Source organism: Dipteris shenzhenensis, chromosome 24 (genome assembly GCF_047967505.1).
Source record: "Dipteris shenzhenensis isolate YYH24624 ecotype China chromosome 24, Dip_SZ_1.0, whole genome shotgun sequence".
NCBI lineage: Eukaryota > Viridiplantae > Streptophyta > Polypodiopsida > Gleicheniales > Dipteridaceae > Dipteris > Dipteris shenzhenensis.
In genome coordinates, this window is record NC_141619.1 from 659581 (window position 1) to 803759 (window position 144179).

The 144179-nt window shown below is 43.3% G+C and overlaps 2 protein-coding genes across 5 annotated transcripts; both read left to right on the forward strand.

Annotated features, from left to right (window-relative positions):
• The first annotated feature begins 31745 nt into the window (after positions 1-31745).
• Positions 31746-62202, forward strand: LOC147886076 (uncharacterized). 4 transcript variants are annotated; one of them, XM_087395418.1, is made up of 14 exons: positions 31888-31968; positions 32085-32202; positions 39388-39565; positions 58353-58442; positions 58623-58688; positions 58959-59024; positions 59115-59203; positions 59374-59419; positions 59791-59845; positions 59958-60034; positions 60224-61408; positions 61500-61604; positions 61721-61873; positions 61965-62202. In XM_087395418.1, the coding sequence occupies exons 4-14, from the start codon at positions 58401-58403 to the stop codon at positions 62064-62066; spliced, it is 1986 nt and encodes a 661-aa protein (XP_087251544.1). In that variant the 5' UTR covers positions 31888-31968; positions 32085-32202; positions 39388-39565; positions 58353-58400; the 3' UTR covers positions 62067-62202. The 4 variants fall into 4 exon arrangements, with proteins under 4 accessions (XP_087251541.1, XP_087251543.1, XP_087251544.1 ...); XM_087395415.1 differs by lacking the exons at positions 31888-31968; positions 39388-39565 and adding an exon at positions 31746-31851; XM_087395417.1 differs by lacking the exons at positions 31888-31968; positions 39388-39565 and adding an exon at positions 31809-31851 and having other exon boundaries at positions 32089-32202.
• Positions 62203-78830: 16628 nt separating this feature from the next.
• LOC147886077 (U-box domain-containing protein 43-like) lies at positions 78831-108531 on the forward strand. The gene is made up of 3 exons (XM_087395705.1): positions 78831-80417; positions 80576-80903; positions 106791-108531. The coding sequence occupies exons 1-3, from the start codon at positions 79191-79193 to the stop codon at positions 108260-108262; spliced, it is 3027 nt and encodes a 1008-aa protein (XP_087251831.1). The 5' UTR covers positions 78831-79190; the 3' UTR covers positions 108263-108531.
• The last annotated feature ends 35648 nt before the right edge of the window (positions 108532-144179 follow it).

Consider the following 144179-nt stretch of genomic DNA (forward strand, 5'->3'; position numbering starts at 1 on the left):
ATAGCCAAGAGGCTTTACAAGGCTGAAATGATGTGCACGATGCCGTGAGATAGCCAAATAGGCTTTACAATGGTGGCATGTGTGTGTGAAATCAAATGCTATCTACCCACTGAATCAATCTGCAATGCCTTTGAGCTCTGAAGTCTACTCACTAAACTGATGAATGTAAGGTTTCAGGTAATGTAATGATGTGAAACCGTATGTGAGCATATGGACTGTACTAGTTGGGAATTTTGGGCATGGCTTAGATTGGCAACTTGGGGAAATTCAAAGCATCCCCTCTATGGCAATCTAGTCTACTTTGATCTAGATCTAAACCAACCATCGATCAATGAAAGAAAAGCAAGTAATTCCTTTTCTTTTGTTCTTTTTAAGTGCTAGGTCAGATGCATCGATGTAGAGGCAAATGTGTGTGAAGGAAGTGGTTTTGTCAGCGAGGCTCAAATGTGAGTGTAACTTGCACCGAAATATACATGTGATGTGACGAGCACGTAGAGCACAAAAAAATGAGCAACTTTTCTTTTTGGATCAAGTCATATCTCTTGGATCAAGAGATATGACTTGATCTAAGTGGACGGGCAAAAGGAGTGCAAATGTGCTCAATGATGACATGTCACTATGAGTCACATGCAATGATGATGTGGCATTGTGCCTAGCAAGAGGTGTGCCTATGAAGCCTTGTGCTGATATGGCAGGGGTGGTCACATGCAGTGACTGTGGAGCACTATGTGTGCCTGCAGAGGTCAGTGTTGGCTGGATTGCTGAGGTGGAACTGCTGAGGTGGCACTACTAATGATGTCAGCAAGGTGATGTGGCAATGTTGACATGGTTGATGATGTGGCAAGATGATGTGTTAGTGATGATGTGGCTTGATGACATGGCAAGATGATGTGGCAGCCTCACGGGGCTGCTGATGTGTCAAATAAAAATGATGTGGCACTTGGAAATAAGGGTGCCACGTGGCAAAAATCTAACCAACCAATCTAACCGTGGTTCACTTGACTTAACCACAATTGTCTAACAACAGTTAGGGGCCAACCTTATCTAGTTCACTGTGACCAGGGTTAGGCTGACCAAACCTATCCACTTCTAACCAGAGTGACGCTACCCGGGTTACCTTGACCCAAGGTGGGTGTGGTTTGAAGAGTGCCACGTGGCCTTATCTACCATGTGGCAATTTCTCTCTCAGAGAAAAGAGTCAACAGAGGCGACCTTGCCAAAGAGGAAGCGCGCTCTATGGCTACGTGTGTTGGCAGTCGGCGGCTGAGTAGATCATTGGAGTGATTGCCTTCGTTGTAGAAGCTAGGTGCTGCTATTGCAGTTCCGTTTAGAGAAGCTTGGTGCATAGGAGTATGCTGGAGCCTGGAAGAGCCGAGCGTGCGGGTCACTGGAGCGTAGACTTGTAGAAGACTATTGGAGGTCGAGGCAATTGGTTGTCGTTGGGGAGGACCTTCACTAGAGCTGCAGGTCGTATGGTAGTCTTTGTGTAGGTCTTGTTGGAGATCCTTGAGTTCGTGGAGTCGAGCACTACGGGTGCCTATGGAGATGTCCTGTAAGGACTTCGTTGTAGGAGTGAGCTCATGAGCTAGGCATTAGAGGCTGATGGGAGCCTTGCAGGGCTCGTTGTCGGCCGTCTTGAGAAGGAGGCTAGAGGCTAGAGCTTAAGGCCTCTGAGCCTTTCGAAGGCTCGTTGGCGTAGGTCGTTCGGTGTTGGCAAAGCTATGTGATGGAGGTTATTGCATGCAAGGCTTTGTTGGAGAAGGATGCCTTCTGATCTAAAACCTATGAGGTAGCCCGTATGGAGAGGCTTTGCTGTAGGACATGTAGCCCGTGGCTGCTGGAGCGTGGCTGCTGGAGCGCTGGCTCTTGCTACGTGCAGTCACTTGGCCTAGCAGGAATTCGATGCAGTCGCTTGGAGGGTGGTAGAGCCCTATTAGTCTTGCATATGAGATAGCTGAGCCATCGCTAGAGGAGCTGAAGCTATTGAGCGGTGCGTAGGGCTGTTGTGAAGAGCAATGGAGTGGAAACCACGTAGGGACAGGTGTCAATGGAGAAGCTAGCTAGTAGTAGTAGAGAGGCCTTTGATCATGAAAGGTCACTTTGGAGAGGCTAGCAGCCCATGCAAGGAATCGGTATACTAGCTGTAGATAGCCTTTTGACTTAGAGTTAGGATTATCCCTATTTTTCTCTCAAGAAGGAGCATGTATCTAACTCTGTTCCATGGAAATCTCTCCCTATTTTTCTCTCAAGAAGAAACACTCTCGGTCTCTCTTAGAACTGAAATCTTTCAAAGGAATGGACACTCAATGAACGGAAGTGGACGGAATTTCTTCCAAAATGAATAAAAATTTTCTCTCAACAGAAGAGAATGGAACACTCAATCTCTCTCAATCTCTCAATCACTCTCACAAGAAGGATGGCGTCTCAGCGGAAGGCAGAACCATGCTCTGCTGATACCATGACAAAATATGAAGAGGGGAGAGGAGAAGAGTGGAGATGAGGAGAGAGGGCACAACTAGAGAGCACACCACAAATGACTAACTATACACTAGATTTAGTTGAAAAAATAGAATATATACAAACCCTTTTAGGGTTAGGGCTAGGGGATCTAACCCTTTTCTTTATAGCACTCTATAAGATTAGTGCTATGCACATATGATCATGTGATGGTGCTATGCACACATGATCACATGATGTTGAGCGTGAACTCTCAACACCTTTGGCTCCCTAAAAATGTTTAATGCAACAAGCTAGACTGATGGAAAACTGAGTTGTACAATTTCCCTCTTGCTTAGACAATGCTCTCAGCAATGGCTGGATGTAATCTTTTGGCCTCTAAGGCTCTCGACGATCTTTTGGCTCACTAGATGTAATGTTTGGGTCTCTAAGGCTCTTAACAATTGCTGAGGTTTTATTACATTTATATAATCTCTTTTTGTTCAATGTGAGGTTCTCAGTATGCGGGTTAATGTTTGCTTGTGTGTAGCCAATCGCGAAATTATTTTTGGGGCCTCGATGCAATGTGCTTCTATGTGAATATTTGAATTTTGTGTGGACCCGTGCTCTCATCGAAAATTTTAATCCCGACATCATGAACATGCAATGGAGTAATAATGAGACGAAATATTATCATGGTCAATAGCATAGATCTTGACACATGGTGCTATATGCATTTACTCTCATGAGCACAGAGACTGTTGCTCTATTGACTACATCACACAGCCTTTGCCTTACCATGTTTGCTTGTGCAACTTCGCCATCTGTCACTGTGAAACACAATCTTTTATTGCGCTAACCACTGTGCTAGTTTGAGCACAAACATGTTGGCTTGACTACAGCACAAAACTTTTTCCTTGTCACCTATCATTATGCAGCTTCACCATCTATCGCTGCCTAACACAATCTTTTGTTGTGCTAACCACCATGCTGGTTTAAGCAATTATGTTGGCATGGAGAGACCACCACGTTGGCATGAATATCACCGTGGCGACCATCGTGGCATGTCAATCTCTAACGAGATCCCTCAAGGTCCATATCTGCAACCACCACGCTAGCTATTGGCGATATTTTAGTTCTAAACCAAGGAAAATAGGATTATTTTAGAGATATTTTAGTCGTATTACTCCTTGTGCAATAATTTCTTAACCACCGCACATGTTCTTGGAGCTATTTTATTTCCAAGCTAAGGAAAATGTAGACATTTGCAATTTAGTATAGTTTCCTTGCAACCACCGTGCTAGTTGCACTTAATCCTAAACCAACAAAAATGCATCTCATTGCCACTGCCTACCTCCTCTAGCCTTAACTATCATACTAACTTATCATATTCATCAATGTAATGTAAGGGGAATCTTTCGGTACACGGGTCTTCACAGATGACAAAGATCTCACTGGATTACATCATTGAGCATGTCAGGTTGGCTTGATTTGATGGATTAGGATATGTGAACAATTACATCTTTGATAGTAGGAGAGCAAACTAGTTTGAAACCCGACAGGTCTTGCGTGAAAGAAGGAACAGCAGAGGAATAGAGATGGAAAGCCACAGAGGCAATGATATTTTTCCTGTCGTTTGTCCTGAGCTTGATAAAGCCATTTTGCAAGGGGTCCCTCGACAACCTAAGATTGCCGTAGATGAGATTGATTGCTTGGAGGAGGAACATAGAGTTCCCAAGATTATCATTCATAAGAGGCACACTGGCAACGAAATGCATTTGTGTTGGTTTAGGATTACCTACAATCCCCAAAAAATATAACCTTTAGTAAATCCTAAACACCCTCTGTCCTTGTTTCAGTAAATCCCAATCAATAAATCCCAAACAACCACCGAGCTTGTTTTAGTGACAATGACTATGCATGAGGGACCATCTAATTCCCGATGTTGAGGAGGGTCATTGTTTGCTTGGGTGTAGCCATTTTTTGTGAGGTTCAGGGACTTTCTGTATATGGGTATTTTGCATGACCCATAACTTATGCATTGCTTAACGGAATTCGGAAAACTTTGAAAATGTTGCATTTAGTTGGATTTGAAGGTTCTATTTTCTTATGACTACTTCACTCATGACGTGTAATTAGATGGTAATTCTAACCATGTGATATCTTCTTACAGTCTAATACTAGTTCTCATTCTAAACTATTGTTATTATAGCCTAATAAACTAACTGAATGCTAATCTAAGCTTATGAACTAGATGCAAAGTCATTATTATTACAATCTGATTCTGGCTCGATGCTAATCTGAGCCTATGAATTAGATGCTCCCTCATGCACAGTCATTGTTATTATAGCCTGATTTCGATTGAATGCTAATCTGAACCTATGAATTAGATGGTCCCTCATGCACAGTCATAGTCACTAAAACAAGCTCGGTGGTTGTTTAGGATTAGTATACTAATTGGGATTTACATTTTCTCTTGTTTGGGATTTATTGATTGGGATTTACTAAAACAAGCGCGGTGGTTGTTTGGGATTTATTAAAGGTTATATTTTGTGGGGGTTGCAGGTAATCCTAAACCAACACAAATGCATTTCATTGCTAGTGCCTACCTCCTCTAGCCTTAACTGGTGTTTGAGCTAACCCAATCACGATTGTATGATGTTCCAACCACCAAGCTGGTTTAGGACAATCACATCAAGCCAGCCTGGCTCTAGTATTTGAGCTGAACTAGCCACACGATTGCATGATATTCCAACCACTATGCTGGTTTAGGTCAATCACGTAACTGGTGTTTGAGCTGACCCAACCACGATTGCATGATGTTCCAACCATCGAGTTGGTTTAGAACAATCGCATTCAGTCCAAGCCAACCTGGTTCTAGTGTTTGAGCTGAACCAGCAACACAGTTGCATGATATTCCAACCACCAGGCTAGTTTAGAACAATCACGTTAAGTTCAGGCCAGCCTAGTAAGTTCTATCCCAAAGCTCAATAACAAAAAAGCACCAGGCTTATTTAGGCAACCACTAACCTGCGTTGTATCAAGAAATGAAACAAGTAAAATATCCCAAAGCTCAATCACAAGCAACCACTAGGATGGTTTAGGCAACCACTGACCTGCATTGCATCAAGCATGTGTATGATGTGCTCGTCAAACATCTTGCATCTCGTCTGCTTTCTACAGATGCCCTTGTTATTTGGAGAAAATCTTTGAGAGATGTGCGAAAAGTGGAAGCAATGCCTAATCATCCTAATCTGAGTAGTCTATGGACTTTAACAGAAGGCAAAAAAAGGAGAGACAGCCTAAGTGCAGAAGTCATTGCAAAAGTAGTGATGTTTTGGCATGAAAACACAAGGTGTGGGTCCCAGGGTTGTCACTCTATGAACTTTAGAGTGCAAGCTAAAGCTTGTGAAGACTCAAGAATAGTATTTACCTAAATGGCCTAATGTTGCTTCCTCGAATGCTACCACCAATCATGACATCATAGCTCATCCATGAGCGCATGGCTAGGAGGCAGCACCATCTATTGTATCAATTTTACAGTGATCAATTTTTGGATTCTCCATACTATCAGCTTTTCTCTCTTGCATACGAGATCCTATTATCTATTGAGCACAAACGTATTGTTTTCTTACAAAAGTATCATTGACAAATCTCTTATTTTGTGTGGGAGTAAGTAAAATTTTGAGATATGAATTAAAAGTATTAAACACAGAGACCACAAAAGAAATTGAAAAACTAAAAACTTCAACATGAATATTCCCTAATTTCTTCTATATACACATTTATTATAGTTAAAAGCATCATTTCGTTTTTAAGGGTATTGAAAAGACAATTTAGAGCTTAGGCCTATAGTTATACCCCTCCTTACAAACGTTGTGTTAGTTATCTTGGAAATATCTCTCATCCCTCTAGCTATTATCATTGCCATGGTTTGGTTACCCACTAATAATGCATGTGAGAATTTAATTATGTATATTGCACACATGCTCAAGGGAGTCACTATGCATAAACACTACATATCACATGGGTTCAAGTCCTATTTGTAAAACCAATGATCTATAAATTTATCTTGAATTGAAAACACTCTTTTTGTATTGAATTTGTGAATAACCCCTTTATATGTTGCCCTTATGTATGTGAAAAATGTATAAAAAGGGGATTTAAAAAACTCCTTCTGTGTGTGCTATGCCACAACAACACAAAGCATTGATAGATGTGCAAAATAGCAGGCGTGCCTATAAGCGTGATAAAATTAATGAAAATATGGTCGCATCTATTAGCAAAATTATTGACACGTCTATCAGCGTGGTTATACATGCATTTATTAGCGTGTCTACACTATAAAATAGATGCACATTTAGATGCATTTATAAACACATAGCAGAGTTTGAAATTGTATTGTAGGCTGATAAATGTGCATCATTGCTTGCCAAACATTTCCCATGATTACCAAAGCACCTAATAAATTAATAAAAATACCAATGCTATGCACGTGTCACACACAATACTATGTTTTTTGCCAAACGCACATATACAAAAATTAAGTGAGGTGAGGAGAATGAGATAATATATAAAATAGTTTTGCCAATATGTAAGAAATTTGGATGATACAATGATGGGTTATGGTTCAATCTCGTCCTCGATGAGATCAACCCTTGTCAAATTATCTACTTCAATATCCAAACCAATGTGGAGATCTACAAATACATTCAGCCCACGACTACTTGTGCTACTGTGCTCATCGAAATTAGCATCACCAATGGCAAGATCATCCTCGTAGATAATGGTCTGAATATCTGTATCTCCTATCTCATGATAATCCTCCTCTCTCGTATCATGATCATCTTCACCTCCATGGCCGTGATCATCCTCCATACGCTCCATATTAGTAAATGTACTATACATCACTTTGGAATGTGGCTGACATGCCACCACCTATTATTATCCACCATTGGTTGATAGGAAACCTATTCAAACACAAATACAAACATGGGAGAGAGCTATCCACATCAACAAGAAACTCAAAAAAATATACAAGTGACTCTTGTACCAACCAACCCGTGGTCATGCTACCTTCGGGGCTTGCATTTTGCCTCACAAAGCGCTCAAGAAAGAACAACCATTGTGTTGAGAGTTCATGCTCACCATCATGTGATCACATGTGCATAGCACTAACCTTATAGAGTGCTATAAAGGAAAGGGTTAGATCCCCTAACCCTAACCCTAAATGGGTTTGTATATATTCTATTTTTTCAACTAAATCTAATCTATAGTTAGTCATTTGTGGTGTGCTCTCCAGCTGTGCCCTCTCTCCTCATCTCCACTCTTCTCCTCTCCCCTCTTCATATTTTGTCATGGTATCAAAGCATCCTTGCCTTCAGTTGAGGCATTGCGATTCTTGAGAGAGTGAGAGAGATTGAGATTGATTGAGTATTCTTTCACTTCCGTGGAGTGATAGAAAAATTCTATCCATTTCAATGAAAGAGATTTCCGTTCATTTCTTTGAGGATTTCCATTCAGAGAGAGAATTGTGTGAGTGTTTACCAAGTATTGTGTGTGTTCATTTTATTTTGGTTGTGTGTGAGAGAGATTCCTTTGGAGTTCTCCTATTGAGAGAAATATAGATCTTTGTGAGAGCTCCATCATTACGAGCTCCATTGACCTCCACTTCAATCAAGCTAGCTGCAGTTGCACCTCTTCCCGCAAGTCAGCAACCACAGTTCTCTGAGCCTCGACATAGCAGCTTCTCCATCGAAAGCCCAAGCTTCAAACCAAAGGCTGTGCTCCATGCTCTAGGTGGCTCCATGCATGCAACTACTAAGGGCTGTCGACTTCTACGACTCGCATAGCCCGACCACCAATAGTTAGCATAGAGCTCATGGCTCTCAGCAAACTGAGCGCCTAGCATCCAACGCGACGCCACCCCACAGAATTCTCATGTGACAACACCAGAAGCCTCTCTAGTTAAGCTACTCCTAACATCCCATCAGCCATAGCCTTCTCCATACGACCATAAAGCAACCTTCACGTCGCCCCTTTGCCACAACGTTGTCAACTGCATCATCAACTCTAACAACTAGTTACAGCTCCTTCATGATTGTAGCACCACAGAGCCATCTACAGGCTCTCGGCTCCTACCTGTGCCACCAAACAGCTTCCTAAAGCCACTTAGCTCCTCAACGACTGACGAGCTAATGCTCCTCTTCAACTACATAGATGACTTCTGCTATAGCAACCGAACAGATGATTGACTCTCCAAGAGCAACTACTCCGAGCGCCCATCAACATAAAGCCTCTCCATCAAAGGCTCCTCTTAGGCGACACCAGTGCCATGGGCAACGACCATACACAAGGCAATGCCATCGGCCACCGACTGGCCTCACAATAGCCTTCTGAGAGGCAGCACTACAATGGGCTCCTTCCAATCCCTACTGCACCATGTAAAGAGAGCTCCATCAGTGCTCTCTCAATCTCGCTATAGACGACCTTGTACCAAGCCTCCAATGCTTCAGCAACAACAACGGGCCTTCTCCAATAGTGCACTATCAACGTGTAACCCAACTCTCTTCTTCAAAGCTCCATCAAGCTTCCAACAACGGCTCATAGAGCGAAACAACCCATGCAATGCCAGCTACTCACAGAGCTCCAAAAGACGATGGAATTTAAGTCTGTCGATAGAATTAACAGATTCCATCAAGATCTCTCCAAGCTTCCGGTTACCCTCCTAGTGCCATGTGGCAAAGAGGGAGGATATCCCTTATCCTCAACCTCACCACACAATGAGGTGTGGTCAGCCAAATGACACGTGGCATGCTACCACATCAATGCCATGCCCCACTCTATAGAACTTGCCACATCATCCCACAGGCCACGTAAGCCCTATCTTGCCACATCAGCACCTCAAGTCAACTACCACATCACTTGCCTAGGTAGACCTTATCCACTTGCCATGTCATCATTGCCACATGGGTAGGTCGAGTCACATGTGTCATATCAGCATTCCACCTTGGCAATCAAAGTCAAGGTTTAAGTGCCACATTATCAGGGTTGACCAATCAACTACCACTTCATCCTGTCCAATCAACAATGCCACATCAATAGTGCCACATGGCACACTGACCCTCTGTAGGCACACATAGTGCTCCACAGGCACTTCATGTGACCACTCCTACCACCTCATCACTACTTCACAGGCACACCTCTTGCTAGGCATAGTGCCACATCATCACTGCATGTGACCCACAATGACACATCATCATTGAGCACCATTTGCACTCCTTTTGCTTCTCCACCTAGATCAAGTCATATCTCTTGATCCAGGAATAATTTGAGGGCACTCTAAAAAGTAAAGTCGCTCGATTTTGTGTTCTATGTGCTCGTCACATCCCGTGCACATTTTAGCGCAAGCCTCACCGCACCAACAAATCCCCTTTCTACACAACACATCTGCATCTACATCGATTCATCTTACCCAGCACATAAAAAGAACAAAAGAAAATGAATTATTTGCTATTCTTTCTTCAGTCAACGGCTGGTATAGATCTAGATTAGAGTAGACTAGATCGCCATGGAGGGGACACTTTGAATTTCCCTAAGTTACTAATCTAAGGCATGCTCGAAATTCCCAACTAGTACCTACTTGGAGTCAGTCCATACATTTACATATGGTTTCACATCATTACAAAACCTGAAACCTTACGTTTAGTGAGTAGACTTTAGAAAGTTCAGAGGCATTGCAGATTGTTTCAGTGGGTAGATAGCACCAGATTTGATTTCACACACACATGCCACCATTGTAAAGCCTATTCAGCTATTTCACGGCATTGTGCACATCATTTTAGCCTTGTAAAGACTCTTGGCTATTCCCAGCATCATTTGCCACAAGCCTTGTAACACAGATAGGATTTTATATATTGCAATTCTTCACCAACAGTTCAAAGATTTCACTTGGCACAGTCAGTGTATTTGCAATTGATTCATACAGAGATTTTCATGACACTTTGAGTACATTTCTTGCACCATGTCTATGACCAACAACCTCAATCTGAAGGCATCTGCTAAGTTAGACAACTCCAACTATGGTACATGGAAATACCGAATGGAGACCATTCTTGTACTTCAGGACAAATGAGAGTATGTCGATGGGTCTACACCTAGACCATTGGACGATCTAGCCAGTGGTAGCTCTACTCCACCTATTGTCATAGCACCAGCAATGGGATCTACAATGGGATCTATAGCTACACAAATAGTTTTCGTACCAGTAGCAGATCTTGCCATTGCCCGAGCTCAGGCAGAATGGGATAAAAAAGACAAGTACGCCTATCATCTGATCAAGCAAAATGTGCAAGATGTCATGCTAGGATAGCTCAACACAGTCAAGACATTGAAAGAAGCATGGGATATGTTCACATCTCTCTATGAGTCAAAGAACACTTCCATGATTCTCACACTGAGAAACCAGATCAACCAGAGTTTTTACAACCGATCATGCTTATGTATTCCAAATAAAAGACTACAACAATCAACTGGCAGCAGGAGGAGAGACTATGAACCCCGTAGAAATAATTCAAGTAATCTTGAATGGACTAGGAGAGGGATATGAGAATCTAGTCCAAAGTATTGCCGTCCAACGGCAAATTCTGACATTGGAAGAACTTCAGTCAGTCCTACTTGGTGAAGAACTCAGAACCCAGGCAATTTAAGCATGAAAAGTTCATTCTAATGATCAAGCATTCATAGCTTCAAACAAAAGCAGAGGTAGATCATTCCAGAGAAGTAGTCATCATGAGCAAAGCTAGAATCAGCATCAGCATCAGATTAGGGGAGAATTGGGGTCTCCGAAAGGCCCCCAATTAGTGTTTCCTAATTTCAAGGGATTAGTGAGGTATTTGAGGTGTACCAATGGGAGTGCTCCTTTTTGTGTGTCAATGCCATGTTGAGGTGGAGGGTGGGTAGACCTGCAAACAATCCCTATTGGCTACTCCGTTTACACCGGGGACCACTCAAACCATCCCCCCCCCTCAACCCATGCTTGACCCTTCTCCCATATGCACCTCTTCCAAACAAACCTACAAGTCATTCAAGAGGTGGTGAGCCCTTTTGGGTGAATTTTCCCTCCCTCTCAGCTTGTTATAGGCCTGTCTCCTCCTCTTCTCTCATCCAGCTCCATTCTCCCTCCATTTTTCAAATGTGGGAACTCATTTGGCATCTTCTTTGCCCCCTCCTGCTCTGGTCCACTGTGTTTCTCCCTCTCTAGCACCTCCTATAGTAGATGCTTATTCTCTCTCCATTCCTAGCTATATCACCTCCTACAGTAGCTGCTCATCCCACTCTGCTCTTTCTCCCTCCATTCCTAGCTATAGTACCTCCTGTATTGGCTGCTTATCCCCCTCTGCTCCTTCTCCCTCCATTCCTAGCTACAATAACTCTTGGAGCAGCTGCTCATCCCCCTCTACTCTTTCTCCCTCCATTCCTAGCTACAGCACCTCTTAGAGCTTCTCTCAACCTTTAGTTGCACCCTCTATACCTTCTCCCTCTATCATAGCTACTCTCTTTCTCCAAGCTACACTTTCTAGTCCACTATTGCTATTGTGGCCTCTGTACAAGCATGGTGAGGAGACCATACATGTACTCTATGTCCCACAGGAGCAAAAAAGTGCACTAGGTGAATGGGTGCCTTGCACCTACAGCTTGAATGATTGGATAGACATGAGAGGATTTGCCAAGGGTCCACATAAGCTTCCCAAGAGCAAAAGAGGTGATCTTTTGCATGAATGGAAGGGCCGCATCATGAAGTTCAGGCTTGAGAAGAAAGGATGGCTTGCAAAGGTGCAACACATCTACATGGGGAAGGACACGCACCTTCCTCTATCAAGCAATCAATCGACAATACCATCGCATTATAAGTCTGCATTTTGTGTAAGATTTTGAAGTGTAATGAGTCAATTTGAAATTGTATTTTGAAATAGCACTTGTGCATAGCAAATGTATTTCCTTCAGACTTTGAGAGTGGGAACCAGTCGAGTGCCTTTAGGAAAGTTTACTGCCATTCATGAGGATTTAGGAAGGCAAATGCATGCTAGAAAGAAGTCCTCTGCTTTGAAACAAAGAAATATCTATTGGTATAATGTCAAGTACATTACTCCAAGGATGGAATCAAGCTATGGCCATCTTCAATGCATTGCAACACCACAACTAGAAGACACGAATTGCAAACATGGTGGACACAAGAACAATGCAATCATACAAGGAAAAGATTGCAAAGGATGTAGGCATGGCCATGAAGTTTACATTTGGCTCTAAATGGGTAAGGTTGTCTTGGTTTATGCCTCTACACATTTTTGCTTCTTGTTTTTAGAATATCCAGATGCACAAAACAAAAACCATGTGGTCATGCAAGTGCCTACATGAGAATGCCCTTGAGGAATTGCTTGGGGTGAATTGGGGAAGCAGGTCAGGTGAACAAAAAAGGGTGATCTGTTTCAATGCCATGTATGTAAGGACAATGTGGTTGTCAAGTACCACATCTCCCACCAAATGTTATATTTTGCTTTCCAATATAGGCGCTGGAAGAAAACAGGTGGCAATTGGCTCCCCCTTGACTTAACGGATGATGATAATACAGGGGTAAGTTTATGTATTGGTTCTCATTTAGGAGATGTTAAGAATGTGACTGTCACATCATAGTGGACTCTCAAGGACGTGTGGGAACACCTATTGGTCCTAGAGGATGGCATGTCTGAGTCCTTTCACTTTAACTTAAATGGTGAAAAGGTAGGAAAGCGTGCAGAGAAGCTCGTGCATAGTGCCACTTTTATCCCTCCTGCAAGATTGAAGATTGTAAACAATGTGGGGTGGAACAATTGTGGATTTTACATTTTCCAATTAATGGTAGTGCAATTAATTTTGATGTTTTGAATGGTTTTGTTTCATGTCAATGTCAAGTTTTTTCCCCAAAAATTTATAATTCTTCTTATTTTTTATATTTAGAACATTTGGGTATACATAGGTTATAAAGTTACTTTAGTTTCAAAAATTCACTATCATAGCCATAGTTATCCTAGCTACCAAGCTGCCATAGATTCTGCTAGGTCTCCCTTCCATGATTTCATCTCTTGTACTCCAAAAATTGATAGAGAGGAGAAGTTATGTCTAGTCTTTGATAAGAGCATAGATGTCTTAGGCACCTACTTGGGAGCTCGAGATGATTTTGAAGAACTCATCAAGTACATGCAAGACTACATCATGAGTTTTGCATATCAACTTGATGAGTCTACAAAAAGATGGGTCCCAATTAATTATTTGAAGTACTTGTTCAATCAAGAACCCAGGTTCGTGAAGCATTTAGATCGCTTTTGAGCCCAACTCACACCCCTAGGGTTTAGGGAGGTGGACACTGATGACCTCCTAGCATGTGGAGTCATCAAAAACACAGGAAATAGGTTCCTATCCTAGGAAATGGCCTTTATCTTCCTTCTCCAGGAGGGACAAATGGAAGAGGAGGCCTCGACCTCAAGCCTTGACCCTACCCTTGCCCTTTTTGATCCTCTTATTTCTGTAGATGAGCCGAACATCTACAATGAAGAGCCCATAGATGAAGAAGCTGAGGAACGGGAAGATGCATTGGCCTTGGAAGTGCTCCAACGACCTCCTGAACCCCATTCTACTTCTCAAATTCCATCCACCTCGAGCACCACCTATGTTGACCCTGCAACAATGATATGGTCTCTTGCTCCCCTTCTTGTCAACGGAGAATAATACCTCTTTCTCCATGACATAGAGGTTATGTTTGGTCTCCGGGAGGATGAAGCTCTTGGTGTCCTATGTGGATTTCAATAGAAGAGGTTCTTGCTTTAACACTGGCCCAAATCAATCTACTCCGACCTACCTGATGTTCCAGAAAAAGCCTCCACATCTCACTCCAGATAGCAAGAGGCCTCTGCATCCATCCTCATTGACAAAGAGGAAGGGATTGAGCATGACAACTCCATAGTGGTAAGAAACTATGAGCTTTGAATTTGTTCTCTCTTGGTATACTTTTGCTTTAATGGAATTCTAATGTAATGTTAAACTATTGCAAGAGGCATTTGTGGTCGACCTATTCTCATCTCGGCAATGCCTTGTTCACAGTAGCTTCGGCCGAGATCACTCATTGGCACATTACCCAGGCCAAGCAAAAGGGTGCATTGTGGTTATCCACAAAAATTTTTCTCCACATGGCACTGATGACCTCCTAAAGTGCAAGGCCTTGTCATGAGTGATTGGTCATGCTGACATCAATTGCAATGCTGATAAGGTCATTTTGGTGAACCGCATGGCTGCCCTCAATGCCTTTGGAACCAATTTTCAAGGTATGGCATTGACGGTAGCAGCCATGTTCCTGGCCAGCCAACAATAATAGCGTTGACTCTCTATCGACTAAGTTTAGAGCTAAGAGTGTATTTGGGAATTCAAAGCCCAATTTTCTTAGTGTTTTAGAGAAGAGAAAAAGGCTCTGAAGCCTTATTGTATAGAAATTTTATTTTATATGAATACAGATATACTTTTTATACAGTGCCCATTTTGTGTTCTTTTACAAAATTTCTTGTATACTATCATTGTATTTTGTAGCTTTAATTGTTGTTGGCATTAATATTTTCATTCACTATTCTATTCAAAAGCATGCTAGCAGATAAATATTTGTGCTATAATGGTCATTTCTGAGCAATCTAGTAAGAATCTCACCACGTGGGAGAAGGCAAATGTGTTCCATTTTGTGCAGGGAGCCTGGAAATGCCAAAACCCACTATGGAGTGTATGGGGCCTATTTGACTTGGGAGCCCAGAAATGCCAAAACCCGCTATGGCACGTATGGGGCCTATTTGACTTGGTCAAATAGCCCCATATGCGCCATAGCAGGTTTTGGCATTTTTGGGCTCCCTGCGTGATGCTGAACACATTTGCCTTCTGTGCCATGGTGAAAAAACATCATTTGACCACTCAAATTCACACTGAATTTGCATAACTAATGGAAAGCATCACGTAACATGTATAATAGCATGGGAACATTAATAGAACATAAAAATATATTTTATTCATTGGCCTCAAAGGACAGAGATTTACAAAATGATTCAGGTTACATCAAATGAACCTAAACAACATCTAAGGCCTAAGGGAGGGATCGGAGCAAATGTGCTTAGCGAGTGCAAGGTCCTTGTCCATCACTATTACTCTTTTGGCATGGATAGCACATACGTTCGCATCTTCAAAAAGACTTACTATCATTTGCTCTGTTGCCTCCTGAATTGCTCCCATAGCGCCTAAAGTGAAATGCACATCATCCTTGTAATGCTGTGCAATTTCACGTACAACACGCTGGAAGGGTGTTGACTCTGTGCCAACATGAACTTATGAAGAAAGAGAAGGTGATACAACTTTGTGATACAACTTTGTGTTACAACTTTGTGTTACAACTTCTAGACACAACTTTATGTTACGACTTTGTGTAACAACTTTGTGTTACGAGTTTGTCTACATGAAGAGAGAGAATGTGTTACGACTTTGTGATACAACTTTGTGACACAACTTTGTGTTACAACTTTGTGTTACAACTTTGTGTAACAACTTTGTGTAACAACTTTGTGTTACATCTTCTACATGAAGAGAGAGAATGTGTTACGACTTTGTGATACAACTTTGTGACACAACTTTGTGTTACAACTTTGTGTTACAACTTTGTGTAACAACTTTGTGTAACGACTTTGTGTTACATGCAGAGAGAGAAGCTCTCCAACTTGTATAAATACCCCATAATGGAATGAAGCCCACACTCTTGGGGCATTGTGTTGAGTCTACATTGGTATTCCAAGCATTTGTCTCAAGTGTCCATGCTTCCTTGCACTGCACGTCCAAAAGCATGTCCTAACCTTGCAACCCTTCTCCCCTCTCCTCCAACCCTGCAACCCATCCTCTCCCTCTCCTCCTCCCTCCTCCCTCCTCCTCCTCCCTCCTCCTCCCTCCTCCTCCTCCTCCTCCTCCTCCCTCCTCCTCCTCCTCCTCTCTCCTCCCTCTCCCTCCTCCTCTTCCCTCCTCCTCCTTCCTCCTCTCTCTCTTACTTCACCCATGCTCTTACACCTTCTTCCTCTCCCACTCCTATGCTTTCCTAAACCCTTAAACTCAATGATCTACGAGGGAGACGAGTTCTCCACCATGTACTTTACTCTGAACCTTGGATCCTCCTCCTAACCCTGAACTCCTTCTAAACCTTGGAACCTCCTTCTGAACCCTGGAACTCTTTCTAACCCTGAACTCTTTCTAAACCCTGGAACCTCCTTCTGAACCCTTACACTCCTCCTAAACCCTACAACCCCCAATGAAGGCGGAAGCCTTCATTACCCCAACAACAATGGTTTACGTACCTTTTACACATGCTTGCATTATGTTTACTCACCACACTTAAGCCTACGTCTCTCACCGGAACACGACTCGAGGTCCTAAGCTACATATATACTACAACGACAATCCCAATATATCTGTAGGTGACAAAAAGCCTCGGAACCTTGCAACATAGAATACCCAGCTCTTCCTACGAAAGCGGTAGGATAGAGCCAACAAAGGGTGCACGGGGAATGAGATTGTCCACAGTGGTTTGGAACTTGCGGATCTCGTGAAGTGCCTTCATGTCTAATTTTTTGTGCCTCTTAATCTTTGGGGGACCCTGCACTGGCCTCTAGACATGGCTCCATGGCCACTTGTCTACTTTGAACTTCTTTCGCCTCTCCTCCCTTGTAGCCACCTCTTCAGACTCTTCTTCCTATGTCTGGTGGGTCCTTCAAGGTGGCTTGTCGTGCCTAGGGGTCTGCTTTGTCCTTGGTCTCTTTTCCTTTTCATGAGGCTGTAAGACAGCAGGCTGAGGCTCTTGCTCAACTCGTACTAGAGGCTCCTCATATCTAATAATATTGAGGCATAGAGGGTTGATGGTGCTCTTCCATGCAGTCTACTTGGTTGGAGGATTGGGGCCAAGGTTCATTATATCTGCGAGCCCGCCAAATACTTCCTCTTATTATGGCCCCTGTAATCTCTCCATTTCCTCTCTTTGCCTTTCTTGCTCCCTTTGTTGGTCTAGATGCTCCATGCCAGGACCCCACGGACGAGGGAGGGGCAGTTGATCACGATCGACTAGACTATTTTGCCCCTCTTGGGAGACCTCTCTGCTTCCACAGTTAGTTGTGTGGAAGGACTGAGAAGACCCCTGATCGTGCTTGGATCCTTCATCATGTTGGGATTCCTCATGGTGCTGAGATCCCTGGGATCCCCCATGAGAGTCGGATGGTGGCGACTCGCGTTGCTTGGACTCTAATGATGGGAATCGCCTTCAGATCCTTGCTGATCATTGCCCTCTTGGCCACTAGGGCTTGCAGTGTGTTTGGAGGCCATGGAGTTGTGAGGAGGAGAACAAGTAGCATCTAAATGGCATCCAATGGGTCTAGCAGTTTGTTTAACTCATGCCATAGAAATGAGGGATTTCAGGGTTTTGAAGTGCTTTATATAGTCTTTTTTAAAGCACTTTAGGGTTTTGTGGTTGCTCCCACTACCTGAGAGCTGGAGAGATCATTTCTCAAATCCCTCACCTTCTCCATGAATTCACTCTGTGCTATGAAATAGCTTGTTCTTGGCTCGACACATGCTTTTTCTACAACTTCTCTATAGAAGCTATAAGGCCTTTCAACTAAGGACAAGCTCAAGGAGCTTTGGCCAGGTCTTTTGTCTAGGAAAAGCACTACCTTATTAGTTTCATGCTTAAATTTGTGACTGTACAGAGGAGGCAAAAGACAAAAAATCTAAACAATTTCACACCACACTACTTTCAACTACCATAAAGAAATTATAAATGACTACGATGAGCTACAAATAGTGTGATCCTCCTCCACACCCAAGGCTTTCGCTCCCAAATTCAGATGGGCGTGGCTTTCGCTCCCAAATTTAGATCTACACTTTTGCCCTGCAAATACTTGCCTCCCAACAAAACAAAATACCCTAGGGCCATGCTTTTACTAGCATCTCTGCCTTTGCCTTAGGTCTAGCATGCTACTTTGACAAGGGCTATGTTCCTGGTCGAAGAAACGGAAAATGGTCTTGCAAGTCTTTGGTGCCGTGGAGGAATCTAGCACCACTATCGTAAGGGTGGGCAGCCTCTTCAGGAGGTAGGGAACATGGTGCAAATTAGCACTTGCCCAAGAATTTGTTTGAGGAATTCCAACACTTGGCAGGAGCTTGCAAAAGCAAAAAAAGGAGGAGTAACACTAGAAGAGCCAAACTGAAGCTCTTAACGGGAGGTCGAAGAGCATATCAAAAGAGAGCGCAAGACCATGATCAAGAAAGAGATAGAGATGACACTTGATGAGAAAAAGAGAGAGAGATGAGAAATTACCTGGATGTGGATGATCAATGCTCAGTATCCTGAAAGCTATCTGCGCAAAGAAGTGCTATCTGCACAAAAAAACTCCCAGGCAATCCCAAGTTGGCAAAGATTGTGGATAACATACTCATATATAAGCACAACCTCACTTAAAAAGCTTCTGTCAAAAAGCTTTTCTTTGTGATTTTTACCCTTTCAAAAGCAAAAGCATAACTTGAAAAGATCACATGAAAGCTTTTGTCAAACATGAACCGTTTAGATCATTTTACATCAATGGCATCTATTCATGACACTGGCTCAAGGAGATGTGAGAAAACCCAAACATCTCTTTAGGTTGCCTACCGTAAAGACAAAGACTACTAAAAGTTTACAATAAATCTCTAGCAAATTTTAAACATTTGTACCTTATAATAGAAAATGCCATGAAACTTGACATTCTCTAGTTTGTGCAAGCTCCCATAATTCATAGTCTAGATAATATGTGTGTTATCGTTTCAAGTATAGTTTAAAGCACATGCATGAAATCACATTAAAAAAGAAATACAAGGAAAAATGAAGTTATCTCCCTACATGTGCACTACAATCAAACATTTATTACACTTGGATTATACTTGTAAGAGAGACGTCTAGGGGAAGGTTGGAACTTCGTCTCATGAGCGCCATCTTAAGAAATTTCATAGGAAATATTGAATTTTAGAGAAAATTATAAGGGGAGAGAAGAAAAACCACACACTCAAAAAAGTTCATGGTCTTTGATATGCTTCCACGATGAATTCTAATTTTTAGGGGCTATCTGTGGCCTCAACAGGACCATATGTGTTGATGTTCAAACAATGCAAGCTACCGTAGATCCACTCCAGCATCCTCAGATGCAATATTCAACTTCACTGTCAATTGTTTTTTTCTCCCATCCTTCCTTTTCCCATCTTGTTGTTCTTCTCTAGTTCCTTGTCTTTGTAGAAGTAATCTTGACAAAATATGAAGAGGGCAGAGGAGAAGAGTGGAGATGAGGAGAGAGGGCATAGCTAGAGAGCACACCACAAATGACTAACTATACACTAGATTTAGTTGAAAAAATAGAATATATACAAACCCTTTTAGGGTTAGGGTTAGGGGATCTAACCCTTTCCTTTATAGCACTCTATAAGGTTAGTGCTATGCACATATGATCACGTGATGGTGCTATGCACACATGATCACATGATGTTGAGCGTGAACTCTCAACACCTTCCCTCAAGATCAACATCATGAAGTAGGCCTTCCCTCAAGATGATGATTCTGGGGAATTGAAAAGGACTAAGCATTACATTCCATCACACCCCTTTAATGGGAATGTCCTTCCTCTGCGTCAAACCAAGAGCTAGTCAGTGTTTCTCAAAAAATAGCTCTTTACCGAGTGGTTTGGTAAAGATGTCTGCAACATTCTCTTTGCTATCACAATGCTGTAGTGTGATGTCACCAAGTAACACTCTTTCTCTAATGAAGTGCTCTCTGACATCAATGTGCTTTGTCCTGGAGTGATATACTAGATTTTTGGCCAATGATTGATTATCACAGTATATTATTGTTGGCTTTGACTCGTCAAAGTAATCTATTTCTGACAATAGTCTTCTGAGCCATATAGCCTCACATGCACCCGTAGTGAGTGCTCTATATTCTGCTTCAGTCGAAGACAAAGAAATAGTTGGCTGTTTGTTTGACAACCATGATATAGCACCTTGACCAAGGAAAAATGCATATCCCTATGTCGATCTCCTGGTCTCATGATCTTCGGCATAGTCATTGTCACAGTATCCATGCAATCGTGGATGACTTTCTCTGTATTCTATCCCAAACCATCTTGTACCTCCCATGTATCTTAAGACTCTTTTGGCTGCATTCCAATGAGACTGTTTTGGATTTGCCATAAACTATGCTAGTGAGCTTACTGCATAACAAATATCTGGTCGTGTGATTGTCAGATATATAAGAGATTCGATGAGCTACCTGTAGTATCTGTCATTGATTGTAGGCTTTTCTAATCTTTAGTAAGTTTCAAACTCTGTTCCATGGGAGTGGTTGCAATCTTGCAATCTGCCATATGAAACTTCTTTAGGAGACTGTCAACATACTTGAGCTGACTCATGAATGTGCTATCTCCAGAACTCAATTCCAAGACAATAGTGCATAAGTCCAAGATCTTTCATGTCGAACTCTGCAGATAAGTCTTGTTTTAATTTTTTGATGAAGCTATCCTTGCTTCCTGTCCACAATCAGATCATCTACGTACAAAAGTGCAATAGTAATGTCTTCCCCTTGAACTTTGTAGTAGAGAGTATGATCTGCATTGGATTTCATGTATCCCAGATCATCAAAATATTTGTCGATTCTGTTGTACCAACTTCTGGGTGCTTGCTTTAAGCCGTATAGACTTTTCTTGAGATGGCAAACTTTATTCTCTTTTCTTGGTTCAACATAACCTCCTGGTTGTTGCATGTAGACTTCCTCGTCTAGATAACCATTGAGAAATGCATTCTTGACATCGAGTTGGTATACATTCCATTTGCTGAGTGTCACTAGTGATATCAAGGACCATATGGAATCCATCTTTGCTACTAGAGCATAAGTCTCATCATAGTCTTGACCATATTGTTGTGCAAATCCTTTTGCAACTAATCTGGCTTTGTATCTTTGAATATTGCCATCTAGATTGTACTTCACTTTGTATACCCATTTGTTTACTATGGCCTTCTTTCCTGGTGGAAGGTCGCATAATTCCCAAGTGTTATTTTTATACAAAGCATCCATTTCTTCATTCATAGCAGTTTGCCATTCTGGCTTGTCTACTGCATCTTCGAAGTACACTAGCTCTTCTGTAGCCATGATGGTAGTCATAACAGCATAGTTGGTGGTTTCCACCTGAATTGCTTTGCCTTTCTGAGCATATGTCAATCTGGTTGGTGGTCTGCTTTCTCTAGTAGACCTCTGAGCTACTGTGGCTCTGCTTGGGGTGTTGTTGGTAATTCTTACCCTTCTTCATCAACCTGTTCTATCGATGGCTGTGAAGTAGGTGAGGTTTTCCATTCTGATTCCTCATCAAAGATTACATCTCTAGAGATAATGACTTTGTGGTTGATGGGATCATACAATTTGTATGCTTTGCTTTCTTCACTATAGCTAACCATGATGCATTTGCGTGACTTTGCATCCAATTTTTTGCGATGATCATCATGTATGTGGGCATATACTATGCAACCAAATATGCGGAGATGCCCAATGTGTGGCTTATGTCCAGTGAATGCTTCATAAGGAGTCATACCTTGTATCGGTTCGGCAGGAAGCCGATTAAGCAAGTAGTTTGCTGTAGCTATTGCTTCTGCCCAATATTGATTCAGAAGATGCTTTTCACTAAGCATTGCTCTAGCACTATCTGCTAAAGTCCCATTCTTCCTTTCAGCTCTTGCATTCTGCTGAGGAGTATCTGCACATGTGAATTGTCACCGACTGCCATGATTTTTGCAAAAGTTCATGAAGGCTGAAGACATGTATTCACCTCGTCTATCTGATCTCATGACCTTGATCTTTCTTCCTGTTTGGTTTTCTACCATGGCTTTGAATTCTTGAAATCTGGAAAACACTTCAGATTTCTCTTTCAGAAAGTAGACCCAACAATATCTGCTGTAGTCATCGATGAAAGTCAAGAAATAAAGTGAACCATTGATGCTGCGAGTCTGGGCATAACCCCATACATCTGTATGTATAAAATCAAGAATACCTCATGCATGAGAGGTACTTCTAACAAAGTTAAAAACAAGGAAATATTCTTTTTTCACCATGAAAATGGTATCCAATGGACATAATACTTTGAATAATCCGTAAGATGGGTGATTTTAAGGCTCGTGTCAGTTTCATGCCCATCAGATAGCATTTGCATGACAAGAAGACCATGGATGCCTGTTTTTCTAGGAAATAAAGTCTCACTACCAGTTGGAAAATAATTAGTGTATACCATAATGGTATTCGAGCTGCATCAAACTCTGTGAGTACATAGTATTTCCCCCCCATCATTTTCATGAGGCAGCTTAATATTTTTGTGATTATCAAAGAAAGATTACAGAGTCCTGCTAGCAAAAGAAATTTTCGATGCTTTTATCAACTCTAAGATTCACAGAAATATCGACTCTGGTAAGTTTTCTAAAGAAGTTTTTGACATAAATAGTGGTGGGACAAAGAAGTGGCATAATTTTAACTATTAGGATCCATCTTGTGCAATTTTTTGTCATCATGCATGGATTATAGAATAACATAGTAAAAGTGTTCCCTTTGTAGATGTCTTCGAGATCATTAGAATCTGAAGAACTGATTAGTAGAGAAAATTTTTATCAATGGATCTTGTGTGATTGTGCACAATGCAAACAACAAATAAGAAGACTACACAATATTTCAATCATACATATAAAGATATATGGTCACTTCGAACCTTTACCCGAGGTTGATTTGAATGATGAAGTACAAGCTTTGTTTGCTTGTTTGTGAGTCGATAGACTAATTCTTTTCAAGTACTATAGTTCCATTCTTGTATGTGACCTTTTTTAGTCGATTCACCAAACTCTTTTCATGCAAGGAGATGAAAATTCCCAAGAATTTTGAGAGCATAGGCATTGTATAATCATCGTCATGAGTCAATGTTGACCCAAGGATATTGAAATGCTCTAAGGGAAGATCAATAGCCAGAAGAGTAACAAAATAGAAGCACTGAAGAGGAGATGCACTAAATGAGGATGAAATAATGCAGGACATGATAAACACTTACTTCAATTCTCCCTCATTGCAAGATGAAAGAGATGAAGATGTTGAAGTGATTAGGTAGGATAACATGAGTACGAAAGTGGAGGCATGAAGCAAGTACCATGTTATATGAAGGAGCAAGCAAATCTCATCTTGCATTCAGATCTCTTCTTGCAGCCATTATTTTGATCTTAAATTTACAAGCAATCTATGGATGGTCATACACTATTGTTTCATCCCTCTTTCGGTAAGAGATCTTATGTATTCACAAACTATAGGTTCATTGCATGTACTTCTAGGGTACTTCCAATTTGGTACTTCAAATTTGTTGAATGGATTGATGTCTCAAGTTACTTTAAACACTACTCCCAACTCAAGAAAGGATGCAAGGAAAATGCTTGCATATGCATATCCCATGAGTACATCATTTACAAAGGAACATACGAGCACTCTACGACTTGTTCACAATGTGGTGCATCTCAATACTGATAAGAGACACAATGACAAAAGATTTTGGGAAAGGTACTATGACACATGCCCATCTTAACACGCATCTGGCACTTGTTTTGTTGTGGATCTCATTAGCAGAACTTATAGATTGGCATTCTCACAACCACCACATGAATGGAACATTAAGGATCCCTGTGGATGGAAAGGCTTAGAGACACATAGAAAAGAAGTGGCCAAAGTTTGGGCTTAAGTCTCAACATTTGTGCCTTGGATTGGCTACGGATGGTGCTAATCCATTTTGGCATCAATCCACATGGTCCACGTGGCCAATAGTAGTCACAATCTATAATATTCCTCCTTGGCTAACCATAAAGGGGCATATATTGTTGGCCCTCATTGTGCCAAGTAAGCACAAGATGAAGAACATGGATGAGTATTGTTACGAAAATTATATTTTTGATATATCTTGCTTTGGACATTATTATTTTTGTCAAGTGTGACTATGGCAAAGTACTCCATAGGAGCGCACCGGACGCGACGGGGGTCCTAGTGGATACTTTGTGTGGTTAGTTAGGGATGCCTGACTAGCTTGTGTTTTGCCATAGTAGATGGTCAGTATTGTGGGTGATTCCATGTAAATACTGATGTCGCTAGTGTTATTGGTGTTGTGCTTGATTATTGTGTTGCTATGTTGGGATCGGTAATTCGGTGATTCGTTTAATCAATTGTTAATAACTAATGTAATTGGCCGCTTGAGTACAAGTGATGGAACTCATAGCGAGGATTGGAGTTAGTGCGAGGGTACTGATCGAGGTGTCGTACAACGCATTTTATATGGCCATGGGCCAATTTTGTATTTGCTTTATTATTGCAAGTTTGAGCAATATATATTGTATTGGACATAATTCATTTTTGGGCCCTAAGATGGCTATGTAAAGCAAATCCCTCCTTTTGGATGAGAGGGGTAATTTTGGCTCCTTGGTGCTTTTATGAAATATCATAAATACTCTAGATGAGGAAGCGTCCACTCATCTAGGGAGGGAGATTGTACCTAGTTGGCTATCGCTTTTGTGGTGTAATTGTGTTCTTCTTCTCCAATTGATTAAGTAGTGAATTTGTGTGTGAAAAAAAATACCTTTTGGTTTCAAGTATCTAGCCCCTTTGGTATATGAGTAACAAATTTTATGGAATGGCATGCATGATTATGACATTTCAAAGCCTTTGGGCCAATGTCATTTTCAAGTTAAAGGTATTCTAATGTGGACCATGCATGATTATCTGCTCAGGTACTGAAATTCTATTCCTCTAGATTCACCAAAATTGATTTGCGATTGATTGTATTCTTTTGTATTATTATTTCACTTTTGTAGACTATTTTATTGTGTCCTATCATTTTAATAGGTCTCCAAGTGTCCAAATATCATGCATGTTCAAATTGTGGAGATAGTTTGTGCAGCTGGTACTCAAAAGATCTTTCAAAGATATCAGCACAACTGGTTTCTTCCTATGGACTAGTGATATAGAGTGGATCCATTTTTTGGGGAGCCAAAACTAGCTCCATTCCTCTAGACATGAGATCTAATAATTGGGACTGGATTTGGCATGATCTAGAAGTCAAAACACCTCCACCTAGCATGCAACATCTTTCCATATTTTACACTCTTCCTTGTTGAAGGCAACTTAAAGTTCCATATCTAGTAGACCCAATGCACATGTTAAAAAATGTGTCAAAAAATTTGTGGAAACATATGATTGGGGATAGAGATAGGCCAAAAGCATGAGAGGACGAGAAAGTGATGAAAACAAAAATATCATTTTTTCCAAAACAAAACCATGCCGGCAAGGTGATTTTACCAAAGGAACCATGGGTGTTGACAAAAGCAGAAGAGGCTGGGGTGAAGAGTGTAATAGCATGTATTAAAACCCCAACTAGAGAAAAAGGGATGGGGACTGACACTAAAAGCAGAGGTCCTCCAAATCTAGCTCTCTCACAAGGTACTATTGATGTGACACCACCTTTGCAAGGAATCGATGCGGACTTCTTTGACAATGACGTTCTGAATGGAGATCCTACGCATTGAAAGATTTATCTTCATCACCACCTTCGAAGAATGGACCGTCAAGAACTGTCATTGTTGCAATCCCTCTCTCTCCAACCATTGGCAGTAGAGACACCAAACAGGCTTCAAGGCCCTCATACACAGGTGTGGTGCAAGAGTTAAGAGGCGGGCTCTTCACCCCCCCTTTCACATGTCGTGTTGCTAGCGTTGCTAGCAAAGGAGAGCAAGAAAGAGCAAGAGGAACTCACAATGCCCTCAGACCTTGAAGCGCTCACAATGGGGGGGACAGGAGACCAACAGGTGAATCAGGAGGAGGCACAGAATGAGGGACAGGCGATTTTGATACCTACGGTGAGGTTGACGGGATCATTCCGAGCCAAAAAAAATGAGGAGACCAACAGGTGAATCAGGAGGAGGCACAGAATGAGGGACAATTGAACATGAACATGAATATATATATTTGTGAACTCCTTAGGGTTAGGGTTAGGGTTTGCCCCTAATGCCCTATGTAGATAGTGAAATCTACACAATCCTCAACACACCCTTCTTAAATTGCATTGGGTAACTAGAGGGTGCATGTACAAGCCTTTTTTGTGTTTTGTTTAATGCAGAACTGGAAGGAATCAGAGTAGTATGTGCATGTGTGAGCACAATGACTATGTAGCGGAAGCATTGACAATAAGTACAACTTATGTGATCCTGTACAAGATGTATATTTCCCCCTCTTAAGTTGTGGGTCATCCTTTGCCTTTGGGAATAAAACCCAGAAGATAGGCTAAAGGGGAGAGGAAGGAAATATGCAGTAAGTAAAGTCCACCTGGATCAAATATTGGTTGATCAAAAGATGACTGCATGAAGAATGGTGGGTATGGCTGCATGTTGAACATGTCAAAGCTAAACATGTCATTAGTTGTTGTGGACTGTGCAGTTGCTCTGTAAAAGAGACATCCAGATGTGAAGCTAGTTGGTCTAGTCGTGAAGATATGATCCGGTAGGTCGTGACAAAAAGGGTGTCACCAACCAAAAGAACTGATAGCAATGTTAGCGTTATGCTGCACTAGAACTATGATTTCTATCAAATGATGTGGGGTCAAAGAAGACCGCATAGTCGATGTGGACAAAGTGATCCAAGGGCTGAAAATCTAGGGACCAAGATCAAGTATGTTACAATTTTCTACTAAAGAATAGGCCCATAAAACTAACAAGGTACGACAACCTATCAAACCTATATGCTCAATTGTCATGAGCTAAAGGTCGTCTGATGTGTGCATGGCTAAACATTCATCGGCATGGGATGTAGCATCTATCGTAGGCTCAAGGTGGAGCAAAACATAAAAAGATCTAAAATCCTAAAATGAAACTGAGAATGCAAAAGATGTCCCTAAGGCATAGAAGGTGCCAAATGTTGATGTAGGGACTGATATGAAGTTGTGGATCCAACCACTAATCTGCATCAAGTATGGGTTCTATACGACAACCATAAGTGCATGATGAAACACTGAGTCTCCCCAGGTTGTGCTATGGTTGAGCCTGAAGATGTCCATTGCATTGGAGCAGGACTGCACTAATGCATAAATATCCTCACACTAAGGAATCTGCTAATCGAAGGTGGTGATCGTCACTCACTAAATCCAAGGGTGGTGCAATGCGACATGAATGAGCCGATGATAGAATGTCCTGTAGATTGATTTGCTGATCTAAATTGCTCGTGGAAACTGTGTCCAAGGTATGCTCCATGTCAAAGGTGAAAGCATCAGTGGTGGATGCTAGAATGGTATTACCTGAGGAGTTGAATGCGCTGTGGCATGTATCTCCCCATGTGGTTGGAGATGTGAGTGTCTCATACTGAGGACTTACCTACTGAATAACTACGTTATCATAATTGAACTCCTACTGTTGTATTTGCATATGATGTGACTGTAAATGGAGTTATATCCATGCATGAAAATGATGTTGTACCTCACAGGAATCAGACAGTGCTGATGTAGATGGGACTGCCTTGTGCTGAGGGCTTATCATCGAATGTGCCTCATGTTGAGGGCTTACCATTGAATGTGCCTTGTCGTGGTGAGGATTTACAATCAAATGTGCATGATCATAAGTTATGAGCTGATCTATGCTAGCATGTGGTACATCTGTGTCTGATCTATCAAGACCAATGATGCTTGAGTCTACATCATAGGCTAGTACATACCCTATGCCAATGAATGGTCAAAGTAGGTTCTCTTTCCACTCACGGATGTCATCCGGAGTCATCACTGGTGTATCATCAATAGTGTGATGTGAATAACTCCATGCTGGAGGCGGTCTAGTGCTCTATAGAAAGATGCTTACCCATGTATCGACAAGAGTATCTTCTCATAAGAACATTGTATGAGACCTACCACTAGGGGGCTTATGCTCCAGCTGCCACTAGGGGGCTTGTGCTAAATGGTCAAAACCAAGTCATGTGAGAACAACTGTGCACCAAGGATCAAGCCTATAAGAAACTGATGACAATTAAGTGTCCGGCATAGCCAAGAGGCTATATAAGGCTGATGTGTATGTGCAGGAACCAATGCCAAACTGGTCAACAATGTGTGACTTTACATGGGTGGCATGTGAGTACAACAATCTTGAATCTGAGGAAGATCACTTTGCCAAGTTTTCACACTATGTGATGAACTTCCAAATGCCAAGGGACTGAGCTGGTGTTAGATGTGTGAATGTGTACACTGATGATAGAATCGAATGGGATTGATGATGCTGGGAACTAATCGGGTAATGTGGCAATGGCTTGCTTGGTTTAGTGGAGTTGGATCTCCTCTAAAGTGGTGCTAGTCTATAGATAGACTTCATGTCAGAGCATCAAATGCAGCAAATGAATTTTATCTCATTCATTTTCATGTGTCGGGTACGCTGCAATGGATTAGGAGGTGGTTTTGATGATGAGAATTGCATGATGCTGAACTATGGAAAATTTTAGATGGTAGATCTGAGGTGTTTAGCATGTAGAGCACGATTTGGTAATGATTTTTGCTTTTTGGATCACCTCCAAATTCCACTTGCATCAAAAGTTATGGCTCCCGGAAGGATGGCCAAACTTTGATCACAAGAGGGGTGGTCAAAATGATGAGGTATCCTGTGATGAGGTGGTAGGCTAAGGTCACATGCAAAAATGTATTGTGCCTATGAGGCAATTGTGCCTGGGTAGCACTATGCATGGCCGTGTATGCTAAGTCTTGCTGGATGGATTTCTCTTCCTTCTATCAGTGGTGCTACTCATTGAAGAGCTTGTTGCATGGCTTTTGTTGTAGATGAGCTGCGTGAGGCGATTGAGCTTGTAGCTATGAGTTTGAGAACTAACTCATCTCTGGTTACTTTGTTGCTCCTTAGGAGTTGAGTCAGGCTGCTTGATAGCTATGGTCGCCCTATGGTCTAGCCGAGAAGGCCATTTGTTTGCAATCCTGATCGAACATGCTACCTAAAGAAGAGATGTTCTGTCATCCACAAAAAGGTCTCTTTGGAGACTCTTCCTCTGAAGACGCTCTCTCTTTTCTCATAGAACCAAACAAATATCTTTCAAAGGTCCCTCCTTTCTCTTTTTCTCTGCTCCCTTTCACCTCATGTCACCTATTTTTCTCATCTCTCACATAATCCTCTCAAATAATTTATCATGAGAACGGAAATGGCTATAACTTGAGCTCCATGAAGCAAAACCAAAAGCTTTTTGATCTAAAATAGCGAGAGAGAAGAGCTCTACAAGATGAGCTATGTGGGTGGTGAAGATGCCTCAAATGGAGGGCTTGTGCCTTGATGGAGCAAGGGCTTTCATGCCTTGATGGAACAAGGGCTTGCACTCTTTCTCAACGAAAAACTCTCTCAATGGAGGATGCCTCATGAAGGAGGGCTTGACACTCATGAGGGGAGTGGGAGCACCATCGGCTCTGATACCATGATGAGTGGGGAGTGAGAAAGGGAGAGAGAGAGAGGAGTACACATGAAATACTAACTGTACACTATGTTGTTTTGAACATGAACACGAATATATATGCAAGTGAACCCCTTCAGGTTAGGGTTAGGGTTTTCCCCTAATGCCCTATGTAGATAGTGCAATTTACAATATCCTCAACACTTGGAAGGCTTCACCCAAAGGGTTTGGGACTCTTGTTGGTGCTATTGCCTACATGGATGCTCGGCCCTATCCACTTGGGGCTAGACTCCACTACCTTGATCGAGTTTATGGGGGGGAGGGGCCCATCTCTATCCTTTGGGGCAATTGCATGCTAAGTGACCCATCTATCTACATTGGAGGCACTGGCCCCTGTAATGCCAAGTTTGCTTGCAACCATCCCAAATTTGGCTACTTGAGGTGTGAAACCAACAATTTTGCCCACCACAACCTAACCTTGTAAATACTAAATTGTTAACTGCATATACTATTTATTGTAAGGAGAAAGTAAAACCTTAATAGTATGGGGAATTGAAGGTGCTACCATAAGAGCCCCTTTTGTCATAAAAAAGTCACCACCAAGCCTCTTTTCTCCAAAACTAAGGGTCTTGCGCTATTGAAAAAGGAGAAGGGGGAGGTGGAAAAGGAGGGGAAAGAAAGCAAGGAGAAGACCTAGCAAAAAATGCCAACCAGAACTCAAGCTAGAGACTACCCTAGGCTTGGGAGGGGCTAGTACAAAAGCCAATAAGGCAGGCCAGCTAAGCCCAAAACTTTTTCATCTAAATCAAGGAAACCTTGCCCAATACAGAAACTCTACAGGCTAAAAGGTGTACAAGAGGTAGCCCTAGAGCTACTCTAGGTGCAAAAGAGCTAACTCGAGTAAAGAAAAGGCTCTTGGAAAGAGCTAAAAAAGAGGTAACTTGAGCAAAGAAAGGGCTCCAAGGATCACCCATGTTGCAAAGTTGTGTTTTACTATCGAGTTGAGGCAAGAAAACCAGGATCCAAGTGGCCTGAGATTGGCATGAAAATGCTTTGGGTGTTGAAAGCCAACTACAACAAAGTGCTTCAGCCTGCACACTACTAAAGGGAGCCCACTTGATCAAGTAGCCGGCTAGAGGGATCCCCTAGGAGTGCACATTCTCCATGAGTTGTTCCAAGAATCAAAGAAGCATTTGACCTTCTTGACGGGCTACTGGTGCATGCTCTCCCATGAGACTTTTTGGATTGGTTGGGTCTTTAACCTTGGTCTTTATATATTTAGCAACCTTGGTCTTTTTATATTCAAATTACCCTCAAGAAGATAATTAGCCCACCATCCCATCATGTACTCAAGCTTTGTGTGAGCTTACAATCTAGGATGTGCCTTATTAGACCATGAATCTCCCTTAACTCCCTTATTGAGTCACTTGATCTATCTACTCATAGTTTATTATATCACAAACCCCTCATGAGCTTACAATCTAGGATATGCCTTATTATATTAGAAATCTCCCTTGACCTCCTTATTGAGTCACTTGACCTATCTACTTATTGACCCATGCTCTAAGGCTTGTGCTTTGGCTCATACACTGTTAGTTTAGCAAGCTTGTGCTTTTGGACTCCAAAAATATATGTAATGCCTAGTTTGCCATCATTGTTGTTGGCCTATTGCTTTATTAGCATGACTATTGTGCTACTACTTGTGTGTTAGTCCTTTGTAGAGTGATTCCATGTCTTACTATAAATAATAATTGCCACATAATGCATCAATGTTGCCCGAGGAAGAGAATTGTCATTTTTGTTGAGAGGAGACATACTCTTTACAGGTATTCATTTTTCTTTTGTTTGTCTAAAAGCTAGTATGTCAAGTCAACACCAAAATTTGACACGACAAATTTTAGGTCGAAGACCCATCGTTGCAAGCTGATAGTTGCCAATTACAGGCAAGCGATGCGGTTCCATTATTTTCGGGCTCTCTGCTTCTTCGGGATGTTAGTTTTGTCTTCTCTTGCAGTACTCTAGATCCCAAGTGCGTGAGAGAAGAATTGTGTTTGTGCAGGAAGGCCTAGAGAGTGCGACAAGACGGAGCACAAGAAGTAAAGAGACAAACGCGACTCTGAAGTGTTCTCATGGCGCAACCAGATATGTACATGTCCTTGAGGGACCGCAAACTTGTGGTATGGGATTTACTTACTCTCTTTCAAATGATTATTGCAGTGTTTTGTTACAAGTGTCTCTTTTGATGCGGAGGTGTATTCATCGCTTCGACGTGGTAATCGTGCGTTTCAAGGTAGAAGTCGGATTCTATTCCGGCGGTGCTGTCGCTTTACTTCACCCCTCAAAACTTGTGCACTGGCTGCGTTAGCTTTCTTATATATTTTGGTCCCAGGTTGCTAGTGTCAACCTTGTTCGTTTTCTATTCATTGAAGCAAACGTTTCATATTAACGTTGCAAAAGATCAAAGAAGCCTATGAGAGCAAGATGTATGGGGAAGTAGAGATGCCTAGTGCATCAACTAGTATAAGAATGTAGGCAGAGAAAGCGATCGCATATTGTATCCGCTTTGGATTTATCGAACATGTGTTGGGTCGTAAGTGAGATGATGGCTATATGAGCACAACTGTGTCCCAAGGCATTTTGATGTATTTGGAGCATTTATGATGTATCCATAGGGTATACGAGTGCTTTCAAAGAACTGAAATAGTTTGCTGATGTACTCTACTCATCATAGACAGCTGAACGCATTGGCAGCAGTGAACACACTTGCGCCCCTGCGAGGTGTCATGATGGGTATCTCGTATGGGACAAGGATGAGACCATGGTACTCTTGCCTCTAGGTATCACAACGTTTGTGGTGTTTGCGTTGTGAGGACACTTTGGAAGAAGCATGTAGCCCTCGTTGTGGATATTCTTGAAGGCCATGAGCCTTGTGAGTCTACCCCATATGTTGTTTACCACGTTAGTTGTTGTAGTTAGTGGTTTGCCTCATATCGAGGACACCTTTTGCTAGCAAGTGGTGGTAGGTAGCTTGGATGACAAGTATGTGGTGCATCACATGAACGTTTTTTCCTCTATCTAAATCACAATTTCTTAGTAAGCAAAGCTACACTTATGTTCTTATCAATACCAAGCAAAATTTACCACCTTAGGCTTTTAAAAAATTGGAATCTGTTGGGTAAACCTAGTGCTTACTACCCAACTAAAAACAACAAAAAATTTTGACAGCAAAAGAGAACTTAAAAAAATATGTGTGTGTGTGTGTGTGTGAGAGAGAGAGAGAGAGAGAGAGAGAGAGAGAGAGAGAGAGAGAGTTAAGTTAGGTCCATTATTAAAACAAAAGAGAAACTAATGCTACCAATGCAAAAACAAGAAAACAAATGAAACACCAAAGCAAGCATAAGGAATAACAATATTATTTATATAATTAAAAAAAAACCATAAGAAAGGAGAAGTGATACCAAAACAAAACAAGTACCTACTTTAAAAATAGTACAAACCTAATTTTGAAGATTCTACAAGTTTACCTTGACCACTCACATGCGTCCTAGAGAGTGCACATTTAGACCTAAGCCTCGGTTTTGGAATCCTTAGTTGTCGAGCATGATTATGACCCTAGTAAGCATAGGATATAATATTTATTTTAGGCCTCAATGTTTATTACTTATGTACACGGGTAGAGGGGTCATAGGGCAAAGGGCAAATTTTTAAAAGAAGAAATAACTTTTAGTTAATTATATGTTTGAACCTAATTTAAACTGGCCTTATTATTTATAATTGAATGCAAAAGCAGCAATTGTTTATCTATCATTAGGATCCAATTTGGGACGATTGCTTTCCAATACGCAGTTTGGGATGTTGACAGTTCTACCAGCAATGGCAATGAGGGATATCAGGCCGTGTTGTAATAAATCAGAAGGCCTTGGCCAAACATGTATGGTGGATACAACATCAGTGCTGTAATAAATATAAGAAGGCCTTGGTGAAACATGTACAGTAGATCCACCCAGGTACTTGGTTTGGGTTGAGGTGGTAAATTTGCTTCAATGCGAGGAAAATTGTTGCCGAAAATTGTAGCGTCTTTGGGCATGGTGGTGTGCCCACCCAATTCTGTCAATGATCATACATCAACAATACCTCTGCAGCGGAGTGATGGGGTCCTAGGTATCACACTGAAGTGCTGCAGCAACTCCAGATTTATGGGTTGGAGCCCTTTTTTTTTTTTGGGAGAGAGAGAGAGACTCGCATAGTTCCCAAGAGTTTCAAAAACGGGGAAACGAAAACGGGCGGGAAATGGTGTTTTGGAGTTTTGGGCACCAGAAGAAACAGTGGAAACGGAGTTTCGATTTTAAAGGTTAATAAAATATATATTATATATGTAATTATTACTAATACATATGTCATACAACAAGGCCTGAGACGACAAGGAGGAGAGGAGAGGGCAACGGCTGAGGAGAGCAAGGAGGAGAGGAAAGCAAGGAGAGGTTGGAGAGGAGAGCAAGGAGGAGAGGAGAGGAGAGGGGGCAAGGGCTGAGGAGAGCAAGGAGGATATGCTAGAGAGGAGAGCAAGGAGGAGGGGCAGCGGGCTGAGAGGGGGGTTGTAGGATGAGAGGAGAGCAAGAGGAGACGGAGAGGGAGAGCAAAAACTGCCCTACCCGCCGATGGGGTTCCAACTTACTCAGTGGTTGAGGCGGGTGCGTGTGTGTGCTGGTACTTTTGCTTCTATGGCTGAGCATTGGTGTCTACAAGCTCTTACATTGCTGCTCTATATATACGTTTCCTTGGATAAATTCCAGAGGCACTGCAAAAGCACAAAACCCTTTTTTTTTTGGTTGGCCTGTCCGAAACGCTCTTTCTGGTTTCGGAAACAGCACGGAAACGGCGAACTGTTTCGGGTGCCCAGAAACGCCGTTTCTGGGCGCTATATGTGTGTGTGTGTGAGAGAGAGAGAGAGAGAGAGAGAGAGAGAGAGAGAGAGAGAGGGAGAGCACATACAGAGGATGAAGAGGGATGGAGTGGACTACAGCTTCTTAGCTTGTCTTGCTTTCTCTTCATTCTTAAATGTCTACTTGTTGAGATCTTCACCTTCTTGCTTGAACCAACCACCTATAATACTCTTGCTCCCTTGCTGCATCTTGCAACCTCTCTACAAATTGTAATCTGATTCCAAGTATCTATGCCACGCATCTATTCCACTCTTCCATCCATGGTCCAATGTTAGCATCTTGCAATTCAGCCCTCTGTCATGAATTGTGATTTGATCGGAGTTTCTTTCTACATCTTAGGCGCATGTTTCTTTTTTTTCTCCCTCAAAAGAAAGGAACTTCTATTTATGCTTGAAATAGATCAGCCATACAAGTCAGCAAAAAACCCAGGCATGTTTCTTAATTCCTCTTGCTCAAGTGATCATCTCCTTGTAGACCAGCTCGATTCTCCTCATTGCAATTTGCTTCCTGTGCTCATCTACATTTGTTTGAGCCTCTTCGCTTAGTCCACCACTTTCCATGAGCCTCCTAGCACCAATTCTCCTCAATTCTTGCTAAAATATCGAATTCTTAAGAATGTAACCTACTTTTACCATCTCTGACAATTTGCGAGTGTTTATAGACTTAGAGATAGTGGTCTAGGACTGATTGGTCATTGTGACTTACCAAAAGGATGCTACATGTGAAAATTTAAGTTTTGGTTTTTTCTGGATTGATTGAGCATGTTTCACCATCTTTGGTCTTTGCTAGTCATCGTTTGACTTTTTCGAGCAGTTCTAGCAATTAGTTGAGCGTAATTGGGTACTAGTTGGAATTTCTAGAGTGACCAGCTTCTTGGTTTGGAGATACATTTCAGTTTTGGATTGGAGATATGACATTTCTAATGCGTAAAGTGAATGTGATCCTCTTTTATTTTTTGTGTAGATTTTTGGACTTTAGAACAACAATAAATCTAAATTTGAATGATTGTATATATTCTAGTCTTACAAAGGTATATGTATATGAGCAAAAACTTCTAGACTCATTTTTGCCGTCCATTCTTTGAGATTGCTATCGTAATCATATCCAAGCATCATTGAATAGAAATATGCTTGAGAGTTTCTCTCTTGAATAGAAACATATTTGAGAGTTTATGCCATGTGGTGTTACTATTTCTCTCTAAACCCTTTCACGCTCTTTTATGTTGATTTGAGTTTATTTGTTATTCAATCGAATGGCTATTTTACTTTCTAAGCGTTAATAAAGTAAAATCTCTATGCAAAAACATCTAGATAGAGGAAAAATGTACTCTTAATTTTGGTTAATATTTCTCATGAAGTCCCTTATTCCCTTGTCTCTTTCTCTCTCCTTTGTTCTTTGAACTTTCATCCATTTTATTAAAAGAATTTAATTTGTAAGATTGGATATATTCTAGTTTTATGAAGGGATATCTAGCAAAATGTTCAAAATATTAGTTCCGGAGATTGCATCTGCCTCACGGAATGATATGGAATAACAGTACGTTAATCTTATTTTGACCTCATCATTCAAGCATTATTGTGTAACTCACCAAGGTTCACCTCCAAGGCTCAATATGAATGTGTTAGGAAATTAAAACATCTCATTCTAATAAAGACATATGATTGAGTGGAGGGTGATCTGGTAAATTGAAAAGGCCCTATGGGCTGAATTAATTTAACTCCACGTTTATACACTAGCTTCCAACATGCCATCACTTATGGTGATTGGATGTTGGAAGTTTTAAATGATGTGAGCTGTTGCAGACTGGCGAAAGTTGCCACCAATGTAACAAAAATAGTATATACTCATGGTGCACAGCATGAAGAGTTATCATTGAAACTGAAGAAGACTTGCTGATGATAACTAACTAGTGTGTCAAGTCTTGAAACAGAAACTCACACAATGATCAGTAAGCTTGTGCACAAAAGTAGTGGATGGCTTGGAACAAAGGAGGTTGTCACATTGCCTCCATTGCCAAAGGAGTTGCTCTCAACTGACAGCAGAGTTACTCCAAAACTCTTGATAGACCTGAATGAAGTGAGGATACTTGGATGGATATTATTGTTGGACTTTTGGATCAAATTAAACCCTATCATGAAATAAATGTTAATGTCATATGTCCTTTGTCTCCAAAATTTTAGAGGTGTTGAATAAAAAGAAATGAGACCAATTAACCCCCACATATCCCCATGCAATGTAGAAGTACATGGGCTGAAATCTCATCTCTTATGAAACTTTGGACTGAGTCTATGTTGTTTCCATTTCAACCATTTGTTTGCTCTCACTTTTCTGAAATGGACAATCGAAAAACTTATGTGCGCCTTCACATTGAATGCACAATCCTTCCTTTCTTTAGTTTTGAACAACAAATTTATGTACACTCTCAGACTAAATGCACGATCCTTCCTTTAGGTATTTTTGGCCAATCTTCGGCTCTATACACATCCTAGGTGGGCCAGTTCCAAACTCTGCAAGTCAGGGTCTAGGTGCTCTAAATCTCATAGACCCTGCCTCCCAGGGCCACCAGATGCCTGTCGTGGACCTATCAAGAGTTGCCCCTCCTGCTGTTGTAGGAGTATACGCCTCTCCTCCACCTGAAGAGGTGTAAGATCCTCATCTAAGTGGATCTCTGGATGGGTACGTAAAGCTGAGCATCTGCGCAGTGCTGTGAGCTGAGCTTGGGCGTCTCTGAAGTGGGTGATGAGAGGCTGCTTCCGCTTGGGGTCTTGCCCGATGCGCCAGGCCCCCTCAATCCCGAGCTCCTGAACCTTAACAGTGGAGGTCATGAATTGGATCGCGTCATCCATGGGGATTGTGGCTATGCGAGGGATGCTGTGTACTCAGACGTTGAGAGCCTTGCTGGTCCTCTGCTGGTACTCCATGATGGTGGCTTTCACAGGTTCCCGTTTTGCAACATCCGCCCATCTGGTAGTCTCCTCAATAGCTGACTGCATAGTGGCTATCTGTGCCTCAATTGCATCTACGACTGGTCCATTGTGTGGGGCTGTCACCATGGATGCCATCTCCTTTCGGAGCTGGGATATCTCCTGGCTCAGGTTGTGGATGAGACGGTCCTTTTCCACCTCCTGTGTGCGAAGACGGTGTATCCCTACAAGGACATGATCCCAGGGGCCAGGAATCTGATGGGATCGTGTGACCATGAATTGTGTAGTATGGTGATGATGGTGATGTAGAGGCTGATGTTGGTGGTGATGATGTAGAGGCTGGTGCTGAGACTAGTACTGGATCTGAGCTTGATGGGGCAGAGGCTTTATTGGTGCCTTCTGCGTAGTGGTGCTGTCAACCTGTAGGCCACTTCTGCTGCTCCATTTATACACATCCTCTATCACGAGTTGCTTTGGCTGTTTCTTCTCCTCTTTGTGTCTCTCTTTCTCCTTATCCCCTTTATCATTGTATCCTTCTCCTGCTGCTTGTTTTGATTGAGAGATTTTTTGCTGAGAAACTAAAGGGGGGGGGGGGGGGGGGGAACATGTACAGAACAGCCATGAGTAGGGGTGATGGTCCAATGTTTTAGTGGACTGAAGAGGGCTCCTGTGACCTGTCCATACAGCCTCCTGCCAAAGTATTTCATTTGTGGATGACTTTTCTTGGTTTTCTTTGCTGTGGCACAGGTACACGGTCAGCTGAAGCTTCTTTGGTTCCTGCAGGTCCCGAACAGGGGGCTACAACTGAGGTTGAAGGTGGGCAATTACCCCACACAGCATACTGCAATCCCGCGACCTTTGTGAGGGTGATGCAGGGCTGGGAGCAGCCCTGCTCTCTGTGGATGGGGGCACACAGGAACGGGGGCAGCCCGTGCTGCAGATGGAGTTCCAGCGGGGGGGTTAGACAGCCCTGTACTGCAAGCGGCAGCTCGGGGGCAGAGGTGTGCAGGCAATGGTGGGGTAAGGCAGCCCCACACTGCAAATAGCGGCCCAAGGCAGAAGCAGGGGAGCCCTGCGATGCAGTGAAGGCCCCACATTGTAGAAGAGGACCTGACAGGGGGGTGTTGCAGGAGAGGACCCAACAGGAGAAGCGCTACAGGGAAAGGACGAGATGGGGGGCTGGCGGATGCGTGATAGGATTGGGAGGGGGCTTGGGGCTGCTGCGTGAGGGGTTGGGAGGGGCCTGGAGAGAGAGAGCAGCAGAGCTAGGCAGACCAACAAGTAGGGCTGGCAATGGTGGGCAAGCACAGAGAGAGAGAGAGAGAGAGAGAGAGAGAGAGAGAGAGAGAGAGATGATGCCTCAAACTTTGGGAATAAATATCTAAAAGATGAATATGATACCGCAAACTTTGGGAAGAGAGAGAGAGAGAGAGAGAGAGAGAGAGAGAGAGAGAGAGAGAGAGAGAGAGATTTTTCACTTTTTGCCAATCGGCAGCAATTGCAAGGAGCGATCTTCACATTTTGGCTCAACGATAAGATCATTGAGGAGCGCAAGGCATGCCAAAGATGGTCAATGAGAATAGTGTGCAAGAGGAAGTCCATACACAAGAATTCCTTTGTGAGGCTTAAATTTGGAACAACATGTATATTTGAGCCGTACAGTCACCATAGAGGTAAGAGAGAGAGAGAGAGAGAGAGAGAGAAAGAGAGAGAGAGAGATGAATTGAGTGCTCTGAGAGAGAGAGAGAGAGAGAGAGAGAGAGAGATGAATTGAGTGCCAATCTCTTGAACAGACTTACCGCAATACTGGGCTTTCAAAAGACAATCGTGGTTATGTTCTAGCTGCTTTATAAAGCGTTGTGTGTACATATGCACTTGGACATGTAGTTTGAGAGAGAGAGAGAGAGAGAGAGAGAGAGAGAGAGAGATGCATTAATATCTGCATGAGCCCTCATGGGTAAGATCTGCAAGAGGCTTCATGGGTGGAGACGAAGTACAAGCAACAAAAAAGGAGCTACTTCCTCTGGATACCTAGAGAGTCGAGTGAGTGCACATGGCAGCTCTTGCTGAGTGCATAAAGCAGCTCCATAGTTATTATAAAGCATAACTATGTTCTAGTTCTATCATAGGATGATCTTCATTACAACAGTTTAAGAATGAGAGTCTTTAGGATTAGTTTTGTATTCCCTAATCAATGCTTGTCCTTTCGTGTAGATGTCCATTTGTGCTTGCTTCACATTAGTAAGGTAGGTGGCTCTTTGTTTTCTTGTGCCTTTCAACTTGTGGGTTGTTGATATCTTTACCCTTGCTGCCTTGTCATTGTTGGATGTGGGGAGCAATGAAAGGAAGCTAGAATGCAAGGAGGAGACAACAAGATGAAGGAACTGAAGTGTACTTGCAAATGGATGATTAGAACGTACAAATGGTGGCCTATACAAGGCGCAAACTCAACTTAGGACTAACTGTCTTGAGTCAACTAGGACTACGTGTCCTAAATATAACTAACTAGCCTACAAGGCCATACCAGGGCTAAGTGGCAACAAAGCCCTCTCCATGGTATGGTTGGAGTATCCTAGATGCATCTCAGGCATACTTTGGTCTACCATAGAAATAGTGTACCTCAATGTGCTTCGTATGTACATGCATTACATGCAATGGGCTAAGTGGCAACAAAACCCCCCCTCCATGGTATGGCCGAAGTATCTTGGGTACATGATAGATATAGCAACCTATGATAGTACAGGGAGATCAATATCACGTGATGGAAGGTACCAGTGTAAAGCTTGCTTGTGGTAGAGCCTTGGTGAAAAGATCTGCTTTGAAACATAGTGATAGTCAATGTGCTTCTTATGGGCATGGAAGACTGGATTGCGTGCAACGGCCAAAACACTCTAGCTGTTAGTGTAGATCATGGTAGAAGTGGCCTGGTACTGTAGCTGTGAGGTCTGCCCAGTACTCAGCTTCACTTCTAGAACTAACAAATAATAGGCTGCTGCTTGCTGAACCAAGAAATCCATGAAGAGCCAAGCATGAAATACTTGCCATTGTGAGAGATGCGGGTTTCAAAACAACCAGCTTTGTTAGTGTCCGTGAAAGCATCGGTAACTAGTTTAGACTCATCATCATATATAACAGTCCCAAATGCTGCGTGCCTTTCAAGTACCGAAGACATGTTTAATTGCTTGCCAATGCTGGGTGCTGGGCTTGTGCATATACGTGCTTAAGTGAGACACTGCATATTGCACATCAGGCCTGGGGTGACTTAAATAGGATAAGGCAGTAAAGGGTAGCATCAAATGGTCATTCCCATCCTCAGAGGAGAAAGGGAAGCCACGTGTAGAAACCGGCTTACAATCCTTGAATTGGAAGCTCTGTAAGAGCTGTCCGATGTACTCGGATTGACTCATCATTATACCCCCCTCAAAACTAGCAAATTGGATGCAAAGATAGTAATGCAACCTGCCCATATTTGTCATGGCAAATGATTTCTGCAAATCAGCTTCAATTTGCTGTGTATCTGGTCTAGTAATAAGCATGTCATCCACATATTGAATTGAAATCAGAAAATGTGATTCACTCTTCTGGACATAAAGAGTGGCCTCTATGGGGCTGTTCAGAATTCGAAGGCCCAACAAATCTGAACGTATTTTGTCATACCATGCTTGGGGTGCCTGCTTTAATACATAAAGGGCCTTTTCAGCCGGCAAATCTTGAACCTCAAAGCTTGGAGGTTGGTTGGCATAGACTTCTTCAAGTGGATCACCTTGAAGTAAAGCTGTCTTAATGTCAAGTTGGTCTTTAGAAAAACAATAAATCTAAATTTGCATGATTGGACTTATTCTAGTCCTACAAAGGTATATAACTTCCCAATGCCTATGGAGATGCTCAAACAATGAGGGAAGGGGGCCTATTTTACATCAAAACCAAGTAGAAAAAACACGAACAATTTTATTATGTTTAAGTGCCACTACAAATTGTTCAATTTGTTGATAGAGCTATGACACATTGAATGGTCGTGATGCGTGGAAGGTTGCCATGTTGACGTGCATAGCCTTTCGCAACAAGGCGGGCTTTGTAGTGGTCTGTGCTGCCATCAGCTTTGCTGAGAGGGAACATGCACATATGTTAAGGACACAAACACCCGCATGTGTAAAATCACAGGCTTCTGGCCTATCCATCCTTGATAAGGAGTGATGGTCTTCAATGCCTGTGTGGGCGCTCTATTGAGTGTTACAAAGTAAAGGTTGTCCTTTTTTCTCATTTTGAGCCATCTACCATGCATCTTACCAGCCGAGCCCAAACTTTTTGTGTAATCTAGGAGTTGCTTCTCTTATATTTGTGGAAACTACCAAATATACCATTTTGTTCCATAGATTTTGTCTCGGAGTTATGTCAAATGTGAAGAAACGGATTTCTCAAGGGTGCAATGCATGCAGAATTTGAATGCGAATTGGCCCTCCAATGGAGAAGAGCACCCTCGTGAGAGTACTTGTTTCTCTTTTCGACCTACACGCAAGGTGGGAGAGATATGGCGGATGAATGCAATGTGAATAGAGAATGCTTCATGAGATTCACAATGAAAGGTGATACCCTTTCATTAATGTCCCTTGAGATCACTCAAGTTCCATCTTCCCATTTACACCTACCCTTAGCCTATGACCCATGCGTCTACCATTCAACGCACCTTAATGCAGCCTTCCCTTCCTATTGCCCCTAGGACCTAGACATGTGTGTGGCCGTCTGAAGCAATGGCTCCAGCTCGACTAGTTCTATCTATTGAGATGATCCACCGCCATAACAAATCGGTTGTCATGACAAGAGAAATGATTATTTAGTTAATTAAATGATTATATGTTTGTCATGACATCGGTCAGTGTCCATCATAAATATAAATACATGTTACACCATTGGTGTACAATATACAATAATGATTTAATGCCTACAAATCGCGGATTAGTGATTTCTCGTCATGACACTAACTCCTTCTTGAATGGACAGAAGTCTTCTTTTGGATTCTCTCTTGTCACTTTCTCTTGCGTACACTTTTGTCTTTTACTTATGCATTTGCATCACCTCTTCATAATCTACAAATAGTCTTCTCTTGATAGTAGACGATCTTTTCTGAATCAGAACTTAAATCTCGTCGCCAAGTTTTGGTTCCTCTTGATGCTGAATATTCGAAATGCAGAAGTACCACTGCAGTGCCTCTTCAGTATCTCTTCATGCTGAGAATCCTCTTTTGAACCTAGCTGCTGAAATCTCTTTATAGTAACCTGCTCAATAAGCTGAAACATATTCTCAACAAACTGGTCAGTATTAAAACGATTCTCTCAACCAAATAGACCTTGGCTAGCCATGATTTTGTGATGAAGAGCTTCTTAATCTATAGAAACCATAGATCATCAATCTCTTTTTGCAACTCTTTTATTTCAACCCTATTCATCCTATAAGACGCTCTACTCGGAGGAGGAAATTCTTTATTCTCTATCCATACTCTATAATGAACATTGCTACTCTCTATTCAATTCACACATCCATACACCAATGTTGGCTGAATGGATAGCATTTACTCTCGGTTGTATGTTCACCATGGATTCCCGGGATGAAGAGGGCCGAGGCACCCTCTTGCTTAGATGCTTTGCCTTTCCCTTTTATAGAATTGGTTTTGGCAATCTTGGCTAAATAAGTAGGACATTTATGCCATGGATGCCTTGGCTTATGTTTCCTACATCCGAAACATTTACTCTAGCTTTTGCTTCTCATAGTTATTCATGGAAGGAAATGGTATCCATCTAGGACGTGATTGGCTGTCAACATTTTGTACAATAGCTTTCTCTTTTCCTTTGTTGAAAGGTGTATAAGGGTTCAATTTCTTCTCAGCAATCTCAGCCAATTTAGTGAGGTCTCTAACGGTGGTTGGGTTGAACATTTCAATCTCATACCTCACTTTTGGGGCTAGGCCTGCTAAATACTTCTTCCTTCTATCATCCTCACTCTTCTCAAGTAACTCTAAAGAGAGCTTCCAGAACCTAGCTGTAAAATCAGCATTACTCTCGTTGTCGAATTAACCGAACCTTTCCCAACGGAAGGTTAATTCCTTTTCATGCCTCGGAGGCATGAAAGTGGCCTTAAGTTGCTCTACAAACTTGGACTATTGAAGAATAGGCTCTTTTCCCGTTTGTAATAAGGACTACCACATCAAAGCATCCTTCTATAGATGCAGTGTGGCAAGAGCAAGCTTCTTGTGGTCGGTCTTATCTTGATGGGCAAAGTGGCGAATCCAACTAAGGAATTTATCCGCCTCTCTTGCTCCACCATATTTCGGGAATTCTATTCTCTATCGGGGTTGGATTTTGGCTCTCTTCGAGGGGGTACTTAAATTGTCATCCCCAAAATTCAGCACTCTCTTAGTCCCAAATTTTGTCATAATGGATTGTTCAATGAGTGGCTAAACGGAGAAACCAGCTTATCAACGAGAGACTCCTCTCTCCCTCTTGCACTTGGATTATAATCCATGTGTATGGGATTTTGGGTTAAAGGCGTAAACTCAACGCCTTGCTCTTGGATGGACTCCTTCTCCCTTCATTTCTAAAGGAAAACTCCCTCTCAAGAGATTCTTGAAGGAGAGATGAAGGTAATTCTATACGTGGGTTATCATACTCAATATGTGTGTAACTCTCATCTAAATTATCCTCTTCAAGAGTAGGTGATGGTGTTCTCTCCCTATCTCCTTCCGGTAGTGGAGGAAAAAGGACAAGTTTTCCTTCCCCTTTCATTCTTACCTTTTAGTAATACAAGAGAGAAAATGCCTTGCTGTAATTTCAGAAAAGGGGTTGATTTTTACAGCAAAAGTCAAGTGTTGTAGAGTTGGTGGTACTTATCCGACTCCCGCTTCGCTTGTGTCGAAAAACCACTTCAAATTACCTCTTCTTCCTTATCTTTTAGCCTTTCTTCCTTGTTTTAATGCTGTAAACTTGTACACTCTGTTTGGGCTACTTGTTTTGGGTGGATTGGAGCTCTAGATGCCGTTATAGGGGGTACTTGGTGGGTGGATCCACCCCTTAAAATCTTGTTCCGATCCGACTTTCCGTGAATATGACTATGTATATCTTCGAGCGAGTGATACACCACCCCACTCCGATAGGTTTCCCCCTCTAAATTGGGGAGAACGGGGGGGTCTCTTTTCCTCACGGTTTAAGGGTTTTAAGGGTCTATTCTCACGGGGGGAGTCACCACTTTCCCCATCCAAAAGCCATAAATTTTAGAGAAAGCCCTTACCCCAAGACCTGCAAAATTAAGGTTTTGCTGAGAGTTTTTTTTGCAGATAGTTTCGGTAAGCCTCTTTCATAGCCGGAAAGGGAGAGGGACGGCCCAAGCCGTGCTGCGCCCGTCTTCTCTACGTCTTTTTCGATCGTGCAAATCTCCTCGATGCGGCCACCATTTCCTATTCGGCCTGTGCCTCTCCCGTGCGGACTCTTCCCGTGCATACATGTTGTGCGGCTTCCTTCCTTCCGCTCTTCTCCTACGATGCGCTTGCTGTCCGTACCTCTGTACCGCACACTCTTTCTTTTCTCTTGCTGTCTCAGTTGTGGATTGTCGCTGCTCTGATACCAAATGTGAAGAAACAGACTTCTCAAGAATGTAAATGGGTGCAATGTATGCAAAATCTTGAATGCCAATTGGCCCTCCAATGGGGAAGACTGCCCTCATGAGCATACTTGTTTCTCTTTTCGACCTACATGCAAGGTGGGAGAGATATGGCGGATAAATGCAGGTGAATAGAGAATGCTATGTGAGATTCACAATGAAAGGTGAAACCCTTTCATTAATGTCCCTTGAGATCACTCAAGTTCCATCTTTCCATTTACATCTACCCTTAGCTTATGACCCATGCGTCTACCATTCAACGCACCTTAATGCACCCTTCCCTTCCTATTACTATGGATTACACTAGTAATAAGAATGTGGACAATCATATGACTATTGCCTAATTTATTCAATTTGATTTGTTTGTTTCTCAATGGAAATTTATAAGAAGAGATTCACATGTAACAGCCACCAAGTTTTGAGTTAAAAAGAGAGTATATTGTATGTCAATTAAAGAAGCAACTTTATGCTTCCGAGACACGTGTGTGTATAGTTTTATTAATAGAAAAAGTGGCACATGTCCAAATTTGATGTTGTTTGAAGCAATGGCTCTAGCTAAACTAGGTCTATCTATCCACCGCCATAACAAATCGGTTGGTGTCCATCATAAATATAAATACATGCTACACCATTGGCGTATAATATATAATAATGTTTTAATGTCTACTAATCACGGAGTAGCAATTTCTCGTCATGACACTTGTAAGTATTCTTGCTAGAAACTTCCTCTTGATGGAGCCTTGACCTTTTGATCTTCCATAGTGTAGCTTGATTTTTGGTGGAACACATTCTCAAAGAACTTGGTCATTGAGTGCTTACCTAATCATCCAATAGCTCTTAGCCATGTTTTTGTTTTTCCCTTGGTATGTTCCAATTATTTTGGTACATTGCCAATCATTGGAACTCCTTCTTCCATTGCCTTGTCTGTGATGGGTTGGTCAATATTTTATTATTTCATTTTCAGAACAAGGGTGTTTATTTGTCATGTCTTTGATACATTTTTCCACCTCTTTGAAGCAAAAGTACCAAAGGCGTACAATAGAAACTGGTTGCTTGCTTTCTTCTTCCATATCCCGCTCACTAGTCCTGTGTCAGTCCTTTCATGTTCTTCATGTCATCTTTCGGGCTTCAGATTTTTTTGCATTCCACATCTTGAATCCTCTTTACCAGAAAGAACCCAAGTTCTACATTGATAACATACCATACATCTTTGTCTTTATCTTCCCACTGCATTGCAAGCTGCCATGGTGAAATCCTTCTGATATTTTCATAAGTCGATCGTTGTTGATATCTGTGTTAAGTCTTCAATCATTTTTGATAGTAGTCTCTTGAACCAAAATATCTAAATTTTAAGTATCAATGGTTGAATGTAATCTATGTTCAAGTCTCCAGGAACAAAATGTCTAAATCTCACATCTCCAACTATTTGGCTCAGCTAAACTGAAATATCCAAATCTCGACCATCCTTATCAATAAGCTCTTTGCGAAGTTCATGATAGGTCACTAAACTTTGTATTCGCCATCAACGCCAAGGTTGACAACTCAACCCATGGAAGAATGATGGTAAAAAATGTACTAGTGAGTAGGCCTTGTAGTTTCTAGGCATGCTGAAAGGCTCACAACTCAATCCATGGAGAGGAATGATGGTAAAAAGAACCAATGAGTGGGCCTTGTAATTTCTGTGAGGTTGAGTCTCCATACAACGCCCGTGTCTTTATGGCTCTAATTTCTTGCTGAGAGATCCATTACATACACTAGCCTTAAATCATGGTCATCAACCCATGTTTGACATACACATCGAAAGATGAATATACTTTCTGAACTGAAGTTGCAGACCATTGTCATTATAGATTCTCACCAAAAAGAACATAGTATGAGTTACATGTGCTGAAAATAAAATAAATGTGCAAACAAAAGATATTAGATGTATAAAATAATGGTGCAACCAGATGTTACGTGTCCTCAATTAAAGAGAACCAACTGCTTGGAGATACCCAACTGAAGAGCTTTTTCATACAAAGTAATAACGTGAGGATACTCATTGAGAAAAGACATTTTAATCCACTTGCCATCAGTGTAGGGTGTTAGAAACATAGTGTGTGTGTCAGAGGCATAAACTTTTTCCAAAGTGCTATGCATCTCTTCCTTGTTCTTTTAAATTAATAAAAATGACAATATTGCAAATTCCCACTCTATTAATGGTGGTATATAGTATTCTGTTGATGAATTGGCGAATATCATTGGAAGAAACCTCATCGATAAAGAATACTTGGGGCGTATCCCAACTTGATTCATCAAGTAGAAAGTCCTCCTCTGAAACTCCCTTGTACGTTACAACGTTTTCAGATTTTGAAGTGATGTTCACATTGAATTAAAAGCTGTGGTTGACATCCCTTGATATTCTCATTTGGTGCTCATTCAACAGCTTCTCAATATACACAATCACCTATTGTGGGATTTGGTCTCTCATGAACGAGGTGACTACTTCGGAATATGAGAGAGAGAGAGAGAGAGAGAGAGAGAGAGAGAGAGAGAGAGAGAGAGGGAATTATACTCAAATGAAGACATAATGGAAAGACTCATATTCATTCATGAAGAACAAATGACAAGTGAAGTACAAGCCTTTATAGGCTACACACTCACACACTAGCACCAAGTGCAAATGAGATAAGTCCCATGGTGACACGTGGCACTCACACATGAACTCGTACTAGATCTCCTAGTACAACACACCACACCACATCTCACACACTCTTTGGCTATGATATCTCCAACATCCCCCTTAGAGCAAAGAGTGTGAGACCGAACACGCAAGGAGTAGACTGATCCGCCCTCCGCTGCAATACTGCAAAGAACAAGTCCAACTATCCAATGCCTCCCGTGTGATAGTGACTTCTTAGTTAGCTTGTGACCGGCAAGGGCAAACCATCACTCCTCACCCCCCCTTACTCTGAACCGGGTGGTCAATACCATCATACCAAAGTAAAAGACAATACATTCATTTTTGGGGGACAACCTAGGGTAGAGTAACTCTTATTGACTCCAAATACATTCATTTTAGAGGGACAACTCAAGGTTGAGAACCTTTGTTGACTCAACACAAACACATATAGCATAAAGGGCCTAGAAAGGCCAATCCGAGTCATATGGCTCCTCAAGAGAGAGGCCGTGAACCTCAGCTGTGGCTGCATGTATCTCCTCAAGGGGATCTTCAAGTTCGGCCTACTCTTTAGCAAGGAGATTGGCATGGTGCTTCTCTTGTTCCTGTCCTTCTTCTTGAAGCAATGAGCTTCAATATGTCCTTTCCTCTTGCAAAACCTGCAAATAATATTCTTGTTGGTCTTCCATTTGCTTGTGGAAGCAAATGCTTGATCGCTCGGAGAGGCAAGAGCGGCTTCCTTATTACGATGGTCCTTCTCAATAACTAGTGCCACCATATCATCAAATGTGGTAGTGACAAGGCGTAGAACAGCGAGAGTTTGCTCAAAACTTGATATCCCATGCATACTCTTCACAAGGACAGCCATCTTATCTTCATCATGAGGTGCGTTTTTCAAACTTGAGAGTTGTTGTCATGAGGAGGTGAATTCTAATGTAATTGAATTTACGCATGAATACCTTGGACCTCGGTGGCAAGGGAATTATGGGAGTCCTGGTACATGTATCGGGCTCAGAGTTAATTCCTAGTGATCCGAGGCGAATTGTACACGTGTTGGTGTATTAATTGTGCCTTGGGGTAGTTTTCTGGTGATCCAGAAGAGTCGTAAAAATTCCCTTTCGCTAAAAGTAGTACGAGGAGTCTTGTTTGGCCAGTTGGCTTGAAAAGCAAGCAGAAAAGGCAAACTTTGCTTTGAGGCTTGTTTTTGGATCACAGAAGAACAAGGAGAGGCAAGTCACAAGCTGGGAGAGTGCTCCAGGGGTATTCTATCACATCGCCTTGCTGATTTTCGACTACCAGGGCAGTGTAGGCTGCCAAGGCTGCCAGGTCTGCTCAAAAACGAATTTCGTCTTTGTGCTAAGATCCTCCAGATCAGGTCGTTTTTGCTGATTTCTTGGCCTGGTAGTAGGGCGATTTTGTAAGAAATCCTAGATTTACTATATTTAGAAATGTGCTAAGGAACAGAAAGGAGACTGAGATAGCAGAGAACAAGGAATAATTGTATTGCTTGAATGTCTATAGTGTATCTGTAGTGTCATCCATAAAATTGGGCCTCCGAAAAGACAAGTTTTTGATCCTGGTGTTGCACAAGAAAGTGGTTCCATTTGCGAGTTCAATCTGATAGTCCATGAGACTAGGACTGGTGGTCAACCGAAGTTTGTCGACCATAGAACCAGCTAGGAAGTTATGAGAGAAGCCACCGTTGATGAGGATAGTGACCGTTGTTCCACGAATCGATCGTTGAACATAAAGTACTTGAGTGGCCAGGGAAGGTTCGGGGTTGCTGGCAAGGCTCAGGTGGATGGTATTTGCCATTCGAACAGCTTTGCCTTTCTTGTCTTGTGCTGGGGTAGCATCTTCTCTTTGGGAAGTGCTAGGTTCCATATTGGAATTTTGCTTTGGTCGCTTGGGACAATCGAACCATTTATGGTCGCCTGTACAGATGGTACAAAGTCCTTTTGTGCTGGAGTTGTTCTTCTTGTCAGTGGCCGCACCTTTATGTTGGGGATGTCGGTAATGACTTTGTGAAGAAGAAGAGGCGCGATCCTTGGAGGAGTGCTTCTGTTGGAATCCAGCATATGATTTCTGAGTCTTCTGGGGATCTTGAGACTGTCGCTGACCTTGATTACCGGAGTTTTTTCGAAACGTGGTGTTATCTTGAGGGCGAGCACCTTTGGCCATAGGAGAGTTCTGTGTGCGATTAGCACTCTACTTCTCTGTGTTGTAATGCGCTCTGCGTAAGCAATAGCGCCAGCTGTGGTGGTGATGTTTGCTTTAAGGACATCAATGCGTAACGAGGGATTTAGGCCTGAGATGAAAGCATGAAGGCGATCATCCTCAGTTAAACCATCAATCTCCAGCACCAATGTGGTGAACTGAGAGATGTAGGAAGACAGAGAGCCCGTTTGCTCCAAATGTCGGAGTTTTGAACGTGCTTGGAAGTCCGCATTGGCAGGTATGAACTGCTTACGGAGCACGTGTTCAAAACGTTCCCATGTTAACACACTTTTGCCGTCCTTTAAGCGTCTTTGCCACCATAGAAAAGCTGTATCCTTGAGGAGGGAGGCCGCCAAGGCGATCTTTTTGCCTTCAGTGAGGTCAACAATATCAAAATACATGTGCATTTTTGCGAGCCATTGGTCAACTATTCGGCGATTGCGTTGACCAGTGTAGGCTTCCGGAAGTTTGATGTCAAGTCTTTTAGTTTTTGAAGCTTGAAGTAAACGGTAGAGGGCACGTAGTTCAGTGTTTTCTACCTCTGGTGGGAATGAATCCGCATAGTCGTCTGGTTGCGTCACGTCATCCTCTGTATGTGTGGTACTGCGAGAATCTTGAAGCTGTTGAACTTTCTGGACCAAGATGCTGTCTTGAAGCTGGGAAATTTGAAGTTGCAGTAGTGTTTCGCCTCGTACGTTGACTTCAGGGGTCTTTTTTGGACTTGAGTCTTTGATCTCTGGAGAGGCTTCACGCGAGCGTTGCGACATATCGGAGATCCCTGTGAGAAAAGCGCGAACTTGCGCTCTAGTTTGTACCATTCTTGGAAGAAGATTCGGGCTGCTCCCTGAGGTTGCTCATGTTGGAGGGGGCAGGCGAGGCAGGATGGAACCACCCGTGGAAATCTGGTAAAGGAGGTCCTGTCTGAGGTAACACTGGTGATGCCGAAAGTGGTGTTACTGCTCGTGAGAGGATAGGAGTAGGTTGCAGAGTCCGGATCTGAGAAGGGATAAGGAGCTGTTGTCGGAAGTGGAGGATATCCAGGAGAAGGAGTGTCTTCAGAGTGTAAATACTGTCTTGGAGTAGGTACAACCTGTATAGGAGGATATCTGGGAGCTGAAGGAGGTGGAGAGTACCTTGGAGATGCCGAAGGTGAGGGGTAAAATTCTCTCCAAAGATGGACAGCAAACTCTTGAGGAATATCGGGTTCTGGGTATCTTCATGTCTCGTGGAACACAACCTGGACTGTGCCGAGGAAGTAATGTAATTGAGGTGCCTCACGCAGAAGGTATAGGATGTGGTCCAAATCACTAGGAGGGCATGTGACACAGAAGACCCAAGATGCCAAAGCTCCGAAATGGGCTGGTTGTGCAATCTGAACACGATATTGTGTGGTAGATGATGCCTGAGGTGTCCTTGAAATGCCAGGTGAATTACCAGGGGTTTCCATGCTTTAAGGGAGCGTCTTTCATTTGCTGTAATTTGATAATGACAAGTGAACCCTTAAAAGTAGAATGGAAAGACTCCACCTGGCAATGATTTAATCTGCCAAATTGTTGCGTAGAAGAGGCCTGCAGATTTCTGTCCGGAGGTCCATGTTGCAATGGGTGGCGAGGAGTAGATCTGGGCTTGGCATTTAATAGGCTTTCTTCATCGCGATAGGAGGCTGAAACTGCTGCTGATCTGGCAGGAAAAAAGTGGCGAAACAAGGAGAGCAGGGTATCAATGGCGAAAATCTGGTTGCAGGCTGTTTTGCGACAAAAAGGCTGGCTGGCGCTGTGCTCACGCTGCAGGCTGACAAGGAACAGGGTCGAAAGCGAGGCTGCAAATGGCAAGGTGTTTGGCAGTGAAAAAGGCGAGGGGCTGGCAGCGAAAAAGGCGAGGGCTGGCAGCGAGATGGCCCGGCAAGGCTGCGAGATGGCGAGGCAAGGCTGGCAGTGAACCTGCGCGGGCTGGCAGCGAAATGGCGCGGGCTGGCAGCGAGATGGCGAGGCAAGGCTGGCAGTGAAATGGCGAGGCAAGAGGGCAGATCCTGCGTGACCATTTTCCGTACGATGGAGGCGAGCCTGCGTGCAAATCCGTACGGTGTCAAAGGGTGCGTCCCTTTTTCGTTGGTGGCTGCCTAGGTTGGGTGGTTGCCCAAAAATTAAAAGGTGGGTTTATTTAACCCTAGGGTAGCTAGGGTAAACCTAAGGTTTGGGGCTGGGTTTTCCATTTTAACCCCTCTAGGTACCCTTTTATAAGTGCTTGGTGCCTAAAAGGTGTGCCTATTCGAAGGGGGGTGACCCTTGGAATAGGTGCACCTTTTCATGAAGGGCTGTGCCCTTGTTTTTAAAAGGGGTGTCCCTCCATGAATAGGTGCGTCCTTTTGTCCATGATGGGGTGTGTCCCTTGGGTGAGGAGTCGGGACTCTTCATCACAAGGTGTGTCCGGTGGTGGAAAAGGTGCGTCCCTTGGTTTTGGGACAGCCCAAACACCTGAAAAGACACGATTTTTGTCGTGTCCATTCACATCAACTCGTGATGTGTGGGAGACGGAGAGGCCATAGATGACTTTAGGCAGGGTTGGCGCGAAAAATTTTTACGCTCATCTTCTCCATCTCTTCCATGCACAATATGCACGGATATCCTTCTAGCGGAAAAGATGTATCAGATCGGCGCTAGAAGGTGGGGGGCATTTCCTACAGGCAGGAGCGAATTTTGCTCTGATACCACTGTAAGAAATCCTAGATTTACTGTATTTAGAAATGTGCTAAGGAAGAGAAAGGAGACTGAGATAGCAAAGAACAAGGAATAATTGTATTGCTTGAATGTCTATAGTGTATCTTTAGTGTCATCCATATAATTGGGCCTCTCTTATATAGAGAGTGAAGAGTCACACATGAAAAGGTGTGTACTCCAAAGTGTATGTGCATGAAGAGGTGTGTACCCCTTGTGAAGGGTGTGACCCTTGATGAGAGGGTACATTACAATAGAAATGTCTCTTCAATAGAATGTCTCTTGTGAAGGGTTGTGCCTCATAGGAAGTGTCCCGTCGAAAGGGCATACCCTTCCACAAGTGTCCATTCATCAAACCATCCATAAGTCTAGAAATAGAGAAAGGAATATGTCACAGATCGTGACAGATTTGGTTCCAGGGCTGTGCAGGTACTCTTCGAGTGTGCCAGGTGAGGGCGATTTCATCTGGGGCTCTTCTAAAGCTCCTACAAGCTGGACGAGTTGCTTTTTGGGCCTTTTGGGGCTTGTTTTTTGCTGGCTGGTCTGTCTTTTGTTGATTTCTAACAGAGACCAGGCTGTGGATGCCGTGGTTGGTCTGTTGTTGGGCAGTTGAAGGCTGGTCGTTGAGATTTTGGGCTGATTCCAAGCTGGGGCTTCTTTCCAGGTGATTGTGCGGTGAGATCACTCACAATTGGTCAGCTAGGGTGCCTTGCTGTGCATTGCAATCCACTGGTTGTTAGTCGAGGGGTGTGGTAACAGCCAAGGGCTGAGTGCAAGCCTTGCTTTCCACGGGATTGATGCCATAACAGCTAGGTATGGCTGAGATTGTTGGGTGATTTCCATTGCTAGAGCTGGAGGCAGGTTGCCAGAAAGGTTTTGCTTAGGGATTGGATGCCTACATGGTTTTGGATTGGCTGAGATTGCTAGAAGCAGAGGCTATGCTATGTTTTGGATGCCTAAATAATAAAGAAATACCGCAAAGGGCGCCAGTTGAAATCGGTGTACTGTGTCTTTGAGCAGGAGCATTCTAGCTCCCTTGTGTTTTGTTTCTGCTGTGGGTGTTTTGCCAATGGGATAATACTTGCTTAATTATGATTTTACCATCCTTATTTTATCATAGGCTGGTTGTAGTTGTTGAACAAGAGATTGAAACCTTGCTAGATGATCACTCTGCTCATCACTCTCTTTCATTTTCAAATCATAGAACTTGAGCTTCAAAAAGAATTTGGCGTTGGTGATTTTATTATCAAATAATGTCTCAAGGTGATCCCAAATCTCCTTAGCTGTTGACTTACTTGAAGTCCACATGATGGATGAGAGAGTCAGCCAAGCAAAGACCATTGAGGGCAATGGCTTTTGCATTCTGCTGCTTCCAAAGCTTGTGCTGTTGCTGATCAAGTGTATCAACTTTGTCGTCCTCAACAACATCCCAAACTCCTGCACGGATAAGGAGCAGCTGCATCTTGCTTTGCCATGTGGGAAAAACTTCTCCATGAGCAAGGAACTAAAAGACTACGAAGTCATGATGGAAAAGGCCTCGGTGAAGGTGGGCAACAAGCTGAGACGAAGAACCAGCAAAGGAATGGGTTGGTCTCTAGCTTCAAAACACTACAGCAAACTCCTCGTATGCAAAGGGGTAGATTTAGATGCCTAGTGGTGCTCCAAATGCCCCGAAATGTAGAACTGAGTGAACCCGAGTCAAAGAGCAGCGAGTATTTTAGCATAGATAACACGATTTTCAACTTGTCTCTAGCCTTGCTTCGTTACCTTATTAAATTCATTGACACAATCGTGTTCCTTATTAAATTCAACGACACCTAAACAGCTTTTATCCTTTGCAACTTTCTTGCGCTAATCATAGTTTATCTTTTGATGTTTCTAATCTTTGAGGACATTATCTCGCATGTTCTTAAGAGTAAGATTTGTCATAATCTTTTATGAATTGGATTGGTTGCAATTACATCTCTCGAGTATGAACCATAAGAAGGTGAGTGTTCGCCAAAAATATGATCTCTATTAGAGCCATGCCTATTAGAGAAATGTCTAGTGAGGTGTTGGAAGCCACCAAAGGTAAAGACTTCTCCTGCAAAGTTTGGTGATAACTTCAGAGAATTCACGTTATTGGGCGCCTCACTTTGGCCATCGGAGTAAACCTCAATTTAGTATTGGAATTATCAAGTAGATGCTTCTAAGCTTTGCTAGTGAACTTGTTGCTGTTAGAAATCGTCCAAGAGAGGGTACGCACAGCGGAAGACTAATAGAATAGCCCAAGAGCTCACACAGTGTGTGTGGGGAGTGGAATCATTAACTTCTTTAACTTATGTGCATCAAATAGATGTGCAGACTCATCAATAGACAATAATCTAGCCAGATATAGAAGCTACCAAAACAATATATGTCCATCCAAAACTATGGACACAACAAAAAAGAGAGAGAGATCCAAAGTCCCACCAGAGCGTGGTCTTTTATGAATCTTGATCTTACCACAAGGTACTTCTACTATGTGCCGGATATCTCTCGACTTGAGCCCGTGTGCTCCACCTCGAGCGTATGTAGACTCTCCGTCCAGATCCTTCTACCTTACTGCCTGTGTACAGCCTTCCAAGCTAGGTCCGCAGCTTCAAGGTTCTCTCCTTCACCTCCAGTGATCCGCAGCTTCAAGGTTCTCTCCTTCACCTCCAGTGATGAGGCCCAAGTAAGGTCTCTTTGGCTGCTCCAAGTGATAAATGAATGAGGCAGAATGGCCTCCTTTTATAGGCCCAAGGCCTGCCCCAAAAAACTGACCAGCAGCCTCAATCTGACTGACCCAAACAGGCCGACCAGGCTGCTGTAAAACCGCCCCGGGCCTTAGGCCCTCTTTTCCATGCAGGGGCCCAGCCCCTATGCTGGTCTGTTGGGCCGACCGCCCCGGGCCTTAGGCCCTCTTTTCCATGCAGGGGCCCAGCCCCTATGCTGGTCTGTTGGGCCGACTAGCTCAACCGACCTGGTTGGCTCAGCCCAACCAGCCCCTGTAAGAGGGCAAGGGGCCAGCCCCCACTTTGCTCCTTTCTCTGCCCCTTCTGTCCTGCTGGTCCTGCACCTGTTTAGGCCTGTTCCATCCCTTGTAACCTGCTCCAACAGCTCTGTACAAGCTACTGTCCTTGCCCATACACTTGCTGATGTCATCGCCTGATCAGTGCCGCCTGTTCTATCTCCAGGTATGTCTTGAACAGTGCTGCCGACATGACAGCCTTGCTGCTGTCCATGTGGCAACCATTTCTTCTCTCTTTTCTCTATCCGATCCCTGCCCTCATGGCAGCCATAGTGCTGCCCATGTGGCCTTCCATCAGTTCCCAGGTCCACCTCCCCCATGCTCTCCTCATATGGGGGCTTACAGATGGGGAGGTGACCTTTCAAACAGTTGATTTTATCAGAAACAGTGGACTTCCGAACTCCATGATGCATCAAAATATATTTGATGAGCAACGTTATTGCCTCTGTTGCCACTAGCATTTTGATTTTTTTTTACATCAATAGTTCATTGTTGGCGTTTGTTTATTTTGGTGATCAATTGTCTTTTTGAGCCTTAAACTGTCGTGTGCGTGAAATATTATTGATACTTGAGATATCTTGTGTTTTTGGAATCTTCTGGGAATGAGATCTCAGGTTTAAACATCTGACTTGGCAATCACAAAGGTTGTTTTCCCTTATTCATGCTGGGAAAAAGGGAGAGGCCGCTCAAAAGCAGGCACAAACTATGAGAAGAAAGAGAGAGAGCTGAGCTGAACTAAAATGTTAAAGCCCTTGCTGTTCCAGTATGGCTTATGAAGTTTGGATTGCCAAGGGTGTGGCTGTTGCACCTGGTCATTGAACAGTGTGCTGTGTGGTTTGTGTAAAGCCACACTGGTGAGGAAGTCCCCCTACACTTTCAGCCTTGCATTTGCATTGGAACCCTTATATATGATGACCTAGTAGACCAGGGGATGCTTCTGTCTGCATGTGCATCAGGGCCACTTTCTTGTGGTTGGTTATATATTGCTTCATTAACACCATATCTGGCAACATTTTGACCAGTTCTTCACATAGCTCCAGGTATACTTGGCTATCAGAGGTTTTGAAGAAAGTGAAAGGTGTCCTTCTTATGAATAGTTTATGATTATTTTTATGAGGCTGGTTGGTTGGCCTACAAAGAACTTCTGCGCATGTATACATTGCAAGGAGATTAGATATACATTACAGCGATGCTGAAGATTTAAAACACACGAGGGAGACCAAATGACCAAGTTGTGGCATATGCAAATATCAGATTTGCAGAAACAATCTCTGGCAAGCTTTCCATGGTAAACTTTTGGAGTGGATCATTCGTGCCAGAATGTCACTCGAGCTGTATCAACTTTGTTATCACATGTACCTGTCATTAATAGAGGTGCTTGACTACAAATTGTGTTTTGGCACATGGTTTTTATTGAGTTTGGTTATTAGAGGTAGTTTCTTCAGCCTTTCTGGCTCACCAAGGGGGCTGGGTAGTATAAGTATTCATTGTGCTAAGTTCTTGTCGACACAACCAACATAACAGGTGAGAAGCGTCATGGGCTTGAAAATTATGATAGCCAGGCTAATCAGGCCTATAAGGCCACTAGTTGAGCTGATCAGGATTTTGTCCTGCCAGTGTCGTGAGTGTTGTCTAGATCCTCCATTGCCACTGTGCATGGTCTTTGCTCAATGGCAGCGCAGGTGCTTATGTGCAGGGAGACTCCTGTGCTGTAATTACAGTCAGTGCAAAACAGTAGTCAATGCAGGTTATGACAAGGAACGAAAACCTGGCTGCGTTGTAATGATTGTTTGTAATCTTTTTAGCAGTCATCGGTAGAACCTGGTCAAATTGCAATTTTCGGCTGGCACACTCCATCAGTTATGATGCTTCTTGTTTCCTGAGTTGGATAACTTGGTATTTTGCGATTCATGTCAATGCCTGAGTTCCAGGACATGAAGTACTGGAATGGTTTCCCTTGTCACAAAAGGCCAAATGCACATGATTACTATGTATTGCTAGAGCTATGGTTTCTTATCTCGTAAAGAAAAAGCTTGAATATCAATGAATCTTGTGACATATTCAGGTCTGCTTTGGTCTGTAGGGCCGTTTCGAGAGCTGCGTACACTATTTTGAGAAGTGATGTCACACGTGCCTTCTGTTATAACATGCTGTTGGTTTTAAGAACTTACACTTTCTGATGTTTGAGACAGGTGTTAGGCATTCCATGGGATGTTGAAACGGATGAACTTAAATACCATATGAGAAAGTTTGGGGAAATTGAGGACTGTATCGTCATGAAGGTTTGTGCTGTCAGAGCATCTAAAGCTTGTCAGATTTGATCAATATTACTCTAGCTTTTTTGTCAGTGGGTGCTGCCTAAAGTGTAATCTTGCTTGAACAAAATTTAGATGTCTTGTGGTACAAGATGCTCTGTTTCAGGTATATAATTTGTTGTTTCTTTATTCTTGGCACAACAATAGGACCGTGTGACTGGGCAGTCGCGTGGTTTTGGGTATGTCACATTTATATCAGCAGAGGATGCAAGGGTGAGATTCTTTCCCCTGCTTTCTGTAATGTTTGTTAAACCAATGTATATATCCCCCTGGCCTGTTTGTTATTGTCCTTCCCTCTTTAACCTTCTCTGTCTCCCTCTCCTTTGTCCCTTTCCCACATTTTCCTGCTGTTTTGCATCGGGACCTTCATATTTCATATTTTGTTTGGTCCCATTGACCATTTGGGTCTTTCAAATCTTTATTTATTTTCGTTTTCCCTTGCCTGAGAGACCTAAAGATTATTTGTGGAATTGTATGGTCCAGAAAGCCACTGCAGCAGAACATGTCCTGAATGATCGTAAATTGGAAGTCAAAATTGCCACGCCAAGGGTAAAGACTATTAACTGCTAGGTACAATCTCATCTTACGAGCTACAGTGCTTGATATCAAGTCGGTAACTGTTTTGCGGAGTTGCTGCAGGAAGAAATGAGGCCATCAGCCTCAAGAAAGATCAATCGGATTTTTGTCGCTAGAATACCTCCTAGTGTCACAGATGATGTATTTCGGAGGCAAGCTAAATTTTTAATTCGTTTATCTGATGTTTTCATAGTGCTTCTATGATTGCAAACCTACATTGAATAGCTCTCGTTGTCAGGAATTTAAGAGGCATAAAGACTAACGACTTTGTTGTAACATCATAGTTTCATGTTTGAGGACACCATTGTTGTGTTTATTGCAGCTATTTTCAGACATATGGTGCTATTATAGATGCATATATGCCAAAGGTACTTACATTTTCCTGTCATTTTTCAAATCTGTGCACTGATTTTTTTCCAGATTCTGTTGTTTAGTGTGATATAACCATAAAGTGAAAGTTTGACTCACTGGAAGCAAGAGTAAATACGTTCCTTTCCCTGTTTTTGCTTAACATTAAAAAGGGAACTGGGTCCCTTTCATTTTCCCTTGTCTCCCCATCATTTTCTTCTTGTAGTGGGCCCATGTTCACACGTGGATTCACCAGACTGGCATGGAAGCACACCCACCCTCATGGTTTGAATGATGATAGAGTCTTATCGGAATCAATTAGATTTTTTGAGGCCTGTCCAGGACAAGGAAAGTTCTTTTCCCTTAAATCCTTCTTGGATTACTTTTGCAGGATGTAGGCTCCAGAACGCATCGTGGCATTGGTTTTGTGACATTTGAGAGTCCAGGTCTCCCTCCAAACTACTTGTGTTGTCAGACTGTTCAATCTATGTAAAAAGTTGTTAATGTCTCTTTATGCCTATTTTACTGAGATTCTTTGCCTCTATGTTTTTGTCTCAGATGCTGTGGACAAAATCATGAACGAGACACATGAACTTGGAGGGTCAACGGTAGCCGTGGATCGTGCTACACCTAAAGTAAGCAGCCTGGAAATAGTTGTCTCATAGGGATGATCATACCTTTGAATCAATTTCAAGACGCCTGGTTCATCAGCACTGAGAGCTATTTGAGTTCGTGCATGGCTTTTATGGCCTTTCACTTGAGGTGCTGCATGGCCCTTTGATGCATGATGATCCTTTTGTTGGTTCTTTTGTTGTCTTGTGCAGGAAGAGACATTGAAGTTCTGGGGTAAATCATTTCCAGATCAGTATAGCTTGTACAATGCCTACATGGCTGCGGCAGCAGCTGCTGCTGCTCAGTTTGGTGGGGCATTTGGAGTTGGCGCAATGGGTGGCCCTATGGGAGGTTACGATTATGCAGGTTATGGTTTCCCAGGGGAAATTGGAGCAGCAGGCACAGAGAGGCCTACAGGAGCAGATAATGCATGGGATTATTCAGATAGCGGGATGGACAAAAGTTCTTTACTGGCCGGGACCCCAGCTGCAGCTGCCTCAGCTGTTGTATATGCGAGTGGTGGGCTAGCAGCACACTCTGTTGCTGGTTATGATTCCAGGGTTCCACACGGAGGTGCCCCAATCACAAGTACTGCTGCTGATGGTTTTGGTTCAGATGGTTCTCTCAGCAGTGCACCAAATGCAGCCATGTCTGCCACTGGGTATGGCTCTGGTGTTTTGCACAACAATGAACATGTTTTGGCTGCCACTGGTTCCTCAGTGGTCAGTTATGGCTCCAGCGCACCTGCTGGAGCCTCCTCTGCTGGTTATGTTTCCAGTGCTCCAGCTGGAACCACCTCTGCTGTTGGTTATGCCTCCAGTGCTTCTCACAGCAGTGCACTCACCTCGACCGTTCCCCCTGCTGTGTATGGTTCAGGTGTTTCATATGGTGGTGCACCAGCTGTCCCAACTGCACCTGGGTACACTGCATCACCTGCTCCAATGTCTGCTGCTGGGTATTTCTCCAATTCTTCATACGGTGGTGCAACAGCGATACAAAACTACGCTGCTGAATATGGATCTGCTAGTGCATACAATTTTTCATCAGCTGGCCCCACTTCTGATAGTAGGTATGGTTCCAGTGCCTCGTATAGTGCACCAGCTGCCCCCAATTCTGTTCCAGGTTTTTCTTACAGTGGGGCACCAGGTGCTGCCAGTTCTGGTACTGGGATTTCATATGGTGGGGCACCGGGTGCTGCGACTACCAGTACTGGTTATGGATCCAGTACGTACAGTGGTGCACCAGCTACCCCTACTTCACCTGCAGGGTATGGTCCACCCACTCCTACGATGGGCAATAAAATTTTCATTGGAAGGCTTCCAATGGAGGCCACTTCTGAACACCTGCGAACATATTTCAGTAGTTTTGGTAGGATCTTAGATGTCTACGTTCCCAAGGTGAGCTGTTCATTGTTTCCTATACACTCTTTCTAACATCAACTTTGTCTGGTTGATTCATACATTATTACTAAGTTAGTACCTGCTGCAGGATGCAAAAAAGAAAGGGCATAGAGGTTTTGGATTTGTGACCTTTTTTGAGGACGGTGTAGCTGAACGAGTGGCTATGGAATCACATGAAATTCTTGGGCAACCTGTAAGCTGGAATCTGTTTTTGTTGAGCTCTTTTTGTTTCTAGAAATAATTGGCCTGACCTACTTCAAGATCTTGACAAATATTTTGGATGTGGTTACTATGTATTACAATTTGCAGATTGCTGTTGACCGTCCAACTCCCCAGGATAGTGGTGCTAATATGCCTTATGCAAGCAATTTTTCAGCATTTTCAAGTACTGCTCCATGGGGCAGCACGCCAAGAATGGGATATGGTAGCTTACCTGCTAGCTTTGATTATTTTTCTGGAGGGGTAAGTGCAAAAACTCGGTGAAATGTTTTTTAAAACCCCTTTTTGTTTGTTAGGTGGGTTCATATGTCTCATAAGTCTTTTTCCTTTGCAGTGGGGTTCATATGCTAGTGGTGCTGTTGGACCACCAAGTTCTGGTGATGCTTCTGGTGGAAGTCGTGTCTCTCGGACAGATGCTCGCTATAAGCCTTATTGAGAGCATCTCATCACCGTAGAGGAACTTCACTCTCTTTGTTGAGATTCTTGATCCAGAGACTGATAACTGTTTTGTGTTTTCATGGTGGTGTAGATGGTTTGTTAAATTGGCAATATCATGCAGTTTCTTGGTGTTCTGAGTATCAGTCACATGATTGGTAGTATTGAGTTGTAACAAGTTCAATTTTTTGTGAGATTTTTGGGTATGGTTTTCCTAAAAACATTGGTAGTTTTCTCTCGAGTTTCTAGTCATACTTGCATTGTAGGTTCAGTCTTCTTCGAGATACAGATCCTTGTAATGTTGTGCTTCTAATTGTCTTTTGCTCTGCAGTGAGAAAATGCCAACCCATTATATCATTGTGGTGTGAAAAACTTTTGCTAGTGAATGTGTGCTTTGTTGATTTCTTCTAATTATTGTCAGGGAAGCACACCAAATCTAGGGTTAGAAGGATTGCACTGCAACTTGAAAATGCACAGGAGGAAACACAGAGCTTATGTGTGAAGTTGGGGTACCGCCCTAGATCTTTTTTTGGGGGGGGGGTGGGAGGGGAGGGGACCGCGGGGGGGGGGGGGTTGCGTGTGCGTATGTATACACCGTCAAAGGCAATCGATTGTCACCATTGAGGTTTTGATCCTCTGCCTTCCTACGGTACAAAACATAGTTCTCTCTCTAATGTAAGTACAGTTGAGGTGGAAATATAATGAAGAATCTTTTTGATCCTTCAAAATAGTAACTTCTATTCAAAGTGATAATTATTAAATTCCAAGGTTGATAGGTGTGAGTAATATAGCAAGGTAATCAATAGTTCTGAAAAAATATTGGAATTGACCAACACAAGTTCCTCTTCAGTAGAAGGTAAAGCTGTGTCAATGTTTATTTGGGACAAGAAAGTAATTTGAAAAGACTTGGAAGGCATGGCATTGTGCAGTTGTACTAGATGAATCTGAACCATCCACCAAGAAGTTTTCATTGTAGTATTGGAAAGTGAAAAGCATGCAAAGCATGTGTGTTAAAGTGTACAAAAATGCAAAATATTCTAGTTTATACCGTTGTTAATTACTTCCTTGGAACCCAAGTAAAATGATTAACTTTGTATATATTTTAGACAAAAACTTGTGTCAAGCTTTCAAACCAAGGGAAGGACCTAGTATACTTGCTCAAGCCAACCAGCCGATCTGCTTCATCATTTAAGACCTATAATTAGATGTCCATTTGAGCATGAAAAAATTAGAGCCTAGTTGTTTTCATCAATGTAGATGAATGTGAAAAAATGGATTGATGATTAGAATTATGGTTAGCATTGCAATTTATCCCAATCGAAGGGGTTGAATGATGCAAGTAAAGAATGAGAAACAAAGGGTGTTACACAAGCCTTTTCAGCGTCAAGGTTGGTTTGGTCAAATTATGTGTTGACTAAGTTGATCATAGTTCAACGTGTGACCCATGGTCAATGCATTGACTTTTTGGACAAAAAGTTGACAAGTTGGACTTTTTGAGTATATTAGATATTAACATATTTTTAAAAGGTTTGGGAGTGTCCTGAGACTAGAAAGTTAGCTTAGGATTGGATCAAGTCTGTTGTTACTAACGAGCAGTTATCATCAATGTGGGTCACAAGCCATGGGTGGTGGCCCATAAAACATTGCATGCACAAACCATTCTCTCTCATGACAAAGATAACCTCTAGTAAAATTGAAATGTTTAGAATGCAAATAAAGAATAATCTTTGGAAGAATGATTCTTGTAGGTCCTAATTCACAAGAGGATGGACCTATGGTATTGGGAGTCGAAAGGGAGGTCCTTTGTGAGAGAGAATAGGTGGTTATCTCAAATCCATCTCCATGAATGCAATTGATTAAAAATGTTGTGTGATAGTGTGAGGCTTTTTTGGGTCAACAGACCATGTGCGGATTCTTTTGCACCTTCTCTCCCTTTTGACAATCAGGGATGTGTGTCAATATGCTACGCATGGGATATATGTGCGTATCTTTTTTGGGGGGGGTGTTTGTTTGGTTGCCAATTGTCAGCTTTTGACTACCATAGATGAAGTTGCAGCATGATATCAATGGAGGTGATGAAGATCGTTACGTAGGCATCTCGAAAGAGCCCGAACCTGGTTGTCTACTTGCTGAGCTAGTGTGTCCAAAGGTGATTTGGGAGAAGTTCATTTAGGTGATTGTGAAGCATTGAAGGTTGTTGAAGGGGCAAGGCATTGATAAAATTGCATAATGGAAACCAATGGTTGTTGAAGGAGGTAAGGCATGTTCTTGATTTAAGAAGAAATTTTCACAATCATATTTGTAAGAAATTTGTGAAAGGCCACTAAAGAGTCAATGGTAATAGCAAAAGGACCCAAGGTAGGTATGTTGTATTTTTGTACCAGTAATGCTTACTCATCTATTGCTTTAGCTTCCAAAGGAGTAGATACAACTTTGTGGCATCACACGAGTGTGAGAAGGGGATGCAGATTCTTCACTTAAGAAAGCGGTTGCCAGGTTTGAAGTAGGTTGATATGGAGTTTTGTGAGAATTGTGTTTATGGAAATCCAAAGAGAGTTAGATTTCTCAGAGTTAGAAAATAAAACAAAAGAGAAAAGTTCGAGCTTATGCATACAAATGTATGGGGTCTTGCTGATGTATCATCTCTTGATGGTTCTCGCTATTGAGTCACTTTTATTGACGATGCAACTAGAAAAACTTGGGTTTATTGCATTCAAAGATATGTATTATGAATTAATATGCAAATAGTTACCTTTATAAAAGCTAAATTGAATAAAATTACCCTATATTTCAAAGGGATTTAAGAGACATCTCCTCAACTAATATTCTCCTTAGCTGAACATAATATTGCATTTTCTCATAGGATGATGTGGCTTTAGTTGGTGACTTTTGATGAATTTATTTAGAGTTATCTTGAATTTACAATATAATACTACTACATATGATATGATGACTAACATATGATGAAGTACTTTGCATACCAATTTGCTTATTACATAAATAACTACTACTCCTTAGATTTGATTGATGATAGATACTTGTTTTTAGTCTCTTAACTGTATAATAGTTTATCCTTGCATTTGTATTTCTCTTAGTTATGCCTTAGATTATGTGAATTGGGCACCTTGGCAAGGGTTTGGAACGCTTCTACCTTGTTTGTGTTGTATGAGAGTAAAGCTTTGGCAACAGTTTGGATAGCTTCTTCTATGTTGAAGATGCTAGCATATGATAGGTGATGATGTATCACAGTAAATATTCGATTGCACTTATTTTTTTATAGCAAAACTAGGTTTTTATATTATGTCTTAAAAGACATGAGATAATCATATGAAGCTCGGATTGAACCTAATTTCACCAAAACAAGTGAGAAACCAAAGCAGAAAAAAGAAATCAAATGGAGGTCACACATCAGCTATAGACTAAGGGTCCATTGGTTTTGCTTTTAAGTCCAAGTGAAGTCCCTTATCCGAATGACTTGCCATCTTGATAGATAGCTCATTTGTGTTCCTTTCTAGCCGCTTTCACCTTTGCAAGATTCGAGGCTTCGCAATCCACAATAGAAGTCCTTTCAAATTGTTGGACTATCTAAGAATCTGTGTTCTTTTCTCTCTTGTGCCATAAGTGAGAATTCCTTGAGCTACTTCTAGACTAATGTCAAAATCTAAATCTCCCTAAAAGTCTTGGTAGAGCTTTGTTGAGTTTTTCAAAGGGCTCACTCTCACGATTTTCTACTACATTATTATATTTTGTCTAGTAGTCCTCTAATCCTAATTTTCTTTGAGTGGAGTTTCCTTTTAACTTGTTCCTTTCCTTTCTAGCTGAGTTTTTGCGAGTTCCTTTGTAATCCACATTGGAAGTCCTCAAATTGTTGGATAGTCTAAGAATTCACGTTCTTTTCTCTTGTGTGCTAAAAGTGAGAAGTCCCTGAGCTCCTTCCTTACTAATGTAAACAATATGCATCTCCGCACTCAATTCTTGGTAGAGCTTTGTTGAGTTTCCCAAAGGTCCCACCTTCACTATCTTCTGCTACATTCTAGTTGTCTAGTAGTTTCCTTTGATCCTGATTTTCTTTTAGTTGAGATGCCTTTTAGCTTGCTTCGGTACTTCCTCTTAAACCTAAGTTCCTAAAGATCTCTTCATTTCTCCTTTAAACTTCTCTTGAATCTCTTCCTTAAGCTTCTTGTGCAACTCTTCCATCTGAGTAAAGACTAGCTTCTCGTCTAATACTGCATTGGGAGTTGGATTGTTGAGTTTGAAATCAGTAGTTTTCACTCTCTCTTCTAACCTTTGAAAATAGTCTTTCAACTTACTATCCTCCTCCTTGAGAAAGAGAACCTACTATTAAAGAAGAAGGATGACTTCATTTTGCCTAGTGTTAGGCAAAGCTGATGCTATCATTACAACATAGGAAGGCTACTTTTTTAATTTTTCTATCACTCATTGTCGAGCCAAAAATGACAATCTACCAAGGCCCCCCCTTCTTGCGATGTTGATATCTCATAAATGAAGCAAAATATGACTTCATCCAAAAGAGAAAATTGTAGCCTATTTTCTAAGAATAGAATGACAGCCAGAGAGGGACAATCCTATCATTTTTTGGAGTAGAATCAGCTTGCTAGTGACTCTAGCTTGAAATCTAACCCCCTAGGTTGGACCATGGAGTTTAGCCCAGCCAAGAGTGTGAGCACATGAGGAGAAGAGGAGGATTAGTAGGAGGAGGACGACATAGTTACTGACCCAATTTTTGTGGTATTTTTTATTGCACTTCAATATTTATGTCTTGATGATTTAAAGGTATAGCACTAATAAACACATATTAAAGGCTTAGACTCATGATATGTTTGTAATGATGATTTTACAATGGAAAAAAATATATATTTGGAAGTGTTGGAATAATCAGGATACAAGTACATTTGTATGTTGGTCCCCTTTGTGCTATATGATTTTAGTTGGTCATGGGTTTAGTTTTTGATTTATTGAATGCAAAATCCCTTAGATAATACAATACTATGGATTGCCACATCTTTCTCTTCATAATCATACATTGGTCAATGGTTGAATATTTTGCTTCGTTTATCTTTTGTCTCTAAAACTCATTGTTGATTTATGGCAGGATCATCTAAAATGGCTCTCACCAATCATATGCCCTTACAAATGTTGTTAATAAGAGAAATATGGGTGATTATTTATCTATTTTTGGGTTTCAACTTATGGCAAATGTATTTTGGAAAGAAAATTAAATTTTAGCGTGGATTTGAAACTCAGGACCCTATGTAGTCTACAATTTCTACTAGAATTTTGCAGAAAAGTTCCAAATCTTGGGGAATGTTTCAAACTTTTATTTTTATTAGGGCATATAAACTTTTATTGCCAATATAAAAGTTTCATTTCTTAACAAAACTAACATGGAAAAGTCATCCATGCACCAAGGAAGGCCATAGCTCTAGAATTTGCTACTAACTAGTCCAAACAGCTTTATGTTTGGGTGAACTATTGAGTTTTGGGAAAGCTTCTTAGCAAATAGGAGAGGTAATAACAAAAGGGACACCCAAAGGTTCCAGGCTACTAAATCAAATGAAGAAGCATAGTTGAGCAATTTAACGTATGTTGCAAGACTAAATGAGTTAAAGGGGCATGACTAAACAATGTTGGCTATCACACAAATTCATTCTACAAATGTGGCTACATTAGAGAAAATGGGAGGCTCATTTTACATTAAGGTTATCGTTCTATAACAATCTTAGTATTTTACACTTGGTAGAAAGGAGATTTGAATCCTCTAAAACCGAGGTTAATGAGACAAAGTGATGATAGCGATTGATACAAACTTTTTCTTAGCTCCATACTTATATATTTTGAATGAATGTAATGAGCTAATGATTGTTTATGTTTTGGTATAGTGTAATTATATCACAAATTTTTGCATCATAACAAAGCTATGTATACATGCTCAATTCCCTCGTTTCTGCTATACTTAGCAATAAGGAAAAGTCCATAAGGGATGTTTGCACTTGGTTATATTTGAGCTAAATTTGGAGGAAGTCAAATATAATTGAGGCATAAGTAGCATCACAACCTTATTAATACTCTTGCATTGGTAGGATTTTTTCAAATACTAATTGCTCTTAGTTGGCCTTGTAGATCATATCGGAGTTTGTTGATGTTAGACCTTCATGCTAGCCATTGTTATTTTGCCAAATTAGATTACAGGCTATCATGTCACCATGTTAGGGTGAGTGTAGTTGAATGTGTTATTACTTACATGTTATGCATCTTATATAAAGCACACATTCACTTCTCTCTTATACTATGATGGATAGGTTAACATCAAAGTTGATATCTGCATCATCGGCACTACGAAGGTGAATCACTAGACACGATAACATTTAAAAAATGCAAAGTAGTAGAGCAAAATGATGGGCATAGTTGTGGGTGGAGACTGTGCTACAACTTTATGTTGCTCCTAAATCAAAAATTTGAACAAAACCCAGATCTCGCAATGAGAGTATATTATACAAAGATGGATGCACACACATTTAAGCATATAGTTGCTTTATCCACAACTAAGGAGGAAAAGGCATCGGCACATAAGTGGATGAAGAACCAGGAAGATGGGTTAAAAGTAGTTACCTCGCACATGAGAGCCCAAATCCCACAAATTTAATGTGAAGATGACATCAGAATTTGGAAAGGTTACATTGTACAAGGGAGTTTCAAATGAGGACTTTCTACTTGATGGATCAAGTTGGAATAAGCCCTAAGTATTCTTCACTAATGAGGTTTCTTCCAATAATATTCTCCAATTCATCGGATAGAATACTATATACCGCAATTAGTAGAGTGGGAATCTACAATATTGTCATTTTTGTTGATAAAGAAAACAAGAAAGAGATGCATAGCACTTTGGAAAAAGTATATGCCTTTGATTTCAAGATCTATAATGTGGGTTAAAGCTCCAATGCCTCAAATCATTCCTCTTATGCATGCGGAGTCCATATCTTGACCACTCACTATAGGATAGCATAAGGGGTACTTCCAAGAGTTTGTGCCACATGCTAGAAGAGCAAGAAATTGACACGTCTTGTCGTCATCTAAAGCACTTCTATGAACATTCAACCACCTAATTGGGAGGTCACCTTATTGTGGATGGGATTTATTTTTGAATATCTTCTCAAAAAAGGATATTCCACCAATATTATTGGAAGAAAGGCTTGCATGGCACACTTCCACTTGCAAGATGATTTGAAAAGAGGTGGAACATAAGAAGATTGGAGATGATGACATGGATGATCTTGATGGCTCGTAAGATAAGGAGTACATAGATAATGATGAAGAAGTGGTTGTTGACATGCATGGATGATGAGGCTCAAGATAAAGAGGATTTAGGTATGATGTAGAGATGATTGTAGATGATGACGAAGTAGGGGGTGATGCATCGCGTGATCTTGATGGCTCATAATATTATGTAAAGAAAACATGGAAGTATATATTGGTATGAATTTGTCTCTTCAAATTTACTTTTTCTTTTAGAAGCATTTTATTTAATGATAATCTACCAATTGTAGTTGGATCTGGAGTCACTGCTATAGCAGAGAAGGCCACAGTTGTAGAACGAGTTAAAACTCCTTTAAGTTTAATTGATATTGTGATTGCTGGGAAAAATGAAAAGGAAATATTTAAAAAAGTTAAAAGATCACCAAAAGACTTCCCTAACATGGATGATCTACTATTTGGCTTATATGGGATCTCAGAGCAGTTGAAGTTGGCATAGCTCATGCTGAATAATTCTAAAGACTTAACTAAGCTACATGACATGGGAATCAAGTTCACTGTTTAGGTTCTCATTCGACATCAGTCTCAATATTTATCATTGGACAGCAGTCTCAATACTTATCATTTGGTGAAGAAGAGATTCAAAGCCTTAGACATTGTGAGAAAAAGGTTATAATGGCCACCCTTAGGTTTGATATAAATTTTTTCTTGGCTTGGTAATTCATATTTCGATTAAATATAATGAGCTAATGTTTGTTCATTTTTTGGTGCAGTACAATTGTATCTTGGTTTCCTAATGCAGTAGGGATGCATGTATATATCATAGATTCCCTCCTTTTTACATGTCTCAATAATAAGAAAATCTCTAGAGGAGATGTTTGTACCTGGTTGCAACCTCTCAATATACGGATGATGCATGATTTATCATTATGCCATATCATGAGGAGTAAGTAGCATCACAATCTTATATTTACTTCTTTTGGAGGTAAGATGTAGTTAGATAATAAATATTCTTAATTGGCCATGTTCACATTGGAGTTTGGTGACTTTGGACCTTCAAGACTTGTAACTTTCATGGTATGTACCTTGTGCAATGCACATATTCACTCTATTGTATGTTATGATGGACAAGTCTACATTAAAGTTAATAAGTGCAATCAAGTAAGTCATGCAGGAAACAATAGGCTTACAAAGCTGTGAGGTTGTAGAGCAAAAGGATGTGCACATCTCTGGGTGGAGAGTGTGCTACAATTGCAAGCTTCTCCTCGATGAAATATTTGAATTGAAGGGCTCACAATCCTCAATGTCAACATATTCTAATAGCAATCAAGAAAGTCATGCAATATGATGGTGACTTGGAGGAAACAATGGACTTGGAGGTGCTTGAGTTTTAGGAACCCACCTTTCACCAGGGATAGCTTGCTTGACCAAAGGGGCTCTGACTCTTTGGACTTAGCCCCTCTTTAAAGGAAATTTTTTAACCACATGAGTGGAAATAGCACACAGAAAACAAGAATGGGGAAGATTCTTATAAGTCAAAGGTTGCTCCCTATAGATGCTACCATTCTTAATTGCTACCATTCTATTAAGAATGGTAAGAGTCTTGGGCTTACCTTGTCCACGTGTTGCTCCACTTCAATTCATTCCAGATTTCTTTGGAGGCGGGTCTTCTTCTCGCATTCTTTTCTTGTACGTTTACCATGTTCGAGCCTGTGAAAATTTGGTGTTGAATCAGTCAGTGATATGCGTATGGGCTCTCCTATGGATGGAACTGCAATATGGTCTGTTCGTCGAGGATTTTTCGGCGGTGGAGATAAGGATTGTGCGAGGTGGACTATTTATATGTCCGTGTTGGTGGAAAGTGGATGTATTCGAGTTGTGTTCCTCTGTGTGGTCATAATCTTGTTCCATATTGTTGCAATGGTTGACGGTGGATGTAGTGCAGAGTTTACTGGTGAACGTCAGGCTTTACAAGAGTCCATGGACATGCGCAACAATACGTTCTAGAAGTGTCTCTTTACTTCGTTTCTTTTCAATTTTTGATGTTTTCAATCACTCTCGCTATAGCGGATGCATCTACGTTCTATACAATTGTTTTTGTCGACATATTTGTAGCTTGTTTGTTGCAAAGATAATCAAACGTGTCTCTGGTAAAGCTGTGATACAGATCACTGACGACGTGATGTCTGTGGTAAATGGTATGTAAGCAGTAGGAAATTACTTAAAATTCGTCTGCATGATTACGATGTCATGGTTCAATCACCATAGCTTTTGAATCCTTCCCTGTTTGTGTTTGTCCTCCCTTCCAATCCTCCATACCTTTTCAATCGCTTCTGCTTCGTCCTAGAATTGCTTCTTCATGTTGGCTTGATCGCAAGAAGGTTCCCTAGAAATGTGGTTCCCGAACAGCCATTCCTGATGAAGTGCTCATGCACACGTTCACCGTGCTGAAATGAAAATAGAACAGAGCGCAACAGAGCAGAGCAAAAGGCAAATACTATACTCAAAAATCTGCAGGGTAAAGAGCCCTAGTCCCTTTATACAACTTGGAGCATTATGGCACCTCCACCAAATAGAGAATCTAGATCCTAAATCTCCGAGGATCCTTGATCTTATCGATTCTACCTAACACCCAACACAAATGGAATGAATTCTCAACTACAATTCGGCTGTCTGTTGAACTCCTTTATTCAACACTTCCACCCAACAGACAGCTCAAAAATATGTAAACTCCTAAACTTCTAAAACATGTGAACTCAAGCTTACCTAAACTTTGGCTATCTGTTGCACTACAACACTACAACACTTCCACCCAATAGACAGTCCTTATACAACACACCCATGAACTGAGTAAAAACCTAGAAGCTAATTTATTCAAGGCTTCCACCTAATGGACAGCCCATCCATCCACACAAGATGTAATGACGATTCCGTCCCAATGGTTTAGTGAAGATATCAACAACCATTTGTTCGGTAAGGCAATACTGAAGTTTTATCCAGCCTTCAAGGATAGCCTGTCGAATGAAATGAAACCTGACTTCAATATGTTTAGTGCGCTTATGATAGGTACCATCTCCTGCCAGGCATATGGCTCCTTGATTGTCAACATGCAGTAAAATAACTTCTGCTATCATGGGACAGATCTCATGAATGAACCTTTTGAGCCAAATGGCTTCTTTAGCAGCATGACTTATTGCAATATATTCTGCCTCTGTGCTAGAGAGAGCCACACATTCTTGGCGCCTTGAAGACCAACTAACAGGTCCACCACTTAGCACAGAAATATATCTTGAAGTAGACTTGCGAGGCGAGAAACTGGGTCCCCTGCCTAATTTGCATCACAAAAACCTTGGAGAGAGACCTCTTGTTTGCTGTATACAATGTGTGTATTCAGAGTACCTTTGACATACCTTAGAACTCGCTTTAAGGCAACCACATGTGCCATGCATGGAGAAACTACCATTCTACTCAAATAGCAAACACTGAAGGCACGAGTACTCAACATGGCATACATTAGCGCGCCCAATATGTGCTTGTAAGGGAATGTATTGTCTGACAAAGCATTGTGAATATCTTTTGGCAAACTTTCCATAGGCGTAGATACAGCTTTACACTCTGAATATCCCCATTTGTCCCATTCCCCAAGTCCTTCATGTGAAAATTATGTTGAAGTGTCATTTTGGTATTTTCTAAAAGACCAAGATCTAAATTGGCTATCAGTAAATCATCAACATACATAGCAACTACAATGACACTTTCAGCAGCACATTTGAAATAGACACTTGGGTCACTAGAACACCTGGTAAATCCTTCTTGCAAAAACAAATTGTCGATCTTTTTATACCAAGTACAAGAAAACTGTTTTAACCCATAAATTGCCTTTTTCAATTTGCAAACTAAATTCTCCTTACCCATCACAACAAAGCCTTGAGGTTGCTGCATATATACGTCTTCATTCAACTCTCCATGTAAAAAGGTTGTAGTGACATCCATATGATGAACAATCCAACCATGTCAAAGTGCTAAAGCTAGTAGAATTCTGACAGATGTAAGTCGAGCAACTGGTGCATAGGTTTCAGAATAATCCACCCCTTCATGCTGGCTAAACCCCTTAGCAACAAGTCGTGCCTTGTATTGGAAAATCTCACCTTTTTCTCTTATTTTGAGCTTGAATATCCACTTGCATTGCACTACATTCTTGCCTGCAGGGAGTGGAACAAGAGCCCAAGTGTCATTTAGCTGAATAGAGCTCATCTCTTCTTGCATTGCAGTAGCCCATTTAGTAGCATGCTCAGATCTTAAGGCTTCATTGACAGTGAGAGGTTCAGCATCATCTACAAATAAGCCATGATCATGGTTGCCCAAATAATAGTCATTCAACCGTGCAGGCACTCTACGAGATCTAACAGGTCGTGACATCAATTCATGAACATTGGCGTCAAGATCCCTTATATCAAAGCTATCTTCATTGGGCTACTCATCAAGAGCAGGGCAATGGCATCTCATGATCATCACGATCTAGACTGTGATGCTGTAATGACTCATCAAGAATAGGCATTTGTAAGGCATTATCATTCACAGCAGCATTTGTACCAGTTTCAATATATTGTACCAGGCATTTCATCTTCTATAAACTTTACATCATGACTACGTACAATCTTCTTTATTTCAGGGCAATACAACTGATATGACTTAGAGGACTACCATGATGCACTGGACACACTTCGAATCAAGCTTATGTCTCCTTTCATCCGGTATATGAACCAAGGCTCGGCATCCAAAAGTTCGAAAATGAGACACATTCGGTTTACAACCAGTCCATCTTTCTTCACGCGTACTACCTGGACATGCACTTGTTGGAAGACAATTTATGATTGTTGCAGCAGTGGATGCAGCTTTTGCCCAAAACTCAGTGCCAAGATTAGCACCATAAAGCATAGAACGTATTATATCAGCAATCGTTCTATTTTTCCTTTCTGCTATGCCAACTTCTTCATGATTGTATGCATTCACCACTTGTTTTTCAATCCCGTGAGTGTAACAAAACTCAGTAAACAAAACAGATGTGTATTCTCCACCCATCAGAGCGAAAAGCTGCTATCTTTTCATAAGTCAGATTTTCCACCAATGCTTTGAATGCTTTAAAATTTTTAAATGTTTCACTTTTCTTCATAAGAAAAAACACAAAAAGCTTTCGAGAGAAATCATCAATAAAGGTAAGTTAATACCGTGCACCTCCCATACTAGGAGTCACCATATCACAAATATCTGAGTGTACTAGTTGAAGACGCCTATTACTACGTCGTGTTGAAGGGAGAAACGGATTCCTAGTTTGCTTTCCTTGATGGCAGGGCACACATTTATGTTGCTGACTGAATGAGCATGCTTCCATTCCTTCAACAAGTTGATCACACTGAAGTTGCATCAGTTTCCCAACACTAGCATGACCCATCCTCTTGTGCCACAGAAGGCCGAACGTCTCTCTGCGACATGAATCAGCAGAAAACATAGCAATGGCTGCATCTTCAGTAACCAATTCCTATAGCTTTCCATGGCATACAGCTTTGGCAATGATGTCTCCATTTGCATGCCGAATAGTGCATTTGCCTCGTGCAAAGGTTGTTATATGACCCTTGTCATCTAGGGAACTGACTGAAACTAAATTGCGCTTGAGTCCAGATACATACATTACCTCTTTGAGTTCCACAAACTCATCTTCAGGGAGGTGAATGCGCACTCTACCCGTCCCAAGGCCAAACTGAAGGTTACAATCTCCCATGCGAACTGGTCTTGGAGCAATGAATGATTGATACTCAAACATCCAATCCCGTCGAGTAGACATGTGCCGAGAAGCTCCGGAATCAAGGAACCATTTGCCAAGAACCTGATCTTCTTCAGCGGCGCATGAATCATCTACCATCAATACCTTGTGCATGATTGAACTTGCCTTGCTGGTCCGTCTTCAAGGGCACGACTGATAACAGACATCGCTCGATTGTCCTTCTCAACTAAGGTGACCTCCTCCTTGAAATTCTCCTTCCCCTCCGGAGTATCAAGGTTCTCAATGACAGGCACAGTTACAGTGCCAGTCGTTACTTCCCACATATCATACTCCTTCAAAAACATGCGTAACCTCCATTTCCAAAAGGCTTAACAAACTTGCGCTCTAAAACAGGGATGCTTGAAGCAGCAACAATAGAAGCGATAGGAGTGGCAATAGTTCCTTGTGCTACTTGCCCCACGCTAGAATCTGCAGCAGATGCCATGACAGGAAAAGAGAAACACTTGATTCTAGAACAGTTGTTCGCTTCAGCTCACCTCTACGCAAGATGCTTCACAACGCCTAAGCTTCTCCAATGCTTCACCGATGGGGCACAGGCACACCTTTGCCTCTCTCTCCCCAAACACTCGTCTCACCAGCGATGCAGTATCTGAGCCTCTCCACAAAATTTGCCTTGGCGATAAGACACAGAGCCAGAATCACTCCGCTCTGATACCATGAAATGAAAACATAACAGAGCGCAACAGAGCAGAGCAAAAGGCAAATACTATACTCAGAAATCCGCAGGGTAGTTCTGAGAAAGAGCCCTGGTCCCTTTATACAACTTGGAGCATTATGGCACCTCCACCAAACAGAGAATCTAGATCCTAAATCTCCGAGGATCCTTGAGCTTATCGAATCTACCTAACACCCAAACATGGAATGAATTCTCAACTACAATTCTGCTGTCTGTTGAACTCCTTTATTCAACACGTGCGACAGCGCTTTTGCTTTGGTGCAACTTCTCAGAAGTGAAGCATAGGTAGCAACATCTATGTCTTGTCCAACTTGACCGAGGATTTCACAATTTACACTTTCAAGGCAGCAATCTTCCTTCCTTGCATTGTCAAACGGAGGGTGCCCATGTATAGTCTCTGTAAGAGAGGCCTTGCTTGTTCCTAGCGTTGGTGATTTTTCTGCAGGCTTGGCCCATTTACAAGCCCATCCACCGTGTAGCTCCCACCTCAAATAAGAGATACGCAGCAATACCAGGACCTCGCCCTTTTGGTTATCAAGTCCATCCCAGGTCCGAGGCCCTGGGCGTTTGCAGAGGGCTTGCTTTCGCTCCAAGGGTAGCAGAGATCAGAACGAATTGTGCCCATGGGAAGGCAGGCTGTGCTGCTCACTGAATGATGCACTGCCTCAGCTTGACGTAGACGAGACGATGTTTGACGGCTTGAGCGTTGGTGTGATAAAGTTTTTGCCATTCTTGACAGAGGAGAGAACCCAAAATTTGCAAAGGCATAGGTTAGCCCAGGCACCTTATCAAGCCCAGTTTGTCACGGTTTGATCATCGCTGCGAGCCTGCATCCGTTTCATCATCGCTCCAAACGTTGTTCATTGTCGTCCGTAGCACAGCAAAATTGCATTTTTAGAGTGCCTCAATGACGAATTTATTCTATTGATGGTTCTCTTGCATGTGTACAGGCTACACCTGACAGATTGTCTTGCATGTACTGTAGAGGGTGCACTTGAACCACGAGCTTGTTCGATGTCCTGTTTCGGTAACAAGCATGAGGGGAAGCTTTCGCCATCAACGTTTAGCAGTCCACTCGTCCTCTCTTGCGGTGGCAGATCCCCTAAACAATCCGAATTGGTGAAGAATAGTAGTGTTTGAATTTCTTTGTGGGAAGGACAAATAATCATAATAAATAGCTATGGGCAGGTTTTTAAAGTCTTGCGTACCTACATTTTATCAGAAGATTTTACGTTTCCTGTGAATTATCTGTTCGTTTTGTCAAGATGGCAGTTTGCTAAGAGTGTTGCTGTATAAAGTTGGGGAAAATGCAAGTGTTTTGGATCGTGTAATTTTAAATCCACACATTAAACGAATAAGATAAAGAAGTTTTTGTTTGTTATTTAATTTCAATGCTTTTACTTTGAGTGCATGCAAATTCCAATGACATATTGCAATGGTCATTCAAACAGAATTCAGTGCAAGTACAGAGAATTCAGTGTTCGCTGTACTTGCTTTAACCATCAATTCCTTTTAGTGGCAAACACTACGAAGTAAATACTTCGTTTTGGTTGCAAACCCTGCAAAGCAAGTAAATGTACTCGTAAAAAAGAGAAGCCCTCATTAAAATATATGCAACCCTCTATCACTATAGACACCTTTATGCGCACTAGCTCTCAAGCAATGTTGTTGACACTGGATTCGTGTCCGATTGATTTTTAACAGCAACCAAGGCCTCCTCTTTGAAGAAGACTGTTTCAAATGAGTTGAGCCAACCAGCTGATCCGAACGAGGAAAGTTCACGCGGTGGAATACATGCTCCCATAGAGCGTAAAGAACTAGTAGCAACACCTACTAAATTCACTGCAGGTGGCAATGTATTGCCTCTGGTGCGCATTAACCAAATCACTGATGCTATCACCCATAGGCTTGCATTCGAGGGAAAGTTGCTTGTGAAGTACTTTCAAAGCAAAGAACCCGAAATACGAGACGTATCTGTTTTGATTTCTTTGATCGGTACAACTGCGAGAATTCAAGTTTTCATTTTAGCGCCACCATAACTGTAGAGCTGCAAGTCACCTAGATCCAACATGGCAACACTACTCCTCGTCTTAGACCACGCAATTGCCTAGATTCCTACAAAATGCAACGCGTACATCGTCGATGACTTCAATGTTTGCTACAACAAAGGCAACAAGGCTCTCACAACACTCAAGCGACACATGCAACAATTTCAAATGCAACAACTCATTTTAACTTCAACAACTATACACGGATCCACATTGGGCCACATCTAGGTGAAAAAAGGAATAAACTACGTGTATTGGTCTGACCACTCCCTGACATACACAACATTGAACAATGAACTTAATCTTGACCAATTCATTTATCAAAGGAAGCCATGGTAGGCCCCTTGAATGTAATTCATCTTGTTTGAGGCTCTTAGTGTTGAGGGTGGTACAAATTGATTTTTGGCCTGCCCTCTGGGTAGCCTTAGCAACGGTTCAAGTTTTGCAAAGCTAAAAATCCTGATTATTTCTATTTGTTGGGGTGAGAATTTCCTATTGGTTGCTAGCAACTTTGGTAGGCTGGTATTTATGACTTTGGTACAAAGGTGATTGGTCCAAGTATGCTCCTTGTAAGAGGCTTTAATGCATGAAGTTTCTCTCTCTCTCTCACAATGAAATTCATCTTGTTGACTTTTGGACCATTTACATATACTACTCTTTGTACACTCTTTCCTTTTCATGCCTCCAATTTTATGCTTTCTCTTAAGCATTTCACTCACCCAGAGGAGGCGTAGTGAATGATAGATATATATATCATTCACCTTGTTTTAAAGGTGAGTATGTCCCCCCTAACATTGGATAAACGTATGGGGGGACATGGGAAGGTATTGGTTAATGGGGTGCGCCGGGTCAAGGGACACGGGCCATGACCAGGAAGAGGTTTGACTTGGTGGGTCGTGACTAGAGTGTAGAGCTCACTAATTGAAGAAAGAGCTTCAACTGTGAATTGGACCTCCGCCTCATTTTTCGACAAACACTCCGCTTCATTCAACCTTGATTTCGAGTGCAGCAGCCTCCGAAGCTGTTGCATGGTTTTGATGTTGTGGATTGGTCACTCTGCCTCCGTCTTGTCCCTCATCTCGGGCATGTAGGATGCTCGCATGGCAGCCATGGAATTCGCTCAATTTTGGATGTCCGACTTTCCTCTCCTGCCTTCCGCCGCACCCTTGCGATACTTTGCAGCATGGCGCGCATTTGCAATCCACTGACAATTCACGGCCCTGCTGAGGCGCAGCCTCAATTTGTGCACAAACTTATTAGCAGCTTGTCGAAAGCGTTGTAGCGGATATGGTTCTTTTGGAGCTCATTCCCATCAGTACTCTTCTCGCACTGTTGACTACAGAGATTTTGGAAACGGCAGTTGCCGCCCAGGATGTTCTCGTGGAGAAAGAGACTTTCAAAGTACTTTCCACATACTTAATGAATATACAGCCAATTTTACTGGAACTGAGGAAGCGAGACATGGGGGATTCTCAGGCAACCCGGCAAGCGCTCGATTCTTTGCAAGAGGATCTCAAAAAGGCGAAAAGCGTGGTTAATTTTTGCACTAAGAAGTCACGTTTCTATCAGCTCGTTCACTGCCGCAGTATTGCTAAAGAGGCGCAGCAAGTGACGAGGGATATTGGAAAATCGCTGGCTCTTCTGTCACTAGCCACCACTGATGTTTCCGTGGAAATCCGTAACAACGTAGAAAAGCTGAAAGATCAAATGCTCAAGGCAGAGTTTGAGGCTTCTGAACAGAAGCTTCAGATAATCGACAAAATCGAGCTAGGCGTTAAACAACAGCGAACCGATCAAGGCTTCGTAAATGCTTTAATCACGGAGATTGCTCGGGCTATTGGCGTGCCTGTCGACTCAGAAGACTCTGAGATAAGGAAAGAGCTTGCGAGCTTCAAGAGGGAGAAAGAGGAGGCAGCAGAAAGGAAGGAAAAAGAAGAGGAGGCTTTTATGGAGCAAATCATTGCACTTCTCTCTCTAGCAGATGCTGCCCGAACGCCCGAGGCCATACGGGAAGAGTACATGGACAGGAGGTATATGGGGACTTCCGAGGAAGAACAACCTCCTCTACCATCGTTCTTGTGTCCACTCTCGGAGGATGTGATGAGAGATCCAGTGTCTGTGGTTACTGGCCATTCATACGAGCGGGCTCGGATCCAGGAGTGGTTTGACAGTGGCGAGAGGACAGATCCTGTCACCAAAGTGGTGCTAAACGATCTGACCCTCAGGCCCAATCATAAAATCAAAGAGTCCATCGAAGAATGGGTGGATAGGAACTATTCCATTCGAATCCGAAATGCAAGGAGAAAACTTGAATCAAGTGATGAGGTCGTGATGAAAGAGGCATTAGGGGAGTTAAGCGCTCTTTGTGATGCAAGCTCCAAGATTAAGCAACGGATCGCAGAAGAAGGTTTGGTAGTTCACATCGTGACGATGCTTAAGTCTCACAACAAGGAGGTAAAGAGAGAGAGTTTGCAGGCACTTCACACCATTATTGCAGAGAACGATGACAATAAAGTAAGCATGAACAACCAAACCCTGTCCATTCAGCCATTCAGGTGTTTTGTCTGATGGCTCTTAGCAAGGATAGCTTCCTTAGCTCATAGAAGTATGTCTATTACACCGCCTACTGAGGTGTTAGCTCACCCTGAGCATTTTCTGTCGTGTGCTTTCAGAAGCAGCTAGTCGATGCCGGTGGATTGGAGCAGGTGGCTCGCTGCCTTGCAAGGAACATCAATTTCTCAAAGGTGGCTGTGGCCTTGCTCCTGGAATTATTGTATACTGGTTCACCAGACAATCCTACTCGGAATCTGGTGGTGTACCTCAAGCTTAGTCAAGAAACAGGAGCCATCCTCTTACTGGTGACTCTACTTAATGGGGAAGATGAAGAAGCTAGGCAAAATGCCAGGAAGATTTTGGAGGAGCTATGTGACAAAGATCAGAACATTGTGGAGATGGCAAAGGCAAATTGGTACACCCCCCTCATCGATCGCTTGAGCCATGGTCTGAGAAAGCTCTATACCATCTCCCCTCCCCTGGTTGCAAAGATTTAATTGTTCAACGTTAAGTAAAATAGGAACAGCACGATCTTCCTCTTCTCTATCAGCTTGCAACGATACATTTCTCCTTTGGTGTCTAGTTGCTTGAAACCATCCTCGTAAAAGACAGCAGAAACACTCTCATTTCTCTCCCTCTCTCCCTCTCTCAACCCTCTCTCCCTCTCTCGACAGAGACACTAGGGCCCCTGACAATCGTCAAGCTGGACCTCCCCAAGGATTTTATTACTTGAGAGAAGAAGGAATACATGAGTTCAACGTGGAAGCTGTTCATACATAAAATCCAAACGTAACAAAAATGAATCATCACATGAGCTCTTAGGCTCCCTTTCTTGGCAACAAGCCACTTGTCAAATTCTACTTTACTTTCCTAATTACATGCCACTAAGGGCAACTTTGGAGTCTTCAAAGCACTTGGTCATGAGAACCGCCTCCTAGACTCTTGTTAGGCTCCCGTAGCTCTTAGGAAAATAACTCTTCCTAGTACCTGCAACAATTAATTAAAGTGCACCACCATGGCACCCATTAATTATTAGCACTTTGCATGCAAATAACACACTGTGGACTAATTCTAGTCACGGTGGGCGTCCCCACTGAACACATGTGCACACATAACAAATACAAGAAATATATTTATTCTCTGGTTGACCGAAGTCAACGCTCTTGATCATAATTAAGGGGCTTTGACCAAGGGTTGAGGCGCCTTAATTATAGTCAAGTCTCTCCAACCGAAGTTGGCACATCTTGGTTAACCGTAGTTAACCCTCTTGGCGTATGCCAAGGCTCGTTGACGGAAGTCAATACTCTCTGACCATAGTCAGCGCTGTGGTTCTCTGGTTAACAGCAGTTAACCCTCTTGGTAATAAACCAAGTCTCTTCGACCGAAGTCAGGTTTATTTGACCAGAGTCAAGTATCTTTGACCGTAGTCAATTCTCTGACCATTAAAAGAACTCTTGGACCATAATTAACACATATGAAAACTCTTTAATTATGATCAAATAAATGGTCAACTGTACTTTGACTTAGGATATTTACATTGTGGTGACATTGCTGATGACACCTCACTCTACGAATTTGTCTTCTATTGTTTTGTAAATTAATTGAATGCAAGATATCACCACGACAAATGATATAGAGCAGAGTCTTTAGCCACAACCTTCTCTGTCAGGGGTCTAGATGAGCTGACAGACTGCATAGATTTGTTTTGGCTAACCCAGTATGGCCAAAGTAGCTGATCTGATATGCACATTGATTTTTAAAGCTCATCCAAAGATCATTATCAATTGACTTCAATTCTGCTTATCCAAAGGTTTCAGTATATCTTATCTTAAGAATTGCCTTTTCTGCATGTCCAAGTTGCCTGCTTTCTTATTGAGAGCAGTTGTACTCCTGCCCATTTGCACTCAACGACAGTGTGCCCAGAAACGCCGTTTCTAGGCACCCGAAACTGTTCGGCGCTGTTTCTGAAACCCAAAATGGCATTTTGGGTAGGGCAGTTTTGCCCCCAAACCCTGCGACCCCTTCCCTGCGCCGTTTCTTTGCGCAGCTCCGCTCCAGCCTCCACCGTCTCCTCCTCGCTCTCCTCGCAGCCCTCTCACCTACAGCCCTCTCCAGCCTCTCTTCCTTGCTCTCCTCGCCTCTACTCCTTGCCCTCTCCTCTCCTCCTTGCATGACGTATGTATGACATATGTATTAATAATAATTATATATGTATTATATACTTTATTAACCTTTAAAACCGAAACTTTTTTTCCACTGTAAACTCTGTTTCTACTGTTTCTTTTGGTGGCTGAAACTCCGAAACACCGTTTCCCGCCCGTTTCCGAACCTCCTGGGAACTATGCTCAACGACCATTCATTGAGAGCAAGATGGGTAGTACTGGGTTGGAACACCTAGATGTTTCACACATACCTTGATTAATATGGTTACCTGTAAAAAGCATTAAACTAGTGCTTCACCTAGATCACATGCTTTTGCATGCTAAAGCATGTAACCTTTGCTTCACTTAGATCACATGCTTGCATGCTTGTGCTACTGACCTATCAAGGAAAGTATGGAGCGATGCCAGTGCCAATAGGGAGAGAGAGCAAGATACACCTGGCCCTTCCCCTAGGGAGTATTTGTTGCATAAAGTTTTGAAACTAAGGGTCTATAGATGCTATGTTCGAGAATCTCCTCTCATGTAATGGAAGAGAAACTCATGGGCATGCAACGGGCTTGCTATATTAGTGCAGAGAATGCATTTGAAGACTGAACACAAGTGGAATTGATCCTCAATGAGGAGGCTGAAGGCTGCATACTGATTTTCCATGATGAGGCTGTTGGCCGCATGCTGTTGGATTGCAGAAGCGCACATCCACTACTGGCTGGGAAGACTAGAGCTGCGGAGGATTGAGAGGCTGCTGCAGAATGGCTGAGGACTAAACTTTTGCTGCTGGACTGTGCTAAATGAGGGCATGGAGGGCTGTTTTTATAGGTTGGAACTCCCTCCAGTCTGTAAGAGGCCAACCCAGTGTGTAAATGGCAGACCGACCCAGTCTGTAAATAGCCGACTGGTCCATAAATGGAAAAATGGTCGGCATATGGCCGACTGGTCCTACAATTTGTAAATAGGCCACCCAGTCTGTAAATAGCCCGGCCAGTCTGTAAATAGCAGGATGGTCTGTCAGATTGCTGCCCTGCCTGATATTAGTAGTCTAGGATGCCACATGCATAGTCTGACGATACATTTCTCATGTCGTTTAACGTGGTCATGTCTTTAATTCTCGTCAGTGCACATGCTTTCCTGCTCTTTGTAATGAAGGCTAAAAGTGGGTCAAGTTAGTGGGGGTTAGGATAATTAGTATTTGGGGTGTTTGCAAGATAGAGGGGTCTAAAGGGCTAGGGAGGTACTATATAAGTACCATCCTCTCATGTACAAGGACACCTTTCGATGTGACATCTAATCCTATCTACTCCCACCTCCTTCCTCCTACGTGCTACCTACACTCTCTCTCCCAATCTCTCTGTATCTCTCTTCCCCTCACTCCTTTTCTCTCTCTCTTCCTCTCCCTCTACCCCTTTCCCTCTTATATATCTCTCTCTCCCCCCCTTTCCTGCCATCTCTGGCCCTTCACCAATTCAGCCCTTGCCCCCTTCATTACATTGGTATCAGAGCTCCGACCCTGGCACCATTCATCCTTCATCACAACAGCCAGGCTTGGATCATCATTCGTCACGAACAGCAGTTGGTTTTGGGTCATCGGTAGTCGTCCATTGAAACTAGCACCAGGAAGCACTTCGTCCATAAAACCACTCGGTTGCTTAGGTCCTTAGCCACTCGGTCGCTCCACTCAAGTCCAAAATGCACTCGGTCACTCAGGCCCTCAGCCCGTCAACTGCCATAGCCTCCCATCCATGTCCGTCAACATTCGGCACCTATGCCTACGTAGTCACAGTCCGTCACCTCTGTGCAGCCCGTGCGGTGCGCCATCTCTGCTCGTCCCACCCTGCCAGTCGCATCGACCATTCCGCCTCCTACTCCACCCATCACCATCGCCATTAGATCTACTTTGCGATTAAGGGGATTCGCCCGGGTTGACTAGCCGCCGTGTGCACCGCGTCGTCGCCAAGATGTTCAGCTGCCGTACACCGATGCCTTTCCGTCGCCTCTCCAAGCTGCAGACCTTAGTCTCTCTAGGTTAGTCCGTTTGGTTGGGTTAGGTCTAGGTTAGTTTAGGTTGGGTTAGTTAGGTCAACAACGTTGGCTAGGGTTAGGTTAGGTTTGATCTTACCTTGGGGTCAAATCAACCAACCAAGGTGCCCCAGTAGTCCTAGAGGTCTTAGGATCAAAGTACTAACTGTCCTAGGTGTCTTAGGGAACCCCCCCCCCAAAAAAAAAAAGTAAAAAATTTAAAAAAGGGAAAAAAAGGGGGTAGTTTTTCCAGCCTCTTCTCAAGCCCTTCCACAGCCCATTCAGGCTCCATTTTGAAGCCTCTTCATCGACCTCTTTCTCGAGCCTTCTCGATGGACATTCGAGCTTGTTTTGGCACTTTCTTCCTAGCCTCTCCATCACATTTTGAGCTTGAGACAGGCAGAAAGTGAGCACGTGCATGTATCTGGCACAATGGGACAGCCACAAAGGTTTACTGCACACCATGGGACATACATATGCGTATGAAGGGAACATGGGGCAACATGCCTCTAGTTTTGGACAGCTTATGCAAGGCTTTATGCAGCATGCAAAAAGATTAGGGCAGCTTCAAAGTGGGGAAGATTCACAGCCCAATGGAATCCTTCTGGTTACCATCCACAATCTGTTGTACCCCATTACATTGGATGTGTTGCACATCAGGTATTTTCGCCTTTTGGGCTTATTGAGAAGATTGTCATGCATCAGATTTCAGGTGGTCTACAAGCTGAACTACACTATGCCTCACAGGCTAGTGCATTGCAAGCAGGAAACAGCTTGCAAGGTCAGGATATGTATGATGGTGGCTGTACATCACACATTCAGCTGTTAGAACCGACAAAGATGTCATTCCTAGGGTCATTCCACGCTAAATGTGGAGATACAAATGCCATAGAGCAGCCACTTGTTTTTGGAGCTATGATTACTAGGGTGATGACACAGGCTAAGCAGGCCGATAAAAATAGCCACCCAACATCTGAGGAGAATCCACATGTGCGAATGTGGGTAACGCAGCCAATGCAGCCCAGCCATCCTATGCCTCTCACTAGTACACAGCCAAATCATGCTTCAAAGCTAGTGAACATGCCTTTGTATGCAAGACACAAATCTGATTATTTCAAGGCGATTTCGGCTGCAAATACAAATGAGTTTTTTGGGGATAGCCGTTCAGATAAAAAGGGCAGCCCACATGATGGAAGCAAATATGGACAGCAAGCAAAAGAAAGCTGTTGTATCAGTTTGCAAGAACAATACTCTACTCGAGATGATGCCTTGGCAGTTCAGCATATTAATGGAAGAGAGACCTGTATGCAAGGTGACCTCTTTCTAGTACCTTGACTAGGTTCCTATCCCACACCTTTTGTATGGTAAGTTGCTTAGTAACTAGCCAGCCATCTTTTCTAAGTGTTAAAGGCATAATAAAAAGGCTCAATTTTAGACATTGAAAAACTCATGAGAATAGGCAACACACTGAGAATATGTGCCAAAGCAAAGGTGTGAAATATTTGGTCATGGGTCATGAAATTCAAGCTACTGAGAGCCAAATTTGTTGTTTGAAGCTCATTATACATTCACGTGAATTGATTATTTGATTCTGCTTGTCTAAAATTTTGAGCATAGCTTGGCTTGACATCTATCTTTTTGCACTCGTCCAAGCTCTTAGCATTCTTGTTGAGAAATGTCTTATCATCATTGGGTGATGATCCGCTTGATCCCATTGTCTTTGATTACCCGCCATTTCGCATGATTTATGTTGTACATACTCGGGATACTAATATTTCAATGGGCTCGATAATGTTGAGATTTGTGGATAGTTATGTTCATCAAAGAGACCTACAAAGAAGAGAGCAGCCATAGCTGCTGGAAAATCAAAATCAAAGAAAATAATTCCATCAATGGGATCCTGCTTTTTCACATTGATGAAACGTGATGGACTTGGACTTGGACGGAAGTTTGTTTTAGGTCATTGCAGTCTGTTTCTTTGGCTAAAAACTAAATGTGAGGTCACTATAAGCTCTACTGCAGCTGTTCCATTCATTTTAGTGATCATAAGGCATGTGAATCTTGGCCATGATTATTTTCCCCTAGCCTCGCCATTTGGAGATGCTTTTTGTGCTTCGAGTGCCTCACATTGAGGGCTTGTGAAGGCACATTCATTGTGTGTTTGCTTCATCGTCAAGAACTGGTCTCTTACACTTGTATTTCTATTTTGGTATCTGTTTCAGTTTTACTTCAATTAGAGAGTATCAATCATTTGCTTGGGTGTCATTACTTTCGTTTTGATTGACATGTCCTATTAAAGCATACAGTGCACTCACATAGTCTACATGTTAAGGCATGATTAGTCAAACCAATGAACGTCCCCTTCTAGAAGGCACTAGATTGGATGGAACCAACTATAGCATGTGGAAATTCAAGCTTGAGAACATTCTAAAAGCTCCAAGTTGTGGGGTATAATTGATGGAACGTTGAAGAGAGAATTTCGGGAATTATGACGTGGAGAGCCAATAGGCTCACACTCTCACAAATCTGAGCATCAAGGATAACATAATCCCTGTTGTCAGAAACCTGAAAACTCCAGCTGAAGTGTGGAAGACATTATAGACCACCTATGGATATGTTAGTATGCAAAATGCCTTAGTCATAAAAGAAAAGACAATTCAGTAGGCTTAGAATGTGAGAAGATCAACATGTAAATGACCATTTGAACAACCCCAAGACCTGATAGATAAACTAGCAATGCTCGGTGAGAAGATGCCTGATCCATATATAGTTGATCTTCTTCTCAACAGTCTTCTAAACTCGTGCGATAATTTTGTTACCACACTCTTATAGAGAGCATCCTTCCACTTTAACTTAGTTGCATGGTTACCTCATCACTGAGGAAATCAAAGGCAGAGCAAGAAGTTAGGCAATCAGGCTGATACAACCTTTATGACTAAAAAGGCAAAATCAAAAAACCCCATTCAGCCCTAGATTTTACTTTTGACAACGTGATCATCATGAACAAAACGACACAAAGAAGATAGGCCTTGCTTTTAATGTGGGAAGCCTGACCACTTTGACTCCGAATGTTGAAAGAAAAAGGCAGATATGTCTAAACGCAGATCTAAATGTAATGTAAAGACACTGCGGATATAGCCATGCACCAGACTAGTAATTCTGAGAAAGCCTTACCTATGTCAAAACGAAATAAGTTTGGCCAAGCTGATGAGCCATGGATCATTGACACTGGAGCCTCTAATCACTTCACTCTGCACAAGGAATGGTTCTCTCACTTAGAGAAAAGTGACAGTGACCATGTAGAACTAGGAGACTACAAACTTCATCATATCAAGGGTACTGTTAATATACCTATATGAAAGATCAATACAAATATATGGGGCATACATAACCTTTTCTATGTTCTGGGTTTGAAGAAAAACCTTCTATCAGTTAGTGCCATTACTAAATAGAACAAAGAGGTGGAATTTTATGAAGGGGAATGTCTCATTTGAGACAAGGCTGATGATTTAAAAATCATAGCAAGGAAGAAGCCTTCATAAAATGACATAATCTATACCCGACTTTAAAGCCTACATCTCTCATTTGAGCTGGAGAGAGAGCCTGTGGCATGCTGCATGAAAGGTTTGGCCATTTGAACATGAATGACACTTTTTCTTGAGCTCTCGGGCCAACGGCATTGCTGAATGATCTGCATTTTTGGGGCTGTCATGCCATGCAATACCATAGATCTACGCCTATGTGCAAAGCGGAGTGTCAAGGCATTCAAGTCCATTCTAAACTCCCCTAGGGATTCGAATCGCAGCCTAGCACAATATCGATTGGACCCATGTCCAACGCAAAGCGATCACCTACAAAATCATAGTCATGAGAGAGCTGGATTGTCGTATCCTCTTAACATAGTCTGCTGATCGTATGCTGGCCATTGGCAATCTCCACTCTCAGCTCGTGGTCTATTGCTGTGGCAACCAATCCCACCTTTTGCAAGGTCTTAGTGTTCATGAAGCTATGTCTCCCGCTGTCGATAAGCATATGAACAGTCCTGCCCTTGATCTCACCCTTCAATCTCAATGTCTCGGCACTCCTAGCACCCATGGGCCATCAATGTATCTTTGCACCCAGGTGCTTATAGGGCTTGAAATACGGCAGCTTTCTTGTCATGCCAGTCAAGCACCTTGGGTTTCCTTTCACCCTCGAATGCAATCCCATGTGGGCTGCTTGTAGCACTCTTTGTACCTGTAGGCATACTTGGGCTTGAATACCTTCGCAAGTTGAGCAGCTTGCTCAATGGTTTGAGAGTCAAATTGATGAGATGCTTTCACCCTTGAATGCAGTCTTATGTGGGCTGCTTGTAGCACTCTTTGTACCTGTAGGCATACTTGGGCTCGAATACCTTCGCAAGTTGAGCAGCTTGCTCAATGGTTTGAGGGTCTCGTATTGATGAGATGCTTTCACACGCCTTGCTTTAATACCGGGCCTTACCTGAGGACATCTATGATGAGATGCCTTTCCACTAGTATGTGAACCTTAAGTGTGAGGATGCCCGCACTTTTGGAGGCTACCCAAGCAGGAATTATGCAGCCAAGGATGTCAAAGATAAGCTCACGGTGCATAAGTTTAAAAGTGACACACGCACGCCCAATGAGCTGGAAGAATGGATCACAAAGCTAGAAGACTACTTCCACTTCTATCCAAAGCATGACAAGGAGTGCATTATATTTGCCCCGGCATACATTTAAAGGATTATGCTCACACGTCATGGCAGTACATGAGGGATTCTTCACAAAAGGCCAACCGCTTGGGCAGAGTTCAAAACGCTAATGGCAACTACATTTGTATCCCCACTGATGTACTTGGCTGAATTTTATGCACTATCTCAGCTTGCGAGCACAATACAGGAGTATTTGCAGAAAATCTAGAGACTTTCCCTTTTGTGCATGACATTTCTGAGAAGGGAAAGTTGTTGCGTTTCATTCATTGTTTGGACCTGACCCTGGCCTCACATTTAAAATCCACATCAAAAAAAGATTTTTATAAAAATATTTATGAAGCTGTCAATACAGTCATGTATATAGATCTTGTTATGAAGCTATCAATATAGTCATGTTTAGCTAAATGCAACTATGAAAATATTCAGTAGGCATATTTATGCTACATATTAAAATTTATACAAATAAAAATATTATATATATCTTTTAGAATATATATTTTGATAGCTGTACATCTAAAGATAACAAACATATTCAAAGACTTTTATACTGCCCACCACTAACACCCTGCTGAACAGTTAGAACCACCCGTCTGATTAATGGGCTGTGTGTGGCTGTATGAGCTTACGGGCAAAGCAAAGGGTGCATGAGGGTCATGTGCACGGATTGGTATCTGACGTGTACTAGGTACACAGGACTAGCTCAGGTTAGCCTGGGGAGGCTTAGAGCTAGGCAGGCTTGATTCTCGGGTTGAGTGGCAAGGGTACGAACTATTTATAGGTCTTCGCTATTTTTGGCGCTCGGGGCCCGAGTCTATAAAAGGGGCCCAGGGGGTTCAGTTCTCAGTGTGCAGTTGGGAGCAAGTTTCGTTCCCAGATGCCAGGTCTCCTGGATTGAGTCGCGGACGCGCGCCTGCATCTTAGCGTAGCCCAAGGCCCAATGGCAGATCCAGGGCTTCACAGCGCCACCTGGTGATATGGGACACTAGGCTGGTTTGGATCTGATTGGGAGTTCGTGCCAGTAGCTCAGCTCGTGGCTTGGAGGGGACATCTTCTGATTCGGGATCACATCCCGTAGATGTCATGGTTGGGTGGTGAGCAGCCTGCTCAGATCTGATGTTGTGTGTGGTTTGCTTACAGATCAGGGGTTTCAGGAGTGCTGGGACGTGTTAGTTGGTATCAGAGCCAACTCCTGAGGTAGGAACTTCTGATGCGGGAATTTTTGACGAATTTTTCCTCCAAGTATGCCCAAAATTCGAAATCTGTTGCTGCGTTTTCTGCTGGGTACCTGGGTTAGCAAGGGTGGACAGATGTGAAGGAAAAGGTAGAAGAAAGGAGGGAGAGATTTCGAGATTCCTGAAGGAGTCTGTGAGAGAAGGCTGTAGAAAGCTGGAGAGAGAGCAGAAAGGTAGGAGAGAGAGGCAAAAAGGCTGCGAGGGAGGCGGAGAGGTGACGCCTAGGCTGTACGGAACCAGGCGGGTGCAGGGAGAGGCGTTGAAGGGCAGCGAGCAGGCTGTGAACAGCCTGTGTAGAGGGTGCTTTTTTCGAAAAAAGCACCCCCTCCAAAGCTAGGGGAGCTTGGCCTTTTTTGGAAGCAGGACTTCCAAATAAGGCTGCCCTGCTCCCTATATAGATGGGGCAGGGTACCAGCCTACCCACAGCCTTGCCTAGTGCCTTGAAGCAGCTCCTCAAATCGCGAGCCTGCCTGCGCCAGCCTGTTTCAGCCTGTCCGTACCTGCGCCAGCCCTGCAACAGGACCGTACAATCCGCGCCAGCCTGCGTCAGCAGCCGTACACTGCTTGCGTCAGCCATCGCCATCCGTACGGATCTGCATCAGTACCGTACGGATCTGCATCAGCACCGTACAGTAGCGAACCCTGCCTGCGTCAGCCCTTCCTGCTTCGCGCCTGTACCCGCAGACTGTACAGACGCCGTACAGCCACGTCAGCACTTGTACGGCCTCCGTCAGCACCTGTATGGACTGCGTCAGCCGACCGTACAGCCACGTCAGCAGCACGTTTGCTGCAGGATTTCGCACGTGCATCCGGGTAGCGGGTTCAGCGAGGTCTCGGGATTTGTGGGCTTCCGGTTCGCCAATTTCCAGCATCTCTTTCCGTCGGCATCTCTTGGGACGGTTTTCCTCTGCTCCATTCTCCTTTGCGCTTCGTTTCTGTCAGTTATTTCTCTCAGTTCGTATTCAAATCAGATTTCAGTCATGTCTGATGCTGCAAATCCCGAGTTCACCATGGGAGAGCAGGATTTGGATTACACTCCTGTGGAAGAGGAGGATCGGGGTCTCTATGATGACCTGATAACCAAAAAGGCCTTCAGTGAATTTACGACTGCTCTAGATGGAAAATTCGAGCAGGTCAATGCAAATCAAACGGGGTTGACACAGCAACTCTAGGGGATTCAAGCTACTCTCACCCTTCTGGCTAGCACTGTGCAGGCACTCACACATGTGGATGCTATGGCTTCAATGCTAGGCCCGAATATAACTCCAGACCCTTTTCCGGGCGACCAAAAGTCTAGAACGAAGGAAGTAGTTGACACTTGGTTACACAAGTGGCAGGTACACTTCCAGTTCCACCCATACCCAGATGAGAAGAAGATCCAGCTTGCAGCGGGGTTCATGTCAGGTAAAGCATTGCTATGGTGGAAGGAACTCCAGCCTAAGCCCGATACATGGACAGATTTTGAAGGGGTTTTCAGGAAGGAGTTCCTGAAGAAGGAGGATGATTACGATATCGTTGGCAAGCTTAAAGCCCTCGATATGTCAAAATTAAACTTGACCTTTGAAGTTTATCTTTAAAGATTTCGGGATGTGCAAACCAGGGCCACTAAGATGGATCCAGTGACCTTGTTAGGTTTCTTCGTGGATGGTTTGCCAGATTCATATAAGTTGCAGATAAAGAATAACAAATGCACAACGTTGCAGGAGGCCATGACTTATGCGCGCATATACGATGATACCATGGCCGGTACCAAAGCAACCACAGTTATCGACACGAGTGGAAAGAACAAACGCAAGTTCTTTCAGCATACGATTGATCGATTTGCGTACGGATTATCACCAAATCCGTATCTATGCTAAACACATAGATAGGACCGCATTCCGGACTAGGTATGGTCATTACGAGTTCCTCGTATTACCTTTTGGTTTGACCAATGCTCCTGCTACTTTTCAGCAGATGATGAACGATTTGTTCAGGGATTTTCTGGGCAAATTTGTTGTAGTGTTCTTAGATGACACCTTGGTATATAGTAAAACGCTTGAGGATCACATAGGACACCTTCGGGGTGTCTTAGTTGCTGTAAGACAACATAAGCTTTATGCCAAGATGAGTAAATGTGACTTCTTTATGAAGGAGATCATTTACTTAGGACACAAGATTTCTTCTGAAGGTATTAGCATTGATCTGGATTGTATCCAGAAGGTTTTAGAATGGCCTATCCCTCAGACTGTGAAACAACCTTGTTCTTTCCTAGGATTTACGGTATTTCTTCGGAAGTCAATGCGTGATTATTCACGTATCACGGCACCCTTGACCAACATATTGAAAGGTCGTGGACGCAGGTCTACTCAGTCGATCCCTTGGAATGATGCAATGAACAAGGCTTTTGAAACCTTGAAGTTCTCTATCAAGGAAGCACCCGTTCTTGCATTACCCGATCCTACCCGGCCTTATGTTTTAGAGGCCGATGCAAGTGATTATGCGATTGGGGCAGCTCTATTCCAAGAGGGCAGACTTGTAGCTTTCGAGAGTAAGAAGCTAGACGACACCCAATATCGTTGGCCCACACTAGAAAAGGAACTTTATGCTGTAGTGTATGCTCTTAAGGTTTGGAGACACTACTTGTATGGTTCAAAGTTCCTTGTATTGACTGATCACCAGTCAATTAAGTATGTGTGTGATGGATCAGAATTAAGGGGAAGGAAAGCTAGATGGGCAGAATTAATGCAAGATTTTGATTTCAAAATACGTTATCGCAAGGGTTCGTTGAATAGTGTGGCGGATGCCTTAAGTCGAGTTTGTAAATGCTTTGTCATTTACGGAAATATCCTCAGACCTATTTCAATCCTTGAGAGGACTATACGCAACTGATAGTCATTTCAGTTCTTATTGGCAGAGAGTCCAGGATGGGAGCTCCATGGTTGACCAGGACTCAGGGATTGTGCCACCTATTGTACAGGCGGCGGGAGGTCAGTGGATGATTAGGAACGGCTTGCTGTTCCGGAATGAAAAGATTTGTGTGCCTGATGTTCTGGACCTTAAATCCAAGATTCTCTGGGAGTGTCATGATGCTCCTAGTGCGGGACATCCAGGTATGCATAGGACTCTGTCTCTTGTGAAGCATACCGTTTATTGGCCTAAGATGCGTGCATTTATAGAGAACTATGTAGTAGGTTGCCGGGTTTGTCAGGTTACTAAGGCTGAACGCCTTAGAAGCGCGGGCTTATTACAGCCATTACAGATTCCAAGTAATAAATGGGAAAGTATTTCCATGGATTTTATTACTGGTTTGCCTCGAACGCGCAAGGGTCATGACTCCATTTGGGTCATAGTCGACCGTTTGACAAAAATGGCTAGGTTCTTTTTTTTTGCCGAAAAAACAGTGCTAATTATATTACTTCGAGAGCAAGATACAAAAGGTCAGCTTGTAGCTGATGGGCTGCGTTCACAAATCGGACACAGCCCTAAAAGGTAACAAAAAAGTAAATCTCTCTCTCACGGAGGGATAAGGCGAGTGTGAATGAACAGCCATCGGGGTGGTGAGTAGCGCCACCGAAGGCCCTGCGAAGTCTGCTCGAAGAAGAGGCCCTGTGTGTCCCAAGCCCGGAGGAAGCATCTCCGCTTCTCCCGACCGGCCCGGGAATCTCCCTGAATCTGGTCCCACAGGCCTCTGAGGATATGAATAATCTCGCTCCAAATATCAGTCATGATGTGGGCCGTCGATAAGGAGGTGCCACCGAGGATCTGCGCGCAACGCGAGGTCCAAATGTGCCACCCTGCGATGCTGCTAATAATCTCCCAGACTGGCTGCCTCTCCTGAACTCCTGTATCAGCCTCTGCTAGGTGCTGCGGGATACCCTCGAGCGGCCCCCACGTCCCCTGTGTGATAAGGAAAGTGGGGTCCTGCTGGCATGCCTCGAATAAGTGACGAAGACCAGGTGCCGTGCTGCACCAACAGAACGCGCCCCAAGTGATCAAACCTAGCTCCGGTGCTGCGCGAGTAAGAATCCCGAAAGTCCACCTCCACACTTCCTGGGCGCGAGTGCAGCTCCACAGGCAGTGTTTTGGTGACTCCTCATCCTCATGGCAGATCTGACAGCGTCCGTCCTGGCCTATCTGCCGCAACCAGCTCCCCACTGGAAGACCTTTGTGGGCAAGAAGCCATAGGAAGTAGGAGATCTTCTGCGGCCGCCAGCTCTCCCACAAGGCCTTCCAGAAGGCCTGCAAAAAGAACCTGGAAATACCCTGTGCATATTAGCTGGGCCGCTGGGTGGGGGGGCGGCTCTGCATCCTCCCAAGAACTCGCCTGCCCAAAGTCGTGCTGTAGGCAAAGAAGGAGGTCGGCCCCTGCCCTGTCACAATCTCTGGCCATCTCCACTCTCCTGGGTCCCAATCAAGCTCTGACAAGGCCCGCCCCTCCCAGAGCCAGAGTCGCCAAAGCTGCAGCTGATCCTGCTCAATGCTAGGATCGGTACGCCAGAGCTTCCCCAAAAGGCCTACGACCCGAACCCTCTGCCATGGGAGTAGGGGGTCGATGAGCGCATCCTCTCTCCTGAGTCGTCCATCCCCCATAACCGCGAAGAAGGAAATAGAGGAGTCATCCGTACGTCCTGCGACCACCAGTGGTATGCCACGGGGGGTGAACTGTCCCAGCCAACGGTCGTCACCAGGCATGAGGATCTGAAGCTCAGGTGGAACCAACCAATCAGCTGGGATCGCGCCGTCGATCTCCGTGCGTCTCGCCTGGGCTCCACGGGCACCTCCAGCTGTGTCTGCGAGATCAGCCGTCTCCAAATGTCTGTACGTGTCCCTCCAAACTCGAAGGGACCGGGCTGGCCCCCTCATCCAGCCATCCCACCTGATGTGTGATCTCTCCCCCAACTGAAGGCCCTCGGCATCTCTGACCTGATCATTCCAGATAAGCGGCTGGCGATCGATCTCCTCCTGACAGCTAGGAGGGGACTGAATGAGACTGAGGCGGAGCCACCTCCAAACCATGAGGAGGCTACGAACGAGTGGGGAACGGGGCTGAGTGAGCGGGGCGGAAGTGAAGATCCATCTGAGGGACGGGAGCCACTCTCCACCTCGGCGCGGGACACAAGAACCGATCCCCTGCTGAAGTAGCATCTTCCACGTCTGCCCCCCCGGGGTCAAACCGCGGATGACTAGCTTGCCTAACAAGGCCTGACTCTGAAGCTCTGGATCGATGACCCCCAGGCCACCCTCAGCCTGCGGAAGAATGACTGTCTGCCAAGCAACCCTGGCTCTGGTATCTCTAAGGCCATCCTCCCCGGACCAAAGGAAGTTCCGAACCAGCCTCCTAAGCTGTGCCACGCTGGATCTCAAGAAACACCAACAGGAAGCCACATACCAAGCCGTGGCTAGGAGGACCTGGTTGACTAGCAGGGCACGACCTGCAAGGGAAAGCTTAGCAATGCTCCAGAAAGCCAGCTTCCGTCGGATGGAATCTAGCACCGGGAGAAACTGCTGAGTTGGCGTGATATCCAGGCCGACCTGAAAACCAAGGTATCTAGCTGTCTGTCCCCGTGGGATCCACCTGAAACCCAAAAACCTCCCCCACTGAGAACACGCCCCGGGATCTGTGAGAAAACCAACTGATTTGTTCCAGTTGATTTTCGCACCAGCAGCCGAACAGAAGACCTCCAGGGCCATCCTCACCCTCTCCAGCATCATCTCATCGTCCTGGACATACAGGGCTGTGTCATCCGCGTACTCCGAGTCCAAGAGCTCCGTGTCCTCCCGGAGTGGAAGGCGAACACCCCTGATCCCTGTAGACCTCGCCCGAAGGTAGTAAGTCATAGCCTCGGCGAAGAAGAGAAAAAGGTAAGGAGCAAGGGGGCAGCCCTGACGCACTGATCTCTCCAAGCTAAAACGCTCACCCATCCTGCCGCCAATGATGACTCTGCTAGAAGCTGTCCTGTACAAAGCTGAAATACCCTGAATCCAACCTGCTGGGAAACCTAGCCGCTCCAGAGTCCCCTCCAGAAAGGACCAGTCCACTCGATCGTAGGCCTTCTCAAAGTCGAGAAGTAGGATGGCAAAGTGTGAACCGTTGTGCTGAGCCCACTCCGCCGCCTCTGAAAAGGTGAAGACATTGTGCTGAGCCCACTCCGCCGCCTCTGAAAAGGTGAAGACATTATCCAGGATACTGCGATCTTGGACAAAGCCTGTCTGAGTGTCATGAATGAGGTCTGGGAGTAGAGGCCGAACTCTGGCGCTGATCATCTTGGCGAGGATTTTGTAGGCAGTGGTAAGGAGAGTGATCGGGCGCCACTGACGGATCTCCTGTCTATCTCCTCCCTTCGGGATGAGGCAAATCAGTCCCGAGGAGAGGCTCTCTGGCATATAACCGCTGCTGAAAATCCTCTGAAGAGCTGCTAGGAGGGGCTGATGGATCTGGTCCCAGAAGGAGGTGAAGAATGCCCGGGATAGCCCATCCTCACCTGGGCATTTCTGCCCATCGATGGCCATTAAGGCCTCCAGCATCTCATCCGTGGTGAACGGTGCCAACAACGTCGCCTGCATGCTAGGCTGGACCAGGGATGGAGTGTGCCTCCACACGTCCTCACGGGAACGTCGAGTACGAGGGGCAAGCGGCTCCTGCTGGAAAAGGGTCCTGTAGAAGTCGGTGGCCAACCCCAAGACCTCTCCCGGATCCGTAACGATGTGTCCCTCTGCGGTCCTGAGACTCCGAAGCTGATCACCTGCAGCTCTCTGGCCATGCGTCCTGAAGAACTCCCTGCACATCCGGTCACCCTTTCGAGCCCAGAAGGAGAGAGAGGCGTGATAGGAAAACTTTGAGCGACGCTGGAGTGTCTCCTCAAGAAGGGCTCTGGCTCGAAGGGCCTGGATCCGAAGCTCCTCCGAGCCCGGGGATGCCTGCTGGAGTTACTGAATGGAGGCGAGGTCCCTCCGAAGAGCTCTCTCTCTACCCCACCATTCCTGTCGAGCCTGTAGGGCTGCGAGCTGGCAGATCTGGCTGGACTCCTGCAAAGCCTGCGCCACCAAATCAACCAGATCCACGCACTCGCCCCAGTCTCTGTCCCAAAGATTGCATATACTGCTGCGCACGTCCTCCCTCGAGAAAATGGAGTCGGGAATCCGGCATGAGCGGGGGGGAAGGGCCTGAGCTGCCGAGTCTAATGATAAGAGCACTGGCGCATGGTCGGAAAGTGTCGTCCCTGGAACTATACCCCGCCTGACCGCCTCTGCTGATGGCCCAATCACTAACATAAAATCTATCCAGCCTCTCCAGGAGTCTGCCTCCTTCCTTGCAAAAGCCCCACGAGAAGTCCAAGCTCCCGTGCCAACGCCGGAAGGACGGGTCTCGCCAACTGTCCCTACCTCCTGTCGCAAAGATAAAAGAGTTCCAAGCGGACTGCTCTACCTAAGACATACCTGTAAACTCCGGTCCTCTGCCTTGTTGGTCCTCCAAGGTCTCCAGATTGTTGAAGTCACCTCCAACAATCCAGGAATCCATGTCTGGGAGAATCCCTGTAAGTGTCCTCTAGAAAGTGGCTCTGCGACGGAGATCTGTGGGAGCATAAATGTTGAGGATTCCAACTCTGGAGCCCTCCAATTCTAGGCCTACCCAAAGGGCACGGCCTGGTATCAACGTGCCATGACCGAAAACTCCCTGGGCTAGCTGCTCGCCCACGGAAGTACAGACACCACCACTCCTCCCCAGTGCGCCGATCGAGCGCTCCCAATAAGTGTGAGAGCGTCCAGGGAGAATCTTCCCGCATCTACGGGAGTGAGCCGCAGAAAGCTTGTGCTCCTGGAGCAGAAGTACATCCAAACGACCAATCACTGCTGGCTGAAGTTCCTGTCTCAAAATGAGCTTCCTAGGACCACGGGTGCCAGAAGAGTGAAACCCGTTCACATTCCAGGATACGAGGTGTAGGCTCATGGTGAGGACTGGGAGGCTGCGAACAACTGTCTGCTCGCGGTCGAAGTCGAAGAAGAAGCTGACATTTCGGAGTGGAGGCGCTGACGCTTATGGGAAGGTTTGGAGGGGGAAGCGGGGTCGTCCTGCCCGTCCTTCAACACCTTCAGCAAAGGCGAGAGGCCTTTGGTACCATGAACGAAAGCTTTCTCGAGCCAGCTCGAGATCTCTGAGGTGGACATCCCATAGAAGGCACAGAGTTTCTGAGGAGTCCAGGCTCTGACATCTTGGGGGAGGGGCCAAGACAGGGGGGGCCTGAGGATCACAATCAGTCTGAATCGTTTGGCGGCGCAACGCCACCGCAGGCGCACGTCACCCTCGGACCACTGAGTCTCGAGAAGCTGCCCACCGGACGGGCCTATCCAGGAGCAAACCTGAGCATGCGTCTGCTCCCTGAGAGCCTCCCAGACCGAGTCGTCTGTCCAGGTCTCGGTGCCGTCGCTAAGGAACGTGAAAGCAAAGCTGGGGCCATCCCTAGGGGCCAAGGCGGCTATCTTCCCATCCGCGCCTTTGCGGAGCAGGAAGATACTGATGTCGAGGCAAGCAGGGAAGGTCCCGAGGTCGGCCACATCCAAGTAGTCTTAGGGGCCAGATCTGTAAAAGTCGCGGGGGAGCTCTCTCTCCTGAAGCTGAGGCCCGTCAGAGTCTGCCACTGAGGGGCTAGCGGACAGAGAAGCCTGCTCCGGCGGCCTGCTCCGGCGGTGGTGTAGACTCAGGGTGTCCTGCCAGCGGAGGGGGAGGGGGAGGAGGCTGGGGAATAGGCAACTCAAACTCCTCAGGGGCGACTAGCGGAGGAGGAGGAGGAGGGGGAGCGGGGGCTGCCCTCGGCTGAGGAACCGTCGGTGCAGCTAGCTCTGCGGGAGAGCTGAAAGAGGCGGGGGGGGAGGGATGGGGATGCATCTGGAACTGGGGCTGAGAAGGAGGGGGAGGAGACTGAGGAGGACGAGGAGGGGGCTAAAGCTGCGGGTCGGGAGATATGGGGTGCAGCTGGGGGATGGGCTGGGGCTGAGTGGGAAGAGGCTGGGGAGTGGAAGAGAGGGGGACCTGAGGCTGTGGAGGGTGGGCTACCGTCGAAGAAGATGCTCTCCCAGGTCCCTGGGGCGGCTGCCTGTCAGGTCTCTGAGGTGCTGCTGCAGGTTGGGTAACCTCTGCCTCCTTGCCTTTATCAGAAATCTTCTTGTTCTTACCTCAGTCCAGCCGCCAGCTAACTCTGGTCCGGACTCCGGCTGCCTCTGCTCCTCCTGGCGTGGCTGCCCGGAGGGGGGTGGAGGGGGCGGAGAGGGAGGGGGCGGGGGAGGCCGAGAAGAGCTGGCGAAGCGTGGACAAACAGCCGCCAGGTGCCCAGAGCCGTGACACCTCAGACACTGTCCTGGCTGTCCGGTGACTACCATGCTCTGGGTGATGCTGCCGGCATCTGTCACGATCTCGATCACTGCCGGGAGAGTCGCAGGATCCGCCACAGCCACGGACTCGGGGGGCTCCTGCCGTAGTCACCGCATCGGCGAAAGTATCGTGCATAACCCAGCCAAAGTGGAGCCCAGGTCCCTGACAATCGGCCGCAGCTCAGCAGCAAGACCTGGAAAAACTAGCGTCACTGGATGGCGAGGTATACGGAACCGAGCATCAAAATCCGCTGCGTTGAATCCACGGTACCACGGGACTATCATGATAATCTTTCCATCCACTGACGTGGGGGAGCCAGCAATCAGGTTGCTCGCAGCTTTCGCATTTGAGAGTTTGAGCCAGAAGATGCTCCTTCCCATAAGGGCCACCTCCTCAATATGGCCGTCCTCTAGCATGAGAGTGGACTGGAGCCAGTCCCTGATGGCTGATCTGGAGGGAGAATGTCCAATGACTCTGCCATAAACAGAGGTAAGGGCAAAGTCATTGGCAACCTCCTGAACCCGAGATGATTGTTGCTCTGTCAGGATGACGCGGTAGGCATCTGGAGAGGGAGGGTCCGACTGGGCCTCCGGTTCCGGCCAGGGAGCCGCCATACCGCCAAGACAAATTGCGAGGCTTCCGATGAGAAAGAGGCTGCCACCCAAAAAAGGGGGGGGGATAGATGCGGGAGGGTGGAGCCTGGGTGTGGCGGGAAGGATGGAGGACGGAGGGCGGAGGAAGCGGGATGGGAGGGCAGGAAGCGGAGGTGGCGCGGGGTGGAGGAGTGGGGGCGGAGAGCGGGTGAGGTGGGGAGGCGGGAACGGAAGCGGGGGAGAGGCGGAGTGGGACGGGAGGACGGACAGGGGGCGGGGGGAAGGGGTGGGACGGAAGGGGCGGGGTGGAGCGAAGGGGCCGGGGGGGGCGGGGGCGGAGGGCGGGAAGGGAAGGCGGGGGTGGAGCGGAAGGGCGGAGAGGCGGGAGGGGGCGAGGGCGGTAAGGCGAGGGGTGGGGGGGGCGAAACGGGAGGCGGGGGGTGAGCGGAGTGGTGGCGGGGCGGGGTGGAGCGGAAGGGCGAGGGGGGGAGGGGACGGAGCGGCGAGGGGGTGAGCGTAGCGAGGGGGGGCGGAGTGAGTCGGGGGTGAGGCGGGGTGTGAGGGGTGAGGGCGGAGAGGCAGCGGTGAGGGGGGGGTGAGGCGGAGGTGCGAGGGGGTGAGCGGAGGTGCGAGGGGGGATGAGGTCGGAGGGCAGGGGTGAGGCGGAGGTGAGGCGGGGGTTGTGAGGGAGGGCGCGGCGGCAGCGGCGGGTGAGGGGAGGTGAGGGCGGAGAGGTAGGGGCGGGAGAGGTCGAGGCGAGGAGGAGGGGCTAAGGGAGGTAGAGGTACGGAAGGGGAGGGGGAAGCTCGCAGGAGCTCTCAATACTAAAACTAAAATGGCTAGGTTCTTACCTACTACAACAACTATTTCAGCTGTTCAGCTGGCTCACGAGTTTGTGGACCACTTGTTTAAGCTGTATGGTTTGCCATCTGACATAGTCAGTGACAGGGACTCAAAGTTTACAAGTAACTTTTGGACACTTGTATTTGAGAAGTTGGAAACTACCCTAAGTATGAGTTCCTCGGATCATGCACAATCCGATGGCAATACAGAGAAGGTCAACCAGTTGGTTGAAGACATGCTTCGGGCATATGTATCCAAGAGACAGTCTTCATGGGAAGATTATCTACCTATGATTGAATTTGCTTACAACAGTGCAAAGCATTCTAGTACGGGTTACAGTCCTGTTATGCTTATGTATGGGTTTCAACCTAAGTCACCAGTTATGGTTGGATTAAAAGGGATTCAAAATGATGCTGCTAAGAACTTCTTGCTAGATATGCAGGAAATGTTGCAGTTTGCCAAGGAGTCTATTAGAAGTGCCCAAGATTGGGACAGATTTTATGCTAATAGACATCGTTCACCCAGAGAGTTCTCTGAAGGAACGATGGTATATTTGCGAATTCCTAAGGAATCCAAGAGCCTAAGTACTGGTTTGGTTCCAAAATTATCCCCCAGATACTGTGGCCCATTCAAGGTCATTAAAAGAATTGGACCAGTTGCATATCGACTAGAATTGCCTCCTGATGTTAAAGTCCATCCAGTCTTTCATGTCAGTAGACTGAAAGAAGTCTTGGGTGCAGATGATCAACTTGTTTCTCCTCATGAGATTATAGAAGTTACAGATTTGACTTATATTTCTCACGAACCTGAGTCTATTCTTGAATTTCGTGAAAGACAGATTCGTAATCGTACTATCACGGAATACAAGATCAAGTGGAAGGATCGTGTTGAGGAGGATGCAACATGGGAGACATTACAAAACCTCCAAAGAACATTTCCAGATTTTTTAGCGAACTCAGGAGTGAGTTCTTAGAGGAGGGGGAGTATGTCATGTGCACGGATTGGTATCTGACGTGTACTAGGTACACAGGACTAGCTCAGGTTAGCCTGGGGAGGCTTAGAGCTAGGTAGGCTTGATTCTCGGGTTGAGTGGCAAGGGTACGAACTATTTATAGGTCTTCGCTATTTTTGGCGCTCGGGGCCCGAGTCTATAAAAGGGGCCCAGGGGGTTCAGTTCTCAGTGTGCAGTTGGGAGTGCAGTTGGGAGCAAGTTTCGTTCCCAGGTGCCAGGTCTGTTCCTGGATTGAGTCGCGGACGCGCGCCTGCATCTTAGCGTAGCCCAAGGCCCAGTGGCAGATCCAGGGCTTCACAGCGCCACCTGGTGGTATGGGACACCACGCTGGTTTGGATCTGATTGGGAGTTCGTGCCAGTAGCTCAGCTCGTGGCTCGGAGGGGACATCTTCTGATTCGGGATCACATCCCGTAGATGTCATGGTTGGGTGGTGAGCAGCCTGCTCAGATCTGATGTTGTGTGTGGTTTGCTAAGAGATCAGGGGTTTCAGGAGTGCTGGGACGTGTTAATGAGCCCTAGGCTGTGTGTGTCTGCCAAATGCATCTCTCTGCGAGGACTGTGTACCAAAAGGTTGAGAGGAGGATTGACCTCTCTCCCACTATTGTGACTGCCATGTAAACCCAAACCAACTCTTTGCTATTGGCTGATGGCGGTGGAAGGAGCACTTAATGAATGCGTATTAGTGGGTCAGCCCAAGATAGATGGCTCCATTGCAAAACGAATGCACATCCGTGGTTCAGCCCAAGATAGATGGCTCCATTTGCACAGGTGCATAGAGCTGTGAACTGTAGGACGACCTCACAGCTAGCAAAAAGGTGCTTGGCTGCACAGAGAATGCATCATCAATGCCAAAGTAATCCCCATGCTGGAGTACGGATACTCACATTGATGGGGCCTAGAAGGCTGAAAACCTGCGGTACAGCAAGCATCTGACATGAAGTCTCGGCACGAAGTTGAGAATGCATCCTGGCTGTCCGAGTGATCTCCATGCTGGGGCATAGGTTGCTTGCCCTTGTCTGATAATGCATGTGTGGCAACGTGGCCTAGCTGTTGGCCAATCTGTTGAGAGATTTGCTCACTAATTTGTTGCCCCAACTGCAGAAATGTATCATGGAGCTTGGAGGTTAACCCTCAAGGAACTGTGCCTGTGCATCCTGAGATGCAAGAGAGAGGGACTAACTTCTGTGCCACCAGTGGGTGCTGAGCAGATTCATCACTGTCATGTGGTGACTCACAAGGGACATGCTTGGGTGCCATGGTGTGACTGTCATGGGAAAGAGAGAGGAAGCCCGAATGTAGCTAGCGTCTTGCAAAAAACAGTCCCAATCTGGCAGACAAGACTGCTGTAATAGCACCTAATGTTGGGTGCAACACATATGAAATGTCAATGTAGAAGGATCGATTAAGATGCTTCAAAAAATGAGCCCGAATGGGGTTGTGAAAGGCCCTCAAAAGGGACTGTGAAAAGTAGTCTTTCTTGCCTTTTTTTGGGGCAAAAAGGGGGGGGGGGGGGGGAGGGGGGCTAAGTCACCTAAGACAGTTAGGACTACTAACCCAGGACAACTAAGATAGTTAGGAATTTTAAGTCACTTAGGTCACCCTTGGTTAATTTAACTCAACTTAATCCATAACTTAACACAACCATGGTTAACTTCACCAACTAACCTAATCCTAACCTAGCTAACCCAATCAAAGCTGCTAACCAGACTTGATTAACCTAATGCAACCGCGGCTAATGTAACCTAGGAATTAATTAGCTACTAATTATATGGTTTGCAAGGGGGTAGCAGACGATGACAGCGGCGCATAGCAGACAATGATGGCGGCGTAGTGCGGCAGACATATCGTTGGATGGCAACAACGCAGGAAGGAATAGCGTTCGATTTACTTCTATGCAACACGTTAGTGACGGTCATTGGCCTTAGTTGAGAATTTCATCGTGTGCTTGGAACCTCTAATCAATGGTCTAGACGGGTGGACTTTCAATACTTCAAAGGTTGGGTGAATTCTCACATGGACGGACTTCTATGATTTAAAGGTTGGGCGAAAGTGGCTGGTTGGCTAGTTAGTAATAGATAGAGAATGTCAAGAGCATGAAGCACATAGGGGCCTGCCTTTGTTAATAGATGGCGACAGGTCTCGTTCAGAGAACTAGTAGCTTGCGAGTATGGAAAGTTTGTGAAGCATGTCGCTTTAGTAAACAGTGAAGAGCTAGCTTTGGGAGAAGCATCTCTCGAGTAAGAGGTACTCTTAATTTGATACATAGCAAATGTATGGCAATTATGCACAGATTCATAGCATTAATGGTTCATTGTACTACTTGGCTTTCATTGATAACTGCAACAAATATTGTTGGGTTTATTTTTCTCAAGGAGAAATCTAAAACCTTTTTCAGATTTCAAGAGTTCATAGTCATGGTAGAGAACCAGATAGGTAGGAAGATCAATGTCCTTAGATCAAATTGAGGAGGTGAATACATGTCTTTCGTATTCATGAACTTCTGCATCAGTAATGGCATCCGAAGGCAATTCGCATGTGCAGACACTCCTTGATAGAATGTACTAGAATATGACTTAGTAGACAACAGTGCTATAGCAATGCTAAGTGAGACGCATCTTCTAAATTAGTATTGGGCATAATCAATCAACATTGCAAACTAAATGCTTAGCTTCCGATCAAATTGATTCAAGGTATGACACCTTATAAGGGATTCATCGGGCATAAGCTATGCATTGGGCACCCCTACATATTTAGATGTTGAGGTACGTAAATGCCATACGAGCATGGAACATGGTTCAAATGAGGGAAATTATGATTGGTGATAGTGATGAGAGCAAAGCATACAAGTTGTGTGATCTCATCAACCGAAACATCATAATCTTTAGAGATGTAGTATTTGAAGAAGAATAAGAATGGAAGACATCAAGTACATAGGAGATAGTCATCCGACTACTCAGTGACATGCAGAGAAGGTTGATGAAGAAGAGCGAGTGCTAGAAGATCCCCTAGAAGAGCAACAACTCAAATGATCTACAAGAGAAAGTAGACCACCACCGAGGTTGACATATTCTCAAAAAGGCAAAGCAATTCAAGTTGAAAGCACCAGTTATGCTCTTATGACTACCATCTTGGCTGCAATCTACTTTGAGGATGCAGTTGACAAGCCAAAATGGCAAACAATATAAATGAAGAAACCAAAATGGCAAACAATATAAATAAAGAAATGGACGCTTTGTACAAAAATAACACTTGGGATTTAGATGACCTTAGACTAAGAAAGAAGGCCATTGTGTACAAGTTTTACAAAGTCAAGTGCACTCCAGATGCCAGCTTTAAAAGATATAAAGACAAACTAGTTGCAAAAGGTTTTGCACAACAGTATAAGCAAGATTACGAAAAGACTTATGCTCCAGTAGCAGAGATGGACTCCATAAGATTTTTGATATCAGTAGCCATACTTTGCAAATGGAATGTGTACTAGCTAGATGTTAAAAACGCTTTTCTTAATGGTTGCTTAGATGAGGAAGTCTACATGCAACAACCATCAGTGTGTGTTGAATAGGGAAACGAGAAACAGGTATGCCCTCTCAAGAGAAGCCTCTACGGCTTAAAGCAAGCACCTAGAAGTTGGTACATTAGAATTGACGAGTATTTTGTTAATTTGAGATACATTCAGTCCAATACAGATCATACACTCTACCACAATTCAAGGGGAAGACATTATCATTTTCGAGAAACACTGACAAGCTCTTGGTTCAACTCAGAGGAAGGGCATCCTTGTTAAAGAGGTTCGATGGAATGTAATGTTCAGTCCTTCTTCCATTCCCCATATTCATCATCTTGAGGGAAAGCCTACTTCATGATGTTGATCTTGAGGAAAGGTGTTTTGATCTCAAAATCATGTGTTCATATTGTGCATAGCACTAACACAAAAGAGTGCTAAAAAGATGTATGTATATATTCATTCTTTTCCATTAATATAGTCTACAGTTAATTATTTGTGATGTGCTCTCTAGCTGTGCCCTATCTCATCATCGCCACTCTTCTCCTCTCCCTCTTCATATTTGTTCACTAGGTACCTAGCACACATTGGTGCTTTAGTTGGTACAGCTGTGTTGTTGGCATCGAGCATCTGGGATAGCTCGATTACTAATTATTCAGACTGATCAGGAGAAATTTATTTTTAGTTTCAAATGTAATTATTGAATTGGTACCAGGTGTGGTTTTAATTGCATATGATATTAGATCATGAAGATATTACCCAATATGTACCTGTGTGTAGTGCAAGTCACTCATGGTTTTTATCTGGTGATAGAATGCTTATGATAGTTCTTCTCGTTGGTCTCATCATTCCAATCTAGATGGGTTTTGTATTCATATACATAACGATAACACGCTGTTTGTGTTATGTGCTGCAGGTTCAAATGAGTCGAAATTGATCATGGCAAGTGCCCTTGCAACCCTAGAGCTCACAGAGGTGAATAAACAAGATCTTGGGGATGAGGGGGCTATTCCTCCACTTGTTAGAATGATTTCTGGAAATCTGGAAGGCAAGTCAGCAGCATTGAAAGCTTTGCAGAACCTTTCATCTTTTGGACCTAACAAGAGATACATGGCAGAGGCCGGGGCTACCCCCCTTGTGTTACAGCATGTATTTTCTGGACGATTTCCAGTGAGTGTGAGAGATTCTTCATCTGCCATCCTGGAGAATTTAGTGCTGCATGAGGGAACAAGGTTCCTCGTGGAAGCTAATGGACACGCAATAGATCTTGAAAAGACTATTCAGAGTCTACTGGTGGCACAAGAGAATTCCTCTGGTTCTCCATCTGTGCGGAAGCACCTTCTTGTGACTTTGTTAGGACTGGTATCCCCACCCTCTGCTCATGAAGCTAGAAAATTATTGAAGGATGCAAGTGGTATTTCAGTGCTCTTGCTTCTACTAGAATGCCCAGATCGTGAAATCCGTGATGTTGCAGTTCAGTTATTGTGCTGTTTATCACATGATTGTGGACAAAATCTCTCTCTCTTTTTTATGCAAAAAAGGTTGGCTGGTATTTTCATAAGGTTGCTTCATGACAGCACAAGAGGAGATGTACAGGCAGCTGCAGCAGGAATTTTGGCCAACCTTCCACTGTCAGAAACTAGTCTTACTGCATATTTGGTACAAGAGAGCATTCTACCTGCTATTGTGTATGTTCTCAACAATGGAAACCCAAAGTCAAAGGAAAATGCAATCGGATCATTGCTGAGATTTACATTACCATCAAATGTGGATGTGCAACGGAAAGTAGTGGAACTGGGTATCTATCCTATTCTCAGAGGTCTGATCAATTCTGGGACAACACTGGCCAAAGTTGGAGCTGCAAAAGCATTGACCAACTTTTCTATGAGCACCTTGAAGCTTAGTACCCCACCTTCAATGTCTGGTTGTTTACGGATGCTGAAAAAACCTCCACAAAAATGTAGACTTCACCCTGGTCCATGTCGGGAGAGAACCACTTTCTGTCTTTTGGAAGCTGGGGTTATTCCCGATCTTATCTCACTGCTAAAGGAGCAGGAAAGTGAGGCTGCAGGAGCTGGTGTGGATGCCCTCTCCACTTTGGTTGTTGATGATGAAATTTTGGAGAAAGGAGCCAAGCTTCTACATGAAGAAAGAGCTGTAGAACCCATTTTAGAATTGATATCAATGGGTACAGAGAGCTCAAAAGAAAAAGGAATATACCTTCTTGAAAGAATCTTCAAGGCTCACGGGATGACTGAATATTATGGAGTTCGAGCAAGGATGCCACTTGTGGAGTTGGCAACTAATGGAGAAAGTTCCATTCGAAGGCAAGCTGCTAAGGTTCTGGCTCTATTACAGTCTAGTCAAGGAGCATCAACCTCCTTTTGATCTAGCAGTTCTTGTACTTCTATCTTTGCATTCTCACATCTAAGCAAATCTTGGCCCTAACTTGTTTTGTATTGAGTGAACTCTGTGAAAGGACGTTTACTTAAATTTGACAATTTAATGACTATCTCGAGAGTAGTGTGTATTTTTATTTCTAGCTCAATTAGAGCTTATACTAAGCATCAGCATGCTGTGACTGCTGGAATTCCTCTTTTGTACTCCCACACTTATGCTGGTGTTTCTTGTTTAGATCTAGACTGCTAATCAAAATCATCAAGTACCTCTTTGCAGTCTTTCTAAATCAGTTTGCAGGGGATGGTTTATAGTTCCATGGTTAGCATAGAAGGATGTAAACTCTCCTTGAACTAGTTTCTGGTGACAACGCATTCAGGGACTAAAAATTGGCCCTTGAATATATGATTTTTAGCATATGACCTAAACAAGTGATTAGGAACAAGTGACTAGGAAGGCTCTATCGAAAGAACAATAGAAGGAAGGTCATGCAACTTGGAACAAGAGAAAGCAAGAAAGAAGCATGTGTGTGTGTGAGAGAGAGAGAGAGAGAAAGAGAGAGAGAGGATGGGGCCTGGAACAAAGCTCAATTGGTCCTTGTTTGAAAGGCCTAGAGTACGGATATCAATGAATCACAAGAACTACAATTTTGAAAATCATGGAGAGCAGTAGCTAAGAATTCTCTTTTGGATTTTTAAAGCTTTCTCTCACACCCATGCTCTATGTCTGAAATCACGATGTCAATGTCGATTTCAGTTGAATTAGATAAAAAAAAGTCACAATCCTCGCGAGAATTCCTGTCAGCCCATTTGCAAATCCATTATAGTGTTAGCTCTTGAACACACACCTCAAGAAGCGCAACGATGTAGAAAGTAGTGCATCAAGTCTGCCTCGGATGTGTCTCAAGATGATAAGATGTTTGGCTTGAAGTTTGCACGACTCCTCATTCACGATTTCGATCTTCCGAAATTGAGTCATCTTGTACCGTTGCTTTTTCCCAAATAGAGCCATCTTTCAACAGTAAGGGCACATTCTAATAGTTGAATTGCTTTTCTCAAAAAACTTGTCGAGTGCTTAAGAATTCTACCCTCTTTGGCAGCCCATACCTCCCCAACAAGTATCGATCATAATGTAGCTTTTTTTGGTTCCCTCTACGCATTCCCCCTTAATGTTTTAGATGGAATTCCATTGTTTAGCCATCGATGCCACGAAAACCCATGCTAGAAAACATGCCCCAACTAGCTTTCTCCATTATATTTAGCCTCTCTATTTCCGAACTTGAATCATGGATCATACATGTTATGAGCCCTAGCATGAGCTAACATTAATAGTGGTGTTATGTCCAAGCAATGGGTCCTTTAATTGGGTCGGGTGTCCTTAAGATGGGTGAGTACATATCTGAGCTATGGGCTCATTGGCAGGGATCCCTCGGGATGGACTCCCTGGGATATAGAGATCTTGAGCAAACCTATGCCTAGTTTGGCTTGGCACTTGGATTGGTAGACTCCCTTGCTATGGGACACGGAAGTTGCAGTTGTGGATGAGGCATGGTGTTTGGCTAATCAAAGGTTCAAAGGATGATCCTTTATATTAGATCTATGATTGGGTGGTTGGCTTGCCAACTCCCTCAATATGGTCTTCTTAATCTATGGTTGTTTTGGAGGACTTGGCGTCATAGTAGAGCCTGGACTACACCTAGGCTTGGGTTTAGCTGACCCCACCCTGGGTGCCTGTTTCGGTTGCTATCAAAGCCACTGTATCACAATAATTTAGGTGGTTATTCTTGTTTGCATGAGAACCCATCTCTGTGTGTTATGGTGCTCACCTCGTTGAGAATTTCCCCCTAGGTGTAGCAAAATTCTTAGACATGGTGGAGGATGTGGATTTGGTGCATGAGTCCACACATCTTTCTCTTTGGACTCAACTTGCCTTTGGATCGATTGGAGAGGGGTAGTGCATTACACGCATATTCATGGATGGAATACGGAAGAATAGAGTGAATAGTAAAAAGTATCTCATACTTCCACGACAATATGTAAAATTGGCCACTCAGTCACTATTCAAACCTTTTTTGGGTCAATATGGATCTGCCAATAGAAACGATGTGCAAAGATGGGCCAAGGTAACAATTCTCTTTTCAAGAACACACATTTGGTCATCTTCACATATAGAACTTGCCTTTGAAGGATAGTCAGGACCAACTTCAGATGCTTAATATGGTTAGATAAGCTATACATAAGCATGTCATCAAGAAATATGAAGAAAATTTCCCAAATGCAGATGAAATATATCGTTCATCATCTAGTGGATAGTAGTAGGTCCATTTGCGAGTACCAAAAACTCTTGTTGCCCATACCCTACATGAGATTGTGTCTTAGGGACATCCAACTCAGATCTGATGGTACCCCCTATGTAGATCAAGCTTTGTCAAACATGCCACACCATGCAAGTGATCTATGATGTCTTTCATTCTTGGCAAAAGATATTTCTTTTGCAAACACCTTATTGATGTGAAGATTGTGGGAGAGAGGGAAGGAGTCTCACTTGCGGCTTTCTCACATGCACAATGGGGAATACACACAAAGGTGGAGGCTGAAAACAGTTTTCCTCTTCTTAGTTGTGAAAGCCAAAAGAACTCAAGTACAAAGAAATAGAAGAACCCTATATGTGGGTCTCAAAACCAAACTCAACTAACTAAGGTGGCATACTAACTGAGCCACGAACTAGTGTAGATAAGGATAGCTGTCATCCAGCTATTATTCGTGGGCGGTGTACCAACCGCATCTCCAGCTAACAAGTCGGTGACATAAGTACCCAACGGTCACCCTGGCATATCTCGAGTGGAGCTCGATATCTCAACACTCCCCCTCGAGCTCAATCCCAAATCCTGCACACCAAGCAGGTCTCTGAACTTGCGCAACTTCTCTGCGCCCAATGCTTTCGTGAATATGTCAGCTACCTGATCCTCTGTGCTGACATAAACTAGATCAATAAGACCTAGTAAAACCTTCTCCCGCACATAGTGATAATGCACCTCAATGTGCTTTGTTCTAGCATGAAAGATTGGGTTCTTTGCCAAGTGTATACTGCTCATGTTGTCACAATAAATGACAACCGGCCCATCTGTAGACTGATGCATATCATAGAGTAGCTTATGCAACCAAGCTACCTCACATGCAGCCATTGTTGCACCCCTTTACTCAGCCTCTGTGCTCGACAAGGCAACTGTAGGCTGTTTCTTGCTGCTCCAAGTGACTGCAGCACTCCCAAAAGAGAACACATATCCAATGGTAGATCGTCTATCAGAAATACTACCAGCCCAATCAGCATCAGTGTATCCATGTAACTGTATCTGAACCCCAGCCTCATAAAATAGTCCATACTGCAATGTGGACTTCACATACCTGAGTATGCGTCTAGCCGCATCCAAATGCGGTTTCCTTGGAGCCTGCATAAACTGACTTACCAACCCAACAGCATAGCTCAAATCTGCTGGCCTGGTAATAGTCATGTAAATCAAACTTCCTACTATGCGTCTGTACATAGTAGGGTCTTCCAGAAGCTCACCTGCATCTGTGCTCAGCTTCACATTCTGCTCCAAAGGAACTGAAATAGGCTTACAGCCTGTCATCCCATATTTGGACAGCATGTCCAATCCATACTGCCTCTGCAAGAGCTGTATCCCACTTGGTGATCTAATCACCTCAATGCCCAAGAAATAACGCAGCTCTCCCAAATCCTTCATCTCAAACTTCTGCCTCAATAGCATTTTCACATGAAGGATATCTTCATCACTATCACCTGTGATGATCAAATCATCAACATAAATGACCAGCAGCATAATCCCTTTCTCTGTTTTTCTCACATAGAGTGAGAAATCTGCCTTGGAAATCTGAAAGCCAATAGTGACAAGATAGTGTCCTATCTTGTCAGACCATGCTCTAGGTGCTTGCTTCAAGCCATACAAGGCTTTCTTCAACCTGCAAACAAACTCAGGATGAATAGCATGAACATAACCTGCTGGCTGCTCCATAAAGACCTCTTCTTGCAAATCACCATGCAAGAAGGCATTCTTTACATCCATCTGATGTAAAGACCATCCCTTTGATGCAGCCATAGCAATGGCTGCTCTTACGGTTGCCATGCTTGCAACCGGGCTGAAAGTTTCTTCATAATCAATGCCATATGTCTGTGCATACCCCTTGACAACTAATCTTGCCTTGTATCTATTCACAGAACCATCTGCATTGTGCTTGATCTTATAAACCCACTTACAACCAATTGCATTCTTGCCTTTAGGCAAAGGCACCAATTCCCATGTAGCATTAGCATCCAAGGCATCCATTTCTTCATCCATGGCTTTCTCCCATTTTTCATTTCCCATGGCTTGCTCAAAAGAAGTGGGTTCTGGTTCCTGTATCACTTTGACCATATAGGCATAGTGAATGGCTGTAAATCCATCATATTTCAGCCTATCCACAGGATACCTAACCCTGGTAGACCTGCGCAAAATAGGCTCACTTCCAGGTGCTCTCAAAACATCCCTGGTCTTCCTTACTCCAGGTGTAACAATAGAAGGAATACCCAACTCATCATCAATGCTCTGTTCTGAGCCACTGGATTCACCATCCACACAAGAGTGACCTGCATTCACATCATACATGGGCTGATCTACCTTCTCTTTTCCTTTTCGTGATACTTGCGTATCACTCTCTGCATTGCTTTGAGGGGATTCTCCTGATCTCAATCTGCCTGTCCATGGCGAAGTATGTGAACCACTGGTAGAGGACACTCCAGGTCCACTGATATTTTGTGATTGCTGCTGTGCATTCTGTGCAGCATTACCATTTTGTGCATCTACATCAATCATCACATTTACTGGTTTATACCAGCTGCTCATCTCATCAAAAACAACATCTCTGCTCACTGTGAACTTACGTGTAGAAGGGTTATAGCATCTATACCCTTTCTGCTGCAGAGAATAACCAATAAAGATGCACTTCTCAGCTTTTGGATCCAACTTGGACCTCAGCTCATCTGGCACATGGACATAGGCAATGCAACCAAAAATCTTCAAATGAGAAATATCTGGTTTCCTACCAGTATACATCTCCTCTGGCGTCATGCCATGTGTTGCTGCAGTGGGAGTCCTGTTCATTATATAGACTGCTGTAGCAACTGCTTCAGCCCAATAATAATCTGGTAGATCTTTTTCATTTAGCATAGCCCGAGATACCTCTCCAATATGCCTGTTTTTTCTTTCTGCAATTCCATTTTGCTGTGGGGTATGACTGCATGAATATTGCTGCTTTATACCATGCTCCTGCAAGAACCTTGCAAACTCATTTGAGAGGTACTCTCCCCCTCCATCTGACCTTAGGCATTTTATTTGCAGGCCTGTTTCTTTTTCAACCATAGCTTTGAAAGCTTTGAAGTGCCCAAACACTTCACTTTTCTTTTTCATAAAATACACCCACAGTTTTCTGCTGAAGTCATCAATAAATGTGACAAAATAGTGACAGCCTCCAATAGATGCAGCTTTTGTAGTCCACACATCAGAGTGGATTAATTCCAATGGCTTTTTACTCTCTTGAACATGCCTAGGAAAAGGTTTCCTTGCCTGTTTCCCAAATTGACAGGCTTCACAAATCTTGTGCATTTCTGCAACCTTGAATTTTGGCAATCCTGCAACAATATTTTGGGCTTGCATTGATTTAAGTCGCTGTATATTAACATGACCAATGCGTTTGTGCCAGATATCAATATCTGTGACTACACCAGTCCCATGTGCAAACATTGCTGCACTCAATTCAGGCATGTCTGCATCCAACGTAAACATCCTGCCCTTCTTCTTTCCTTTTGCTATCAAGCGACCATTATTTTTCATATCCTCAACAAAGCATCCATGAGGATTAAATCTGACCTGCAAGCCCTGCTCAACCATCTGACCAACAGAAACCAGGTTCTTGGTGATGTTCGGGACATGAAATACATCAGACAAGTATTTCTTTTTCCCATCCTGCATAGACAAAGGAATTTTGCCAATCTGCACAATAGGATGTGCAGTATCATCACCAGTCTCCACAAATCCTGGTTTTTCCATTTTTCTTGCATCCTGCATCCATTCAGCGTGACCTGTCATGTGGTTTGACGCACCCGAGTCAACATACCACACATCATTACTTTCTTCTGCACTTGTTACAGAATTTGTCATATGCTGCACCATAAACAAATGCTCATTTCTGTCATCGCCCTATCTACTAGAGGATGCATAATTGCCTTGCTGCAATTTTCCACTCATAATGTCATTCTGCTTTTTGTAGCAGTCTTTAGCCATATGACCCATTTTGCCACAATAGTAGCATTCAACATTGCTGTTTGCATTTTGGCTTCTCTGCCATCCACCACGGCCTCTTTGGCTCCCCCTGCCTCTAGAGTTACCATGTCCTCCTGCATAGGACTGGTTTTCTTGCGTTTGCTTCATATTCTGATTTTTACCACGGCCTGCAGATCGGCCTCCTCTACCTCTGCCTCTACCTCTGCCAGCATTTGAGTAGAAGACAGTTTCTTTTGAAGTTCCTGCTGAAGAAGATGCACCCCCATTTCTCTGCTCTTCAAAAATTAGAAGAGCAATCAACTCCTCAAAATCAGGAAAGTTTTCACGGACGGCAATGGATGTCCGGAACTGTGCATAATCCTTTCCTAGACCATTCAAGGTCACAGAAACCAAATCATCATCATCCACTGGCGACCCAATGGAAGCAAGTGCATCTGCAATTTTCTTCACTTTCATGTGGTAGTCATTTATGCTCAAATTTTCTCTCTGCACATTGTGCAACTCCTGTTTGAGTTGCATTTTCCTGGCTTGCATATTTGTGCTATACATTTTTGCCAAAGTATCCCATGCCTCCTTTGGCGTATTTGCATCCTGAATATGCACAATCATGGAGTCCGAAATACTGATAGACAGCCAGTACATAACTTTCCTGGCTCTCTCATGCCATCCTTTGAATGCCTGCATTTCCTGTTGACTGGGAACATTAGGAAGAACAGGTTCTTCTTCATTTCTTGTAATGAATTCCCAATAGCCTTTTCCCATCAAGAAATTCGTCATTCTAAACTTCCATGCCTAGAAGTTGTTCTTGTCAAGCTTTTCAGTGACAATCTATGAAAGAGAATCAGATGCCATTACAGAACACTACAAAATATTCTGTCACTGCAAAAAACATAGCTTTTTGCCTCACACGGGCAGATCTGCAAAACTGGCGAAAGTGGTATTTCACCACACAGTCACTTCCTAGTGACGATTTTGCATCAACAGGCAACAGGCATGAATCTGTAACTCCCAATATCTCTGCACACAGGCATACGATGCAATTTCTGCGGCACCTTTCCACCAACTAGCCGCGCAGTGGTCACACAGCCAAAAACAGGGCCTTTTTCTGAGTGCCTGCGAAGAACTTCCACCTTCAAAACGGGCCCGGAAACGGCCTCAAATCAGAAAAATAAAGTCACTAAAGGCTTCGCCCTCTCCCGCAGCATATACTGTGCTCTCGCCACACCGCGAAGGGCGTCTCAATCTGAAACAGTGCACTCCTGCACTTCTGGCTGTGCTACCTACAGAGATTTGCTCCCAAACTCGAAAGAGGAAAGCAACACTGGTCCTCTTACCAAGACACCACGAACTTGGCTTGCTTTCTTGAGCTCCTTACCACGAACAAGGCTCTGATACCATGTGAAGATTGTGGGAGAGAGGGAAGGAGTCTCACTTGCGGCTTTCTCACATGCACAATGGGGAACACACACAAAGGTGGAGGCTGAAAACAGTTTTCCTCTTCTTAGTTGTGAAAGCCAAAAGAACTCAAGTACAAAGAAATAGAAGAACCCTATATGTGGGTCTCAAAACCAAACTCAACTAACTAAGGTGGCATACTAACTGAGCCACGAACTAGTGTAGATAAGGATAGCTGTCATCCAGCTATTATTCGTGGGCGGTGTACCAACCGCATCTCCAGCTAACAAGTCGGTGACATAAGTACCCAACGGTCACCCTGGCATATCTCGAGTGGGAGCTCGATATCTCAACAATTGAGACCTTTATAGTCCACATACATGCATATGGTACTATCCCTTTTGTCCACCAAAATGAGCAATGCTCCCTATGGAGATTTATTGGGGACAAATATGTCCTATACAAATATGTTCGGGTAATTGCTTGAAAATTTCATCATCTTTCTTTTTAGGCTCAACGTATATGGTTGGTTGAAAATTGGTTGAGCTCTAGGAAGTTCTATCTTATGTTAGGTGGAAGACCATAAAGTAGCACTTTAGAATCCACTCATTAGGAAAGAAGGGAACTCATTTTGGGGTCCTCTAAGAAATTCACTATTTACCTATTTTTGTTGCATTCAAAGTATGGGAGATGCCATAAAATACGGATACTTACTGCAAAAATGCCAGTCTAGTACTCAGGATTCACATTAAATGCATATATAAGATCTTTGATTCTTTGTGCAGTATTTGATGATTCTGACATCGCCAGCGCGTTCGGAGCGGGCAAAAGCCCCCAAATCAACCTTGGAGACATTGGAAACCGACGCCTGGAGGCTCGAAAAAGGGCAAAAATTCTTGAAATGGGAGATTTGCACTAAAACGTGATTTGGATATCTCTAAGGTCGATTTGGGGGTTTTGGCCCACTACGGACGTGCTGGCGATGTCAAAATCATCAAATTCCACACAGAAAATCATCTTTTGAAGATCACATATGTTAGACATAATAAATGAAAAAGATTTTGAATATGACTTATTTCATATTTTTACATGGTTTTTGGTATTTTTCCAATGCAAGTTGACCCTCTTCTAATTGGTTGAGAGCTTATTTTCTGAACCCTGAAAGGCCCCAAAATAAGCTCCCTTTTTTTCTAATGTCTAACAAGTGCATCCCTAATAGTCTAAAAATTTGAACTCCCGAAATGATAAAGTGGCCTAGAAGAAGGTTTACCAATGGGTGTAAAATCCTAGATTGAATACACAATCATGTTAGTACGTCCAGAATCCATTGGACAACATTCCAAATCCATGGAGTAAACCTTATACATTGATGATTGATGGTTGTCCAATAATTTCATATTATTATTTATATTAGAACTTGAATTCTAAAATGAATTGCCTCATTAATGCATGAAAAATAACTCTTTTTTAGATCACAATTTCTATTTGATACATTTGTGATAGCTACAAAATTAGATTTAAACTGCAGCCTTTTCTATTTGAGCCTCCTTCTACAAGCTTTTCTTGAAAGGTTTGTCTCACAGTTCTTGCTTTAACATCCTCCATGCAAGAGTTTCTCTAGGACACACCTCGATTAGCTCAATTGACATCACGAAGAGAACCTTTCTTGCACCTTTGCATGAAATGACACCTTTCTTTGCAAATGTTACATGCAATTAACAAGCCTTTGAAAAACACTCAGCATGCCTTGCATGTAAGAAAATTTTAGAAAAGAGCTACTGAGGGAAGGGAAACACATAAAGTCCACCCTTTGCATGCTACAACTCGTAGATTTTGAAAAAATTTGACACTTCTTTCCCACACTTAGCAAGGGTACAAAGTCCAATGATACCCTCATAGGAAAATTGACACAGATAGTCCAAGGAAATTGACACAAATAGTCTAAGGAAATTGAGATACCCATGCAGTCCAAAGGAACTTAGACAACCACATAATTGACCTAAATAAGATCTACACCTTGCACCTTTGGTTGACATGAGATCTTTGCTTTGTCACTCACTTGCTAGGCTAAACTGTATAGCTCCAATACCATGTTAAACGGACACACAATTCAGATACTCAACACACAATGATGAGAGAAGACACCAGCCTCTTGCGTATACAAAATGTAGAATACTCTCCACACCAAAAGATGAATAAATATGAAACCCTAATGTGGGCTACGACTATTCACACTAGGACTTAGAATCCCTTAGATTCCTCTATACTCCTATCCATCTACCCATCTATACAACATATCATAACATCAAGGAAGAACACGACGAAATCGAACGATGTAGGGGAACGCTAGAACCTTCTATTTATCATTCCAAAGACGAAGCTTGCTATCTTGTGAGTCAGTAGAGATCCTCATGTGACACATCATTGCTTATGCGATGGCTTCCCCACTGCTTTACATGACATCTATGTCATGTTTGCTCCCCCTCATGAAGGGGCATCGCATGGCATCAGCTGTAGTTTGTCTTGTGGAACAAGATACGGTGTACCAGTAATTTATACATTTAGGCAAGAAATTTTTGGCTAATACAACATGACGAGGTCATCATGGTAAGGACATGGCGGGCATTGCAAGCGAGCGTGAGCTTTGCGAAGATGGGTAGTAGCATCCTATCTATTAAACTACAACAGATCTTGCAAGATGTGAAACTATTGTATTCCATCACGATGGTGGCTAATCTATGTGGACTCTTGCAAAGCAGTATTATAGCTAGCCAGGACATAAGGCAGATAGACATCCTAGTTCGTGTGTTGAGGGTCGACATACATGGCGTCGCATGAGCTTTATTGTGTGATTGAGGCATTTGGTGAGGCCATTATATTCGGTGAACTATTGTTTTATGTTGAGCTTATCAGCCACAATCTGTAGAACTTCGGATTTGAAGTTAGAACCCTGGTCGGACAGAATGAAACGAGGAAACCCATGCTATAGAATGAAGTGATCTAGCAAGATCTTAGCAATGTTGGAGGCCTGCGCAATGGCTCGAGTGACATAATCCATTAAGACAATGATATAGGAATTGCTACTGGGTAGAAAGGGGAAAAGGGCCAGCAATGTCATAGCTGAGGAGTTCGACCACCTTCGGATTGGAGATTATCAGTGTGCTAGGGTTGGCAAACGGGGCAAGAGTGAAGGTAATGATGCATCTGACTTGGGCCAAAAGGACTTTGAACCAAGTTTCTCCAAAGAGCCTTCTAAACAAATCATCGTGGAACGATCGTGGTTGAACAAGTGAGTAAAAGTACTCGTGAGCACTGCCTTCAATTGGTTCTGTCAAAGGAAAACAATTGTCAATATGAATGAATGATTAATTTCCAACATTTGTGATGGAAGCCCGTGTATAGGAAAGTTCGAATGATTTGCAAACTCACAGAGAGAGAGAGAGAGAGAGAGAGAGAGAGAGAGAGAGAGAGAGAGAGAGAGAGAGAGAGAGAGAGAGAGATTGAGTGAGTGTGTGAGGGAGAAAGAACCAAAATAGTAGGGGGCCATGTGGTGAAAAATGGTGTGGGACACTTTTTTAAGAAAAGTGAAACAATAGCGCTACCTGGAAGGCAGTGCTAACAAAGATCTTATAGTGTAAGGGGGGCCATGGGGAGCGAATCTTGTTCTTGGGGCATAGTCCTCTAATAAGAATAAAACTGAGGATGCCACTGTAGCCCAGTGGTAGGGCTTCCTGCCTACTAGGGCGGTAGCCCTTGTTCCACCCATAGCCCCTCGATAGCCCCAAATGGGTGGGTGCATGGGTGTGTGAGCCAAAAAAAAACAAAAGAAGAACAAAACTAAATGGCCACTAAGCTCAACAAACTAACCAGGGCCAAATGGTCAATTTGGAGATAAAATTGCAGGCCTTGGAGATTTTCGAACTGCCCAGATTACGGCCAAACATTTTAGTTTAGTGGTGGCTGTGTAACGAGCCTGTGCATTTGTGAGGGCCTTACTAGCATAGTAAGTGGGATGCTAGGCACTAGCAAGATCTTATTGTAGCAAGACGGCTCCCAGACCACGATCTGAGGCATCGGTGCAAAGGAGGAAGGGCTTGGTGAAGTCCGAGTGGTGCATAAGGGCATCAAAGTATGCCAAATGGTGTCAAAAGCAGTCTAATGTTCAGCCAACCATGCAAATTGTGTAACAAATGGTGCAATAGAGGGTTCTACAATGAAACAAGCATTATAACCGGAAATGCATAGGAATTGGTAGAGCTTCTTGTGGGTTCGAGGGATGGGGTACTTGGGAGCTTGGACCTTTGCGGAATTCGGTCAAATACCATCAGGAGAGATAAAGAAGCCCTAAGTAGCAGAGTTGCATTTGGGCGAACCGGCACTTAGACTGGTTATGCAAAGATTATGGCAAATAACAACACTTCTTCTAAGACTTGGAGGGTGCTTCATGATTTGATCATGAAAGGCTTTGTCCTTGTCTACCTAGATGACCTCTTGATGCATAGGAACTAGGCGTGTTGGACATTCCGAACGCCATAACATTAAATTCAAACAATCGAACGGCATTGGAAATGTGGTTTTACATATATCGGTCTCCTTCATAGGAATCTACCAATACAAGATTTCAAGTCAAGGGAAGTAAAATAGCGGGTATGCAACAAGGAGTCTAATATATATCATCAATACTGGGTAGGGGGTACTTGTCCTTGATGGTGACTTTGTTTAAGGGTCGGAAGTCCATGCAAAAGCAAAATGTACTGCTAGGTTTACGAACCAGCTGTGGTTCGCAGACCCAAGGACTCTAATATAACACGGGCACATAAAATGATAATAGCATGAGAAGCTTTGTATGTATTGTATTAAACCGAATCACACTGAGCCATATATGAAGCGATTAGAGGTTAATTACAAGAGAAATTCTCAAGCTAGAATCATGGGACAACTGAGGAGATGATGCCAAAATTAGAGGAGAGCCAAACCCGAGGCATCATCCATCATCTCACAAGGATCCAATACAAAAGACCTTGTGTCTAGGATGACACTCAAAAGAAACTGAACAACTACCAAATAATTCTTCACAAAATGAAGCGAAATTTTTTCAAAGGCATTTATCCACAGTCACGTAGACAAACATTCAACGTTATATGATAAGGACTGAGACAGACAATTGACGAGTAGACTAGATGGCCTCAACCGTATGGGTATTTTTGGCTTATTACAAGAGTTTATTCAAGTCGTCACTGTCGAGACCATTCCATCTTTAGAATGCATATTCATCATAGTTGGCGTCTGCAACTTGGCACAAGCTCACACCAACAAGCTGCAAAAAAGCATCTTGCACATTGAAGTTGCACCAGAGTATGCTACGACTTGTTAATGCCGTGGCCACAAGATTGTTGACAAAGAGACACTAGATCAACTATGACAACAAGTAGCAAGGCCTGTTTTGGCCTGTGGAGTGTTGGTAGACTTTATCCAGTGGATCCTTTAACAGGTGCTCCTTCTATGAGGGTAAGTTTAATTCAATACGTAGGATATTGTCTTCAAGGCTTACCTCACTATTGTAAATGCATTAGCCTTTCCAATGACGAAGCACAATTTGCCAAAGTTCACTTGTGGAGGATGGAAGGAAACATTAAAAGACTTAAAGATCACCCACACAAAATTTCCATTAACAACTCACCCAAGAAGAAAAAAAACTTGTTTATTTTGAACTTGCAAGAGTAACGTCATAAGAGACAATCACAAGATTAATTGATGATAAGAATAAATTGTTGAAAGAGACTTGGTCCGTCTAACAATAGCTTGCTACATTGACTAAGAGATTAGAAAAAGAAAGAACCCCTCTAGGCTAGAAGCGTAGGTTCAAGCCTATGCAACCAGTGAAGAGCTTGGCATATGGTGGTGGAACAAGGAAGCATAGGGTGCAAGCTACATAGTATGTATGCTTGGACTATTTTGTAGTTATGAAGTGATACTTGTAGATAATGTAGCTATTATTTTTTTAATGTTGTCATAGTTTTTATAGAAATTTTATGAAGGAGGTTACTGGAAGAGATTCATCCGACGATAAACTTTATGCCATAAAGAGTGTAATGAATAAGAAAGAATTCATTTCTATTCTTAGGAACCCCCGTGAATGTGCATTGCAACATGCAATATTACAAGAGGTTACAACTAATCTAGAGAATCTTATAGATTCATGAGAAGTTGTCCATGCATGTGATGTTGTTGACATTAGTCGGCAAGGGTACTTAGTTCTAATAATGTCTTCCTTAATGTACTTTGAAAAAAAGGTGTAAAGAATCCTTTATTGCCAAGACCAGTACATGTTAGAAATGCCTGAAAAAAAAGAAATTCCGGCTATCCAAGATTTGTTGGGTGGATTTATATACATTTTAGAAAGCATGATGCTGGAAGTCACAATCAGGATGAAAGGAAAATTGAGCAAAATGAAAGCTGGACAAAGTTCCAAAGCGACAAAGCAAGGACCAAGGACCTTTGAGTACATGGAGCATAATAATGTCTTTCTAGATGTACTCAGGGTTCAAGCTACAATGATACAAGTTTTACAGTATGAAAGCATGGGGTAAGTGGCATTTTTATTGTTTAGTTGAGTTGTATTTTTAAAAAGGTCTTTTCTAATTGTCTAAATCTTATAAATTTTTAGATTGTGAAGGTAACTTGGTGTTGGTTATCAAATTGGATGAGTGTGAAGTTGTAAAAGGCCACAAAGATAAGGAAGTTACATAAGATTTTAGTGTGTAATCAGAAAGGCACATTTGGTGGCTTGTTGCATTTGAACTTTCTAAAGGGACACACTCGTTCTTCAAATGGTTCTTTGATAGATCTCCAATTCCAAGTGTTACTGTTGATACTCAGACAAGAGGGGAGTTGAGGGGGAGTTGCTTCAAGTTAGAAGGGTTTGGATCCTTCAAAGTTGAATGGCACATGGCAGAAGAACTTAAACCATTAAAATGTATGTTCAAAATGAAGTTGCATGCAAATGTGACATATCCATGCCTTTTCTATATGCACTCACAACAACTTTGAGCAAGTAACGACACAAGCACAGGACAATGTAGAGTAAAAGGGCAAATAAAAAGAGTCACAAAAGATGTGATGAATGACATCGTAGATGACGATGCTAACAAACGGATGTATTGTAGCAATGGAGTAATGAGATGTGATTAGGATGTTGCACCCAATACAGATGAAATTGATAAAAATTGGGATCAAATTTTAAAATCCCATTATAAAGAGTGTATTTTTGTGAGTTTCATGCTGAGATATGGCTCATTGTTGCCTATACTTGCACATTGTATATGTATGGAACATGAAACTGAAAGAGAGGGAAGCATGATCATCATGCATAGCAAGGGTCGAAGCTCTTCTCTTGAGCATGGGTCTACATGGAGGGAATGTAAATCTATCCAAAGACACACAAATCTCAAGAAAATCAGGAAATCTTCCAAACAAAGTGTCCATGGGAGGCTCAAAGGCATGAAGGTTTTTGTCCAATCATAAAAAAACTCGATTAAATATGTATTGGAACTATTGGAAAGAGTTATGTGATTGTGTCCAAGCTGATCCTCATGTGTGAACCCTGAGAGTATGTGTTTGGAAAGCATTGGACCACACGGTGAAGGTATTGAGAAATCCTTCCATAGATGATATTAAGGATTTATAGCTATATAAAGTCATCATGAAAGAGTTCATTGAAGACATGGTCGATGGATGGAGCAAATCACACATGGTTTGTTTGGTCGTCACTTATTCCAAAATTTTAATTGCAATCAAATGTATTTCTTAGGTGTTTACCTCATGTACCTTTCTTATGGATGGAGCACATTATTTATGCTCATGATCCATGGTTTCTAGAGCAATATGGCTAGTTGAATGTTTGGAGTGCCTAAGGGATGGACAAGTCCCATTATAGAGATCGAGGTGGCACAAAGGTGGGGTTGATGGAAGTAATGCTCTTCATGAGATGTTTGAGTGGTTCTATCGTGGTATAATTGGGTCCTTCTATGAAGGAAAAAAGCTTTGCAAATAGATTTAGCCCGAGCGGTTCATCGCACTCAAATGAGTAAAAAGAGGAGTTTGTGGAAATATTTGCAAGCTTCCCAAAAACATAAAAGGTGGTTAGAAGCTAGAAGTCGTGTAGGAAAGCGTTGACTCGCCAAACAAATTGTACATTGATGTTAATCTAAACCTCAATTTAATATTTGTTGTAGTGTTTCAAGAACACATTTGAATCATTGGCTCATTGTTTTCAACCAATAATGTTTGATTCATGCATCATTCTCCTTTTACAATCATGCATATTCAAACAATTATATAAAGTCATCATGAAAGAGTTCATTGAAGACATGGTCGATGGATGGATCAAATCACACATGGTTTGTTTGGTCATCACTTATTCCAAAATTTTAATTGCAATCAAATGTATTTCTTAGGTGTTTACCTCATGTACCTTTCTTATGGATGGAGCACATTATTTATGCTCATGATCCATGGTTTCTAGAGCAATATGGCTAGTTGAATGTTTGGAGTGCCTAAGGGATGGACAAGTCCCATTATAGAGATCGAGGTGGCACAAAGGTGGGGTTGATGGAAGTAGTGCTCTTCATGAGATGTTTGAGTGGTTCTATCGTGGTATAATTGGGTCCTTCTATGAAGGAAAAAAGCTTTGCAAATAGATTTAGCCCGAGCGGTTCATCGCACTCAAATGAGTAAACAGAGGAGTTTGTGGAAATATTTGCAAGCTTCCCAAAAACATAAAAGGTGGTTAGAAGCTAGAAGTCGTGTAGGAAAGCGTTGACTCGCCAAACAAACTGTACATTGATGTTAATCTAAACCTCAATTTAATATTTGTTGTAGTGTTTCAAGAACACATTTGAATCATTGGCTCATTGTTTTCAACCAATAATGTTTGATTCATGCATCATTCTCCTTTTACAATCATGCATATTCAAACAATTATCTTTGATCCATGCACTAAAGTAATAAAATGTTCAATATGGAACTATAATAATCAAAATCTTTAAGACAAAGGTTGTGATTTTTTTGAGAAGATGGGGGCTACGAGGGGAGACATGATGACTAGAGGGGGGGGGGGTAGTAGTGATGAAATTTAAAATAAATGAGCCCCATATAAAAGTCAACATATTCATTTCTATAATACCATTAAACTCTCATTTCTTCAAGTCGCCCTACTATCACCTTTATGGCGAGAACAAAGAAAATTGGAAAACCAGTTGATAAAGCAACCGGATGCCCAATCCCCACTAAGATATCCAAGAAAATGCTCGAGGAATGGTGAAAGAGGAGACAAGAGGATGAGGAGGAGGAGGAGGAGGAGGCAACACACACAAAAGACGAGTAGGAGCGAGGCGAATCATCAAACCCTTAGGGATGGTTGGAGGTAATCGAAGAGCTTGAGAGCACACCAGAAGACGATGCGCACAAAAAGGCGATGCATGGAGAATGGTCCAAAGCACTGGAAGAAGCTAGGAAAATCAAAGTTCAATTGTCCCAAGAGGCAAGGCAAGAACAACTGGAGTAGCAACACTTGCCATGCCAAAATCATACTTTAGATTTTCAATGAGATCGACAACAAATAGGTGGGAAGTCATTGCTAAACCTAAGGGAGAATGTAGCTCTTGGAAAAGGTAGAGGTACATGTGGAGGTGGAGGTGGAGGACACTGAAAATTAGCTCTTGGAAAGGTAGAGGTGAAGGTGGAGGTGGAGGTGGAGAAGGTGGAGGTGGACCCCCTAGAGGGAGGCGCTACAAAAATCTTGGCATGAAGGATTTGTTCCAAATCAAGAAGTATTAGAAACATGTGGTGCCTCTAATTAAGAGAGCTCTATTTGCTCGATTAGTAAAGTTGATCATATAGGAGTACAAAGATGACCTCCAGATTTAGTCTCTTGCATTGTCGACTCTACAGGAGCCATGAGAGATGGCTCTGGTATTCTTTCTTAAGGATACTAACTTGTGTGCAATCCATGCCAAGAGGGTTACGATCATGAGCAAAGACATGCAACTAGCTAGGCAGATCAGATCTAACCCAACCTTTAGTCCATAAATGGTTTTGAAAACCATCTTGTAATCTTTGGAGCTTGTAATGAGTTAGGACAACATTTTTGGCAATACAATATATTTGGACACCAATTGGTGGTTGTACCAGTTTTTAGTTGTTTTGAGTAAATGATGAATTGTGATGCTTATTGCCGATGAAGAATTTTGGTTATTTGGAGTTTGTCTAGTAAAATTTTTGCCCTAAGATTTTTATTAATATATAAATAAAAAAGTTTTGCACTTGAAACAAATCAACATGATGTTCCAAGCTATGTGAAGCCATTTTTATTTTTTATTTTTTATTAAAAGCCAGAATAGGCCGTGTGCGTGTGGGCACATGAATCGACCAGATGGTGGTTCCATCTAGCCGATTCATGCACCCACATGCGCGTAGCCTGTTTTGGCCTTTTTTTTGGGAAGATTTTTTGAAGCAAGCAGTCATAGAACTAGAGAAAAGGTTCACACCATATTAATTAAAAAATAGTAAAATTTTATACTTGAAACAAATCAATATGATGTTTCAAGCTGAGTGAAGCCATTTTTATAAAGAAAAATTAAAAAAAAAGCTAGAATAGGGCATGTATGTGTAGGCGCACAAATCGGCCAGACAATAATTTGCACGTGCATGTGCACACAGCCTATTTTCGCCTAAGTTCACATGACCATAGAACACCTCAAAAACCAAAACCCCCCAAAAAAGCTAACAAAAAAAGGCCAAATCATTCCCTGTGCATGCCGACGATCACATGGCATTATTAGGCCATTTTTGGTAGTTTTTTTGGAGGGGGTTTCTTTGCTCTATTTTTGTGCCCTTGGTTTTGGGGTAATCCATCCCAAAAGTAGCTATCCTTAGTTACATCCCAACTAGTAGTTGGTCTTTTTCAATTGGATGACTCATTGATAGCAACCAATTTGGCTAACTAGTTGGTTCATCTTATCTAGTTAGCACACAATTTGATAGATTCTATTTGGGCATTTACAGAGTTTTTTGTAAATTGAACTCATTACAACATGATTTCAATGAACATGATTTTCTTGACAAGATTTTTGCTTGCTTTGCCTCCTCCACTTTGTCCAAAATTAAAGCTCTTCATTGGGGTGCCAAGACAGTCAGTTGTGTGAAAGTCTCCACAATTTTAGTGGCATCATAAACACCTACCATAGCCCCCATAGCAACACCACTAAAAGCCTTCTTGCTAATCTTTTCACAAAATTTAAAAGAGCGAGATCTCCCCTCACCAAAATGCACTTATGGACTGATGGAGGTAAGGGCACAATGGACATCAACTTTGAAAGTGCCCTGCATTTGATCAGCTCCTCCTAGGAGTTCCATGCAGTGCGTATAAGGAATTCATGCAAACTAGACTGTGATGCTTGAAAATCCCCATGTAGTATCCAAGCGCAGAGTCCGCACAGATACTATCATCTTGAACCCCACATCACATTGCAAAATAATCAACTTCACTAGCATCTTGAAAGTTGTAATACTTGAATCAGTAAGATTTTTTAAAAATCATTGAATTAAAAATATTGCATTAACAATATTTAATCAGTAAGATTTTTTAAAAATCATTGAATTAAAAATATTGCATTAGCAATATTGACAATGCCATCAAATTACAATTTATTATGCATCTCTTTCATTGTAACCCTCTGCAAAAATAGTCATGGAGATTTTGCTCTCATCAATGTTTGTAGGGGGTGTGATAAGGCTGCACATGTGACCCAACAGCTCAGACAAAGGATCGACACATAGATCACACTTGGGGACATCCCCTACTTGTTTAGAGTCAGAGCCGGACCGACGAGGGTCACAGTACCCCTGGTCAGCAGACGCAAATCTACGACTAGGAGACATGCCAAGACCGCACCTCTGAGGGGCCGACAACACTCTATTGCTAACTTCATGCCTCCACTACCTCATCCATCACGATATCTTACTGCTGCCAATGATGATGATGATATTGATGATGATGCTGAGATTGATATATAGTCGACCATCAACATGACTATGTTGTACTTAGGACTTAGTACTGCCATTTTGTATTTTTGCATTTTGCATTGGTATGGATGCTCGTTTAGTAGCTCCACTACCACAGCTTGTTGTATCAGGATTTTCACAGTCTCATAGACCCATCGGTCTTCCGAAGACTTTAATAAACTCTCTCTCTCTCTCTCTCTCTCTCTCTCTCTCTCTCTCTCTCTCTCTCTCTCTCTCTCTCTCTCTCTCTCTCTCTCTCGCTCTCTCTCTCTCTCTCTCTCTCTTTCTCTCTCTCTCTCTATATATATATGTATGTATGTATGTACACACACTCACATTTCTCTCTATTGTTCTCAAACACTTTCTTGTAAAACACCTCTCTCTCTCTCTCTCTCTCTCTCTCTTCACAACACTCTTTCTCAACACACATACACATGCATAGAATGGACAGATGAAGTGCCATAATGCAAAAAAGACAATGTAAAAGAGAGATACAATTTAAAGGAAAGCAAGTTCATCAACTTGTAGGGTCTAAGTTCATGTCTCAAGCCATATACACATGCTGGACCTTTACATTGAGTCCTTTCTTTCTATGCAAAAACCCAACAATTCCACCCTTCCAATGCTTCTCTTTCTTTTCTTTGTCCTTCCTTAAAACCTTCAATGGACCTATATTAGATGGTCACATTGTGACCTGAGACATTAGCCTAAACTCTTGAGGAATCCAAACATCATTATCATCCTTCACCATAGTAGAAAGAACGGGAGCAAGCAAAAAGAGAGAGGTTAGAAGGAGGAAGAGGTTGAGAGGAGGAGGCTGAGAGGAGGTTGAGAGGAGATAGAGTCTAAGAGGAAAGGTCCTGAGTCAATGGGAACAGTTTGGGGGGACTCCTGCGAGGTGTTTGGGGGGGACACTTTTGGAAAAATATCAATTTTTCTTAAAGAGAAAAAAAATCACAAATTTTTGGGCCCACTAGCCCAAAAGTCAAAGGGGTGAGTAAAAATGCGCCAAGAGGTGGTGGGGAAAGAGGGAGGCAAGTGAGAGTTGTTGAGAGTTCACACTCAACATCATGTGATCATGTGTACATAGCACCATCACATGATCATATGTGCATAGCACTAACCTTATAGAGTGCTATAAAGGAAAGGGTTAGATCCCCTAACCCTAACCCTAAAAGGGTTTGTATATATTCTATTTTTTCAAGTAAATCTATTGTACAGTTAGTCATTTGTGGTGTGCTCTCTAGCTGCGCCCTCTCTCCTCATCTCCACTCTTCTCCTCTTCCCTCTTCATATTTTGTCATGGTATTAGAGCATGGTTTTGCCTTCCGCTAAGGCGCCATCCTTCTTGTGACAGATATTGAGAGATCGAGAAAGATCGAGTGTTCCATTCTCTTCCGTTGAGAGAAAATTTCTGTTCATTTTGGAAGAAATTCCATCCACTTCTGTTCATTGAGTGTCCATTCCTTTGAAAGATTTCAGTTCTAAGAGAGATTGAGAGTGTTTCTTCTTGAGAGAAAAAAGAGGGAGAAAGAGATTTTCTAAGGCAGACATACATCTACCTACAACATCGAGGATAGATGAGAGCAACTGGTCGACTCCATAGCGCATAAGGCTGTGAGATTCTATACACAACTCCAATCTACTACATACTCACAAACATGAGGTGCAATCCCCATCTGTAGAATCACCTCTACAATGGAAGTGAAAGAAACCTCAGTCATTGATCAGTGCCTGCCTCTCCAATGAGCCTCTGCTTCACTAACCCTCTCCAAAGTGCTCGGCCGCCTCCACCAACTTGCCATCGCCATTCCCAGAAGCTGCAAACTTCTAATCTTTGCTAGAGTGGCTCCTATCAATACGGATCTCCCTTTTAAGGCAAAGGCTGGAGTTTCTTTCCTAAGCGGACTGTGTTGACCTCAATTCCAACCAGACAACACCAAGATCCTAAAGGCATTTGCAGCTCAGCTGCCTCGACATGGACTGTCCTCACTACACCTATAGCCCTGATAGCCCGTATGCACCATCAACAAACCAACCTGAGGCTCCTGCAGTTCCCTGCACCATCTCTGACGACTTGTAGCTCCAACGGCTAGCCTCCACAAAGGCAATGCTACAACCTTCAACGAGGGGCGTACCAACACCTGCGAGCTCCAGTGGCTCCCATGACCTTGGTATTCCAGTAGCATGTACAAGTAGCCAACCTTCTTTGATCGACAAGGTGACCATGCTACAAGAACACGGGACCTTCGCTCCTATTCCTTCATCAACAAAAGGTCGATGTAACACTCCTCGTGAGTGACTCGAGGGCATGCAAGTCGATGCTTCTCCAGCTGCACCTCCTACAATGATAGAAAAGCAAAGGCTCCCATTGACATCAAGCTAGCTCCAATAGCGACTCCACAAGCTCACGGCTCCAGCAAGCTCTACAGCTCACCTGCAGAAAAGCCTCTAAGCACACCGGCGGCTCCTACAATGAGCTGCATCTTCAACAACGCTCCTCCCATGCCAGCACTTCTCCAACAGCTTCGTCAAAAGCCAGCAAATAGCAATGAGCCCATGCACGGGCAATGAGCCGGCTCCATCATCAACGCTGAACACTGACCTCACGTCTAGCTAGCATTGATGGAAACCCACATGCGGACGGAATCTTTTTCGATTTCATCAGAATCTTCGAAAGATTTTGGTCACCCTCCTAGCGACACGTGGTAGCGAGGAAGGATATCTTATCCTCAACCTCACCACACATTGAAGTGTGGTCAGCCAAGTGACACGTGGCCTGTGTGTCATGTCATCATCTTATCCACACTGCCACGTTAGCTTACCTACATCATTAGCCACATCACTTGTGCCATATCAGTAGACACGTCATCCTACCATGTCATCAGGCCATGTTATCAATGCCATGTCATCACTACCATGTCACCTTTGCCACCTCAGTAGTGCCACTTGAGCAGTGCCACATCAGCACTGCCACCTCAAAAGTGCCACCTCAACAAGTCCAATCAGCACTCACCTCTGCAAGCACACACAATGCTTCACAGTCACTTCATGAGACCACTCCTGCCACCTCAGCACAGAGCTCCACTTGCACACCTCTTGCTAGGCACAGTGCCACATCATCACTGCATGTGACTCACAGTGACACATCATCATTGAGCACATTTGCACTCCTTTTGCCCCTCCACCTAGATCAAGTCATATCTCTTGATCCAGGAAGAATTTGAGGGCGCTCCAAAAAGGAAAGTCGCTCATTTTTTTGTGCTGTATGTGCTCGCCACATCATGCGCACATTTTAGTGTAAGTTATACTCACATTGGAGCCTTGTTAATAAAACCACTTCCTTCACGCACATTTGCCTCTACATCGATGCATCTAACCTAGCACTTAAAAAGAACAAAAGAAAAGGAATTATTTGTTGTTCTTTCATTGATCGACGGTCAGTTTAGATCTAGAGTAGAGTAGACTAGATTGCCATAGAGGGGACGCTTTGAATTTCCCCAAGTTGCCAATCTAGCCATGCCCGAAATTCCCGACTAGTACCTACTTGGAGTCAGTCCATATGCTCACATACGGTTTCACATCATTACATTACCTGAAACCTTATGTTCATCAGTTTAGTGAGCAGACTTTAGAGTTCAGAGGCATTGCAGATTGATTCAGTGGGCAGATAACACTTGATTTCACACACACATGCCACCATTGTAAAGCCTATTCGGCTATCTCACAGCATCGTGCACATCAATTCAGCCTTGTAAAGCCTCTTGGCTATTCCCGGCATCATTGCCACAAGCCTTATAATACAGATCAGATTTTATATATTGCAATTCTATCTTCATCGATAGTTCGGAGATTTCACTTGGCATATTTAGTGTATTTGCAATTGATTCATACAGAGATCTTCACGACACTTTTGAGTACATTTCTTGCACCATGTCGACTAGCAACCTCAATCTGGAGGCATCTACTAAGTTAGACAACTCCAATTACGGTACATGGAAATACCGAATGGAGACCATTCTTGTACTTCAGGACAAATGGAGTATGCCAATGGGTCTACACCTAGATCATTGGCCGATCTAGCTACCAGTAGCTCTACTCCATCTGTTGTCATAGCACCAGCAATGGGATCTACATCGAGATCTACATCTACACAAATAGTTTCTGCACCAGTAGCAGATCCTGCAATTGCTCGAGCTCAAGCAGAATGAGATAAGAAAGACAAGTATGCCTATCATCTGATCAAGCAGAATGTGCAAGATGTCATGCTAGGATAGCTCAACATAGTCAAAACATCAAAAGAAGCATGGGATATGTTCACAGCTCTCTACGAGTCCAAGAACACATCCAGGATTCTCACCCTAAAAAACTAGATTAACCAGAGTTTCCGCAATAGCAGTGAAACCGGTCATACTTATGTTCTCCACATAAAAGACTACAACAATCAACTTGTAGCAGTAGGAGAGACTATGGACCCTGAAGAAATGGTTCAAGTCATTCTGAATGGACTAGGAGAGGGATATGAAAATCTAGTCTAGAGTATTGCCATCCAACAGCAAATTTTGACACTGGAAGAACTTCAGTCAATCCTACTTGGTGAAGAACTCAAGACTCAAGCCATTCAAGCACGTAAAGGTCATTCTAATGTTCAGGCATTCACAGCTTCAGACAAAAGCAGAGGCAAAGGTAGAGGCAGAGGTAAATCATATCAGAAAAGTGGTCATCATCATCAGCAACAAAATCAAAGTCAGCATCAACATCAGCATCAGCATCATCCTCAGCAACATCAAAATCAGCAAAGATGAAATCATTCCAATCGAGGACGATTTCAAGGACGAGGGAATGCATCCACCAATGTGTTAAACATTCAGTGCAACTACTGTCACAAGTTTGGACACTATGAAAGAGATTGCCACAAGAAGCAATATGACTAAGGCGATCAATCCAGCAGTAATCGAGGGAATTCCTGAGGTAGAGGAAATCATCGTGGTGGACATTCTAGTCATAGTCATTTTGCAAATGAACATGGAAATATGTTTCTTGCAAGCGAGAAATTGCATGAGACTGATACAATGCACCTAGACACTAATTTCAATCCCAAAGAGGATTCCATCTATCAAGTTGACAAGTGAAATAGGATCCTTGGTACATCGATAGCGGTGCATCATCTCATATGAAAAATAATCAAGAATGGTTCACAGAAATGAAGCCATTAGAAGGATAGAAAAATGTCATCTACACAGCAGACAATACACCGAATCTAGTTCAAGGGACAGGTGTTATTCCTATGAACAATTTCACTGGTACAAAAGAATTAGTCAAAGATGTGCTCTATGTTCCGAAGCTCAGCAAGAACCTTTTGTCAGTAGGTCAAATGACGAAACACAATTACAAAGTCATCTTCGACGGTGATGAATGCATTATCAAAGACAAATCCAAAAGATGTCAGCTAGTAGCAAAAGGTATCAAGGAAGGACGCTTATATAGAATGCTAGCTATAGTACCAGATAAGCATGCCATGTTAGCTCAACCGCAACAGATGCCACTATCTGCAAAATGGCACAAGAGATATGGTCATGTCAACTTCAAGTACTTGTTAGATCTCAGGAATCAGAATATGGCAATTGGGATTCCGAAGCTACAGTTTCTTGGAAAGGTTTACAAAGCATGCTGCTTTGGCAAACAAAAGCGAACCAACTCTGTCAGAAATACCTCTCGTGCATGAGGTATTCTTAATTTAATTCATACAGATGTATGGGGTTATGCCCAGACCCGCAGCATCAATGGTTCACTTTACTACTTGACCTTCATCGATGACTACATCAGATATTGTTGGGTCTACTTTCTGAAAGAGAAATCTGAAGTTTTTTCTAGATTTCAAGAATTCAAAGCCATGGTGGAAAACCAGACCGCCAAAAAGATCAAGGTCATGAGATCAGACAGAGGAGGTGAATACATGTCTTTAGCATTCATGAACTTTTGCAAAAATCACGGCATACGAAGACAATTCACATGTGCAGATACTCCTCAGTAGAATGCAAGAGCTGAAAGGAAGAATGGGACTTTAGCAGACAGTGCTAGAGCAATGCTTAGTTAAAAGCATCTTTCGAATTAGTATTGGGTAGAAGCAATAGCTACATCAAACTACTTGCTTAATCGGCTTCCTACCAAACCGATACAAGGTATGACTCCTCATGAAGTATTCACTGGACACAAGCCACCCATTGGGCATCTCTGCATATTTGGTTGCATAGCATATGCCCACATACATGATGATCATCACATGATATTGGATGCGAAGTCACGCAAATGCATCATGGTTGGCTACAGTGAAGAAAGCAAAGCATACAAATTATATGATCCCATCAACCGCAAAGTCATTATCTCTAGAGATGTAATCTTTGATGAGGAATCAGAATGGAAAACCTCACCTATGCAGGAGATAGAAGGATCGACTTCACAATCATCTACAAACCAGGTTGATAAAGAAGAGTAAGAATTGCTAGTAACACCCCAAGTAGAGCCACAGTAGCTCAGACGGTCTACTAGGAAAATCAGACCACCAGCCAGATTGACATATGCTCAGAAAGGCAAAGCAATTCAGATGGAAACCACCAACTATGCTCTTATGACTACCATCATGGCTGCAGAAGAGCCAGTGTACTTCGAAGACACAGTAGACAAGCCAGAATGGCAAACTGCTATTTTTCCTTGTATTTCTTTTTTAATGTGATTTCATGCATGTGCTTTAAACTATACTTGAAACGATAACACACATATTATATAGACTATGAATTATGAGAGCTTGCACAAACTAGAGAATGGCAAGTTTCATGGCATTTTCCATTATAAGGTACAAATGTTTAAAATTTGCTAGAGATTTATTGTAAACTTTTAGTAGTCTTTGTCTTTACGGTCGGCAACCTAAAGAGATGTTTGGGTTTTCTCACATCTCCTTGAGCCAGTGTCATGAATAGATGCCATTGATGTAAATTGATCTAAACGGTTCATGTTTGACGAAAGCTTTTCATGTGATCTTTTCAAGTTATGATTTTGCTTTTGAAAGGGTAAAAATCACAAAGAAAAGCTTTTTGACGAAAGCTTTTTAAGTGAGGTTGTGCTTATATATGAGTATGTTATCCACAATCTTTGCCAACTTGGGATTGCCTGGGAGTTTTTTTGTGCAGATAGCACTTCTTTGCACAGATAGCTTTTAGGATACTGAGCATTGATCATCCACATCCAGGTAATTTCTCATCTCTCTCTCTTTTTCTCATCAAGTGTCATCTCTGTCTCTTTCTTGATCATGGTCTTGCGCTCTCTTTTGATATGCTCTTTGACTTCTCGTTAAGAGCTTCAGTTTGGCTCTTCTAGTGTTACTCCTTTTTTTGCTTTTGCAAGCTCCTGCCAAGTGTTGGAATTCCTCAAACAAATTCTTGGGCAAGTGCTAATTTGCACCATGTTCCCTACTTCCTGAAGAGGCTGCCCATGCTTACGATAGTGGTGCTAGATTCCTCCATGGCACCAAAGACTTGCAAGACCATTTTCCGTTTCTTCGACCAGGAACACAGCCCCTGTCAAAGTAGCATGTTGGACCTAAGGCAAAGGCAGAGATGCTAGTAAAAGCATGGCCCTAGGGTATTTTGTTTTGTTGGGAGGCAAGTATTTGCAAGGCAAAAGTGTGTATCTAAATTTGGGAGCGAAAGCCACGCCCATCTGAATTTGGGAGCAAAAGCCTTGGGTGTGGAGGAGGATCACACTATTTGTAGCTCATCGTAGTCATTTATAATTTCTTTTTGGTAATTGAAGGTAGTGTGGTGTGAAATTGTTTGGATTTTTTATCTTTTGCCTCCTCTGTACAGTCACAAATTAAGCATGAAACTAACAAGGTAGTGCTTTTCCTAGAGAAAAGACTCGCCAAAGCTCCTTGAGCTTGTCCTTAGTTGAAAGGCCGTATAGCATCTATAGAGAAGTTGTAGAAAAAGCATGTGTCGAGCCAAGAACAAGCTATTTCATAGCACAGAGTGAATTCATGGAGAAGGTGAGGGATTTGAGAAATGATCTCTCCAGCTCTCAAGTAGTGGGAGCAACCACAAAACCATAAAGTGCTTTAAAAAAGACTATATAAAGCACTTCAAAACCCTGAAATCCCTCATTTCTATGGCATGAGTTAAACAAACTGCTAGACCCATTGGATGCCATTTAGATGCTACTTGTTCTCCTCCTCCAACTCCATGGCCTCCAAACACACTGCAAGCCCTAGTGGCCAAGAGGGCAATGATCAGCAAGGATCTGAAGGTGGTTCCCATCATTAGAGTCCAAGCAATGCGAGTCGCCACCATCCGACTCTCATGGGGGATCCCAGGGATCTCAGCACCATGAGGAATCCCAACATGATGAAGGATCCAAGCACGATCAGGGGTCTTCTCAGTCCTTCCACACAACTAACTGTGGAAGCAGAGAGGTCTCCCAAGAGGGGCAAAATAGTCTAGTCGATCATGATCAACTGCCCCTCCCTCGTCCGTGGGGTCCTGGCATGGAGCATCTAGACCAACAAAGGGAGCAAGAAAGGCAAAGAGAGGAAATGGAGAGATTACAGGGGCCAAAATAAGAGGAAGTATTTGGCGCGCTCGCAGATATATAATGAACCTTGGCCCCAATCCTCCAACCAAGTAGACCACATGGAAGAGCACCATCAACCCTCTATGCCTCAATATTATTAGATATGAGGAGCCTCTAGTACGAGTTGAGCAAGAGCCTCAGCCTGCTGTCTCACAGCCTCATGAAAAGGAAAAGAGACCAAGGACAAAGTAGACCCCTAGGCACGACAAGCCACCTTGAAGGACCCACCAGACATAGGAAGAGGAGTCTGAAGAGGTGGCTACAAGGGAGGAGAGGCGAAAGAAGTTCAAAGCAAACAAGTGGCCATGGAGCCATGTCTAGAGGCCAGTGCAGGGTCCCCCAAAGATTAAGAGGCACAAAAAATTAGACATGAAGGCACTTCACGAGATTCGCAAGTTCCAAACCACTGTGGACAATCTCATTCCCCGTGCACCCTTCCAGCGTGTTGTATGTGAAATTGCACAGCATTACAAGGATGATGTGCATTTCACTTCAGGCGCTATGGGAGCAATTCCAGAGGCAACAGAGCAGATGATAGTAAGTCTTTTTGAAGATGTGAACGTATGTGCTATCCATGCCAAAAGAGTAACAGTGATGGACAAGGACCTTGCACTCGCTAAGCGAATTCACTCCGATCCCTCCCTTAGGCCTTAGATGTTGTTTAGGTTCATTTGATGTAACTTGAATCATTTTGTAAATCTCTGTCCGTTGAGGCCAATGAATAAAAGATATTTTTATGTTCTATTAATGTTCCCATGCTATTATACATGTTACGTGATGCTTTCCATTAGTTATGCAAATTCAGTGTGAATTTGAGTGGTCAAATGATGTTTTTTCACAGTGGCACAGAAGGAAAATGTGTTCAGCATCACGCAGGGAGCCCAAAAATGCCAAAACCTACTATGGTGCATATGGGGCCTATTTGACCAAGTCAAACAGGCCCCATACGTGCCATAGCGGGTTTTGGCATTTCTGGGCTCCCAAGTCAAATAGGCCCCATACACGCCATAGTGGGTTTTGGCATTTCTAGGCTCCTTGCACAATGCGGAACACATTTGCCTTCTCCCACGTGGTGAGATTCTTACTAGATTGCTCAGAAATGACCATTATAGCACAAATATTTATCTACTAGCATGCTTTTGAATAGAATAGTGAATGAAAATATTAATGCCAACAACAATTAAAGCTACAAAATACAATGATAGTATACAAGAAATTTTGTAAAAGAACACAAAATGGGCACTGTATAAAAAGTATATCTGTATTCATATAAAATAAAATTTCTATACAATAAGGCTTCAGAGCCTTTCTCTCTTCTCTAAAACACTGAGAAAATCGGGCTTTGAATTCCCAAAGACACTCCTAGCTCTAAACTTAGTCGATAGAGAATCAACATTATTGTTGTTGGCTGGCCAGGAACATGGCTGCTACCGTCAATGCCATACCTTGAAAATTGGTTCCAAAGGCATTGAGGGCAGCCATGCGGTTCACGAAAATGACCTTGTCAGCATTGCAATTGATGTCAGCATGACCAATCACTCATGACAAGGCCTTGCACTTTAGGAGGTCATCAGTGCCATGTGGAGAAAAATTTTTGTGGATAACCACAATGCGCCCTTTTGCTTGGCTAGGGCAAAGTGCCAATGAGTGATCTCGGCCGAAGCTACTGTGAACAAGGCATTGTCGAGATGAGAATAGGTCGACCACAAATGCCTCTGGCAATAGTCCAACATGACATTAGAATTCCATTAAAGCAAAAGTATACCAAGAGAGAAGAAATTCAAAGCTCATAGTTTCTTACCACTATGGAGTTGTCATGCTCAATCCCTTCCTCTTTGTCAATGAGGATGGATGCAGAGGCCTCTTGCTATCTGGAGTGAGATGTGGAGGCTTCTTCTGGAACATCAGGTAGGTCGAAGTAGATTGATTTGGGCCAGTGTTAAAGCAAGAACCTCTTCTATTGAAATCCACATAGGACACCAAGTGCTTCATCCTCCCAGAGACCAAACATAACCTCTATGTCATGGAGAAAGAGGTATTATTCTCCGTCGACAAGAAGGGGAGCAAGAGACCATATCATTGTTGCAGGGTCAATAGAGGTGGTGCTCGAGGTGGATGGAATTTGAGAAGTAGAATGGGGTTCAGGTTGTCGTTGGAGCACTTCCAGGGCCAATGCATCTTCCCGTTCCTCAGCTTCTTCATCTATGGGCTCTTCATTGTAGATGTTGGGCTCATCTACAGAAATAAGAGGATTAAAAAGGGCAAGGGCAGGGTCAGGGCTTGAGGTCGAGGCCTCCTCTTCCATTTGTCCCTCTTGGAGAAGAAACATAAAGGCCATTTCCTAGGATAGGAACCTATTTCCTGTGTTTTCGATGACTCCACATGCTAGGAGGTCATCAGTGTCCACCTCCCTAAACCCTAGGGGTGTGAGTTGGGCTCAAAAGAGATCTAAATGCTTCACGAACCTGGGTTCTTGATTGAACAAGTACTTCAAATAATTAATTGGGACCCATCTTTTTGTAGACTCATCAAGTTGATATGCAAAACTCATGATGTAGTCTTGCATGTACTTGATGAGTTCTTCAAAATCATCTCGGGCTCCCAAGTAGGTGCCTAAGACATCTATGCTCTTATCAAAGACTAGACATAACTTCTCCTCTCTATCAATTTTTGGAGTACAGAAGATGAAATCATGGAAGGGAGACCTAGAAGAATCTATGGCAGCTTGGTAGCTAGGATAACTATGGCTATGATAGTGAATTTTTGAAACTAAAGTAACTTTATAACCTATGTATACCCAAATGTTCTAAATATAAAAAATAAGAAGAATTATAATTTTTTGGGGAAAAACTTGACATTGACATGAAACAAAACCATTCAAAACATCAAAATTAATTGCACCACCATTAATTGGAAAATGTCAAAATCCACAATTGTTCCACCCCACATTGTTTACAATCTTCAATCTTGCAGGAGGGATAAAAGTGGCACTATGCACGAGCTTCTCTGCACGCTTTCCTACCTTTTCACCATTTAAGTTAAAGTGAAAGGACTCAGACATGCCATCCTCTAGGACCAATAGGTGTTCCCACACGTCCTTGAGAGTCCACTGTGATGTGACAGTCACATTCTTAACATCTCCTAAATGAGAACCAATACATAAACTTACCCCTGTATTATCATCGTCCGTTAAGTCAAGGGGGAGCCAATTGCCACCTGTTTTCTTCTAGCGCCTATATTGGAAAGCAAAATATAACATTTGGTGGGAGATGTGGTACTTGACAACCACATTGTCCTTACATACATGGCATTGAAACAGATCACCCTTTTGTTCACCTGACCTGCTTCCCCAATTCACCCCAAGTAATTCCTCAAGGGCATTCTCATGTAGGCACTTGCATGACCACATGGTTTTTGTTTTGTGCATCTGGATATTCTAAAAACAACAAGCAAAAATGTGTAGAGGCATAAACCAAGACAACCTTACCCATTTAGAGCCAAATGTAAACTTCATGGCCATGCCTACATCCTTTGCAATCTTTTCCTTGTATGATTGCATTGTTCTTGTGTCCACCATGTTTGCAATTCGTGTCTTCTAGTTGTGGTGTTGCAATGCGTTGAAGATGGCCATAGCTTGATTCCGTCCTTGGAGTAATGTACTTGACATTATACCAATAGATATTTCTTTGTTTCAAAGTAAAGGACTTCTTTCTAGCATGCATTTGCCTTCCTAAATCCTCATGAATGGCAGTAAACTTGCCTAAGAGGCACTCGACTGGTTCCCACTCTCAAAGTCTGAAGAAAATACATATGTTATGCACAATTGCTATTTCAAAATACAATTTCAAATTGACTCATTACACTTCAAAATCTTACACAAAATGCAGACTTATAATGCGATGGTATTGTCAATTGATTGCTTGACAGAGGAAGGTGCATGTCCTTCCCCATGTAGATGTGTTGCACCTTTGCAAGCCATCCTTTCTTCTCAAGCCTGAACTTCATGATGCGGCCCTTCCATTCATGCAAAAGATCACCTCTTTTGCTCTTGGGAAGCTTATGTGGACCCTTGGCAAATCCTCTCATGTCTATCCAATCATTCAAGCTGTAGGTGTAAGGCACCCATTCACCTAGTGCATTTTTTTGCTCCTGTGGGACACAGAGTACATGTATGGTCTCCTCACCATGCTTGTACAGAGGCCACAATAGCAATAGTGGACTAGAAAGTGTAGCTTGGAGAAAGAGAGTAGCTACGATAAAGGGAGAAGGTATAGAGGGTGCAACTAAAGGTTGAGAGAAGCTCTAAGAGGTGCTGTAGCTAGGAATGGAGGGAGAAAGAGCAGAGGGGGATGAGCAGCAGCTCCAAGAGTTATTGTAGCTAGGAATGGAGGGAGAAGGAGCAGAGGGGGATAAGCAGCCAATACAGGAGGTACTATAGCTAGGAATGGAGGGAGAAAGAGCAGAGTGGGATGAGCAGCAGCTACTGTAGGAGGTGCTATAGCTAGGAATGCAGAGAGAATAAGCATCTACTACAGGAGGTGCTAGAGAGGGAGAAACACAGTGGACCAGAGCAGGAGGGGGTAAAGAAGATGCCAAATGAGTTCCCACATTTGAAAAATGGAGGGAGAATGGAGCTGGATGAGAGAAGAGGAGGAGACAGGCCTATAACAAGCTGAGAGGGAGGGAAAATTCAACCAAAAGGGCTCACCACCTCTTGAATGACTTGTAGGTTTGTTTGGAAGAGGTGCATATGGGAGAAGGGTCAAGCATGGGTTGAGCGGGGGGGATGGTTTGAGTGGTCCCTGGTGTAAACGGAGTAGCCAATAGGGATTGTTTGCAGGTCTACCCACCCTCCACCTCAACATGGTATTGACACACAAAAAGGAGCACTCCCATTGGTACACCTCAAATACCTCACTAATACCTTGAAATTAGGAAACACTAATTGGGGGCCTTTCGGAGACCCCAATTCTCCCCTAATCTGATGCTGATGCTGATTCTAGCTTTGCTCATGATGACTACTTCTCTGGAATGATCTACCTCTGCTTTTGTTTGAAGCTGTGAATGCTTGATCATTAGAATGACCTTTTCGTGCTTAAATTGCCTGAGTTCTGAGTTCTTCACCAAGTAGGACTGACTGAAGTTCTTCCAGTGTCAAAATTTGCAGTTGGACGGTAATACTTTGGACTAGATTCTCATATCCCTCTCCTAGTCCATTCAAGATTACTTGAACCATTTCTACGGGGTTCATAGTCTCTCCTCTTGCTGCCAGTTGATTGTTGTAGTCTTTTATTTGGAATACATAAGCATGACCGGTTGTAAAAACTCTGGTTGATCTGGTTTCTCAGTGTGAGAATCCTGGAAGTGTTCTTTGACTCATAGAGAGATGTGAACATATCCCATGCTTCTTTCGATGTCTTGATTGTGTTGAGCTATCCTAGCATGACATCTTGCACATTTTGCTTGATCAGATGATAGGCGTACTTGTCTTTTTTATCCCATTCTGCCTGAGCTCGGGCAATGGCAAATCTGCTACTGGTACGAAAACTATTTGTGTAGCTATAGATCCCATTGTAGATCCCATTGCTGGTGCTATGACAACAGGTGGAGTAGAGCTACCACTGGCTAGATCGTCCAATGGTCTAGGTGTAGACCCATCGACATACTCTCATTTGTCCTGAAGTACAAGAATGGTCTCCATTCGGTATTTCCATGTACCATAGTTGGAGTTGTCTAACTTAGCAGATGCCTTCAGATTGAGGTTGTTGGTCATAGACATGGTGCAAGAAATGTACTCAAAGTGTCATGAAAATCTCTGTATGAATCAATTGCAAATACACTGACTGTGCCAAGTGAAATCTTTGAACTATTGGTGAAGAATTGCAATATATAAAATCCTATCTGTGTTACAAGGCTTGTGGCAAATGATGCTGGGAATAGCCAAGAGTCTTTACAAGGCTAAAATGATGTGCACAATGCCGTGAAATAGCTGAATAGGCTTTACAATGGCGGCATGTGTGTGTGAAGTCAAATCTGGTGCTATCTGCCCACTGAAACAATCTGCAATGCCTCTGAACTTTCTAAAGTCTACTCACTAAACTGATGAACGTAAGGTTTCAGGTAATGTAATGATGTGAAACCATATGTAAATGTATGGACTGACTCCAAGTAGGTACTAGTTGGGAATTTTGAGCATGCCTTAGATTAGTAACTTAGGGAAATTCAAAGCGTCCCCTCCATGGCGATCTAGTCTACTCTGTTCTAGATCTATACCGACCGTTGACTGAAGAAAGAATAGCAAATAATTCATTTTCTTTTGTTCTTTTTATGTGCTGGGTCAGATGCATCGATGTAGATGCAGATGTGTGTGTAGAAAGGGGATTTGTTGGTGCGGTGAGGCTTGCGCCAAAATGTGCACGGGATGTGACGAGCACATAGAACACAAAATCGAGCGACTTTACTTTTTAGAGCGCCCTCAAATTCTTCCTGGATTAAGAGATATGACTTGATCTAGGTGGAGAAGCAAAAGGAGTGCAAATGGTGCTCAATGATGATGTGTCATTGTGGGTCACATGCAGTGATGATGTGGCACTATACCTAGCAAGAGGTGTGCCTGTGAAGTAGTGATGAGGTGGTAGGAGTGGTCACATGAAGTGCCTGTGGAGCACTATGTGTGCCTACAGAGGGTCAGTGTGCCATGTGGCACTATTGATGTGGCATTGTTGATTGGACAGGATGAAGTGGTAGTTGATTGGTCAACCCTGATAATGTGGCACTTAAACCTTGACTTTGATTGCCAAGGTGGAATGCTGATATGACACATGTGACTCGACCTACCCACGTGGCAATGATGACATGGCAAGTGGATAAGGTCTACCTAGGCAAGTGATGTGGCAGTTGACTTGAGGTGCTGATGGGGCAAGATAGGGCTTACGTGGCCTGTGGGATGATGATGTGGCAAGTTCTATAGAGTGGGGCATGGCATTGATGTGGTAGCATGCCACGTGTCATTTAGCTGACCACACCTCATTGTGTGGTGAGGTTGATGATAAGGGATATCCTCCCTCTTTGCCACATGGCACTAGGAGGGTAACCGGAAGCTTGGAGAGATCTTGATGGAATCTGTTAATTCTATCGACAGACTTAAATTCCATCGTCTTTTGGAGCTCTGTGAGTAGCTAGCATTGCGTGGGTTGTTTCGCTCTATGAGTCGTTGTTGGAAGCTTGATGGAGCTTTGAAGAAGAGAGCTGGGTTGCACGTTGATAGTGCACTGTTGGAGAAGGCCCGTTGTTGTTGCTGAAGCATTGGAGGCTTGGTACAAGGTCGTCTATAGCGAGATTGAGAGAGCACTGATGGAGCTCTCCATGGTGCAGTAGGGATTGGAAGGAGCCCATTGCAGTGCTGCCTCTCAGAAGGCAATTGTGAGGCCAGTCGGTGGCCAATGGCATTGCCTTGTGTATGGTCGTTGCCCATGGCACTGGTGTTGCCTA

Excerpts from the sequence above, each read along its gene's own strand:
- LOC147886076 (XM_087395415.1), top strand. The coding sequence starts at position 32,155 with ATGGCGCAACCAGATATGTACATGTCCTTGAGGGACCGCAAACTTGTG. Across the intron at positions 59,025-59,114 it reads TCAAAATTGCCACGCCAAGG|GAAGAAATGAGGCCATCAGC; the intron begins GTAAAGACTATT and ends GAGTTGCTGCAG. Across the intron at positions 60,035-60,223 it reads TGGATCGTGCTACACCTAAA|GAAGAGACATTGAAGTTCTG; the intron begins GTAAGCAGCCTG and ends TGTCTTGTGCAG.
- LOC147886077 (XM_087395705.1), top strand. The coding sequence starts at position 79,191 with ATGGTTCTTTTGGAGCTCATTCCCATCAGTACTCTTCTCGCACTGTTG. Across the intron at positions 80,418-80,575 it reads CAGAGAACGATGACAATAAA|AAGCAGCTAGTCGATGCCGG; the intron begins GTAAGCATGAAC and ends GTGTGCTTTCAG. Across the intron at positions 80,904-106,790 it reads CATCGATCGCTTGAGCCATG|GTTCAAATGAGTCGAAATTG; the intron begins GTCTGAGAAAGC and ends TATGTGCTGCAG.